A 144,179-nucleotide genomic window follows, 5' to 3' on the forward strand; every position below is an offset into this window, starting at 1 on the left:
AAACGGCGAAATTCCTGATATCCGAGATCGCCGACGAGCATTTGTATAAATTCGTTATTAAAATGAAAATACTCCGGGCCGCCGTTTCGGTTTTACGTTCTCGCTCCGCCATGACCGGGAAGGTTCAAAGGATGATATTTCAGCTGCGCGAGAAATGAACTCGCGAGCTGCGGTCTCCGTTGCATTTTTTCGACCAACTGCAAAATTTTTTTTTGAAATTTTTGACGGCAAAAGTTATGTATATACACAAAAAATTGTGTAACAATATGATTATATACAAATTATGTTTCGTTGTTAAAATATTTTATATTTTTTAAAAAGTCCGGAATGGGGATTGCGACAGGTTGCATGAATAAAAAGAAAGAAAAACATTTTTTTTTATTGTGTAAAAAATAAAAGACCGAGTAAGTAATACATAGTTACTATAAGCTCTACATTACATATTTATGTATGGTATTTAATTATAATATAAAATCCGAACCAAAAATGTCATGCTTCAAATATGATAATTTTGTCAAGTTCAACTTATTATTATACGATTATAATATTGTTGCAAAGTACACAATTTCTCTCGCGTCGCGGCATTTTATTTACAATAAAGGATATTAACTATAACACAATTCGATACAATAACAATTCAGATCTTTTAGAAGTAGGATGTTGAGTTGTCCTTTCAGAATCCTTGTCGTAGACAGCGAGCGGTGCCATGGCGAACAACGCTGTCATTGTTTTTGCTCTTCTATAGAAGCACGTTCGTTAATAGAACGATCTTCCATTTAATGGGCAAAAATGTCGGATTACGGAAGCAGGTGAAGTCGTATTTTTAAGTTAAAAAGCAAACCGGTCGCCGAAGCGCGCACAAAGATTTTGTAATCTCGTTGTTCTTCCAGCGAGAGCGAGGGGGGGGGGAGACTTAACGCCGTGTTTTCTTTCGATCTTGATCCTGATTTATCTGAACTTTGACGCTCCCATTTGTCCTTCTTTACGCCGCCAACACGCGGTTCCGGCTTCTTAAGCCGGTGGTCGCGTTTCCGGCGTTGTCGTCCACGGTTACCATGTCGTGCGATCGATCTTCATTCAGCTGCAGTTGGTCAGGGGCTTCGGTAATTAATTCGCTGAATCCGGTCGCTACTTGCTTCCATTTCAGCAGGTCAGCTGGCTGCAATGGTAGACGATCGATCAATCCCCGGGAAAATCTATGTAATTTAGACCACGATTTGTTCTCCTTCGATTCGAGGAATCAGTCTTGCGAGCCCGTTAAATCGTGAGCGTTTCTACAACCCGACAAAGTATAATCCTCCCGGTCTCGAATATTAATTAACAAGAGCCCGGACTGATCGAATTCGGCAGCGATAAATGAAAATAGAATCTGCCCGACCTACATCCGTTCATTAACTTGCCCCGGAGAGCAACGCTCTGGGCCAGATGACATCAGCGAAAGAAATAGATCTGTTTCGTACAGTTTTGGTATGAAATCCCGAGATTTCCATTCGGATTTCACCGTTGGGCAATTTTTGTCTTTGGCTCTTTAACGACAAGAGAAAATTCAGTAGGAAATTCGTTAGGAATTTTGCTAGAAAAAATAACTTGGTTGTATTTTACGTACAAATATCTAACAATTTTAATATGTTTTAGAATCTTCGGTATTAAGTACACCAGAAAATTGACTAGGAATATCACTAGAAAAAATTATTTGTTATGTTCAGATTTATGTATTTTATGTATAATTTTCCATCGATGTTTCCGTATTTTTTAAATTTTCGATATAAAGTTCTGTAGAAAAATCATGAGAAACTAACTAGGAGATATACTAAGAAATTTACTACATATGATTACTAGGTCTATTAAGATTTATGTATTTTATGTATAAATTTCCATCAATGCTTAATCAGTTGAAAATCTTTGACGGATGATTTTTCTAGAAACTTCACTGGGAAAGTCACTAGAAAACTCGCTAGTAAATTCGCTAAGAAAAATTACATTTTTATACAGATTTTTATATGTAATTTTTATATTTAAATGTCCATTAATGTCGATATATTTTAAAATCGTAATAATACTGACGCGATAAATGTTTTTATTTAATAGTAATATCTTGAATATTAGTAATTGTATGCAAGAGAACATTTGTGTATGTTTTATGCAAATTTCAGCTGAATGCTCACACATGTTATTAGACCAACTGGACTAACTCACTAACTGGACAATTCACTAAAAGGTACCGATCGAAAAGATATAGCGATGTTTTTGGAACCTCGTGTAGCACCTAGTCTGGAGTGATTAATGGATTCAGGTTGGTTACCTCGCTAGCGGACGACGAAAATAAGAAATTCCATTAACACTTAACCTGAATCGACCAAGCAGGGCTCCTGGGTTAAAAGAACAGATTCTTATAAAAAAGAGGATCCAGTAAAAGGGTTTCTTACTGGCTTAATTTAAAATGGCCTCTAGAAAGTCATACTGATAATAATAGAAGAATCTTCTGCAGTACCAAGACTGGAGTGATTAATGATGTTATACATAACCTAAACTCATTCACTAGAAATTTAGAAATAACAAAGACATTATTTATAGAAGAAGGCTATATACAAACTAAGATTTGTACATCTCACTAGAAGGAAAAGGTCACTAGAATGTGAGTAGAATAATCCTAATTCTAACCTAAACTCATTCAATAAAAATTTAGAAATAACGAAGAAATTATTTATAGAAGAGAGTTATATACTAAAGAACTAGATACAAATTAAGGTTTGTATATCTTACTAGAAGATAAAGGCCATTAGAAACTTAGCAGAAAGTCATATCATAGTAAATATTTGGAACCCTACAGGCATGCCAAAATTAAACTATTGAAGCCCTAGGAGAAGCAGTGTAAAATTAAAGAATAACACAATCTGAAAATTTAGCTCAACCCCATCTGGGGGTAAGATAATTTCGAAGCAACGTGTAACCTCCGTGGCCGTATTTCTGGGATTCTACGTCATCTGCTAGTTAAGTGAGTCAAAACTCAAATATTAAAGCCGTAGGGGGCTATTATAATGTGCTAGAATTAGGAAATAGCCCGAACAGAGTCGGTGGTACCGCGATCCAAATATTAAATCCTTAGTGGGACTATTGTATCGCAGAATTAGAGGATTCCGCAAGTGCAGAATTTACATGAAAAGGAAGATGATATAAAGCAATCTTTAACCTTTATGGTTATATTTCTGGGATACTACCTCGTTCGCTGGTCAGGTACCATACCCCAAATGTTAAGCCCTTGAGGAGACCATTATATCATAGAAGTAGAGTATTCCACAAGTGCAGAATTTATACTAAAAGGAAGATAATTTAAAGCAACCTTTAACCTTTACGGTTATATTTCTGGGATTCTAGATCGTTTGTGCTAGAGAGGGCTATTAAACCTGAAATATTAAATTCCCAGGGACGATATTATATCATAGAATTATTTATAGCTCAAATCGGGAGAAAATGATTTAAAGCAATCTAATCTGGATTCATAAATATAGGGAACAAAACTCTAATGTGGTAATGCAGTATCAATGGTACCAATATACGCACTGCCAAATTCTAGGATGTTAAAACCTAGAGTAATAAAATTTAGGATGACAAAGTCTATGCCCCTTAAAGCTAGTGTACCGACGCATTGAAACTAAGATCTAGGGGTGTTAAAGCTTAAGCTAGTATTCTAGAGTATTCTTTGGAAGTATATGTTTTCCTGGGGATTCACAAAAGAGAGACCCAAAATGTGGGATGTCACCTCATCTAAGGCCCCTAAATCTGGGATGCTACCATCTAGGGTCCCTAAAACTGGAATGTCACTATCCAGGATCCCTAAAAATGAGATGTTACCGTCTAGGATGCTTAAAAACTGGGATGATATCGTCTAGGGTCTTTAAAACTGAGCTACCACCATCTACGGCCCCTAGATCTATGTTACTATGATGCAATGTTCAACAATCTATGTTACTATAATCTAGTGTTCCAAAATCTATGTTGCTATGATCTACTGTTCCATAATCTATGTTACTATGATCTAGTGCTCCAAAATCTATGTTGCTATAATCTAGTGTTCTGTAATCCATGTTACTATGATCTAGTATTCCAAAATCTATGTTACTATGATCCAGTGTTCCAAAATATATGTAACTATAGTCTAGTGTTCTGTAATCCATGTTACTATGATCAAGTATTCCAAAATCTATGTTAGTATGATTCAGTGTTCCAAAATCTATGTTACTATAATCAAGTGTTCCAAAAATGTTGCTATGATCTAGTGTTCCGTAATCTATGTTATTATGATCTAGTGTTCCAAAATCTATGTTGCTATGATCTAGTCTTCCGAAATCTATGTTACCATGATCTAGTGCTCCTAAATCTATGTTATTATGATCTAGTATTCTGTAATCCATGTTACTATGATCCAGTGTTCCAAAATCTATGTTACCATGATTTAGGCTCCCTAAATCAACGTTACTGTGGTCTAGTGTCCCAGAATCTATCACACCGTGATCTGCAACATCAAAACCTGCGATTGTGAAGTCTGAGGTACCAAAATCCATCATTCTTAAACAACGTGGCGCGAAAACGATCTATTCGCGCACAGGATTAGTCCAGGATTGAAGAGTGAGACAGTCGGGGGGAATTTCGGGTTGTGTCAAAGGCAGATAGTCGGATAGGGGAACGTTTAAGCTTTGCGGTCATAGAACAGGAATGGGTGAGGTTAAGTCCCGGGGCTTACCGTTAAAGTGAAAAAGACAGAGCAGCGCTATCGGAAGCAGCGAACCGCGTAGTTCCGATCTCTCGGTCGGGGGTGTCTTGGTAAATCAAGAAGCTTGCCCAGCAGCTCTCCGTGACGGCCGCCGACGTCCTGCCGTATTAAGCCCAGGGCGTCCCTCACAATCACATCGGCGGTCACCCCCGGATTGTCAGCTGGTCGATGCGAAATTACCATTTAATCACCGCTCTTACGATTCTTGGCCCCCCGCCGGTAGTTATAGTCGTGCGGGGACGGATGGCGTCGGATTTATGGTAACCATTGGCCTGCGCTGCGTGCGCTACTTTCCTAGTTGATCGTGCTAAACGCTATTGAGGTTAGGTTAGTGGAACTTATCCGTTGTCGATGGTGATGATGTTCCGAGCTAATAAGGGGAACTTTGACTTTGGAACGACTCGATATACAATTGCGACCGTTAGTGCAACATGGCGGATGTTTGGGTTATGGTGCCAATGTCTAGTTATTTTTTGGTGATTTAACTAGTAGCGTTAGTTTTTGATTGTTCTGTTTAGAACGTTTTTGTAAATGCCTGTAGAAAATTGTATTTATGCAATTGTTTCGATGTAACATTGTTCTTTGAAATTGTTATTGCTATAGAATTGTTTGAAAAGCTGTTAAAGAACGCTTTGGAGGTTAGGTGTGTGACACTTGTCCGTTCTTGATGATTTTGTAAGTCAATAAGGGAAATTTGACTTTGGAACTATTCGATATTCAGTTTTCTGACGACTGCTGACTCAATTGGGACCGTTTGTGCAACATGGCGGACAGTTAGGTTATGGTGCCAATGTCTAGTTATTTTTTGGAGATTTAATTAGTAGTGTTTCAATATGGAATTATTTTTTAACTTTGTTGTTGCTGTAGGATTATTTAAACAATGGTTAAAGTGGAGAACTTTCTACATGAAAATAAGAAATGCTGAAATATTATTGCTTAAAGCGATTTTTCAAATAAAATTGTTTTGTAGGCAGAAATGAAATGTAAAATCTGAAAAACTTGGTTTTTGATCGATTTAAAGGGTGCAATTTTTTCTGAGCAGATATAATGTAGGAGAATTTGCAAAAAAACAATCGAAAGGAAGGTACACCATGCGTCGAATTGGAAATTATTGGGTCTCAGCGTTCATTGATTCGAGTTTATAAATGACAAAAACGAGGAAATGCTACTTTATTTATGGAAGTCGATATTTATATTGCAGATAGGGACAGGCAGCGTAAAACGATTAATTAGCTGCGACGGAAATTGATGACTTACGTTAACAAATAACGGTACAAATGTGCGAAAGTTTCTGTGAACGACTGCTGTTCGTTTACTTTCCTCGACCAGTGCTATCAACAAATTAAAAAACCAAATTCCCAATCCTGTCCAGTTCGAGGACTGGATGCTTTCGTGATGAATATGGAGTGCCAGAAATAAGTAAATTGACAAATTAGTAAATTAAGAAGTTGAATAAACAAAATCAGGAATGATGAAATAAATAAATTAGGAAGTCAAAGATATGTGAAATAAGGGAGATAGGACATGACAGAATAAACGAAATAAGAGATGGCAAAATAAATAAATAAATGAAGAGAAACAAGAAATTGGTGGAAACCAGAATGAACAATTGAAGAAACACATAAATTAACAAATTACAAGCATTGAATAAACAAAGTCTGGAATGAGGATACAAAACAATTCAGAAATTGATGAAATGATGAATTAAATAAATTAAGAAATAATGGCAAAAAAAATTAAATGATTCACAAACTGACGAAAACAAAAATTAACCTATTAAGAAATGAAAAACTGGAGAAACGACGTGATAAATGAAGCAACGAAGAAACAAACAAATTAAGGAATACGGAAATTAACTGAAATTACTATAATACTTTCTGAAGCAACATTGAGAATGGCGTTTGAAAAATGTCGCAAAATCGATCTCGGGTGCGTGAATTTGATTCAAAAGTACCAATGCAGCGTCGGACCCTATTTTAATTACTCTTCGTTAGCATGGAGCTTGCAAGGATTTTTTCCAAAAGCGGTGCGCATCAAAGAACACGTCGAAGTACGAAAATGAAATTTTACAAACTGTCTGACACAGCGTGACCCCTTTTAATTATCGGGCACCGTTTCGAATCAACGATTGAGCAACATGGCGGAATTATTGCTTAACTCAGCGTTCGTCGTTTACTTGTTCATTTCATCAGCGTGCGCGTGCAATCGAAAAGAATGCGTTGTTATCCTCGCGAACGACCGAATTAAAAACACGTTAACACTTTTCCGGCAACCTCGCGTTGTTCCGCGTTCCCGTCAACTTTGATTCGCCATTCAGTTAAATGCGCAGACTTGCAGCAATGAATTTCTTTAGTCGTTGCGAATTCATTCGATTCAAATCTTGTTAAACAAAATATAAAAACGAAGATTTGTATATGTCTTTATATATTTATATTATATATTTTATATTTTATACTTTTTTATATTATATATTTTATATTTTATACTTTTTTATATTATATATTTTATATTTTATACTTTTTTATATTATATATTTTATATTTTATACGTTTTTATATTATACATTTCATATTTTATACTTTTTTATATTATACGCTTTGATAATAAACGCAGGCCATTTTCTATCGAATCGAATTTCTATCAAAAGGTGAAAAATTCATTTCGACAAAGTGAAATGTTGCAGAAGAAAATTAGGGGAGGGGTGCATATATTATTTAAATTATGCATATTGACTGTGTGTGTATTGACTGTATTTTATTATACTTTATAATAATATTATCGATAAGAATTCTCGAAACATTTTTCTCAAAAATATATGTACATATACGATTTAACAAATGCAATAAAATTAATATTTTTCCTTAAACATGTATTTGCAACCAGTGCAAGTGAAATAATGTGTACGCGTGTACATACAGGGTGCTCCATATAAAAGAAACCTTAAACTTATCTCCTTCATTCTATTTTTTTACCATAATAGTATGACCATTAAAGCATCTTTAGTTATATTGTTTTTCATTAGCATGAAGCGTATATTGGATAAAATTTAATGTTCCAGAAATATTTCTTACATGGCAGCTAGGAAGGTTAATAGAATGGTCTGTTTTAGGTGCGACAATAATAATATTATTCTTGTGAATAATGAACTACATTCTTCTGAGAAATATATGTGAAATTATTAAGAATAATATTGTTAGTATTAGCAATATTGGAATATAGAAATAAAGAAATAGAAACAAATACTAAAAATTGCTAATTAGAAAATGAAATTGAAAGTAACAAATAGGACAAAAAATACCGTAATTAGCATAATATTATGAAAAATAACTTATACGTGCCATTAAAATTAATAATATTAGAAAATGAAAATACCAAATGGAAACTAGACATAAATATTGCCTATTAAAAAATAAAAATGAACGTAGCAAGTGATAAACAAAAATATAAATTGCTACCTAGAAAATAGAAATGAAAAATATCAAATGATAATTAAAACAAAAGATTGTCAATTTGAAAGTAAAAATAAAAGTATGAAGCAGTAAATAAAATAAGAACAAAATAAAAAGTGACTAATTAGAAAATAAAAATGAAAGTAATAACTAGAAGCTGAAATGAAAAATTGCTGAACAGAGTATAAAAATCGAAACTAATAGTAAATACCAAATTGAAAAATTACCAAATGAAAAAATAAAAATTGGAATAACAAATACAACATAATATACAAAACTGTCTACCAGAAAATAGAAATGAAAGTTCTGAGTAAAAACTGAAATTAAAAATTGCCAAATAGATTATAGAAATTAAAACTCCGAGTGGAAGCTTACATAAAAAATTGCCAAACAGATAGCAGAAATTGAAATGCCAAATATTATAGAAAATGAAAGTAAAAATTGTCAATTAGAAAATATAAAAATGAAAGTACTGATTTGGAAACTGAAATTAAAAATTGTCAAATAGAATACAGACATTAAAACATCTAGTGGAATCTAACATGAAAAATTGCCAAATAGATACTACAAATTAAAATATCAAATAAGAAATAAAAGTAAAAATTGCCAATTAAAAAATAAAAATGGAAGTACTGGTGCGTGTGTGTGTAGAAACGGAAATTAAATATTGCCAAATAAAATATAAAAATGGAAACTGATAAATTACAGTAACACGAACTGAAATGAAAAAATGCCGAATGGAAAATAGAAATAAAAACTTTCGTTAGTATTTGCACAAAGTAGAGAACTGATTCTGAGAATTGTCAACTAAAAAATATAAATGAGAGCACCAAAGGTGAACAGAGAATATGACTCAAGATATGAAACGAAATAACAATTGCCAATTAGGGAGGAAAATTGAAAGTAGAGAAGGTAGGAAATAAAAATGGTGGACTTAGCATAAAATAATAATCTGTCTGTTCTGACCCACAACTTTTTTGCTATTTCATTAACATTGGATAGCGAAATCTAAACTTGTATTTTAAAAAATTGGAGTTTGAATAGTTTTCTAATTGTGGTTTAAGATGGAGACCTAACTTCCGGTTACTTTAGAATTTACCAAATCTAGCTTAAACCCTAGAAAACGCCATTTATATTTTCTAGTCGGATCTTCCTTCGGATACTTAATTTTGAAAATAAATTACAAAAGGACTGTGGAAAATGCCTCCCTCTCTTTAAGAATTATTTAAACATGTTTAAATGTTCGTAATATTGTAAAACAGTGTATCGTCGTAATCAGGAGAATCTGTAGAATTATTCTACGCAAATATCATGCGTGTGGCATTCACGGTTAAAGAAAAATGAAAAATTTTCAATTAAGAAGCTAAAAGAAGTTGTAGTCGACAGTTTGACGTTTCGTTTTAAAATGAATTTTTATAATCTAAAACAAATTTTAGATTATAATGATTTCTAAATTTGTGGTAAAATCGTAAAAATCGTTACGTACGCTCCTTGAGGAAGATTATGGTCTCCCTGACCGACTGCAGCGATTTCTTCGATATTATATCGTCGTCTGCGTCCTGTCTGCCAAGAAACATATCAGAAACTGAATTTCACAAAATTACAAAATTTTTTGATTTTTGATAGCCAAACATTACAATGACCTTTGAAAAAATATGTGTAAATATGCACAAAATAGCGATGATCTTCAATACTTGGAAGAAAATGATCTCGAAAGAAAAGAAGAACATCAATCGTAATATTCTTAGCTCTGAACTAAAGAAAGTTGGCACATATTTTTGATATCAGCAAAAATACGAAAATATTTTATTATACAGGGTAAAATAAAATAAACTAACTAAAATAACGAAATATTTAATTTCTCACTGATTTTAACCAAATAAATCGTACAACAATAAACCTAAATACATTTGACGATTTCTTTGAGTTTTATTAATTAGTCTATTTGGACATAAATACAAGTGATATTTGTTAGAATTTTATAAAATAACAAGAAATCCAGTAAAATCGAATGTAGTACTTCAGAACAGTCAATAATTTCATTCAACCGATCACAATAAATTTCATCGGGGAGCACATAATTATAAAATTCCAATGAAACTAATACAATAAATTTCATTAAAGTCCGCGTGTCCGCGATCAAATGAGGAACCCGGCGGAAGCTGAGAACCGGGTAGATCCGTGGCCATAAATAACGCAAAATAATATTCAGCCGGGTTAATTAAAAATAATATTTCATTGTGGACGCGGTGCGCGGCGCGGATCTCCATTATCCTCCGCCATTTTTAAAAACGCGATAGGACCGACCGACTCGTTTCCATTCCGAATTCCGTCAGGTAGTTTATTAAAAAGAAAAAATGAAACGCATAAAACAACGGAAAGAAATCAAAGCGTTCGGGCTAAGAAAAAACAATCAAGAGCGTGTTCGTGTCACGTTCGCTTTAACTGATTCATGCTAGCGATAATTAAACGCAAGCTCGGCCGCGTCGGCCGACTTGTTAGTCCCGAGATAATTATTGTTCGGCAGGCAATTATAATTCTTACTTTACTGTGTTGCCGGGCGTGTGATCGCCGATCTTAATGATCCTAATTGCACCGATAACCTTTCGCAGCGTGTTGATTTTGTAATTAAATCCGCGCAGATCGACGAGCTAGTCGCGAGCCATTTTTATCCGCTGATAAAACCGGAATACATTTATGAAATGTTACAGAATTATTTCTTCATTTATGAGGTTCTTGAGAATTAATTTATGAGAATTCGTGGATCGTATCGAGCAAAAATTTTAATAAAATAAATGATAGTACGTAATATGTAGTAAGAAGATTATGTTAGCAAACAAACTAATTTATTCAATAGATTTTAAACAATTTTAGATCAGTCTTCCATTTTAAACAATTTTAAATTAGCCTTTGATCACAAACAATATTAAATCAGTTTTCCATTTTAAGGAATTTTAAATTAGCCTTTGATCATAAACAATTTTAAGTCAGTCTGCGATTTTAGACAATTTTAAATCAGTCTTCAATTTTAAACGATTTTACACATTTTGTAGTCAAAATTTAATCATCCATTTTTTTTTATTTTGTACATCAATTAAGAATAAAATATTAATGGTGCTTTATTTAGGATTTGTAGTCTTTTTTGTGAAAATCATATTGTTCTAGTTAAGGGATAAAGGTGTGAAAGTGAACAATTCACGGAGTAAAAGAGTCCATTTCTGATCTAGGGACTTCGGTGATGTTCTATTTGATATATAGGAATTTTTATGATATTCTATTAAACATATAGGAACTTTGATGATGCATTGTTTGTGATCGAGTGATTTCTATTATTTTCTGTATGAGGACTAGAGACTTTGATTCTTCTTCATTTGTAATTTAGGGGCTTCCATGATATGATTACAATGTTCTATTTGACATGTAGGGACTTTGATGATGCCTTGTTTTTGGTCTAGAAATTTTTGTTATTTTCTGTTTGAGGACTTTGATTTTGCTCCATTTGTGATCTAGGGACTTTAAAGATATTCCGTTGGATGATACATAGATTTTTACGCTAATTTTCTTTAGATTTAGAGACTTTGATGATATTTCGTTTGCATACTAGAGACTTTTTTATATACCGTTTAAAAAGCATAATTATAGCTGTAATCTAGGGACTTTCATGATGTTCCCTTTGAATATGGGAAATCTTGTCTGCGATCTAGGAATTTACATTATTTTCTGTATGAGAGATCTAGACACTTTGATGATGTTCAATTTAAGGTATAGGGATTATTATAATATCTATATTTGAGATGCAATGATTTCGATGATTCTTGCTTGCAATCTAGGGATTTTCGTTATATCCCGTTTCAGGTTTACTGTTTTTCATTACACATCGATCGAGATCTAGGCACCTCGTTCCGTTTTGAAATCTAGGAACTTTTTGATTTCGTTTCAGGGTCTCGTTGCCATTCTCAAGGGTTGCACGTCACGATGATGCAGAATCTACACTATGGTACAGCGGCAAAGGACGGTCCCAGCAACCCAAATACCGCACCAACCCCTTATCAGTCAATTCCTATAATCCATATTACGGAGCCGCTCGAGGCAGAGGTGGCGCAGAAATCGGCAGGGCCTGAGGCGCCGGCGGACGCGAGGTATCCCGCGCTCTCCAGTCCTGGGACATCTATCCTGACCTGGCTCCTGCTCCAGCCTCCCCTTTTAGCAATATAAAAATGTCGAAACCACCTGTAGCGCCGTTTCAACCCCTTGACCCAGACTCCAAAAGACTATTTCAACTCCTTGGCCCAGGCTCCTATGCACCATTTCAACCCTTTGGCCCTGGCTCCAACGCACCGTTTCAACTACTTGGCCCAGATTCCAGTGCACCATTTCAACCCCTTGGCCCAGGCTACAATGCACCATTTCAACCCCTTGGCCCTGGCTCCAATGCACCGTTTCAACTCCTTGATCCAGATTCCAGTGCACCATTTCAACCCCTTGGCCCAGGCTCCAAAGGACTATTTCAACTCCTTAGCCCAGGCTCCAAAGGAATATTTCAACTCCTTAGCCCTGCTCCAATGCAACAATTTCAACTCCTAGGCCCAGGCTCCAAAGGACTATTTCAATCCCTTGGCCCTGGCTCCAACGCACCGTTTCAACTCCTTGGCCCAGATTCCAGTGCATCATTTCAACCTCTTGTCCCAGGCTCCAAAGGACTATTTCAATCCCTTAGCCTAGGCTCCAAAGGACTATTTCAACTCCTTGGCTCAGGCTTCAAAGGACCATTTCAACCCCTTGGCTCAGGCTCCAATGGACCGTTTCAATTCTTTGGCCCAGGCTCCAATGGACAATTTCAACCCCTTGGTCCAGGTTCCAATGGACCGTTTCAACCCCTTCGCCCAGGCTCCAATGGAATGTTTCAACCCCTTGACCCAGGCCTCAATGGACCGTTTCAACCCCTTGACCCAGGCAACAATGGACCATTTCAACCCCTTCGCTCAGGCTCCAGTGGACCATTTCAACCCCTTGACCTAGGCTCCAAGGCTCAATTGAGGAAGCTCGACCTCTTCGATCCGGCAGAGCCTAATTTCACATCGGTGAATCGTGGATTCCTCAACTATGATCTATCTGATCCATCGAAATCAATTTTCGAGGACTTTAATACGGGAACATCGATGGTCCTCCGAGCTGACAAATACGACGACGACTCCAGTGAGGAGGATCCTGTTCCTCTTTACCACTCGGACTATCCCAGAAAACAGTTTGATTCGAGGACAGACGTTTTCGATCTTAGGAGACCAGCAGTACAGTTGAATAGAACCGAGTTGATCGATCCAAGGAATCCAGGATTACCGATAGACCAAGCGAACCCCAGAAAAGTCAACATCTTGGGGCTGTGTTGAGCCAGGGACTTGTCGAGTTGCTGGAAGATCAGTCTAGGGACCTCAGAGTCGGTAAACCTCAGAAAGATCAAACTCGGGACAGCAGAATGGCGCAGAGACTTAGCGTATTGCCAGGGAACCAGTCCAGGGAGTCGAGGATGGCGCAAAACCATAATCAACTTCAGGACCCTAGAATGACTCACGAGCTTGTACATGTCCAAGGGAATCAACTTAGGGACTCTAAGATGGCTGGTAGGTTCCGGCAGCATCAAGATGCTCAGCCCAAGGACTTCAAGATGGCTAACAGGTTCGGCCAAGGCGATCAGTTTAGGAACATGAGGTTGGCTGACAAATTGATGACGAGGCTAAGGAGAAGAAGGATACCGTGGATGAAAAAAATGTTCCAATGAACGCGAACGACGGGATATTCCTAAGTCATATCGATTATGATCTGCCGGAGGAAATGACCACACAAACTCTGGAGATCGATATCATGCCTGTTACTCGACAGTCCGAAGACTACAATAGAAAGAGTCTAGTGAATTATTTTCACAGAGTTGGTGGTTTTTGCTTTTAATGGGAATAATGGGGATTACTTTTAGTAATTGTTACTTTAAAATAGTGGATATTATTTTTAGTGGATTGGCAATTGTGTTTTATAGTGGATATTATTTTTATTATGTAAGTTAGTTACTTTACTAGTTACTTTCAATGTTGGGAATTATTTTTAAAGGATTGGCAACTGTTACTTTCAACATTAGGAATTATTTTGACTAGATTAGAAATTGTCTCTTTCAATATTGGGAATTATTTTGACTAGATTGGAAATTGTCGCTTTCAATATTGGGAATTATTTTTAATAGATTGGCAATTTATACTTTCAATACTGGGAATTATTTTTAATAGATTGGCAACTGTTATTTTCAATAGTGAAGATTACATTTAATAGATTGGCAATTACTGTTTTCAATAGTGGGGATTATTTTGACTAGATTGGCAATTATCACTTTCAATATTGGGAATTATTTTTAATACTTTGGCAATTGTCACTTTCAATAATGGGGATTATATTTAACAGATTGGCAATTTCAATTCTTAGTAGTCGGGATTAGATTCATTAGTTTGGCAATTGTCACTTTCAATAATGAGAATTATTTTTCACCGGTGAAATAATGATGGCTGCTTTTTGTAATATGAAATTTGGAGGCTAAAAACGTATCGATGACAATTCTTGTGCATTTAGCTTCGAATTTAAGAGAATTATAGTTCTTAATTAATTTGTTATAAATTGTTAATCAGTTGATTGTTAAATTGTTAAATTGTTAATGATTAAATTGTTAATCAGCATGACCAGTTTTTATTGTATTGTACAAAGACCTTAATAATAGAAACGATTATTTCTAGCAGAAATCCCTAAAAAATCATTTTATTAATGGGGAATCGAACGACGTGCAATCGACAAAAGGTCACTCATTAGGCTTTCAATTTCGTAGAGCCATAGCCTTCTTTAGTGCTGTTTATTCACGTTTTCCCGATAAGATCGAACAGTGAACTGTTAGATCTACGGAGGTCGTAAGTCTCCGATTCAATCGTGTATGACACCGAGTCTGCGCGATTCCCTATGACTCTTTCGAGTGATACGGATAGTAGATTGATAAAGAATGGTTTTAACACTGACTGATATCAATAACACTATGTTTTAACATAACATAACAATTTTTAACGCTAGGGTGACTAACTGTACTTGGCTTAGAATGAATTGAGTTGATGGTGAGACTATCGATGTAATCTTGACCGAAGTCTTTACGCGTTGATGTCTGGTTATTATCTGTCCGTTCGTTGTATGTTTTGTTTTTTAAGAAGAATCGTTAGCGGTGTGAAGTTTTTAATGAGACACTCGGATTCAATGTTTTTTCAAGTTATCCGGATCTAGAATGATCGGTTAAAAAATTGTGAACAAGGGAAAAAGTGACCACCCCGAACTAATAGTCACTTGCAGGTATGAATCGTACGTGCGAGTGAATCTCGCAAAGAATCCGCCTGTCTCGAAGGTTGATCGTCGTAGGTAATAAGACTGGGGAAAAAGATATTGCCTTGGGTAATCGGAGTTGTGGAGAAGGTAACGGGAATACGTGACGGTGAGAGAATTTTGGCGACCAGATGTAGGCAGCGTTGAAGGAAATATTACAGGCAGGAAATAACGGCTTTTCGGTATAATTAGATACTATTATTACGGTCGCTTATTTGTTTGTGGAAAGACGCTTGCAGTACAGATAGAGTCGTTTGGTAATTTTCGGAATCTATTGTATGGTAGGGACGGTGTTGGGTCGAGCGGTCGAGCCACGTATGCTTTATTACTATAGGTAGCTTCTATATACTTTTAACGCGGAACAAAAAGTCTTAGTGGACATGAGGCGAAAAAAGATAGAATTACAATTGGCTTATGTGCAAATGCGTTAGGCACACATAAGATTATGCCTACTGTAATTTATAAATATAAAAACCTAAGAGCTTTGAAACATGTACTTTCATTACCTTACAGGCAGGAAATAACGGCTTTTCGGATAATTAGATACTATCGTTACGGTCGCTTATTTGTGTGTGGAAAGACGCTTGCAGTACAGATGGTGTCGTTTGGTAATTTTCGGAATCTTTTGTATGCTTATGCCCCGACGGTATTGGGTCAAGCGGTCGAGCCGCGTATGCTTTATTAATATAGATAGCTTCTATAATACTTTTAACGCGGAACAATTGCAGTTTCTAAGTTTATGATTTTTTCGAGCCGTCTTCTTTCCGGCAATAAAGTCATTTCTGCATTTTCGAGTAAAGCACGCCTCATCGGCAGCATTTTTTATAACAGGGTCGTTAGCACGCACCGCTTCGGTCGCCCGTCCAGTGTTTCTTGCTACCTGCGGCACTGCGTGCTACGTCACTTTTACATCCCCTTTCATCGCGTCACTGGTCAATCAATTTCTAGTCTTCTGTCCACGAAACGGTATAAAAGCTCGAAACCGATTCTTCTCTTTGTCATTGGTCATGAATTATGAGTCATTGTGTCATTAGTCATCGGCCATTGGTGTCTTGTGTCTTGTTCGCTCAGTAAGTGTCAGTTAAAATAAAACAGCTGTTCATCTTTAATTAGACGAACAGCGATACTAATTAATTCCGTCGCTCAGCGTAATTGGCCTTACAACCCGAGAGATTTTGTAATCGCGGAGTTTTAGTATTGGGTATACTCGACGTGCACCCTACAAACAATGATAACTATTTTTACTAACATCATATTTAAAGGTTAATAATGTATAGCTGGTAATCCTGATATATTAAAATTTGAATTTAAAAGAATTACAACAGAATAATGAATTCTTATCTACTTTAAATAGAATAGTAATTACTGTTTCCATGTATTTTTATCGTCAGTTATGAATACTGTAATAGTCGTTAAATTTGATTAAATATTATTGTTATTATGCAAATAGAATACAGATTCATTTACAATAACTGTTATCGTATACGAATTAATTTTATATGCTTTTAGAGATTACTGATTATTGAAACATTAGACAAGTCCAATTAATAATATTACAATTAGAGCGATTGAAAGTGACACAAAATTTAATGTAAATAAAATCAAAATAATTTTTCTAATAATGCGGGACTTGAAAAAATAGTTGTGCCCTGTTATGATTTATGCAACAAACTGTTACAAAATTGACACAATTGAGAACAAAATAATTTATTCCAATAATGTAGAAGTTGCAATGTTTAAAAATATCTACAAAATTAAAGAAACTACAAAAAACTTATTGAAACAGGAAATGACTCTTGCAACAATGTTGACGTTAAAACAAGGACTGTGTTCCACTATAATTTATGCAACAAACTAGTCTACGTCAAAATGAAAAACCAGAAACATTAAAAAACACCGTAAAAGTTTAAATTTGGTACAAGTTAAAACAAAATAATTCTTGCAACTATTAATCAACGAAGTGAAAAACAACGAAAAAGGTTGACACGATTAAGAACAATGCGATTTGTTTTTCAAATATCATAAATATTAAAAATCCACTCAAAATAAAAAAACTCGCATTTTGTAAAGACAAAATAATTGTTCCAGCAATGTCGAAGTTAAAATATGAGCTCTGTCTCGCTACGGTTTATGCAATAAATTAATCTACTTCGAAGTAAAGAACGGCAAGAAAACTAGACATGATTAGGAACAATGCGATTTAATTTAAAAAAATCGTGAATATTAAAAATCTGCTTAATAATAGGAAAACTCACACAAATAAAGACAAGACAACAATATCGATGTTAAAAAATGAGCTGTGTCTCGCTACGGTTTACGCAACAAATTAAACTACTCTGAAATTAAAAACAACGAAAAAATTGACATGATTGAGAACAATGCGATTTGTTCTGTAAAAATCATAAATATTAAAAATCTGTTGAAAAATAAAAAAGACTCACACGAGTAAATGCGAGATCGTTTTCCCAACAATATGAACGGCGAAAATGTAGCTGTTCCTTTTGGATAGACAACTGGATAAGTCCCCTTAATAGAAACGATCTGACACGTGCTACGTCGCAGCTGTTCTCTCCGTTCCGACGGCGTAGTTCCAATCAAAACCCGGCGGAGATAAGAAAAGTTCATGGTTTCCGATGAAAGGAAGAACCCGAGATTGAGACTTAGTTTTACAGACACACAGAGGGTGGAGAAAGTATCCGTACGTTGCGGATGAAAGAAATAATCCCTGCGCGGAATCGCAGAACAGCTTAAGGTGAACGGAAACGACCGACGAAACCAACTTCTGCCCGGTCAGCTGTGGCTCGATCTACGGTGTATTGAAATCTCTCAACAGTTTGTTGATCAAACGAACACCGTCCTCGCTTCTCCAGATCCAAGAATCAATTTTTTTTCCGCGTCCGAACGCTGAACGTCGACGTTGAAAAATGTTTAATTGGTGTTTTTGATCAATTTCTTGTTCTAATAATTGTAACGTCGACGCGGCAAAACCGACAACCATAATGGCGTACGACATTGTTTAAAAGTCTATTTTATTTGGATAATTATTTTGTACAGTAGAACTTCGGTTATGCGAATTAATTATAACAACGTGGACGTTTGCATAATGGAACAATTACTTAGTATTAGTTATACAAGCAGTATAATTAGTATTACTTATACAGCAGATTTTGGGGTACCCTGTAGTGTTCAGCAGCATCGTTATTGTATTTTTCAGATATAGTAATCAGTGTTTATTGATTTGTGTAATAAATAAGATTATATTCAGTATTAATAATAATAACAATAATAATAATAATTTTATTTCAATCCATACTTTCGCATTGAAGTTTCGAGTGTTTTTACAGTTACTTAAATTTTTTTATTACACTGTTTTGTATTCAATAATACAGATATAGTATATAATTATACTACATCTGTACTATTGAACACAATAGTATGTCGTATAAAGCTTGATTTAGACTGTGACACCAGTTCGTATAATAAAGGCTGCCAATAACAGTTAATTTTTTAAATTTAATGTCGTTAAAAAAATTGTAGCATATTTAATTTCCTAATCAATGTTTCGTTAAATATTTTATCTGGACGAATGTCTTAAAATATTTCCTAAAACAGGCCTGTTATATAATATTGCATAAATACCTGCTCACGATCTAATTTCCAATTGCAATGACTCGAACAGTATTCCATTGATACCATTCTTTTAATGTTAACCGTTTAATTTCATTAATCTCTCATTTCTGTTCCCACGTGACTGAATAAAACACTTAATAATACATTACATAATTACAATATTCATGGAAATTCTCGTCCTCGTACATCATATTACAAAAATTAAAATTGGAGAATTTCCTTTATCATCGAAAAGATTTTTCATTATAAAAATAAAATAAAAACGCTGTTAATCCTTTGTTAATTTATATGTTTTCTTGAATTTAGGAACCAGCACTAATAATGAATGAGTAACTAAATGAATAATAAGTAAATCTGTCGAATTTTATAATTAGACATATCTAATTAGATATGTTTTATAATTGTAATGTTATTATAATACGATTAGACTAAATAATTATATTATAATGTTATAATAGAATTGTTTACGAATGATATTCTATAAATACGACGATTATCAAATATATAATTTTGTATATAAAATTTTTTATGATTTTTGTGAAATGCGTTTATAATTTTGGTAAGATGTTTTTATAATCTTTATTAAATGTTTTGTTAGGGATATCTTCGTATCCCTTAGTGCCTCATCCTGGCCGCCCCGAGGTCGTCGCCGACGCGTCACCGGCGCGTCCACCGCGTACCACTCTGCTTGTTTCTTATGGTCACAGTCTGTGGGACCCATGTGCACGCTAGCCACGTTTTGTACTAATGTTTATTAAACCACGTTGTGTTAAGTAATTAACCTGTGTCTCTCACTTCCATACCTCTTATCATGTTTCTATCATTTTTAGAAAATGTTTCCTCGATTAATAAAATGTAGTTATAATTCTTACAAAATGTAGTTGTAATTCTTACAAAATGTAGTTATAATTCTTAGAAAATGTTTCTATAATTCTTATAAAATGTTTAAATAACTTTTATAAAATGAATGATGAGAAGTTTGATACAAAATTTGCAAGCTTTCCGTGAGATTAGGGTTATCCAGAAGTTCTGGAAAAATATTAATCCTTCGCTCCTGCGTTGTCATATTTTCGTTTCGTTATCGGATATAAATGATTCAGCTAGAGCCGATAATCGAATGCTTTTTTCGAATACAAAAGTGAGTTTGGTTTTTATTTCCTGTGGATTGAGATTCTCTTCGCTCTGCGTGAATACATTGGCATGCATATCATACTAACTGTTGTTGCTGCAGACTGCATTGATTTTAATCGCGCAAATTTTCTCATATATTACCATCGAAATCTAACATGAGTATTTCAACGAGATTTAATGTGCAGTAATATTAGATTAAAAATTACAAAATTTAAATTTGTTGCATTCAATTCATTTATTTTGTGTATAATAATCTAGTTTTATTTTGAGTTTATTCAATATTTATAGTTTATATACATAATTATTTATAGTTCATTTAGAACTCTTTTTACATGTACACAATTATTTATATCTTTTATACGATTTATTCTATATACACATACGTAATTATTTATATTTTATTCAGGGTATATTTTATACGATATATTTTATACAATTATTCATATTTTATTTCTAATTTACTCTATATGTACATAATTATTAATGTCTTCTCGAAAATATACATATCTACATGTAATTTTAGTGACGCCTTATTTCAAATTCATTTTGTATAAACATAATTGTTTATGCTTTATTTATTTGTTCTATATACGCATCATTACATATGCTTTAATTAAATGCTGTCTTAATTGTTATACTTTAAAATTGATTTTATGCGTAACTATTCAAATTTGACTTAAATTTTTCGACAAGATATATTAACGCAACAAACATTCCAAAAATAAAATTGACATTCGCGTAAACGATTCTTGAAAGTATTTCTATTTTAATAAATCAAATACTTGCTCGCCTCGAAATGCAATCAGCCATTTTGCATACAAACATTTGAGCGGAACACTGAATTGACATCCGCAAACTTAGAACTTCGAGTAACAAAACAACGGCTCCATTTCTTGATAAAAATCAAATTTCCCTTTCCAGCTTTATCCATTTCTTTTACCGTACTGTTTTAGAATTTTTCATATATTCCACGCCGGGGAACCGCTACACTCCAGCAGATTAACAATCTTTTTGTTTCTCCTCTCGTTCGGAGAACAAAGCAGGTTGATTTTATGGCCGCCATGCAATCTTTCGAGAGCGCGTTGCAAGAAGCAGTATAATTTCCGACAGAACCATTCCTCTGGCGTGGAAAGAATTTTACAGACTATTCCGGCTTCAGCTAATCTGTCCACAAAGTTTTAAGTCCATGATCTTATTACTCTCGTTTCGAAAAATGACCGAAGATCAATTTCTGTTTTGGTTGTTCCGATTTTTAGAAAAACACTTCTATATAAAAGAATATTCGTACGTTCGTATAATTTTTCCTAAATAAACAGCGAGAATGGGATACTTTTAGATCATTTAAAAGTTATTCATTAATAATATTATTAATATTAATATTATTCATATATTAACAATTTTATTATTAATACTAAAACATTTCAAAATTTCATATATTTGATTAATCATTTAATTGATTAATCAATTAAATTAAACTTGCAAAGCAAAGTAATATGACATCGATTACTATTTCAACATTCTTATCTATTGCAAATCTTAATAGAATTAAGAAACTTTTATGAATGAGCATAGAAATTAGATTTTAAATAATTTTGTCACTCGCATACAGGTGACGTAGTCAAAGTGTTAATGATGCAATTAATATAATTTAATAGTTTCACTTAAGTTGGATACGTTAGAATTAACAGTTAATTTTTGTATAAATAATTTCGAAAATGAATATCTTATCGGTGTTTGGGTCAAAATAATTGGTACAAGTAGCTTTTTCAAGTGTCGGTAATTGGGACATCTGCATTATTTTTATTCTTCATTAATTTCACATCAAATTTATGCTTTCTACAAGTATTTATATATATATATATATATATATATATATGCAACAGATGAACAAAAAATCATGCTTAATGTGTCGGTAATTGGGACCCTTACCCTACAGTGCACGTTACAGTGCATTCTTCTAGAGCACATTGAGCGTTACAAAATAATGTACATCCTCGTCCAAAAGTATTGGAACTATATTTATTTAGCATAAATTATAATATTAAAAATAAACAAACATGGAAAATAAAGAAGAAATAAAGAAGAAGTAAATTTAAGAATAAGTTAAAATAATTCAGGCAATTTCCTATCGAATTTTCTGCAAGCCTTCTGATACTTTTGTAGGGGGGTGTACGAAGCACCCGGACACCGAGCGACTGCGATCTCTTTAAAAATCGAACGAGAATCAACGTTCTTGGAGAAAAAGCGCTCGTTTACGATTTGGTCCAGCAATTAATAATTAGTTTATTGGGTTGTTGGCGGTGAAACGTGCTCGACGTGCGGAACGCTTTAATTGAAATTGGAGCAGAAGCGGCTCCGTGGTCAATATTCCATGAATATTTTGCACTTGCGAAAGAACTCCATGAATGCCACCTCCTCTGCCGGCATTATTAAATCGCCGGCGTCTACCGTAATGTATTGTGCGTTACGTATTGTCGGTGTATGAAAACAAGCGCGAACGGCGCCGCGCCGCGCCGGGATAAAGGGAACGCAACCATAATATGCTGACGATAATGAAAGTGTGTTGCCGGCAAGAACGGTCAAAAGTGCCCTAAATTCGGCTCGCCGCGATGTCGAAATACGATGAAGCTACAAATAACTTGTGCCAGCAGAAACCACCGCCTGCCGAAATATGGCTTTGCAATCGTTATTTGCAACGTTGTTTGTTAAATACGGGCCTTGAAACGCGACGCGGGCGACCTTTACCGCGATTCCGTGCCAATTCCCGTGATTCCGTATTTAATTGTTGAGAAAATATTATTAGCAACGTTATAAGCAATTATTATTATTTTTATTATTTAAATTGGTTTCTTTCATGAATTCGGACGTATTTTGAACGAAGACTTTGTGGAAATTGTGGAAGCTTTCATTGGACGGATGTTTTTTTAAACATTGTTTATACCGGCCTTTATTGGCAAATTTTTGACAATGGATTCGTTGATAAATTTTGTCAGTATCTGATTTATTATACTTGTTTCTTATTTTTGGAATTGTAACTCAATTGTGATTATAAATGTTAATTGAAAATTCGATATTATTTCACTTTATATATAAGTACGATTGTAATATTCAATCTTACTAACTTGGGCACACTTACAATGAAAATCATATAAAAGACTATGACTTTTCTTTTTGGCTTCTTTAATATTATAACTTTTAACAGCAACTTTCATTGTAAGTTAATTGTGATTTAATATCATTGATATTTCAATCAATTAATTTCAATCAGAACTTTGATTTCAATTATCGATATTTATTAAAAATTTGCGGTAACCTCAATGTTATTATTACTGTAATTTTCAAGTTACTTTGGGCACGATTTCAATAAAAATTGTGTAGGAACTGTATTTGAATGATCTTAATTCTTTTCCTTCATTTGATGTTGCAACTTTTAATAGCACATTTAATTGTATCTCTTATAATTTACTACCATTATCTTCAGAACAAAAATTGTAATTTAATTATGATTTACAATAAATACAAGTATCCAATACATTCGAATATACTGTAATTCGAATATACCGTGTCGAATATACTGAATATACTGTAATTATCAGACTGCAGACTTTTATGCATTTATGGCAAAAATGTGTCACACTGTTTTCGACTTATCAAAACTATTCCAAGAAACAATTTATTTTTACACAATGTAGATATTTCTTACAACCGTGTTGGAAAATTGATATTTTGCATAAAGATCCGCAGTTTAGTAATTACAATTATATGAAAACTCGATAAAAATTATAATAACTCCTTGACAAGATAATTTAAGAGGCTTGTCTTAAATAGAACACCCTGTATAACTAGCGTTGACATTTCCAAAATATCACCGTAAACATTAACATGTTCAACTTTCTGAACAAACCCTCCTCAGGCCGTCGTAAAGAAGCAAGCTAACAATAAGTAAATAAAACCGCAGCGTTCATTCGACAGAAAAGTGTACTTTGCAAGTGCAGGGACGTACTCCTTGGAAAAAAGATCACACTCCCCGACGTTTGAGCTTGACACACAATGTAAAATTACCTTGTTCAACTTTCTCCTATTTACTACAGAAACAGCGGCTCTCTCGAAATACCATCGTTCCGACTATTGTACATACAATTTCATTCTCAGCCTCAGTCTAAGTCTCAGTCTAAGTCTCAGTCTCATTCTTAGCCCCATTCTCAGACTCACTCCCATTCACAGTCTTACACTCAGTCTTAATCTGAGTCCCATTCTCGGTTTCAGACCCATTCTCAGACCCATTCTCAGACCTATTCTCAATCCCATTCTCAGCCTCATTTTCAGCCCCATTCTCAGTCCCATTTTCAGTCTCATTCTCAGATTCATTCTTATTCTTATTCTCGCCCTCATCCTCATTTCCCGAAGCCAGTCCCCGCCCGTGCTGCTCTACGTCGGAATTCAGCACGCTCAGCACTATTGCGTTCCGGAAAAAAGTGCGTGAGCGGTGTCGTCACACCGAAAAATCGGTTTAAAAGCCAGCCAAATCGTCCAAGCATTCAGTTCGCTACGATTGTTCAACCGATTCTACATCGATGAATTCGTTAACAGCATGTCTGTGCGGTTTGTTGGTAGCTGCGATGGCAGTGCAAGCAATGCCAGCTGGCAAACTGGAGACCAAGATGGCCGAATCCTCGGCGATCAGTCCCAAGGATTTCCATTTGGAGGATGCGGGTGCTGAGAAGGACAGGCTGAAGAAGCAGGCGTCCTTCTGCGTGGAGATCCGTCCAGGTGCTCAAAATGGACAGCAGGTGTCTCAGGATGGGTCGCAGATGAAAATGCAGGGCCTGAGCGTGGTGCAACAATCGCAGGTGGCGCCAAAGATGCAGAGTTACAGCTTCCAGCAGGCCCCGCAGCCTGTGCAGTCTCTGGGAGTCTTCCAGGCTCCTCAGGTAGCAATTGCGTCGTGCTTTCTAATTTACCATGCGTCTCTCGACGCATAAATTCACTATGATCTGCATGTATCTTGATTTTGTGTTATTTCTTGAGAATCGTGAGAGATTTAAAGTTTTCGACAAAAGTTGTTCGTTTTTCGTAAGAGCTCTCATTTAGTAAATAATTCATCGATTGTTAATTTCGATCGATGAAAATGTACACGTAATTCTCCATTTTGTGTCATAAGTCTTTGTAATTATTTGTATAATTTAAAGGGAGAACTTATGCGTTCGAAGTTTTTTTTATCGCTTATGGTTACAGTAACACTTAATTTCTCGGTGATTCGAAGAATTTATTCGAAAAATTGATTCAAAGGATGTCTTCGAAACGTTATTCGAGAATTTATTCGAATCATTATTTGAATGTAACATAATTCGAATAAAACTTTACTCGAATCATTATTTGAAAGAAACTTTATTCGCGAATCATTATTTGAATAAAACTTTATTCAAATCATTATTTGAATTCGTTATTTGAATAAAGTTATATTTGAATAATTTATTCGAAAGATTAGTCGAATAAAATTTTATCCGTAAAATTTATTTTCAAACTGTACGAAAAAATATTCATAAAATTTATTCGAATTGTTCAAATGAAATTCTACTTGTATAATGTCCAACTCTGCTATTCCGCCATATCGTTGATTTCATCGCCACTGTGAATTCTGTTGGCGTAGTACCGATCTCCAAACTTCAACGCTAATTGATAGTTCTTAAAAATTCGTACCGACGGAGCTTGTGTGTGTTATGAAATAGTTTTCCATCCTCAGGCATACGTGGTGCCCCAGCAGTCGTTCGTGGTTCCCCAGCAGGTGGTGCCCCAACAGGTGGTTCCCCAGCAGATGATGCACCAGCAGGTGGTCCCTTCGGTGCAGACTCTGCAGATCATCCAGCCATCTCAACCTTGCCCTCAGGAGTCGAAGGTGCAGATCGTAGAAAGGAGAGTCGAGGTCCCAGCACCGACTCCAGTCCCCGAAGTGGTCACTGTAAACCTGGGGTCTCGAGCCCCAGCCCGAGAGGATCGTGGAACCGCAGACTCAGGTGATCGAGACCATTAAGCTGGTCCCAGTGCCCCCAGTTTGCAAGGATAAACTGGTTGTCGTGCCCTCCAAGCCCATGGTGGTCGTTCCTGAGCCAACTATCGTCAAGGTGCCTCATTGCACTCATCAAAGCGAAGGGATGACCTGCAACTGCAATCAACAGGCGATAAGGGCTGCCGCCGTAGGACCTGTTGATCACATGCATCACATGCACATGAGGGCTCATACTCATCCCATGCACCTTGGCAAGATGATGACTGACTTTCGTTTCCTCAAGGACCCAAAAGCTTAGAGGTAGGTGAGGAAATGTGTTAAATGAGCATTATTTAGGGACTTCGGAGTGTTAACCAACGCGGGGGTGCTATTGAAATATGAATTCAGGCAATTTTATGAATCTAGGGAATTTCGGTTTCATGAATCGGTGGCTATCTTTCGGGGATTCACAGTAAAACAGGTTAGGGAAGTTTTTGTTTATTTGTTAACCTGGTTTTACGAGATTCACAATGTTGAATTCTGGGGGAAATTCTGTTTTATAATTGCATCAATGCAGAACAGAATTATTTGGAACTTAATTCAAATGGACGGGTTGACTTTTTTAGATCCAAGTTCAGGAAATGTGTGGTTATGTTTGTCAGTTTCCGGCACTCTGCATCGAGATTCCTTCAAGTTAGATGCTTGAGTAAATTGATAGTTCGTAGGGTTGAGAAGGAAAAATTTTCAATTCTGAGTCTAGCAGTTTGGGGAATTCTTGTTTTATGAATTGGTGGCTATCCACAGGGATTCGCAAAGTGGCAAACTAGAGAATTATTGGATTATAAATTCATAACAGTGCAGGTTACTTACGATATTAAATTCTAGGGGATTTTTTACTATGTAGAGCAGAATTGTTTGGACCCATATTCAAATGAAAAGTTGATTTCCTTTTTAGCTTCAGGTGTAAAAAATGTGAGGTTATGTTTAACAGTTTCAGACATTATAATATTGGGATTCCTTCGTGACAGAAGCTTAAGTAAATTAATGGTTTTTCAGCTTGAGATTTTTCAGTTTTTCAGTCCAGGAAATTTTGTGTTTCATAAATTGCTGGCTTGTCTCTGGATATTCAGTGTGTGGCAAGCTATAGATTTGATTTATAAATAGAATGTTTGGGGACAGAGTGGTGGTCTAGTGAAAATGTTATTTTTATAAGTCCATCTATACAGTAAATATCTATTTTAATCTTTATTCAAACGAAAAGTTGATTTTTTAGCTCTGAATCTAGTAAATGTGAGGTTACGTTTGGATACTTTTGCAGCACGACGTATTTCTTACACTACAAAATTAAAATTTCTTCTCTTCTTCTATAAGATGTTTAATTAAACGCATGATTCATGGGGCTCGGGCAAAATCAAAAAATATTAAACGACCTTTCACGAATCCGTGGCAGTTTAAGGCTAGGGAATTATTGGTTTATGTGCTGGCAACAGCGCCTAGGGGATTCAAAATGTGGACTTTTAGCAATTCATGTGAAACAAAATAATTCAAAACTTTATTTCATTAATCCTGAGTGATTTTTATTGAAGTTTCTGGGATTATTAAATAATAATTATTAAGGATATTAAATAGACGGGGACATTAAAAGAGGGAATTAAATTAACATTGCAAAAATTCGTTATCCGATGCGAGAATAATAATTCCAACAATGTGTAGATTTATTTCAGCGAGCCTGGTGAAACTGCGAAATTTAATTTCGGCACATTCTCTGTATCGCAGATGAGCAATACACGTTGGATTTTCTGATGACTCTACAGCGAACGCGATGACGATCGATCTGTAGGACTCTAAAAGTAGATTCCGATGTAATGCTTCTGTACGCTCTGCGAGATCAAATAAAATGAAAAATTTGATGATACAATCACGTTGTTCAGCCGGCTAATTAGCCAACAACTCCCTGTAATAAATTTCCTACGAGCTAATTTAATTCCCCATCGGAAGTTTCCTCACCAATATTTAAATCTTCGGTCCCTCTATTTATTTTAAATTACGCTTTTCGGTTCGGCGGCTTTTCACGTGAAATAATTACACGCCGTTTAATTTATCTCATTACGTTCATACTTGCTACAATTACGTCATTGATTAAACAACGAACAGCCGTACTTTTAATAATGACTCGAACATTTGATACGATTTTAACACACTTCCCGGCCATTAATTATTTTCAGTTTCTATTCTCATCGTTGTTTAAATAATTTATTAAATGGAAGGTATCGCTATTACGAAATATTTAAACAATTTCGCAAAATTAAGCTAAAAAAGGTAGTAGGCTCCTATATACTTTGTGACTTTTATATAAATTAATTTCGAGCGATGGATAAGCATATAATTTTATAAATTTGGCATACTTTGGGCAGACTTGGCATACTTTTACACTGTCCGACACGATTTTTGGGTTCCTATAGCCACTATGAAATTCTTGTAGAGCTTCACTCCCTGAACAAGAATCCGTAAACCGAATTACTCCATCACCCTCAGTTTTTTAAATAAACGAACTTTTGTAAAAACCCAAAATTTTCGACAAAAATGAGGTATTGCAAGAGAAAAGTAAAAACGTTAGAAAGTTCTAATTGGTGTTGAAAGATAGAGGAGTTACCAACTCCAAATACTCTGGTGTGATTTTTTGTGTGAAATATAACACAGTTTGGTGATTATTATCCACAGAAATATGTAAAAAAAAACAGAACATTGAAGTACTAAACAAAGTTCAAATATTATTTACGAAAAGTGGATGCCCCATTGGATCTCTCCATCGGTGTCGATTACGCGTAGTTTCGGCCCTGTCAGACAGAGAGAAGCGAGCAGCGAAGCTCATGGCGGCAAAACGTCGTGTACATGTTGCCGTCGAACATTTTCTCGATCTACTCGAAATGAATATCGTTCCGACGCTTTTACCGGGCCGTTTCTTCTTCAGAAATGTCTACAGAATCCGATCCTGGGTAGAGTTTTCGTGCCGAACAAAAAACTTTTCGTAAAAATACAAAAATATTGCGCAGAAACTGCTCACGTCGACACTTTTTTAAATTTTCACATTAATTTATTGTTATTTAGGACCAAAAACAATTAATAAGTTGCATGCCATTATATTCGGGAAACTCTCCTCTATCTTTTAACACTAATTAGAACTTTCTAACGTTTTTACTTTTCATGCAATACCTCATTTTCGTCGAAAATTTTGGGTTCTTACAAAAGTTCGTTTATTTAAAAAACTGAGGGTGATGGAGCAATTCGGTTTTCGGATTCTTGTTCAGGGAGTGTCACAATCTTGTCGGACAGTGTAATTAGTGATATATAAATTGTGACAATTAATATCGTTTTTTAAAATCGTTTTACACTCTAAATTACATACACATAGCTTTACTATTAATATTATGGCATCGACATAAAAATATACGTCATTAAACGTGCAGCAACGCTTTTACGCTTTGAAAGATCTTCGAGAAACAGGTCTGTCAATTAAAAATATTGGAAAAAATTATGGCATTGGCATTAGAACAATTCAACGCATTCACATGATGCTACAAAAATGAATGCGCTTGGAAACGAAAATAAACGCGAACTTCAGCGAAGAAAAATAGTAAAGCTACATTATTACGATATACTAAATAAAAAATTATTATCATGGTTCGTACAAAGAGGGATACTAGGAGACCGTATAACCGATGCTCTTATATTAGACAAGGTGGCGGAATTAAGAGAAAATTTTCCGTCATATTCGGGATTTAAAGCGAGTCATGGGTGGTTAACAAGATTAAGAGACAACATGGCATACGCTTATCAAACATAGACAGGGAGAAAGCTAGTGTTGATCAGGATGCATCAAATGCTTTTATAATCGATTTTGAAAAGATGGTAGAGGAAGAAAATATAAGTTTGGAAAATGTTTACAATATGGACGAAGGTGGACTTGTATGGAAAGCACTTCCAACAAGAATACTGGCTAGAGAAGAACGTTCCCGGCGAGGTTGAACAGTGAACTGTTAGATCTACGGAGGTCGTAAGTCTCCGATTAAATCGTGTATGACACCGAGTCTGCGCGATTTCCTATGACTCTTTCGAGTGATACGGATGGTAAGTTGATAAAGAATGGTTTTAACATTGGCTGATATCAATAACACTATATTTTAACATAACATAACAATTTTTAACGCTAGGGTGACTAACTGTACTTGGCTTAGAATGAATTGAGTTGATGGTGAGACCATCGACGGAGTCTTAACCAAATTTTTTACGCGTTGATGTCTGGTTAGTATTTATCCGTTCGTTGTCTGTTTTGTTTTTTAAGAAGATTCGTTAGGGGCGTGAAGTTTTCAATGAGACACTCGGATTCAATGTTTTTTCAAGTTTTCCGGATCTAGAAAGAGAGGCAGTCGTTTTGATATATTTATATTATATATTTATATATTTATCACCTAATACAGTATCTGATCTGGAACCAATGGATCAAGGGATCATAGGAAAAACAAAAAGGTGACCGCCCCGAAGTAACAGTCACTTGCAGGTATGAATCGTACCTGCGAGTGAATCTCACGAAGAATCCGCGCGTCTCGAAGGTTGACCGTGGCGCAGGTAATAAGACTGGGGAAAAAGTGGGTAATTGGGTAATTGGTGTTGTGCAGAAGGTAAGGGGAATACGTGACGGTGAGAGAATTTTGGCGACCAGATGTAGGCAGCGTTGAAGGAAATATTACAGGCAGGAAATAACGGCTTTTCGGTATAATTAGATACTATTATTACGGTCGCTTATTTGTTTGTGGAAAGACGCTTGCAGTACAGATGGAGTCGTTTGATAATTTTCGGAATCTATTGTATGGTAGGGACGGTGTTGGGTCGAGCGTTCGAGCCGCGTATGCTTTATTACTATCGATAGCTTCTATATACTTTTAACGCGGAACAACAAGTCTTAATGGACATGAGGCGAAAAAAGATAGAATTACAATTGGCTTATGTGCAAATGCGTTAGGCACACATAAGATTATGCCTATTGTAATTTATAAATATAAAAACCTAAGAGCTTTGAAACATGTACTTTCATTACCTTACAGGCAGGAAATAACGGCTTTTCGGATAATTAGATACTATTGTTAATTTTACTATTGGTAATTTTCGGAATCTATTGTATGCTTATGTCCCGACGGTGTTGGGTCGATCGGTCGAGTCGCGTATGCTTTATTAATATAGATAGCTTCTGTAATACTTTTAACGCGGAACAATTGTAGTTTCTAAGTTGATGATTTTTTCGAGCCGTCTTCTTTCCGGCAATAAAGTCATTTCTGCATTTTCGAGTAATGCACGCCTCATCGGCAGCATTTTTTATAATAGGGTCATTAGCACGCACCGCTTCGGTCGCCCGTCCAGGCTTTCTTGCTACCTGCGGCACTGCGTGCTACGTCACTTTTACATCCCCTTTCATCGCGTCACTGATCAATCAATTTCTATTCTTCGTTTCTTGTGTCATTGTGTCATTCAACAAAAAGTCTTAGTGGACATGGGGCGAAGAAAGATAGAATTACAATTGGCGTATGTGCAAATGCGTTAGGCACACATAGCATTATGCCTATTGTAATTTATAAATATAAAAAGCTAAGAGCTTTGAAACATGTACTTTCATTACCTGTAATTTTTAAATCGCAGTCAAATGCACGGATGGGTAGAACGTTATTTTCAGATTGATTTGAAAACCATTTCAAACCATCAGTAAAATAATATCAGGAGGAAAAACAAATATCGGAGAAAGTAAAATGATGTTAAATGATTGCGAAGCCTACAAAATTTCGCTACAAGAAGAGGAAGATTTTAAAATTATATATTTACCATCTAATACAGCATTTGTCCTGGAACCAATGGATCAAGGGATCATAGGAAAAATAAAAAGAATTTTCCGGCACAAGCTTTTGCGACTTGTTTTAACATATGATCAAGGAATAAATGAATTTTATGACGATTACACATTAAAAACCTGTATTGACATTTTATCGGATTCGTGGTTCAAAGTTACAACAAAGAACATAAAAAATGCATGGAATAAACTGCTACATAATAATAATCCTGCTGGCCCTTCAATTCAATCACACATGGGAGAGTTTGAACCTGATTGGCCAGAGATAATGAGTGCAATTACAGGAGAGCAATGCATCCTGATACATGCCACACAATTTTTATTAGACTGTGAGGAGGAAGAAAGAAGGAACGAAAACGAAAAAACAGAACTGCAAAATGAACCAAACAACCACAATAAATTACATGCGGCCCTTAAGTTATTGACATCTTACAGTAAAAGAGAACCACCTTACATACAACACCTTATGGAGGCATTAAAATTATATCTTTTGAGCAAGGATAAATTAAATAAGTAAGTACATACGTATTCATATACAATGGTAAAAATTTGCAGCCAATTTGAATATGAATTATTTACAAATTAATGTTTTTTTTTTACATTATTTGTTATTAGAAAATAGAGGAAAAACACCACCTTGTTATAACGACGTATTTTATTTATTACGTAATTTACTAAAATAAAATGAATTACAGATTAAGTATCAAGTAAATAAATGTTGTTCAGTCTCATTGCAAGGCTGGAAATCTGTTTCGGTTTCCTTCCGTATTCAGGAAGAAGATCCGAAAGAACGAAATTATTTTATTGTGAAAAGGTGAAAGTTTTAGTATTTTAGGTGTACCCGGTGACTACGCGACGCATCCCGATTGCCATAGCCAGGGTGGTACCAGCGATCGCGAACTCTCTGACCACCCTTCGTACCTGCGAAAACTGTGACAGCAGCGCACCAATTTGCATCTGATCGATTGTACCAAACCATCGGAAAATAGCATTTAAAGCGACAAATTTGAATTTTTTGGGAGAATCAAATAAACATCATTGCCTAAACTTTTCACCATCGCACACCACGTGCATCTTGGCAGCGCATTACGCGCAACGTCTATCGTCTTTGATTCTATTGGCAACAGAAATATCTGTCCAAACTATATCACGTTTGGTCTCATTTGAATCAGAAATCCATCAGCAATATGTTAAAAAAAAATCAGTATTAAAATGTTAAAATTAAAAAAAATCTATGTCATTGTATTATGAGCTGTCTTCCGGGAATTCGAGTCAAAGGAGCCGGGGCGCGTGCCGCAGCACACGTGTTCACCGACTCGCATAGCGAGAAAATCGATAAATTACAGGGTCGCGCAATATCTCGGTGTCAGAAGTGGCATACTTAAGTCGCGCCAGGAAGAGAGACACTACTATACATGTATATACGGTCTAAGGACGTAACGCCCACGCGACACAATCTCTCAATAAGAGCGCGGTCCCTAGATCGAGATGTTCGATCTCAATCCATAAAACCGCGGTGTCACCAGTCTGGCTCATAACGCGTCACGGCTGTCTGGCCTCGGAAAGCGACGGAGAGGCTCTTCGGAATCGAGCAGATAGCACCGTAGGACCGCTGTCAGCCGGCAAAGACCGAGCACCCGGCGATCTATCATCCGCGATCCTCTCCCGGGAACGATTGTTAAAGAGTTTCGAATGACGGCCGGCCATTTGCGATCGATGGCCCATCCACGCGCGAGCGCGATATCGGTTTTTCCACCTAGAATTAGTATCTGGCTACGTTCAACCCCTCGTTTGACTCGGCAGCCGTTCCTCCCCCCCTCTCCATAAGAGACGAGAAGAATCCCGGGGGTTATAGGAAGAGGATTCTCGAGGTTCTAATCTCCTGATGGTCGGTCAGCTTAGCTTTTTACGGGGGCCGTATGAAAAATCTATCAGGGTTAAAGCGTCGCTGAATCATTGATCGCTTATGCACACCGGCGCGGCTTTATCGGATGGATTCTCCTGTGAGGAACCGTTTCCGAGCGGCGCGCCGATTTGAAAAATTCAGCCGCGTACCGGGCACTAATAGAGGACTTTTTGCAAGTTGACGAGCCATCCGAACCGGGTGCGCCCGTTAATTATTTTATGACGCGACGTCCACGGGATTCGCGGCGATGCTGGGGGAGGACTTAGGCTGTCTTCCCACTTGGAACCGTTTTATAGCCAATTTCAATCGACCGATTTCAATGAAATTTTCAGCGTGTACAGGGTGTTCCACGTAACCTTTGCCACGATTTTTTCCAACATCTCCGGCGGTCTAACAAATAAACGTTTCGAACAAATGTTACTCGGTTTTTAGCCGGCAACGGATTGCGATATAAAAAGCTTCGGAAAGAAATATTTTACGTAAAGAAATCAAGGTCACTTTCATTTTTTTTTAAGTTGCACAAGACGAATTCGATGACCTGTTATACCACGACCTTCGGATGACCTTGACGTAACACAGTTTTCAATGACAACATATCACTTCGTTGATCGCATTTTTTGTGCGTCAAGGTTGTCCGTAGGACATGATGTAACATATCGTTGGATTCGTCTTGGCACAAGCTACAATGATATGAAGTAAAAGATATAAGATGCAATTTAAGAAAATGAAGGTGACCTTAATTTTTTGGAATAAAACACTTATTTCTGAAACTTTTTATACCGCATTATTCCGACTATTTTTTATTCAAATTAACATTAGATTTACGGAACCCGTTAAAATGGCGTGTCACCAATTTTTTAATTTACGATTACGGCAAATGTTACAATAACACTTGTTGAGAATCAGAATAAACGTCTTATTGTTACTTTTATAAACTCATTTAAAACAGCTGTTTTTTGTCTAAAAATCTAGTATTAAATAAATATTCCAAAATGTATAATCTTATCTACAAACATCAATTCATCGAACAGTAGTATAAATATTCAACAATAACATTTTTAATCGTCGTAAAATCGATGATAATATTATACCCTCTGAAAAGCGTTCCGTAATAGGTACAGTAAATTCTCCTTAATTGATGCTCAGCTTAGAAACAAAAATGGACAATTTGGGAAGAAGAGATACAATTATTCGAGCTTTGCGGCTCGTTTTTATAGTTAACGATCGTCACCAGCTATAAAAGCGAGCCGCAAGGACACGAAAGCATTCTTTTTGGAAGAAAATTGCTGCTATATTTTTAGACATAATCATTTCAAATTTATATTTATTTATATGTAAAATAAAATTTGTATTCTAAAGATTTCTATGGAATTTTCAATGAAATAATCATCAATTATTAATGAATTGAAAATGAAATAAAAATTGAGACCATCTTCAACGAAAAATTTTAATTCTGACCAACGATGCCCTAAAATATTGGTAGCGGTACGGTAAATTTTGTTGGCGCCTCGGAGTCGCCATTCGAGTGCAAAGGGTTAGTTTTTATAATCAATCGTACGTCAGCGGTGTCTGGCATTCTTCGAGCGTCATTTAAAAATGTTTATTGCTCCATGATATAGTAAAAAAATATACGGTTACGATCGCGAGAGTCTACAGAATCGTTCTACGAAAAATTCGTGCCTCTAGCGTCACAAGTTACACCGGGAAAAATTCTCAAACGCGATAATTTGTCTGCTGAAAAAGAAACTCATCTCCCAGCAATTCGAGTTTCAAACTGAAATCTTCGAAGAACCGACAACGAGATCGAGAAAAGATCGTCTCGCGACGTGTAAATGAAATCGGAATCTACGAGATAAAATTCATCGTCGGTTATCATCACGGCCGGAAGCGTGACCGCGGCCTAATAAGTGTCCTCGAGCGGGTGGTTTCGCTCACCTCTTGGAGCTCTGCGCGCCCATCGCGGCGATCACGGCCGATTGGCGGGAAATTCGAACGGGGTTCCAGCGCGTCCGCGGTGCGGCAACAGCAATCAACCGAATAATTTAAGGGTCCATCGAGATAACGGTAGGTTACGACGCGGGTCGCGTCTGTATTTCCGGCATCGATGCGAACCTATTCGCTTAACGACGAGATTTCCCACGATGCGCAGCACGCACGCGTGCACAAATCGAGAGGACCGTTCGATACAGTCTTTTGTCCCACTGTCGCTGTTAAAATAACGTGATTCCGCGAAACACACCGGGAGAGGAGCGTAATAGAAACACTGATACCGAACCGGCCGCGGCCGGCCGATCGTCACCGATTTTACGATTTCCCGCTAGCTCCCATGGACCCCCGTGGACCCCCATGAAACCAATATGGCCGCCGGGAAATAATGGGACAGTAGGGCAGCTCTCTCGCGATACCCTGCGCGCATTTTATGCGAAATCAACTTTAAATTCATCGCGCCCCGCCAGCCGAGAATCATTCTCCCCGACGTGAAACAATTCGCTCGATTCCATTCGAAACGAGATTAGTTTTTTGGTTGATGCGCGCACCGGGACGAACATGAATTCTTCTAGAAATTTGGCGGTACGTCATGCGGCCAGAATATGCCGTGAAATATGATCGCCACGTATCTTTCTTTTAGAAAATTTTAACGTTTTCGTAGAATTTTTAGTCCGTTCTTCGATTTCCCAGGTTTTATTCGTCGATTGTTGTTTATGTATTTAATGTTGTTTTTATGTTGTATGGTTTTTAGTACGGTTTTTTGATGCAGCAATGGCTCGACGAGCATCACGGGTGATCAATTTTATAATTGTATGAAGTGATTGTTTAAACAATTTTTTATCTGGAGCGAGCGTATTTTTACGTTTGCAAGAAAATATTAATATTTCTTGTCCACGACAACATTGAGCTTAATACTAATTTTTAAGCAATTTTTAAGAATTTTTTGGAAAAAAACACGAGACTCTGACCTTTTTTTATAGAAAAATTTTTCGAGTTGGAGTAACTTACTAAAAATTGTTCCGGGTATTCAATTTTATAATCATTAATATCTGATGTTTGTTTAAACTGTTTAATTCTAGGAAAATACGTAGCAAAATATATTTAATGATAATAACAACCTTGGGGAAAACACTAATTTTTTAAAGATTTTAGAAACAACATGAGAAGTTGACGATTTTTTAAATTAGCAACTAAAGCATTCGAATAATTTTCTTTAATTAAATGATTTAATTTTCAATAATAATAATAATTATATAACTATAAACAATTTTCGTTAATTTAATTCAATAATTTTGTTAAATACAATTTAATTTTGTCCAATAAGTGTTAATAAATTATTTAAAAAATGGCATTTTAGAAATCGTTTTCGGTAAAATTATTATATTATTATATTTCATTTTATTATAAATTCCATTTTATTATTATAATTAACTTAACGTCCGACTTTGTTTCACGGGCCTGTCAAAGGGGAAATTTAGAAAATTTTTAAGATTTTGTGAAATATGTTCGAAGTCGCTAGAAGCTACAACGTAGTCACATTTAAACAAAATCCGAAACAGTACTCCGAACGGTGTCCGTTTTCGCGTGAGTAGACCCGAATTTATGGTTGCGTCTGATCGTTACATCGAAAATATCTGCGGATGCCAAGGATTAACCGTAGCAGGTAATAAATCAGAAAAGCGTTTTGTCTCGTAGGAAGCAGAAAGAAATGAGGGACTCGACGAAAACTCGCCACCGACTCTACTTTTGGCAAACGACTGCGGGCGATATATAATACTGTAAAATACTAAAATGTATAAGGGATAATAACGTTTTCACGAAAATACTGCTTCCCACGGATAGATCGATATTGTCTACAATTCATCATCGGGAGGACAAGCGCAATACAAATTGAATCATTCGGAAATCTTAATCGTTTCTCAATGGTTAATTTTGAAAATAGTGTTTTTTTTATTTTGAAAAATTTAATTTATTATTTATATAACATTAATAATTATAATTATACATTTATTATTTAGATAATGATAAGTTATGTACATGTTAAAAATTTCACTGAAATCGGTTGACCTTCGTACGAGCTGTAAATAATTAATGATCGCAAAAATCGCAGTTTTGTTCCGACCTTTTACACTTTTGATCAATAAGTATGAGAAATTTGCAATTTTTACAATCTTTTAACGCTTGTAACTTACCATTGCGTTAAACGATTTCAATGAAATTTTCAGCATGCGTATAACTTACCGAGATCTACAAGACGCATTTTTTACATTTTCGTTAGATTTCATAATATAAACATCCTTTTTTATTATTAAATAATTAACTTTCATATTTCAAAAGAAGTATTCGAAATTTATAGATTTTGTCATTATTAATAAATATAATTAACTAATGATATATATTGAAATTATTAATAAATATTTTATTAAACATTCATTAATTAAATATCTCGAAGTTCGAAAAATCGGCAAAATTAGTCCAAAAGTGATCAAAAATAGCTTCCTCAGATAAGAAAGTTAAACAACGAGAGTTTTTTACTTCGTTTTGTCATTCCAAGTATGTAATAGCAAAATTGTAACATTATCTATTATACAGGTCCCTCTATGATCTAAAAAAAAATTCAAATCGTCTACTCTAATTTTAAAAAAGTTAAAATAGCACCTTGAAAAGTGTTCGAATATCAGTGGGAGTCACTGTATACATATAGCTGATGGCCGGCCTCGGCGACCAAGGGTTGTATTCGCGAGGCATTTTCATGCCCGGCATCTTTTTCGCCGGCATTGTTCGTCCTTGACGAATACGAGGTTCTCTGTTCTTCAGCAAGGGCGAAATGAACAGTCCTCTGAAGCATTGGCGGATTAATGCGTACTGGTGCCCGAGGCGCGATACAAAATTGAGATCCCCAATACGCTATGACACGCTATGACAAATAGAGCGATTATTAAAAAAAGGTTTATTTGAAAATAAAAACTTTATTTATGGCATTGAGAAATTAATTTCAATAACAGCTTTTCGGGACTTTTGCTAGTGCACAGTCGAATGCATGTGTAGATTTCAGCTAGCGACTTGCGTTCATTTGTCGCATATGCATTGCATTTATATCATTTTACCACATGAAATAATATCACGTCGTTCGTTTCAACAGACAGCTGTTATATTATGTACAAAAAAAACAAAATACTACTAATTTATCAATATGTAATTTAATCAAAATAATACATGTTTGCTGGCTTTAAATGGACTTACATCATTTTCATAATTAGTCAATTGTAATAATCATTTAATTTCAGTTATGAAATTTTAAATATCATTTGAAATATATTTTCTATTAATCCATATAATTTTGTTTATTAATAATAACAATAAATAAAATAGCAGTCTCGTTTCTTATTTTGAACGTCAAACATATTTATACATTGTTAAACTTAAAATAAGATATTGTTTTATTTATTTACCGTAAATAACCAGACCCTGTTTAGTCCCGGTAGGTTCTGCTTTCCCTTGCAAATCATAATTTTCATCAAGGCTCGGTGCGAGCCTGTTTACAATGGTTCCTTCATTGACTCATTTGCACTGGCTCGGCCTAATCCGCCGCTTCTCTTTTTTTTTTTAATTTAACCGAACGAGCCAATCCTTGCAAAATCCGTATGACACGACCGGTCATCGCAGGTACATGTGCTTACCTGATAGCCGGCAGCGGTGGCTAATGGTTTTCCACGGGAGACGTTTTCATACCTGGCGCATCTTTTCCGGTAGTATCCTTTTGTCATTGTTCGTCCTTGCTGATTAGGACGTTCTGTCCTTTAGCAAGGACAGTATAAATAGCCTGCCGATGTCAACGGAAACACTCATTCTGTGATCAGTGCAGCAACAATCTGCAATCTGCAAACAGCAGTGATCAGTGCGAAGACTTCGGCGAATTTTCTCAGTTAATTTTCCCAGTGAAGCATAGTGACAATTTCTTAGTGAACTAAAATGGCATGGTACGTACATTTTTGCTATATTTTTCCGCGAACATTCTTCAGTCACTTGTTTTGACTAATGTTTTCCGTGTGTCGGGTATAAGAAAGAACAATTTATTTTTACGAATTTAAATATTTATAAATAAAATATATTTTTCATCGAGACACGAATCAACCTCTAGTTTGGCCGGATACGGAGAATTCTCCCTAATTGATGCTCGGATAGTGCACGAAGATGGACAAGTCGGGAAGAGGAGATACGATTATTCAAATTTTTGTAAATTGAAATCTTGAAAATTATAACATTTAAATACTAGATAATTTAAAAAATGTACATTTAGAAATCGAAGAACTTAAAAATCGTGAATTTGTAAATCAAAGAATTTAGAGATTGAAATCTTAAAAATTAGATCATATAGAAATCAGCTAACTTCGAAATTGTAAATTTATAAATCAGAGAATTTAAAAACCGTCAATTTGAAAATCGGACGATTCAGACATTGGAATCTTAAAAATCAGAAAGTACAGAAACCAGATAATTTCGAAATTATGAATTTAGAAGTATGCGCATTGAAACATCGTGCCATTCGAAACGGTTGGATCGAGAAATTGCAAGTTTCTCGGAACGGAAAAATGTGTTTAATCCTGGCGTATAAATATTTCCAATTTATTCGCTTATAAAAACGAGTCGTCTACAAAGTTGTCGATTCACCGATAACTATAAAAACGAGCCGCGAGGCTCGAGTAATCGTGTCTCCTCTTCCCAGATTGTCCATTTCTGTGCGTAATCCGAGCGTCAGTTAGGGAGACATTACTGTATCTCCAAACGTTTCTGCAAACTTGATTCGATTAAAGCTTCCGTCGTTTAATATACCGTTTAATATTACTATACCACACGCCATCAGAAGCTGCAAGATACGTGCATACTAATTAATAGTTTCTTTTCGTTCAGTTCCAGAACTACAACTGAATCCTGCATTCAGTGGGGCTCCATAAATGGTGGAGAAATCGAGTTCGAGTCTCTGACGGAGAATACTTTGGAGGGAGCATTAGAAGTAATAAGGAAAAGCTTTTTCCCCAACGAGAGCATCTGCAAAGGCATAAATCTGTTATCGGATCCTTGTAGCGTCAAAGCGCTCGAGGAGGTGTGTTTGGCAGTTACTAGAGACGGTGTCAGCCTTGTCGCAATCGAAGTCAAGACTCAGAAAGTTGTTGGTGTCGTTCTCAATAAAATTAAGAAAATAAAAAGAGATGAAATTGACCCGCGGTGGTTGTGGGGGCAACCACCGTACGATCGACTTCCCCCGATCATCAGGCATCCTCCTGAAATGACTTGGCTTGAGAGCTTCAGAGAAGATTGTGAACATCACACGGCCAATGCCTACCTAGATTTGATGATTGCTATAAACGACCAGATAAATTTATTCGAATATTATGATGTTGATTGTATTATGGAGTGTATGTTCCTGGCTACGCTGCCGGAGATGCAGCAGCAAAATATTGGCGAGAGCTTAGTGTGCTTGTCCGTGGATGTTGCCAATGCGCTGGGTAGTGGAGAAGATGTGAAAGTACCATTAGCCGATACTGGAGGTGATAGTATAATCCGTCATTACCTGGGCGTACCGAAGTTAGTGACTGCCGTCATGACTTGCAATTACGCGCAGATCATCGCGAGGAGGTGCCGCTTTAAGGTCTTTAAAAGGATCAATTACAGGAACTTTGGCTGGGATAACGTACCGTTCCGCGAGAGAATCGGGGATGAGCATCGTGACTTCACTGTAGTAGTCAAGAAAATAAAGAACTTGTACGATTCTTAAAGAAGATATCGCGATATCAAGAAAATTATATTTTATTTAGTATTTACGTGTGTTTAGCACGATTACGATAATATAATTTTGACCGAAGTTGTCAATTATTATCCTCGAAATTATCTTTGGAATTATTAATTTTGAACTTATCATCTTCGAAATTGTTATCTTCGACATTGTGATCATCTTCGAAATTATTATCTTCGAAATTATTATCTTCGAAGTGAGCCTAGAAATAATTATCTTTGAAATTGTTATCCTAGAAATTATTATCTTTGAAATTGTTATTCTATAAAGTGTTATCTCCGAAATTGTTATCTTTGGAAATATAGATCTCGAAATTATTATCCTTGAAATTATTATCCTTGAAATTATTATCCTTGAAATTATTATCCTTCAAATTATTATCTTTAGAATTATCATCGAAATGATTAAAATAACACCAATTGACCAAAATATATTCGCTATGCATTGCTATTGGAATCTCGTCGATTTAGCAATCGACTTATCAATGAAAAGTGTAGAAATAAAACAATGAAATTTATACTTTTCTGCCTGGTTACTCGTCGTTTAAGCCACTTCATGAAGGAACGGAGATCAGGCACTCGCGCATTTGCATCAACATTTGCATTGTTGCGGCGCAACGCCGACGTAAAATAAATAAAGCAAATCGCCGAGAATTCCGGAATTCATAAAGTTCGCACGGAATCGCAGTTATTCTTTTCTGATTATTATTCATGGTCGTGATGAATAAGTCGCGTCCGTTCCTTCGGAACCAACATCTTTTTCTGTGAAATATCAGCGGAACGATGCCGCCGTAGAAACAAATTGGAAATATTTATACGCCGGGATTAAACACATTCTTCCTTTCCGAGAAACTTGCAGTTTCTCGATCCAGCCGTTTTGAAAGGTACGATGTTTCAATGCGCATACTTCTAAATTCACAATTTCGAAATTATCTGGTTTCTGTAGTTTCCGATTTTTAAGATTTCAATTTCTGAATTGTCCGATTTATAAATTCACGATTTTTAAGTCTTCTGATATCTAAATTAACAACTTTGAAATCATTTGGTTTCTAAATTTCCTGATTTTTAAGATTTCAATTTATAAATTCTTCGATTTTTATGTTATTTGATTTTTAAGATTGCAATTTATAAATTCTTTGATTTTTAAATTCACGATTTTTATGTCATTTGATTTTTAAATTTAGAATTTTGAAGTCATCTGATTCCTAAATGTTTTAATTTTTGAGATTCCGATTTCTAAATTCTTCGATTTTCGAATTTGTAATTTTTAATTTTTCAGATTATGGTACCTAAATGTTTCGATTTTTGAAATGCGATATCTTGATTGTTATTTCGGAACAGTTTGTATTCCAATCGGCGATCTATGGATTATTGTAGAGTGGTTTAAACGACGCCGTTATTAACACTGTCCGGAGGTTTGTCGTTTTCACGTTCGAACTAGCCAGCTGTTAATCGAACCTTGGTAATGTCCCGCGTACACGCGGAATTAGAAACGTATAATTCCAATCCAATTCGCCTGCCACGTTGAATTTCATTTACACCGGCGCGACGGCGGTTTTGGTGCGTCCGATTTGATTAGCAGTAACAATTCGGTTGACTGCAGTTTGTTTAGACGATTTAGATTCAATGGATTCAATCCGCGAAGCCGCTCCAAAGGGAAACCGAACGGTTCGCACGATTAGCACTTTTCTTTTCGTTATTAGCTATTGTGATTATCTTGTGTTATTATCCACAGCTTGGTTGTGTTAAATACAAATTGTCTACGTCGATCGCGACATACAAATACAAACTCTATAATATGACCGAATTTGGCTTCCGATGATTCCACCATTTTGCATTTGAATAATGATGTTTCGTCATAAATTTATAAAATTCTATTGCCATTAATAACAATTGATCTTACTTTTCGTAGATTATTATTAAAAGAACAAGATTTGGAACGACTTTATCGCCTAATAAATGCTCTATGACGAAAACTAACCCAAAATCGACAATTACTTTTTAGCAACGTACGCTTTCAAAATATGCAAATATCATAATTATACAAAGTTCTCGCTATTAATAATTGTGGCTTGTTAACAATTGTTGTTGTGATAAAATTGTTCGTAATTCATTGTAAATATATTGTCAACAATTGTTGCTGTAATAAAATTGTTCATAATTCATTGTAAATATAATGTTAATAATTTGTATCATTTGTCGTAGACAAATGTATACAAATTCTTGAGCAATTAATAAATTCTCAGTCTGCTTCATTGATAACAAATTTTGCAGTATGTTTTCAATTTCTTTAAAAATAAATATTGACGCAACGATAAAGAAATGTTCAGAATTTTATGAATATAATACGATGATAAATAAAAAGGGAAGTTTGTAAATACGGATATGTAGTTACAATAGAGGAATAATCAAAGTGGTGCACACATCCGATTGACTGCTGCGTTCTCACTGTAATTTCCGATCCGCGTCGCGATCTAGTGGATTAACAGAAGCTTGCGGTCTCGTGTTAAAACGGATATTAACAGACTGCAACTAAAATAATCAATTAAACCCCTTTAACAGAATTGCATGCAGACGTGAATCCTATTAGCGGCTTTGCTCAGCCTCTAATACATTCGTTATGTAACAGAGTTGCAATCATTGTAGAGAGGATAGCGAATTACATGTTTTTGAAAATCCATTGCTTGAATTTTGAATAATTTCCGTACACAGAAAATGGTATCAAATGGTATAAAATAGCATAAAATTGCCTAAAATTGCATAAAATGGAATAAAGTAGCATAAAATGGTGTAAAATGGCAGAAAATGGCAAGGAAAGCTAGTAGATCACTGTTTTTGGTCCCAATGGAAAGAGGAGACTTCATTCTATCAGATCATAGTCATTTCAATCGCTATGAAAAGTTTAAATTATGAGAGAAATGTGAATTTGAAAATAACCAAAAAATTACCATCTCTACTTAGAATGGGGGGTCTTAAAGATACAAAGGCACTAATACTGAATAATCCAAACGGCGCGGAAGCTAAGATTTCACCCTTTGAAATGTATCTAAGGACACCATTTTATAGTTAGTTTTGTTAACAAAGTTACGATATTTTGAATTTCAGGATTTCATTCGGAAGAGAATCCAAGGTGCTATACGATGGCAAACAAAAATCATAGATCAATATTTTCGGGCTCATTCGAAAAGGGAGACTTCGTTCGTTAAAATAATTGTGAACTAAACAATTTTTTGAACCACTCAGACGTATGCGAATATGAGAAATCGACAAGACGGAAACATTTGTATTTACAGTGCAGGGTATTAACGAAATAAAATTTATTAAACAGAAGAATTAAGATGCTACGAAACTGGAAACTTGGACTTTTAAAATGAGTCGAAGAACACCACCCTAAAAAATGTTCGCCTAGAATTCCACGACCACAGAAATCACACTAACCTTGGACACTTTTTTTCAAAACTGCCATGAATTGGCAACAAAATATCGCAGATCAATGTTCTTGGACTCGTTGGAAAGGGAATACTTCGTTCCACAGAATCACGGTGATTTCGTACGCCGGAGAAACGTTTCGAACATATTAGAAGCACGCGAATTTGAAAAACGACCAACAATGTTCCATTTTCGCTTATCGCTCGAGTTCCATCGAACCATTTTTCGTTTCGTGCGATTTATGGTGTAGTGCCGGCAGTGCACAGAGCCAAAAATATTCGCGCCGAATCGGAAATGTGATTATCATGTTCGCGCGACCCCCAGCCGCCGAAATTCAATTGGTCCAGAAAGTTTCGGTTGATCCAGCAAATCAGAACTTGGTGAAATATCGTTGGCGCACTTGTAACAATGACACGGAGTCACTAGAGCTTCAGATGATAGCGATTAGGGCAAATTTCGCAGGAGTTAGACGATTACGCTAGTTCTGGCTTGTCGTCGACGGATAATAAAACGGATAATAAGAGCACGCGTCGCGACGGATAATTTACGATTTTTCGATGATTTTTAGCGCTGGTTGACAAGAATCGCCGGTACGAATGTCGGACAATTTTATTTCATAATTTTAATTGCTCCTGGACAAAATATTCTCCTTTTTATTTTCTGCACTGTGAAACTGCCACTTTAACAACGACATCCTGATGTTATTCTATTTTCTTGTATATTCATCAAATTTATCAGATATTGAAATAATGTGTATAATAAAACGTGAACTCTTTATCCCCTTTTCCTATTTTCTTTTAGAGCGGAACAGCCCTTTTTTAATTGCGATATGTAGATGTTACCTTATTTTTTTATATGTTTAAAAAAAATGATATTAAATTATATGTTATTAAGGAATTTTCAATAAAAGCAAAATGTCGAAGAATTTTCAGAGTTGTTCAATACTGTTGATAATCAAATTTCATCAATTTATTTTGTCAATTGATTATACAAAAACTTGAAATATACAAGCGAATATTTACGCTAATTTTACGCACAAAATTCTCGACATATGTAAATAACAATCTCAATCGCCTCTCACTTCTCATTCATCATCCGATCATTGAATACATTGATCACGCATCATTCGTTTCCGCATTTATACTAATTATACAATTTTAATAAAAATAATCCCGAAAATATTAAATAAATAATTAAAAATTATTTCAATTATTTTTTTCATTCTTAACACACTCAATACATAGCTTTCTTATTATTAAATAAATGAATTTCCTTATATATCAGGTATGGAATTGTTATGTGTACAGTAAATTCTCCCTAATTGATGCTCAGCTTAGAAACAAAAATGGATAATTTGGGAAGAGAAGATACGATTAATCGAGCCTTGGAACTGGTTTTTATAGTTGCTGACAATCGGTATCTATAAAAAGGAGCTGCAAGGCTCGAATAACCGTATCTCCTATTTCCAAATTGCCCATTTTTCTTTAGAAGCCGAAAGAAAATTGGGAAGAATTTAATATACAATGTACTATGAATGTATATGGAAACGTGGAAATATCTAAAAAATATAGGTGATACGAACAATGTTTTAAAACGAATATTATAAGATATCGATGATCAGATTCGATGCTTTGTACATGCTATTCAACAAAACTATTTGTTTATACTATTCGTTATTTCTCGATATAATCATCGATTTTTCAAGTTCCATCGTATAGATATTAATCAGTGAGGTATGTAAACACTTTTACAATACAATTCGAAAAGTCGTCGACTAGAACAACCGTGCCTGGGTTAAAGATTCGTTCTCGATGATCGCAAAGGATCGCATCTTAATGTCGATATTTACATCGATTTTTAAGTGAAAAAGAAAGAACTTTTATCATTAAATATATATATAATAATATAATGCGTGCCATAAACTCGAGGACCGGTCGTAAAAGTATCAAAGTCGAGATCCTGGGTCTGGCCCCTTGAAAGTCCTTATAATTTTACAACCGGTCCTAAGAACCGACCGTTCATGTCACGTATTTGGGTATGCTAGAATTTCTGATTTTAATTTCTGCTTGCCCCCTCCCCCATCGGACAATGTTCTGCCCATCATCAGCACGGCATTCTAGTCTATTGATTACGGGTGAATAATGGTGGGGGAGATTAACCAAGAAATTCTTATTTGTATTCTCTTCGATCGTGAATGGCCGTAACGGTACCTTAAGGGGTGAACGTTTCCTCTGCCCAATCCGCTGGAAGGTCCGCGGACTGTACGCATTCTTGTAAATGAACAAGAAAACAATGTACGCAACAATCTACGTTTTCTTGGCTAATGACCGTGCCCGGCCGCTCGGTCTCCCGTGCAATTTACCGTACGGTGCAGTAAATCCACCCTAATTGACGCTCAGATTGTGCACGAATTCTGTTTACACAGCTATACATATATCGATTTACCAGTGAAATTCATGATGTTCGAAATAAAAATCGAGCCGTCGAAAAACTTTCGGTGTTGTTAATTATAATTGTTCAATATTGTTGATAATCATATTTTATCGATTTATAATAGTAAATACTATAAATTATAACAATAGTAAATTCTAGCCGGACTACATAGCTTATGTGTTAATTTTATAGTAATTAATACGAATGTTAATTTCAGCAATGCTAATGCGAAAATTGACAGCAATTTCAATTTCGATGATATTAAATAATATGTTATTAAGGAATTTTCAATAAAAACAAAATGTCGAAGAAATTTCAGAATTGTTGTATACTGTTGATAATCAAATTTCATAAATTTATATTGTCAATTGATTATACAAAAGATTAAAATATACACGCGAATATTTACGCTAATTTCACGCTGAAAATTCTATATATGTAAATAACAATTTCAATCGCCTCTCACTTCTCATTCATCATCCGATCATCGAATACATTGATTTTCACTGCTCACGCATCATTCGATTCCGCAGTTATACCAATTATACAATTTTAATAAAAATAACCCCGAAAATATTAAATAAATAATTAAAAATTATTTCAATTATTTTTTTCATTCTTGATACATTAAATACATATCTTTCTTATTATTAAATAAATGAATTTCCTTATATATCAAGTATGGAATTGTTATGTGTACAGTAAATTCTCCCTAATTGATGCTCAGCCTTAGAAACAAAAATGGACAATTTGGGAAGAGGAGATACAATTATTCGAGCTTTGCGGTTCGTTTTTATAGTTAACGATTGCCACCAACTATAAAAACGAGCCGCGAGGCAACGAAAGCATTCTTTTTGAAAGAAAATTGCTGCTATATTTTTAGACATAATCATTTCAAATTTATATTTATTTATATGTAAAATAAAATTTGTATTCTAAAGATTTCTATGGAATTTCCAATGAAATAATCATCAATTATTAATTAATAGATAATGAAACAAAAATTGAGACAATCTTCAACGAAAAATTTTAATTCTGACCAACGATGCCCTAAAATATTGGTAGCGAAATATATTTCTTGAAATGAGGGACTCGACGAAAACTCGCCTGCGACTCGACTTTTGGTGAACAGATGCGGACGATATATAATACTGTAAAATACTAAAATGTATAAGGGAGAGTAACGTTTTCACGAAAATACTGCTTCGCACGGATAGATCGATATTGTCTACAATTCATCATCGGGAGGACAAGCGCAATACAAATTGAATCATTCGGAAATCTTAATCGTTTCTCATTGGTTTATTTTGAAAATGGTGTTTTTTTTATTTTAAAAAATTTAATTTATTATTTGTATAATATTAATAATTATAATTATACATTTATTATTTAGATAACGATAAGTTATGTACATTCTAAAAATTTCACTGAAATCGGTTGACCTTCGTACGAGCTGTAAATAATTAATGATCGCAAAAATCGCACTTTTTATCAAGAAGTGTGAGAAATTTGCAATTTTTACAATCTTTTAACGTTTGTAACTTACCATTGCGTTAAACGATTTCAATGAAATTTTCAGCATGCGTATAACTTACCGAGATCAACAAGACGCATTTTTTACATTTTCGTTAGATTTCATAATATAAACATCCTTTTTTATTTTTAAATAATTAACCTTCATATTTCAAAAGAAGTATTCGAAATTTATAGATTTTATCATTATTAATAAATATAATTAACTAATGATATATATTGAAATTATTTATAAATATTTTATTAAACATTCATTAGTTAAATATCTCGAAGTTCGAAAAATCGGCAAAATCGGCAAAATTAGCCTAAAAGTGATCAAAAATAGCTTCCTCAGATAAGAAAGTTAAACAACGAGAGACTTTTACTTTGTTTTGTCATTCCAAGCATGTAATAGCAAAATTGTAACATTGTCTATTATACAGGTCCCTCTATGATCTAAAAAAAAATTCAAATCGTCTACTCTAATTTTAAAAAAGTTAAAATTGCGCCTTGAGAAGTGTTCGAATGTCAGTGGGACTCACTGTATACATATAGCTGATGGCCGGTCTCGGCGACCAAGGGTTGTATTCGCGAGGCATTTTCACGCCCGGCATCTTTTTCGCCGGCATTGTTCGTCCTTGACGAATACGAGTTCTCTGTTCTTCAGCAAGGGCGAAATAAAGAGCCCTCCCAAGCATTGGCGGATTAATGCGTACTGGTGCCCGAGGCGCGATACAAAATTGAAATCCCTAATACGCTATGACACGCTATGACAAATAGAGCGATTATTAAAAAAAGTTTTATTTGAAAATAAAAACTTTATTTATGGCATTGAGAAATTAATTTCAATAACAGCTTTTCTGGACTTTTGCTAGTGCACAGTCGAATGCATGTGTAGATTTCAGCTAGCGACTTGCGTTCATTTGTCGCATATGCATTGCATTTATATCATTTTACTACATGAAATAATATCACGTTGTTCGTTTCAACAGACAGCTGTTATATTATGTATAAAAAAATAAAATACTACTAATTTATCAATATGTAATTTAACCAAAGTAATACATGTTTGCTGGCTTTAAATGGACTTACATCATTTTCATAATTAGTCAATTGTAATAATCATTTAATTTCAATTATGAAATTTTAAATATCATTCGAAATATATTTTCTATTAATCCATATAATTTTGTTTATTAATAATTACAATAAATAAAATAGGAGTCTCGTTTCTTATTTTGAACGTTAAATATATTTATATATTGTTAAACTTAAAATAAGATATTGTTATTATTTATTTACTCTCTTTATGTGGCGGTGTTTTGAAATAGTCATGATGCACAGGCGTTACATAATGTAATAACTGTTTCATATCCTTATATTTTTCGTATGTAACAGATCTCTCGGCATCGCTATACAAAGATGACATTTGAAAACATTAATTCCACTTGGATATCTCCCGCATCACTATACCTGCAGGAAAATTCTTCATACCATCGAATGCCCCCTTTCATGCTAAACAACTTTTGTAGGAACATGTTTTCGATAACTTCACCCTGTAAATATATCCAATAACAAAGGTACTGTAAATAACCAGGCCCTAATTAGTCCCCGTAGGTTCTGCTTTCCCTTGCAAATCATAATTTTCATCAAGGCTCGGTGCGAGCCTGTTTACGATGGTTCCTTCAATTGACTCATTTCCACTAGCTCGGCCTAATCCGCCGCTGTTCTTTTTCTTTTAATTTAACCGAACGAACCGATCCTTGTAAAATCCGTATGACACGACCGGTCATCGCAGGTACACGTGCTTACCTGATAGCCGGCCGCGGTGGCTAATGATTTTCCACGGGAGACGTTTTCATACCTGGCGCATTTTTTTTCGGGTAGTATCCTTTTGTCATTGTTCGTCTTTGCTGATTAGGACGTTCTGTCCTTTAGCAAGGACAGTATAAATACCCTGCCGATGTCAACGGAAACACTCATTCTGTGATCAGTGCAGCAGTGATCAGTGCGAAGACCTCGGCGAATTTTCTCAGTTAATTTTCCCAGTGAAGTATAGTGAGAATTTCTTAGTGAACTAAAATGGAATGGTACGTACATTTTTGCTATATTCTTCCGCGAACATTCTTCAGTCACTTGTTTTGACTAATGTTTTCCGTGTGTCGGGTATAAGAAAGACAATTTATTTTTACGAATTTAAATATTTATAAATAAAATATATTTTTCATCGAGATATGAGTCAACCTCTATTTTGGCCGGATACGGAGAATTCTCCCTAATTGACGCTCGGATAGTGCACGAAGATGGACTAGTTGGGAAGAGGAGATACGATTATTCAAATTTGTAAATTGAAATCTTGAAAATTAGAAAATTTAAATACTAGATAATTTAAAAAATGTACATTTATATATATAGAAATCGGAGAACTTAAAAATCGTGAATTTGTAAATCAAAGAATTTAGAAATTAAAATGATAAGATTTAGAAAATTTGGGAAGCAGATGATTTAAAAATTTGTAAATTTAAGAGTCGGAAATCTTAAAAAGCGTAAATGCAGAAATCAAACAATTCAGAAATTGAAACGGTAAGAACTAGAACATTTAGAAACCAGTTGATAACAATTAAAATTTCAGAAAACTGAAAAATCGTGAATTTATAAATCAAAGAATTTAGAAATTGAAATCTTAAAAATTTGATCATATAGAAATCAGCTGACTTCGAAATTGTAAATTTATAAATCAGAGAATTTAAAAACCGTCAATTTGATTTGAATTGGAATTGGAATCTTAAAAATCAGAAACTACAGAAACCAGATAATTTCGAAATTATGAATTTAGAAGTATGCGCATTGAAACATCGTACCATTCGAAACGGATGGATCGAGAAATTGCAAGTTTTTCGGAACGGAAAAATGTGTTTAATCCTGGCGTATAGATATTTCCAATCTATTCGCTTATAAAAACGAGTCGTCTACAAAGTTGTCGATTCACCGATAACTATAAAAACGAGCCGCGAGGCTCGAGTAATCGTGTCTCCTCTTCCCAGATTGTCCATTTCTGTGCGTAATCCGAGCTTCAGTTAGGAAGACATTACTGTATCACCAAACGTTTCTGGAAACTTGATTCGATTAAAGCTTCCGTCGTTTAATATACCGTTTAATATTACGTGCATACTAATTAATTGTTTCTTTTCGTTCAGTTCCAGAACTAATACTGAATCCTGCATTGAGTGGGGCTCCATAGAAGGTGGAGAAATCGAGTTCGAGTCTCTGACGGAGGATACTTTGGAGGGAGCATTACAAGTAATAAGGAAAAGCTTTTTCCCCAACGAGAGCATCTGCAAAGCCGTAAATCTGATATCGGCGCCTTGTAGCGTCAGAGCGCTCGAGGAGCTCTGTGTGGAAATTGCTAAAGACGGTGTCAGCATTGTTGCAGTCGACGTCAAGACTGGGGAAGTTGTTGGTGTTGTTCTCAATAAAATTAAGATATTGAGAGATCATCCGATGCCGAGAGATCCTGTAACTAACCCGCGACGTCCGTGTGGGCGCCCACCGTTTCGTCGACATCGCCCGGTCCTCTGGCGACCTTGCCAAAAGAGTTGGCTTGAAAGATTCAAGGATAATTGCGTACATCACCGGGCCAGGGGCTACGTAGATTTTCTGATTGCTATACACAGCAAGATAAATTTATTCAAATATTATAATATTGATTGTATTATGGAGTTGATGTTCCTGGCTACGCTGCCGGAGATGCAGCAGCGAAAAATTGGCGAGGGCTTAGTGTCCGTGTCCGTGGAGGTTGCCAATGCGCTGAATAATGGACAGCAAGTGAAAGTACCGATATCTGACACTGGAATTAATAGCGTGATCCATAATTTTCTGAGCATACCGAAGTTAGTGACTGCAATCATGACTTCCAATTACGCGCAGATCATCGCGAGGAGGTGCCGCTTAAAGGTCTTGGAAAGGATTAATTACAGGGGCTTTCGTTATAGTGACGTATCGTTCCGCAAGAGAATAGGGAAGGAGCATCGTGACTTCACTGTTGTAGCCAAGAAAATAAAGAACTAATCGACGGTTCAGAAGATATCGCAATGTCAAGAAAATTATATTTTATTTAGTATTTGCTTGTATTTAACAGGATTTCTATAATTTCGACCGAAATTGTCAATTATTATCTTCGAAATTATCATCTTTGAAATTATTAATTCTGAAATTATCATTTTCGAAATTGTTATCTTCAAAATTGTTATCTTCGACATTGATATCTTCGAAATCATTATCTTCGAAATTACTATCTTCGAAATTATTACCCTCGAAATTATCCCAGAAATTATTCTAGAAATTATTATTTTTGAAATTGTTATCCTAGAAATTACTATCTTTGTAATTGTTATTCTAGAAAGTGTTGTCTCCGAAATTGTTGTCTTTGGAAATATAATTCTCGAAATTATTATCTTTGAAATTATTATCCTTGAAATTATTGTCATTAAAATTATCATCGAAATGATTGAAATAACACCAATTGGCCAAAATATATTCGCTATGCAATCTCGTCGATGTAACACTTATCAATGAAAAGTGTAGAAACAAAACAATGAAATTTATACTTTTCTGCCAGGTTTCTCGTCGTTTCAGCCACTTCATGAAGGAACGGAGATCAGGCACTCGCGATCGGGCACTAATACTAAATAATCCAAACGGCGCGAAAGCGAAGATTTCACCCTTTGAAATGTATCTAAGAACACCATTCTACAGTTTTTTTTGTTAACAAAGTTACGGTATTTTGAATTTCAGAATTTCATTCGGAAGAGAATCCAAGGTGCTATACGATGGCAAACAAAAATCATAGATCAATACTTTCGGGCTCATTCGAAAGGGGAGACTTCGTTCGTTAAAATAATTGTGATTGCGTTTGCCAAACAATTTTTTGAACCACTCAGATCTATGCGAATATGAGAAATCGACAGGACGGAACCATTTTTATTTACAGTGCAGGGTATTAACGAAATAAAATTTATAAAACAGGAGAATTAAGATGCTACGAAACTGGGAAATTGGACTTCTAAAATGAGTAGAAAAACACCACCCTACGATATTTTTTAACGAAGTTATGGTATTCTGAATTTCGAAAAATGTTCGCCTAGAATTCCACGACCTCAGAAATCACATTAATCTTGTATACTTTTTTTCAAAACTGCTATAAATTTGCAACAAAGTATCGCAGATCAACGTTCTTGGATTCGTTGGAAAGGGAATACTTCGTTCCACAGAATCACGGTGATTTCATACGCCGGAGAAACGTTTCGAACTTATCAGAAGCACGCGAATTTGAAAAATGACCAACAAAGTTTCATTTTCGCTTATCGCTCGAGTTCCATCGAACCATTTTTCGTTTCGTGCGATTTATGGTATAGTGCCGGCCGTGCGTAGAGCCAAAAATATTCGCGCTGAGTCGGAAATGTGATTATCATGTTCGCGCGACCTTTACGAAGGCGGCTGGCCACCCCCGGCCGCCGAAATTCAATTGGTCCAGCAAGTTTCGGTTGATCCAGCGAATCAGAATTTGGTGAAATATCGTTGGCGCACTTGTAACAATGACACGGAGTCACTACAGCTTCAGATGATCGCGATTAGGGCAAATTTCGCAGGAGTTAAACGATTACGCTGATTCTGGCTCGTGAGCACGCGTCGCGACGGATAATTTACGATTTTTCGATGATTTTTATGTCGAAATTATGAATGTCGGACAATTTTATTTCATAATTTTAATTGCTCCTGAACAAAAAATTTTCATCCCCTTTTTATTTTCTGCACGGTGAAACTGCCCCTTTAACAACGACATCCTGATGTTACCCCTTTTTCTTGTATATTTTGCAAATTTATCAGGTATTAAAATAATGCGTATAATAAAATTTGAACTTTTTATCCCCTTTACCTATTTTCTTTTAGAGCGGAACAGCCCCTTTTTAATTGCGATATGTAGATGTTACCCTATTTTTGTATATGTTATCAAAATTCTCATGACATTAAAAAGCTGTTTATAACATAAATTAAATTTTTCATGCCTTCCTTACTTTCTTCAGGGTGAAACTACCGCCTTCATAACGATGTCTAGATATTACCTATCTCCATGTTTATTTCTAAAATTTTACCGTATATTAATAAAATATTTGCAGTGAAAATTAAATGTTTCATCCCTTTTTATTTTTCGTAGTACGAAACTACCCCCTGAATGAATGTGGTATCTTGTAGATGTTTCCCTCTCTGCATAATTATTTCTACAATTTTATTGGATATTAAGAAATTACTTCCAGCGAAAATTAGATTTTGCACCCCTTTTTATTTTCTTTGAGATAGAACTTCCATATTTTTAAAATTGCACCAGATATTAAAAAAATTTAAGATAAAAATTTAAAGATATTAAAAAATTGAATTTCTTTCCTTCGTTTATATTTTTAAGGGTAAAACTATCCCCTCCTTGCTCGAATGATATATATTCGATATGTACTAAATGTTCAAAAATATGTTACAATAAAAATTGAATATGTTGTCATTTAAAACAATGCAGTCATATAATGTAACAAATATAAATTTTTTGTCTCGTGTAGAATTTATTAACGACAGAGTATGCTAATCAACATGACAATGAAAGAAATCGTATTTCAAGGGGTTAATTACGTCGGAGAATCTGTAAAATTTTTTCTCCGAGGAATTTATAAATAGCCCGAGGCTATACGAATATTAAAAACTTTATAATGAAGGGATCGGAATAGTTGAATTTTGTGGAAGGGTAATTATTCCTCAGACGAAGTTTGGTTGTTGACAGGAACAGCGATTCTTCGAACGAAATTTAAAATAAAAATTGAAATATCATAAGAATTTTATATTGTTCAACATTGTTGATAATCATATTTTATCAATTTATAATGGTAAATAATATAAATTATAACAATAGTAAGTTCTAGCCAGACCACATAGCTTATGTTAATTTTATAGCAATTACAATTTGAACGACACCAGTTAATGTTAGATTAATACGAATTTTAATTTCAGCAATGCTAATGCGAAAATTTACAGCAATTTGAATTTCGATGATATTAAATGATATGTTATTAAGGAATTTCAATAAAAGCAAAATGTCGAAGAATTTTCAGAGTTGTTGTATACTGTTGATAATCAAATTTCATCAATTTATATTGTCAATTGATTGTACAAAAAATTAAAATATACACGCGAATATTTACGCTAATTTCACGCACTATATTCTCGACATATGTAAATAACAATCTCAATCGCCTCTCACTTCTCAATCATCAGCCGATCATTGAATACATTGATTTTCACTTCTCTCGCATCATTCGATTCCGCAGTTATATCAATTATACAATTTTAATAAAAATAATCCCGAAAATATTATATAACTAATTAAAAATTGTTTCAATTATTGTTTTCATTCGTGATACACTAAATACGTAGCTTTCTCGTTATTAAATAAATGAATTTCCTTGTATATCAATTATGGAATTTATATACATCCATATTTCGGTTTCGTGAAATACTAAATAGAATTGATTCTCATATTATACAATAATTGAATTTTCGAACGTGATAATTATGGCATGGAACTCTTCGGAATTATAGCTGTGTTTGATTATTGAAGCACATTAGCGAGCCGAGAGATGACCAAGCAATATTAATTATGATTTCGAAAGTTTTCTTTTCGAAAGAAAATTACTGCTATATTTTTAGACACAATTTTTTTAACTTTATATTTATGTATATATGTACAAGAAAACTTTAATTCTGAAGATTTCTACTTAATTACCAATGAAATAATTATCAATTATGAATGATTTGAAAATTAAATAAACATTGAGACAATCTTTAACAAAAATGTACGTGTACAAATCCATTTATTACTAATGATTTTATTCTCCACGATCTTCATGAAACTTCTTTGAAAATAGGTTTTAATAATTATTTCATATAAGTTCGTAACTAAAATAAATATTATAATTAAAATAAATATATTTATTTATGGAAAATGTTTTCTGTTCTTGATTTTCACGTAACTTCAACCAATGTAATATTTAATTATCATTACACATAAATTCAATTTAAATGAATGATGAAATAATCGTAAGAATAATACGCGGTTGTATTTGTTTATAGAAGGTGATTTTCTCTCGTTAATTTTCATCGAACTGCAGAGGAAATAATAATAATTATTATTATTATTATGAACAAATTTCATTAAAATGGTTCCCAATTATTAAAAGGAGAATACGTTCGATAATGAATTTCTCCTGACGAATTGCACAGAGATTATTACAACAACAAATGTATATTTTATATAGACATGTAAAATCAGTGGCCTAATCGAAGCTTATCAAACATTCACGAAACCAGTACGAAATAATCCTTGCGCTGATAGCTGGCTCATTATCAATCCATCAAATCCATAATCCCCTATGCAACAAATACGACGTGAACTCGAAAGTCGATCATTCTCTTTCTCGTCGATCAATACCGTTGAGAGTTTCGCAAAATTTTCCGCGAAAATCTCGCATCAAACATAATTCCGCTATTCGAGTTTAGTTAAATGTGAATTCGAGCCGAATGATTTCGCACGATCCATCAAATGATAAATGTCGTCGACTGTAGAAATACTATACATTAAAAAATCACAGCAGAAGCTCAATGATTGTAAGAATCGTTGTAATACATGGCAGAATTCCGATACATGCAAAATACAATTAAGAAGAAAATGATAGAAATATTAGAAACTTGACGAAATACAATAATCAAATATAAAGATAGTAAAATGTAGAAACTATATAAATTCAGTAATCAAATGTAGATATATTCAAATATGGATACTATTTATTATATATTACTATATATATTATATTTATTATATTATTATATTATAATATAGATTATTAATATACAACAAATATAAAATTTACTGAATTTTTGAATTCATGTAGCTTCTACATTTTAGTATTTTTATATTTGGCTATATGTATAAACAATATAAATAGAGTATACATAATAAATAAAGAAATATTAAAAATATAAAAACTGCACGAATGTAATAATCAAATATAGAAATACTAAAGCCATAGAAACCACTAAAATGCAACTGGCGAATATAGAAACACTAAAATATAGAAACTACGTAAATGGAATAGTCAAATACACAAGAACTAAAAATTTAAAAATTATGAAAGATGCAAAATAGGGGAAAACTATAAAAAAAGACCGGTGTAAGTTGTGATTACGAAAAATATAGAGTCTACAGAAAATGCAATAGTCAAATATACAAGTACTAGAAATTTAAAAATTGTAAGATATGTAAACTGGGGGAAAACTATAAAAAATAGTTTTTCCTCCTGTAAATCGTGGTAGTACTAATATAAATGACAAATAAAATTAATAACTAATTACCAATGATCAAATATAGAAATACCAAAAATTTTAGAAAGTGTAGAAGATATAAAATAGGCGGGGAATATAACAAACAATATTATAAATGATAAAATTATCGTTATCATCATTTTACACTTTTAAACATTACACGAAGCAAAATTGTGTAACTTAACAAAAAAAAAATTATTGTGTGTGTATTATACTATTTTCTATATTTAATATACATATAATTGGGTTGATGGTTTTAATCAATCATCTTCTCCTAATAGCATGTAATTACAGTCGCATTACAATATTCATCATACTCCAATCACAATCACAAATGGCGAGTTCTAATTACATTACAGCCAATATCGTATAATATTATATGTACATAGTCACCTTGTCACCGTCCACTCACCACAAACCACATCCAGTCTCTCACGAAATCAATATTAGCTTATAAGAAATTTATATTTCGACAACAGGAAACAATAATACCTCTCATCATATTAGTTTATGTCAATTTAACAGCAATTTGAATTTTAACGACACTAATTAATGTTAGGATAATATGAATTTTAAGTTCGAGAATATAATATTTTAATATATATAATAACATATATAATAATAATTTAATAATATTTTTTGTACAGAACTTCAACTCTCATGCTATTAAATAATATTTTTTGTTCAGGTATTAAAGCTCCAATAATATTGAACGGAATTATAATAACATCGATACGAATTTTATATTAAATTTATGGGATATATGATGCTCAATGTTATATTTTCATATGATATTGTTTAAAATTGTCTCATATTGTTCTTTTTAACAATGTTTGTTATATGACGTACAATGATTATTTATTGATATCACATTTATGAGGAATTTAGATATCAATAATTACTATCGCATAAATAACGATAACTAGATTGTTGCATCATTAAAATATTTGAATAATACAACGAGGAACTCAAATTTCCATGATTTTAAATAATGTTTAATTTATTAGGAATTCCAGGATCAATAACATTATACACAATGTAATCGTACTAAACCATTCTTATTAGGTTAATGCATAATTTAATACGGTAATAATGTATTAAATGCTGCAGCAATAAAAAAATATAAAAAATGTAAATTTGATAATATTATTAATTATATATATTTTATATATAAATATATATATATATATAATTAATAAAATATTATTAAATTAACATTTTTTATATTTTATAATATATAATTATAATTATGTATATATATATATATATATATATATATATATATAATTATACTATATAATATACAATATAATAATTTAGTATAATATATATATGGTATATATATATATATATATATATATATATACATTATACTGTATATTATACTAAATTATTATATCGTGTATTATATAGTATAATTAAATACATTTATACTGTATATCATACTAAAAACTGTACATTATATATAATATAATGTAATACATTAAATACTATTTCTAGTATTTTACATAATTGCCAAAAGCTGAGTAATTAAATTATATTACGTTCGCTATCAGCATAGTTATATTTATTGTATTTATTGCATTAAATACATTGTATCATCTTACGCGACATGATGAAAATGCCGCCAAAGTGAAGGCATCAATTCTCTAAATATCATGCTATGTGCTATAATTTTAAATAATTATATTCAGAACATTAATATGACGTTCTTTATGCTGCGGGCGAACGTGTTAAGCAATGATCCAAACGCCACGGGTTGAAATGACCTCGACGGTCCATAAACCAAAAATAATATTCTTCCTAATTGATCGCATTTTTTAATTCGAATCTTAACCGTTAGAAGCGATACGCAATTTCAATGCGTTCCTTTTAACGCTGCCAAAAACCTGTTCCCAGTCACGTCCCACCAAAATTGATATTCCCCGCCGTCGCCACAAATTTCCAATAAACTCGCCGCACCAACAGCGCCGCCGAAACCGAAGAAGGAAAACTCGATCGACACTCGCGTGTTTCCCGGTAACGAATCGTCGCTTTCGCCACTCCAACCACGAGTGCAAACACTACGTGGCTGCATCACCGACATCTTTAGGTGCTGGATCGGGGTGGGGTGGGGGGTCGTCGTTGGTGTTCGCTAAAGGTTGCCTCTGTGTTGTAAATAAACGGCGCGACCCGATCGTACTGAAGATAGAAGCCAATCATCCAGCAGGATTTCTGGTTTCCTTTAGTTCCGTCCCCCTCCACCGCTTTCTTCCGTACCTTATGGAGCATAGCAGTACTATCCCCCCCCCAAAAAAAAAAATTTGCCGGAAAGCGATATTCGGAGTACGTATAGACTAACGGTCGTAAGACGTTGCCCGCGACCATCGAAACCGTCTTCCGACGGTTAATCCGATACATGGAGTTGCGAAATTTCAGCGACACGGTTGTTTTTATGTTTCTGGTCTCCTGACTTCTGCGAACGGCGGATTACGATCGCCGGATATCCATCTCGGTGGACGTAGAATAAAGCAGACCCGATTTTCTGAAGCTTCGCAGATTATGGTATTCGGAAATAAAAGAATTTCGTAGCTTGCTTTCAAGAGCCTTTTAGAGTGTAACGTACGGAGGATCTTCCCACGAATTTTTTATATTCCCTCCTGAAGGCATACGCCAGGCTGGCGCCAGCCAGCCGGGGATTCATTTGTATATCGCGAGTCGAGTACCTCCGAGAGAGTACGACGACGAACATTTCTGGAGTCGGACCACATAGGATCATCCCCACTACCATTTTTCCACAGAAAAACTGACTATATAAAGGGCCCAAACGCGACCGGGAATTGGGCTAGTTTCGAGTCATTCGTCGACGCGGAAACATTAGTAACATCGAGTTTCAATTCTTCTTCCGCGAAAACTTACTTACAGTTGTAAAACCCAACGCGTAATAATTTAGTTTTTACCAGTTTTCTTTGGTTTCAAGTTTAATCATTTCCACCTCCTGTTTCAAACCAGTAGTTGGTATAACCCACCAAGATATATCTTAACCGCTCGAGGTATATCTTTATTTCTTTTCTAACCCTAATATCAATTTCTCCAAACACCTTATCCTAATTTTAAAGGTAGCTACCCGTGTCGAAATAAACATCGGCTGGTCTACGCACCTCATCCAAAAATTCCAATTACATGCAACCTCCGGCCACCCAAACTGCCTGGCCCTCGGCTCGTAACAAGAGCATGATAAGACGAGTAGTATTGTGGTCATTTAATCCTGAGATAGTAGCGTCTGAAAGCAGAGGAACTTAAATATTTTTGATAAATTATTTTCGTTTAATTTTAAATAGAATCGTACGTGTTTTGATGAAGGGCGAAGAAACGAATCCAACAAGTATAATGATTGAATACTTTCGATTGTTTAACCTCGATATGTTTGCGTTTGAAAGTTGATTACTTAATGTTTCGGACACGATATTGTTACAAGAATTATATCTCTTTTTTAATGTTTATGATAATATTGTTACGGCGACTTGTCCAAATCAAGTGGCTGTAATGTGAAACAGCCCTGTTGTGAACACCTCCTTAAAGAATAATAGAAGAGAGGGGTTGCCACGGAGGTGTGTTATCAACGGACAATCGAAGAGTCGGGATCGGACCGTCGAGCGGTCCAAAGATCTCAAACATAATTGAATTGAGTTGTATTATAGTTTATGTACTTTATTGTAAATAAAATGCCGCGACGCGAAAGAAATGCAGTAATTCGCAACAATATTATTGAATCAATTGTTTTCTCATATAATAAAGCACTCCTTAAAGTAAGTAGAAACATAAATTTTGTTTATTTATTGCACATGTCCTTTTGTATAATAAGCGATAAACAAGATAGTGACGAAATTTAACGTCACAAAAATAATCGGACAGTCCGTAGGTATAGGTGAACTAGTTTTTATCGATGGTATTATGGATAAAATGAAATATTTGGACATTTTTTAAAGAAAATTTAATTACAAGTGTTATAAATATGGGTGTACGTACAGTTTTAAGTTTTATTAGGACAGTGATCCTAAACACAAGGTCAGAATTGTACAGGAATATTTGTTAAACAATTGTCCAAAAGTACTGCATCCTTCTCCTCAATCGCCTGATTTAAATCCAATTAAAAATTTATGGGATCAACTGGACCACAAAATTCGTACAATACTTACAAAGACAACAACAAAGATAAAACAACGTTTGTTAGACGAATGGAAACGAATTTCGTCGGATTATTTAAATAAAGTCATCTGTAACATGCCCAAGCGATTACATGAAGTAATAAAACAAAAGGGTCAACCGACAAAATATTAATATTATGATAACGTGATTAAAAAGATTTTCATTTTATATAAAATTAATGTAATTCATTCACTGTCCGAATATTTTTGTGACGTTAAATTTCCTCACAATCTTGTTCATCGCTTATTATACAAAAGAACATGTGCAATAAATAAACAAAATTTATGTTTCTACTTACTTTGTATGAGAAAACAATTGATTCAATAATACTATCATAAACAATAAAAAGGAGCAATTGTTCTTGTATCAATATCGTGTCCGAATATTAATGCGAGTCACTGTATATATTCATTATACTCGTTGCATTTGTCTTTCGATGCTCTACAAGAATATCGGTAACAATATACAGAGTGTTGTATAAAAGTGTGCTGGAAACAGGAGTAGTCCTCAGGAGTAGTATCTTTTTTTCAGATACAAATATCAAGCGGATTACGAAAAAAAACCGAAAAAATGAACGTCGAATCTGTTGTACATACGAAAACCACACAATGGAGCGATAGAAAAAGACATATCCCTAGTTAACAATACATATGTAACAATAATTTAAACAATATTTATAATTGATTATGTTTTTCTTATTACATTGTCTATAATCATATTGTTCATAACTGATAATATTCTTTATTACTACTTTAGACAATATATTTGTACTACGTGACCTATAATATTATTTAAAAAAAATTGGTTAAGTAAACATTTTTATCACAGTTAAATACAAAAATTACTTAACACGAAGATCGTCGTATGAAATTTTATATTCCAATCATATAATTGTAGTCAAAAATCGTAGGCAAATATTGTAGCTAAAATAGAAAAATATTGACATCCACAAAAAATAAGTACTTGGTCAATGAAAATATATAAAGTAAAATGTACAACTAAAATGTTTAGATTAAATGTTCAAACAAACTGTTCGATAAACATGCTTAAAATAAAATGTTCAACTAAAATGTGTAAAATAAAGTATTCACAACCAATATGTTTAAAATGAAGTGTTCAAAATAAAATGTTCAACTAAAATTAACATCTACGAAAAATAAGTTCGAAACAATGCTTGTGTACGTCGATAGCGTCTGGTGTCGCATTTCGTATCGACAGCGCATTCAAATTCAGGAAACCTCGAAAACATGAAAACACCGATTTTCATAAAAGTCGCACGAAGTTGTGGATTGTGGCCAACTCTTTGAGCGAAAAGTGCGACGTGTGGCGTCGGGTGTCATCTGTCGAAGGAACGTGCAAACGTCGGAATACAAAAATTCTCCCCTCCACACTCTCGCCGATCCCATCGCACACTCTAACCGCCATTTCTGGCGCGGCTCCTATCGGGTCCCTTATTTCGTCGACGAAAAAATGGGGAGGTGGGTGAACTGGAATAATGCAGTCTCAAGCCTCCGCGACCTAACCCAGTGAAATGAATTGGAGGATCGTGCCCCGACCGTGAAAATCGACGCCAGAAAAATATTTTCCTGGCCTTCGTGCTCCGGGCAACGAACGATGCCGATCTTTTGCGTAAGCCGCTTCCAGATATCTCGCAGAGTCGCTGAGATCGCTCGGTCCCCGAAAAATTCCGTTGGAAAAGTCGTTCGCCCATCGATAGCAAAGATTTCTCGCAGACGGAAGTGGTCACGATTTTTTTTCTTGCGGATTTTAGGGTCGAAGGTTTAGGTTAGGTGGACGGGTTTTTATGGAGCTTGGTGGATGGCGTATGAAATGGAGGGTTCGGGGTGTAGTGAAAAAAAAAGATTGCAAATTGAATTGATATTTTATATTGCTAGTAATAATAAAATTTTTTATTTCATTAAAAAATCATTCAAATAATTCGACAAATTATTTATTTATTATTGCAAATGATAAAAAAAATATTTATTATGCAAATAAAATGTTATTTTTCATTTGGGTTTTAGAGAGGGACGAAAAGATTTAGAATACTATTTGCGCTGATATACATATGTATACTTAGTGAATAAATTTAGGATAATGTAAATTAAAGGGTTGGAACTTGAGTTCCAATATATCAATTACTAAAGAATTGAATTTGTATTACAAAGTTTCAATTATTTAAATCTCAAAATTTTAATTTTTTTAATTTTAATTTAAATATTAAGTTACACTTCTGCTTATGTCTACATGCTCCTATGTATTCAATAAATAGATTTTGGCTAGATTTTCTTTCTAATGTAAATTAAGGGTTGTTGACCAAGGTGATAATTACTGAAGGGGTGAATTCGGAGTGCATAGTTAATATTTAAAATAATTTCGAAATATTGATGAGTATTGATTTATTTTTGTCAATAGATTTAAGCTAGAACTCCATTTCCTTATAAATTTAAAGGTCCAGGGTTAATGACTGACGTGTATTAGTTACTGCTGAAGTAAATTTGGGGTGTAAGGTGAGTATTTTAAATTACTGTGAAATATTCACGAATGCTGATTTCAGTCAATAAAGGTCCGGCTTCCCTTTTCGATGTGAATGGAATGGTCGAGGGTTAATGACCGATTGATCGTGGGCAAAGTGAACATTTACAATCATTCCGGAATATTTCTGCATGCCGACGTATTTTTATAAAATCGACTTAGACCAGGTTTGCTAATACATTTCTATTAAATACGTTAAATAAATTTAAGTTAGCTTTCCTTTATTTTCTGAATCAGGGCGCCGAGGCTTGATGATAAAGATATCAACTATTGAAAGGGTGATTTTGAGGTGCAAAATTGACAGTTAAGATTATTCTAAGACACTCCCTGCGCTCTGATAATATTTTCTTGTCTACACGTATTCTGTAAGCAAGGGTTCGAGGTTCCCCTCTTGTACACAAGTTACCCAAAGGGGTGAGTTTGGGGTGCAAAGTTGGCAGTTTGTATTATTTTGGAAAGTTTGTTGATACTAATATTATTTATGTCATGTAAATTTCGGCTGGGTTCTCCTCTTTTTAATGTAAATCAGCTGGTTGCGGGGCGGTGTTGTACATCTAATTTACAGTAGGGACGAATTTTGGGGTGGAAAATTCACATAATTTTCGGAAGCTCGCAGATACTTACATATCTTTATTATGTAAGTTCATGTTGTACTTCCCTTTTAATATAAATCGGGGGATTGAGGGTTGAAGCTTCAAATGTTGATTGCCGAAAGGGTGAATTAGGGGTAGAAAGACTACGGTCTAAACTATTCCAAGATATTTCTTCGTTCTTAGAAAAATTAATTGACTAAATGTGTCGTAAATTAGCTTCCCAATATGCGTGCAAGGGTTGAGTGCGGTATGTTTAAGGCATCAGTTACTAGAAGGGTGAATTTAGGGTGCGAGGGTTTACGTAGTTTCCGAGGAGGTCGTAGACTCTATTTTTATGCGGGTACGTTTATGTGGTAGCCAGTAATTTTCATGACGTTGTAATGACCAGAACTATAATTCTAGGCAATCATAGGTCTGTTGAAGCTGGTGATACTTCTGATTCTAACCGCATTCCTGTTCTCTCTCGCTGCCGTAACACGGTTGATGGAGCTGACTGTCATCGTAATGTATCCGGTGCCCATTTTCGTGCTCAGACTATTTTCGAGAGTAGTCGTGAGTACATGTATAAAGGCAAATCTTACTTTCTGAAACATTCGCTCTTCCCATAAATCATCTTAATATTATGCTAATTTCTTAACATAACATTGGCTATTAACTTTTTAGTTTATCTAACAAGTAACTTACGTGGTCAGCATTAGTAAAATTAAGAAATTATTAATCACTGTCTCGAAACCATTTTTATGCAAAATAATCGAATATTCTTGGTAGTTGATTGTGATAATTTTTCAGCATTTTGCTAGTGGTTTTTCGGTTGATTTAGTAACTTCTGCGGTCGTCGTTAAAAAATTTAATATAAATTATATTATTCATAATCACTAAACCATTTTTATGCAAACTTCTGGTCAAAATATTTTAAAAGTTGATGGACAATTTTGTCGTGCCTCGCTAGTGACTTTTCAGTTTACCTAGTAACTTCTGTGATCGACGTTAATAAAGTAAATAATAAAATGAATTGCACACTACGAACGTGGTCCAAAAGTATCAATAACGTCGGGGTAATTATACATACTCGATCAGCAACAAGCGGTCCGAAAGCGTTCGTTGCTCGCTTTTTATTTAAACATTCGCGCTGGTGTCGACCCCGTGTATTTTCTCGCGGCATAAGCGCCCAGGAAAATGGAAAACTGTCATCGTGACTGAGGGAAGTCTGGTGAAATATTAGGTTATTACGCGATTTGGTAATCCCATATCGTCCCAGAATCCGTCGCGCGAGTAATTCGGTGAAATTAGATCAGCCATTATGCCGATCCGCAAAATTCCATCTTAAGAGAGATATTTCGGGCATTCGAAGGGATCATTAAACTCTCTAATTGTAAGTCGGCTTCATCAAAAACATCACTGACTTCTAATTTTTCTGAAATTTTAATTTCTATAATATTTTCAGACGCGTTTATAAATTAATTTCAAAAGGACATTCTATTTAAGCGTTTCAAATAAAATGTTTCACTAAAATGTTTAACTAAAATGATCATCTAAAATAATCACACACACACACACACACACACACACACAACTAAAATGTTTACAATTAAATGTTTGAAATGAATCATTCGTCTAAAATGTTTGAAATGTCTTTCTACCCCTAATTCACCCTTTCGGCAATCAACATTTGAAGCTTCAACCCTCAATCCCCCGATTTATATTAAAAGGGAAGTACAACATGAACTTACATAATAAAGATATGTAAGTATCTGCGAGCTTCCGAAAATTATGTGAATTTTCCACCCCAAAATTCGTCCCTACTGTAAATTAGATGTACAACACCGCCCCGCAACCAGCTGATTTACATTAAAAAGAGGAGAACCCAGCCGAAATTTACATGACATAAATAATATTAGTATCAACAAACTTTCCAAAATAATACAAACTGCCAACTTTGCACCCCAAACTCACCCCTTTGGGTAACTTGTGTACAAGAGGGGAACCTCGAACCCTTGCTTACAGAATACGTGTAGACAAGAAAATATTATCAGAGCGCAGGGAGTGTCTTAGAATAATCTTAACTGTCAATTTTGCACCTCAAAATCACCCTTTCAATAGTTGATATCTTTATCATCAAGCCTCGGCGCCCTGATTCAGAAAATAAAGGAAAGCTAACTTAAATTTATTTAACGTATTTAATAGAAATGTATTAGCAAACCTGGTCTAAGTCGATTTTATAAAAATACGTCGGCATGCAGAAATATTCCGGAATGATTGTAAATGTTCACTTTGCCCACGATCAATCGGTCATTAACCCTCGACCATTCCATTCACATCGAAAAGGGAAGCCGGACCTTTATTGACTGAAATCAGCATTCGTGAATATTTCACAGTAATTTAAAATACTCACCTTACACCCCAAATTTACTTCAGCAGTAACTAATACACGTCAGTCATTAACCCTGGACCTTTAAATTTATAAGGAAATGGAGTTCTAGCTTAAATCTATTGACAAAAATAAATCAATACTCATCAATATTTCGAAATTATTTTAAATATTAACTATGCACTCCGAATTCACCCCTTCAGTAATTATCACCTTGGTCAACAACCCTTAATTTACATTAGAAAGAAAATCTAGCCAAAATCTATTTATTGAATACATAGGAGCATGTAGACATAAGCAGAAGTGTAACTTAATATTTAAATTAAAATTAAAAAAATTAAAATTTTGAGATTTAAATAATTGAAACTTTGTAATACAAATTCAATTCTTTAGTAATTGATATATTGGAACTCAAGTTCCAACCCTTTAATTTACATTATCCTAAATTTATTCACTAAGTATACATATGTATATCAGCGCAAATAGTATTCTAAATCTTTTCGTCCCTCTCTAAAACCCAAATGAAAAATAACATTTTATTTGCATAATAAATATTTTTTTTATCATTTGCAATAATAAATAAATAATTTGTCGAATTATTTGAATGATTTTTTAATGAAATAAAAAATTTTATTATTACTAGCAATATAAAATATCAATTCAATTTGCAATCTTTTTTTTTCACTACACCCCGAACCCTCCATTTCATACGCCATCCACCAAGCTCCATAAAAACCCGTCCACCTAACCTAAACCTTCGACCCTAAAATCCGCAAGAAAAAAAATCGTGACCACTTCCGTCTGCGAGAAATCTTTGCTATCGATGGGCGAACGACTTTTCCAACGGAATTTTTCGGGGACCGAGCGATCTCAGCGACTCTGCGAGATATCTGGAAGCGGCTTACGCAAAAGATCGGCATCGTTCGTTGCCCGGAGCACGAAGGCCAGGAAAATATTTTTCTGGCGTCGATTTTCACGGTCGGGGCACGATCCTCCAATTCATTTCACTGGGTTAGGTCGCGGAGGCTTGAGACTGCATTATTCCAGTTCACCCACCTCCCCATTTTTTCGTCGACGAAATAAGGGACCCGATAGGAGCCGCGCCAGAAATGGCGGTTAGAGTGTGCGATGGGATCGGCGAGAGTGTGGAGGGGAGAATTTTTGTATTCCGACGTTTGCACGTTCCTTCGACAGATGACACCCGACGCCACACGTCGCACTTTTCGCTCAAAGAGTTGGCCACAATCCACAACTTCGTGCGACTTTTATGAAAATCGGTGTTTTCATGTTTTCGAGGTTTCCTGAATTTGAATGCGCTGTCGATACGAAATGCGACACCAGACGCTATCGACGTACACAAGCATTGTTTCGAACTTATTTTTCGTAGATGTTAATTTTAGTTGAACATTTTATTTTGAACACTTCATTTTAAACATATTGGTTGTGAATACTTTATTTTACACATTTTAGTTGAACATTTTATTTTAAGCATGTTTATCGAACAGTTTGTTTGAACATTTAATCTAAACATTTTAGTTGTACATTTTACTTTATATATTTTCATTGACCAAGTACTTATTTTTTGTGGATGTCAATATTTTTCTATTTTAGCTACAATATTTGCCTACGATTTTTGACTACAATTATATGATTGGAATATAAAATTTCATACGACGATCTTCGTGTTAAGTAATTTTTGTATTTAACTGTGATAAAAATGTTTACTTAACCAATTTTTTTTAAATAATATTATAGGTCACGTAGTACAAATATATTGTCTAAAGTAGTAATAAAGAATATTATCAGTTATGAACAATATGATTATAGACAATGTAATAAGAAAAACATAATCAATTATAAATATTGTTTAAATTATTGTTACATATGTATTGTTAACTAGGGATATGTCTTTTTCTATCGCTCCATTGTGTGGTTTTCGTATGTACAACAGATTCGACGTTCATTTTTTCGGTTTTTTTTCGTAATCCGCTTGATATTTGTATCTGAAAAAAAGATACTACTCCTGAGGACTACTCCTGTTTCCAGCACACTTTTATACAACACTCTGTATATTGTTACCGATATTCTTGTAGAGCATCGAAAGACAAATGCAACGAGTATAATGAATATATACAGTGACTCGCATTAATATTCGGACACGATATTGATACAAGAACAATTGCTCCTTTTTATTGTTTATGATAGTATTATTGAATCAATTGTTTTCTCATACAAAGTAAGTAGAAACATAAATTTTGTTTATTTATTGCACATGTTCTTTTGTATAATAAGCGATGAACAAGATTGTGAGGAAATTTAACGTCACAAAAATATTCGGACAGTGAATGAATTACATTAATTTTATATAAAATGAAAATCTTTTTAATCACGTTATCATAATATTAATATTTTGTCGGTTGACCCTTTTGTTTTATTACTTCATGTAATCGCTTGGGCATGTTACAGATGACTTTATTTAAATAATCCGACGAAATTCGTTTCCATTCGTCTAACAAACGTTGTTTTATCTTTGTTGTTGTCTTTGTAAGTATTGTACGAATTTTGTGGTCCAGTTGATCCCATAAATTTTTAATTGGATTTAAATCAGGCGATTGAGGAGAAGGATGCAGTACTTTTGGACAATTGTTTAACAAATATTCCTGTACAATTCTGACCTTGTGTTTAGGATCACTGTCCTAATAAAACTTAAAACTGTACGTACACCCATATTTATAACACTTGTAATTAAATTTTCTTTAAAAAATGTCCAAATATTTCATTTTATCCATAATACCATCGATAAAAACTAGTTCACCTATACCTACGGACTGTCCGATTATTTTTGTGACGTTAAATTTCGTCACTATCTTGTTTATCGCTTATTATACAAAAGGACATGTGCAATAAATAAACAAAATTTATGTTTCTACTTACTTTAAGGAGTGCTTTATTATATGAGAAAACAATTGATTCAATAATATTGTTGCGAATTACTGCATTTCTTTCGCGTCGCGGCATTTTATTTACAATAAAGTACATAAACTATAATACAACTCAATTCAATTATGTTTGAGATCTTTGGACCGCTCGACGGTCCGATCCCGACTCTTCGATTGTCCGTTGATAACACACCTCCGTGGCAACCCCTCTCTTCTATTATTCTTTAAGGAGGTGTTCACAACAGGGCTGTTTCACATTACAGCCACTTGATTTGGACAAGTCGCCGTAACAATATTATCATAAACATTAAAAAAGAGATATAATTCTTGTAACAATATCGTGTCCGAAACATTAAGTAATCAACTTTCAAACGCAAACATATCGAGGTTAAACAATCGAAAGTATTCAATCATTATACTTGTTGGATTCGTTTCTTCGCCCTTCATCAAAACACGTACGATTCTATTTAAAATTAAACGAAAATAATTTATCAAAAATATTTAAGTTCCTCTGCTTTCAGACGCTACTATCTCAGGATTAAATGACCACAATACTACTCGTCTTATCATGCTCTTGTTACGAGCCGAGGGCCAGGCAGTTTGGGTGGCCGGAGGTTGCATGTAATTGGAATTTTTGGATGAGGTGCGTAGACCAGCCGATGTTTATTTCGACACGGGTAGCTACCTTTAAAATTAGGATAAGGTGTTTGGAGAAATTGATATTAGGGTTAGAAAAGAAATAAAGATATACCTCGAGCGGTTAAGATATATCTTGGTGGGTTATACCAACTACTGGTTTGAAACAGGAGGTGGAAATGATTAAACTTGAAACCAAAGAAAACTGGTAAAAACTAAATTATTACGCGTTGGGTTTTACAACTGTAAGTAAGTTTTCGCGGAAGAAGAATTGAAACTCGATGTTACTAATGTTTCCGCGTCGACGAATGACTCGAAACTAGCCCAATTCCCGGTCGCGTTTGGGCCCTTTATATAGTCAGTTTTTCTGTGGAAAAATGGTAGTGGGGATGATCCTATGTGGTCCGACTCCAGAAATGTTCGTCGTCGTACTCTCTCGGAGGTACTCGACTCGCGATATACAAATGAATCCCCGGCTGGCTGGCGCCAGCCTGGCGTATGCCTTCAGGAGGGAATATAAAAAATTCGTGGGAAGATCCTCCGTACGTTACACTCTAAAAGGCTCTTGAAAGCAAGCTACGAAATTCTTTTATTTCCGAATACCATAATCTGCGAAGCTTCAGAAAATCGGGTCTGCTTTATTCTACGTCCACCGAGATGGATATCCGGCGATCGTAATCCGCCGTTCGCAGAAGTCAGGAGACCAGAAACATAAAAACAACCGTGTCGCTGAAATTTCGCAACTCCATGTATCGGATTAACCGTCGGAAGACGGTTTCGATGGTCGCGGGCAACGTCTTACGACCGTTAGTCTATACGTACTCCGAATATCGCTTTCCGGCAAATTTTTTTTTTTGGGGGGGGGATAGTACTGCTATGCTCCATAAGGTACGGAAGAAAGCGGTGGAGGGGGACGGAACTAAAGGAAACCAGAAATCCTGCTGGATGATTGGCTTCTATCTTCAGTACGATCGGGTCGCGCCGTTTATTTACAACACAGAGGCAACCTTTAGCGAACACCAACGACGACCCCCCACCCCACCCCGATCCAGCACCTAAAGATGTCGGTGATGCAGCCACGTAGTGTTTGCACTCGTGGTTGGAGTGGCGAAAGCGACGATTCGTTACCGGGAAACACGCGAGTGTCGATCGAGTTTTCCTTCTTCGGTTTCGGCGGCGCTGTTGGTGCGGCGAGTTTATTGGAAATTTGTGGCGACGGCGGGGAATATCAATTTTGGTGGGACGTGACTGGGAACAGGTTTTTGGCAGCGTTAAAAGGAACGCATTGAAATTGCGTATCGCTTCTAACGGTTAAGATTCGAATTAAAAAATGCGATCAATTAGGAAGAATATTATTTTTGGTTTATGGACCGTCGAGGTCATTTCAACCCGTGGCGTTTGGATCATTGCTTAACACGTTCGCCCGCAGCATAAAGAACGTCATATTAATGTTCTGAATATAATTATTTAAAATTATAGCACATAGCATGATATTTAGAGAATTGATGCCTTCACTTTGGCGGCATTTTCATCATGTCGCGTAAGATGATACAATGTATTTAATGCAATAAATACAATAAATATAACTATGCTGATAGCGAACGTAATATAATTTAATTACTCAGCTTTTGGCAATTATGTAAAATACTAGAAATAGTATTTAATGTATTACATTATATTATATATAATGTACAGTTTTTAGTATGATATACAGTATAAATGTATTTAATTATACTATATAATACACGATATAATAATTTAGTATAATATACAGTATAATGTATATATATATATATATATATATATATATATACCATATATATATTATACTGTATATTATACTAAATTATTATATTGTATATTATATAGTATAATTATATATATATATATATATATATATATATATATATATACATAATTATAATTATATATTATAAAATATAAAAAATGTTAATTTAATAATATTTTATTAATTATATATATATATATATTTATATATAAAATATATATAATTAATAATATTATCAAATTTACATTTTTTATATTTTTTTATTGCTGCAGCATTTAATACATTATTACCGTATTAAATTATGCATTAACCTAATAAGAATGGTTTAGTACGATTACATTGTGTATAATGTTATTGATCCTGGAATTCCTAATAAATTAAACATTATTTAAAATCATGGAAATTTGAGTTCCTCGTTGTATTATTCAAATATTTTAATGATGCAACAATCTAGTTATCGTTATTTATGCGATAGTAATTATTGATATCTAAATTCCTCATAAATGTGATATCAATAAATAATCATTGTACGTCATATAACAAACATTGTTAAAAAGAACAATATGAGACAATTTTAAACAATATCATATGAAAATATAACATTGAGCATCATATATCCCATAAATTTAATATAAAATTCGTATCGATGTTATTATAATTCCGTTCAATATTATTGGAGCTTTAATACCTGAACAAAAAATATTATTTAATAGCATGAGAGTTGAAGTTCTGTACAAAAAATATTATTAAATTATTATTATATATGTTATTATATATATTAAAATATTATATTCTCGAACTTAAAATTCATATTATCCTAACATTAATTAGTGTCGTTAAAATTCAAATTGCTGTTAAATTGACATAAACTAATATGATGAGAGGTATTATTGTTTCCTGTTGTCGAAATATAAATTTCTTATAAGCTAATATTGATTTCGTGAGAGACTGGATGTGGTTTGTGGTGAGTGGACGGTGACAAGGTGACTATGTACATATAATATTATACGATATTGGCTGTAATGTAATTAGAACTCGCCATTTGTGATTGTGATTGGAGTATGATGAATATTGTAATGCGACTGTAATTACATGCTATTAGGAGAAGATGATTGATTAAAACCATCAACCCAATTATATGTATATTAAATATAGAAAATAGTATAATACACACACAATAATTTTTTTTTTGTTAAGTTACACAATTTTGCTTCGTGTAATGTTTAAAAGTGTAAAATGATGATAACGATAATTTTATCATTTATAATATTGTTTGTTATATTCCCCGCCTATTTTATATCTTCTACACTTTCTAAAATTTTTGGTATTTCTATATTTGATCATTGGTAATTAGTTATTAATTTTATTTGTCATTTATATTAGTACTACCACGATTTACAGCGGGTATTTTTTATAGTTTTCCCCCAGTTTACATATCTTACAATTTTTAAATTTCTAGTACTTGTATATTTGACTATTGCATTTTCTGTAGACCCTATATTTTTCGTAATCACAACTTACACCGGTCTTTTTTATAGTTTTCCCCTATTTTGCATCTTTCATAATTTTTAAATTTTTAGTTCTTGTGTATTTGACTATTCCATTTACGTAGTTTCTATATTTTAGTATTTCTATATTCGCCAGTTGCATTTTAGTGGTTTCTATGGCTTTAGTATTTCTATATTTGATTATTACATTCGTGCAGTTTTTATATTTTTAATATTTCTTTATTTATTACGTATACTCTATTTATATTGTTTATACATATAGCCAAATATAAAAATACTAAAATGTAGAAGCTACATGAATTCAAAAATTCAGTAAATTTTATATTTGTTGTATATTAATAATCTATATTATAATATAATAATATAATAAATATAATATATATAGTAATATATAATAAATAGTATCCATATTTGAATATATCTACATTTGATTACTGAATTTATATAGTTTCTACATTTTACTATCTTTATATTTGATTATTGTATTTCGTCAAGTTTCTAATATTTCTATCATTTTCTTCTTAATTGTATTTTGCATGTATCGGAATTCTGCCATGTATTACAACGATTCTTACAATCATTGAGCTTCTGCTGTGATTTTTTAATGTATAGTATTTCTACAGTCGACGACATTTATCATTTGATGGATCGTGCGAAATCATTCGGCTCGAATTCACATTTAACTAAACTCGAATAGCGGAATTATGTTTGATGCGAGATTTTCGCGGAAAATTTTGCGAAACTCTCAACGGTATTGATAGACGAGAAAGAGAATGATCGACTTTCGAGTTCACGTCGTATTTGTTGCATAGGGGATTATGGATTTGATGGATTGATAATGAGCCAGCTATCAGCGCAAGGATTATTTCGTACTGGTTTCGTGAATGTTTGATAAGCTTCGATTAGGCCACTGATTTTACATGTCTATATAAAATATACATTTGTTGTTGTAATAATCTCTGTGCAATTCGTCAGGAGAAATTCATTATCGAACGTATTCTCCTTTTAATAATTGGGAACCATTTTAATGAAATTTGTTCATAATAATTATTATTATTATTATTATTTCCTCTGCAGTTCGATGAAAATTAACGAGAGAAAATCACCTTCTATAAACAAATACAACCGCGTATTATTCTTACGATTATTTCAACATTCATTTAAATTGAATTTATGTGTAATGATAATTAAATATTACATTGGTTGAAGTTACGTGAAAATCAAGAACAGAAAACATTTTCCATAAATAAATATATTTATTTTAATTATAATATTTATTTTAGTTACGAACTTATATGAAATAATTATTAAAACCTATTTTCAAAGAAGTTTCATGAAGATCGTGGAGAATAAAATCATTAGTAATAAATGGATATGTACACGTACATTTTTGTTAAAGATTGTCTCCATGTTTATTTAATTTTCAAATCATTCATAATTGATAATTATTTCATTGGTAATTAAGTAGAAATCTTCAGAATTAAAGTTTTCTTGTACATATATACATAAATATAAAGTTAAAAAAATTGTGTCTAAAAATATAGCAGTAATTTTCTTTCGAAAAGAAAACTTTCGAAATCATAATTAATATTGCTTGGTCATCTCTCGGCTCGCTAATGTGCTTCAATAATCAAACACAGCTATAATTCCGAAGAGTTCCATGCCATAATTATCACGTTCGAAAATTCAATTATTGTATAATATGAGAATCAATTCTATTTAGTATTTCACGAAACCGAAATATGGATGTATATAAATTCCATAATTGATATACAAGGAAATTCATTTATTTAATAACGAGAAAGCTACGTATTTAGTGTATCACGAATGAAAACAATAATTGAAACAATTTTTAATTAGTTATATAATATTTTCGGGATTATTTTTATTAAAATTGTATAATTGATATAACTGCGGAATCGAATGATGCGAGAGAAGTGAAAATCAATGTATTCAATGATCGGCTGATGATTGAGAAGTGAGAGGCGATTGAGATTGTTATTTACATATGTCGAGAATATAGTGCGTGAAATTAGCGTAAATATTCGCGTGTATATTTTAATTTTTTGTACAATCAATTGACAATATAAATTGATGAAATTTGATTATCAACAGTATACAACAACTCTGAAAATTCTTCGACATTTTGCTTTTATTGAAATTCCTTAATAACATATCATTTAATATCATCGAAATTCAAATTGCTGTAAATTTTCGCATTAGCATTGCTGAAATTAAAATTCGTATTAATCTAACATTAACTGGTGTCGTTCAAATTGTAATTGCTATAAAATTAACATAAGCTATGTGGTCTGGCTAGAACTTACTATTGTTATAATTTATATTATTTACCATTATAAATTGATAAAATATGATTATCAACAATGTTGAACAATATAAAATTCTTATGATATTTCAATTTTTATTTTAAATTTCGTTCGAAGAATCGCTGTTCCTGTCAACAACCAAACTTCGTCTGAGGAATAATTACCCTTCCACAAAATTCAACTATTCCGATCCCTTCATTATAAAGTTTTTAATATTCGTATAGCCTCGGGCTATTTATAAATTCCTCGGAGAAAAAATTTTACAGATTCTCCGACGTAATTAACCCCTTGAAATACGATTTCTTTCATTGTCATGTTGATTAGCATACTCTGTCGTTAATAAATTCTACACGAGACAAAAAATTTATATTTGTTACATTATATGACTGCATTGTTTTAAATGACAACATATTCAATTTTTATTGTAACATATTTTTGAACATTTAGTACATATCGAATATATATCATTCGAGCAAGGAGGGGATAGTTTTACCCTTAAAAATATAAACGAAGGAAAGAAATTCAATTTTTTAATATCTTTAAATTTTTATCTTAAATTTTTTTAATATCTGGTGCAATTTTAAAAATATGGAAGTTCTATCTCAAAGAAAATAAAAAGGGGTGCAAAATCTAATTTTCGCTGGAAGTAATTTCTTAATATCCAATAAAATTGTAGAAATAATTATGCAGAGAGGGAAACATCTACAAGATACCACATTCATTCAGGGGGTAGTTTCGTACTACGAAAAATAAAAAGGGATGAAACATTTAATTTTCACTGCAAATATTTTATTAATATACGGTAAAATTTTAGAAATAAACATGGAGATAGGTAATATCTAGACATCGTTATTAAGGCGGTAGTTTCACCCTGAAGAAAGTAAGGAAGGCATGAAAAATTTAATTTATGTTATAAACAGCTTTTTAATGTCATGAGAATTTTGATAACATATACAAAAATAGGGTAACATCTACATATCGCAATTAAAAAGGGGCTGTTCCGCTCTAAAAGAAAATAGGTAAAGGGGATAAAAAGTTCAAATTTTATTATACGCATTATTTTAATACCTGATAAATTTGCAAAATATACAAGAAAAAGGGGTAACATCAGGATGTCGTTGTTAAAGGGGCAGTTTCACCGTGCAGAAAATAAAAAGGGGATGAAAATTTTTTGTTCAGGAGCAATTAAAATTATGAAATAAAATTGTCCGACATTCATAATTTCGACATAAAAATCATCGAAAAATCGTAAATTATCCGTCGCGACGCGTGCTCACGAGCCAGAATCAGCGTAATCGTTTAACTCCTGCGAAATTTGCCCTAATCGCGATCATCTGAAGCTGTAGTGACTCCGTGTCATTGTTACAAGTGCGCCAACGATATTTCACCAAATTCTGATTCGCTGGATCAACCGAAACTTGCTGGACCAATTGAATTTCGGCGGCCGGGGGTGGCCAGCCGCCTTCGTAAAGGTCGCGCGAACATGATAATCACATTTCCGACTCAGCGCGAATATTTTTGGCTCTACGCACGGCCGGCACTATACCATAAATCGCACGAAACGAAAAATGGTTCGATGGAACTCGAGCGATAAGCGAAAATGAAACTTTGTTGGTCATTTTTCAAATTCGCGTGCTTCTGATAAGTTCGAAACGTTTCTCCGGCGTATGAAATCACCGTGATTCTGTGGAACGAAGTATTCCCTTTCCAACGAATCCAAGAACGTTGATCTGCGATACTTTGTTGCAAATTTATAGCAGTTTTGAAAAAAAGTATACAAGATTAATGTGATTTCTGAGGTCGTGGAATTCTAGGCGAACATTTTTCGAAATTCAGAATACCATAACTTCGTTAAAAAATATCGTAGGGTGTTGTTTTTCTACTCATTTTAGAAGTCCAATTTCCCAGTTTCGTAGCATCTTAATTCTCCTGTTTTATAAATTTTATTTCGTTAATACCCTGCACTGTAAATAAAAATGGTTCCGTCCTGTCGATTTCTCATATTCGCATAGATCTGAGTGGTTCAAAAAATTGTTTGGCAAACGCAATCACAATTATTTTAACGAACGAAGTCTCCCCTTTCGAATGAGCCCGAAAGTATTGATCTATGATTTTTGTTTGCCATCGTATAGCACCTTGGATTCTCTTCCGAATGAAATTCTGAAATTCAAAATACCGTAACTTTGTTAACAAAAAAAACTGTAGAATGGTGTTCTTAGATACATTTCAAAGGGTGAAATCTTCGCTTTCGCGCCGTTTGGATTATTTAGTATTAGTGCCCGATCGCGAGTGCCTGATCTCCGTTCCTTCATGAAGTGGCTGAAACGACGAGAAACCTGGCAGAAAAGTATAAATTTCATTGTTTTGTTTCTACACTTTTCATTGATAAGTGTTACATCGACGAGATTGCATAGCGAATATATTTTAGCCAATTGGTGTTATTTCAATCATTTCGATGATAATTTTAATGACAATAATTTCAAGGATAATAATTTCAAAGATAATAATTTCGAGAATTATATTTCCAAAGACAACAATTTCGGAGACAACACTTTCTAGAATAACAATTACAAAGATAGTAATTTCTAGGATAACAATTTCAAAAATAATAATTTCTAGAATAATTTCTGGGCCCTTCGCCTCATACGGGGGTACCGCACCACGTCTACCGTGGCGGCGCTTGCTCTGGCGGGAGAAATTCCCTTCGAGCTGCAGGCGGCGATGCGCGCCTATGTCTATAGGCGCATATGCATCGCTGGCCGGGCTCGGGGGGACCCGCCGGAGCAAGAGGCGGTCGAGGGCTTCGAGCTCCAGGCCCGGGGACTAGCGCTCGCCAGGTGGCATGCGGAGCTTTGTTCCCATGCCGCCGAGCGCGTCCCCGGGGCTCTCCTGCCGCACTTCACCACGTGGCGGGAGAGGCGGTTTGGCAGGCTCTCCTACCGTGCGACGCAGGTATTCACCGGGCATGGCTGCTTCGGTGTCTACCTGTGTCGCATCGGTCGGGAAGCGACGACGGTGTGCCACCACTGTGGCGCGGAGGAGGACTCGGCGCAGCATACACTGGAGGTGTGCCCCGCCTTTTCAGTGCTGCGCCGAGTCCTAACTAGGGAAGTTGGTGGCGACCTCGCTCTCTCCAGCTTAGTTGGGGCCATGCTGGAGAGCCCGACAAAATGGGCGGCAGCCATAGCCTTCTGCGAACAGGTAATGTTGCAGAAGGTGGCTGCCGAGCGGGGTCGCCGTGAGCGGGGGGTGCGGCGTGTGCGCCCACGCCTAGAGCCCCCCCCCGAGTAGCTGATACTAGGCGGGCGGCGGGTGTACCGGACCATGCCGGTTTAATTGCCCGCCGCCCGCCAACCGAGGATGCCCTATTTTAAAGTGGGGGCGACAAAACCGTCGCCCCCGACGGCCGCTGGTGCGGCCGTCGTGAAGAGGCGGTGTGGGGTGCGGTCCCCCGCACCGCCGAATCAAGATGATTCATGGGGGGGAGGATTAATCTCCCCCCGGGACGCGGCCGGCCACCGCTCCATCCTGGTGGCCGGCCAGGCGAGGGGGAGCTGCGGTCGTGTTCATGAAGAGTTCCCGTGGCTCCCCCGTTAATCGCCAGCGCCCTAGGCCGCCGTGGGGGTTTTAGCGGGTCGAACCCCGCACTACCCCCCCTCCGCCCTTCGGGCGGAGCGGGGGTGTCTGACCTGCAGATTTCCCCCACGTTAAAAAAAAAAAAAAAAAAAAAAGAATAATTTCTGGGATAATTTCGAAGGTAATAATTTCGAAGATAGTAATTTCGAAGATAATGATTTCGAAGATATCAATGTCGAAGATAACAATTTTGAAGATAACAATTTCGAAAATGATAATTTCAGAATTAATAATTTCAAAGATGATAATTTCGAAGATAATAATTGACAATTTCGGTCGAAATTATAGAAATCCTGTTAAATACAAGCAAATACTAAATAAAATATAATTTTCTTGACATTGCGATATCTTCTGAACCGTCGATTAGTTCTTTATTTTCTTGGCTACAACAGTGAAGTCACGATGCTCCTTCCCTATTCTCTTGCGGAACGATACGTCACTATAACGAAAGCCCCTGTAATTAATCCTTTCCAAGACCTTTAAGCGGCACCTCCTCGCGATGATCTGCGCGTAATTGGAAGTCATGATTGCAGTCACTAACTTCGGTATGCTCAGAAAATTATGGATCACGCTATTAATTCCAGTGTCAGATATCGGTACTTTCACTTGCTGTCCATTATTCAGCGCATTGGCAACCTCCACGGACACGGACACTAAGCCCTCGCCAATTTTTCGCTGCTGCATCTCCGGCAGCGTAGCCAGGAACATCAACTCCATAATACAATCAATATTATAATATTTGAATAAATTTATCTTGCTGTGTATAGCAATCAGAAAATCTACGTAGCCCCTGGCCCGGTGATGTACGCAATTATCCTTGAATCTTTCAAGCCAACTCTTTTGGCAAGGTCGCCAGAGGACCGGGCGATGTCGACGAAACGGTGGGCGCCCACACGGACGTCGCGGGTTAGTTACAGGATCTCTCGGCATCGGATGATCTCTCAATATCTTAATTTTATTGAGAACAACACCAACAACTTCCCCAGTCTTGACGTCGACTGCAACAATGCTGACACCGTCTTTAGCAATTTCCACACAGAGCTCCTCGAGCGCTCTGACGCTACAAGGCGCCGATATCAGATTTACGGCTTTGCAGATGCTCTCGTTGGGGAAAAAGCTTTTCCTTATTACTTGTAATGCTCCCTCCAAAGTATCCTCCGTCAGAGACTCGAACTCGATTTCTCCACCTTCTATGGAGCCCCACTCAATGCAGGATTCAGTATTAGTTCTGGAACTGAACGAAAAGAAACAATTAATTAGTATGCACGTAATATTAAACGGTATATTAAACGACGGAAGCTTTAATCGAATCAAGTTTCCAGAAACGTTTGGTGATACAGTAATGTCTTCCTAACTGAAGCTCGGATTACGCACAGAAATGGACAATCTGGGAAGAGGAGACACGATTACTCGAGCCTCGCGGCTCGTTTTTATAGTTATCGGTGAATCGACAACTTTGTAGACGACTCGTTTTTATAAGCGAATAGATTGGAAATATCTATACGCCAGGATTAAACACATTTTTCCGTTCCGAAAAACTTGCAATTTCTCGATCCATCCGTTTCGAATGGTACGATGTTTCAATGCGCATACTTCTAAATTCATAATTTCGAAATTATCTGGTTTCTGTAGTTTCTGATTTTTAAGATTCCAATTCCAATTCAAATCAAATTGACGGTTTTTAAATTCTCTGATTTATAAATTTACAATTTCGAAGTCAGCTGATTTCTATATGATCAAATTTTTAAGATTTCAATTTCTAAATTCTTTGATTTATAAATTCACGATTTTTCAGTTTTCTGAAATTTTAATTGTTATCAACTGGTTTCTAAATGTTCTAGTTCTTACCGTTTCAATTTCTGAATTGTTTGATTTCTGCATTTACGCTTTTTAAGATTTCCGACTCTTAAATTTACAAATTTTTAAATCATCTGCTTCCCAAATTTTCTAAATCTTATCATTTTAATTTCTAAATTCTTTGATTTACAAATTCACGATTTTTAAGTTCTCCGATTTCTATATATATAAATGTACATTTTTTAAATTATCTAGTATTTAAATTTTCTAATTTTCAAGATTTCAATTTACAAATTTGAATAATCGTATCTCCTCTTCCCAACTAGTCCATCTTCGTGCACTATCCGAGCGTCAATTAGGGAGAATTCTCCGTATCCGGCCAAAATAGAGGTTGACTCATATCTCGATGAAAAATATATTTTATTTATAAATATTTAAATTCGTAAAAATAAATTGTCTTTCTTATACCCGACACACGGAAAACATTAGTCAAAACAAGTGACTGAAGAATGTTCGCGGAAGAATATAGCAAAAATGTACGTACCATTCCATTTTAGTTCACTAAGAAATTCTCACTATACTTCACTGGGAAAATTAACTGAGAAAATTCGCCGAGGTCTTCGCACTGATCACTGCTGCACTGATCACAGAATGAGTGTTTCCGTTGACATCGGCAGGGTATTTATACTGTCCTTGCTAAAGGACAGAACGTCCTAATCAGCAAAGACGAACAATGACAAAAGGATACTACCCGAAAAAAAATGCGCCAGGTATGAAAACGTCTCCCGTGGAAAATCATTAGCCACCGCGGCCGGCTATCAGGTAAGCACGTGTACCTGCGATGACCGGTCGTGTCATACGGATTTTACAAGGATCGGTTCGTTCGGTTAAATTAAAAGAAAAAGAACAGCGGCGGATTAGGCCGAGCTAGTGGAAATGAGTCAATTGAAGGAACCATCGTAAACAGGCTCGCACCGAGCCTTGATGAAAATTATGATTTGCAAGGGAAAGCAGAACCTACGGGGACTAATTAGGGCCTGGTTATTTACAGTACCTTTGTTATTGGATATATTTACAGGGTGAAGTTATCGAAAACATGTTCCTACAAAAGTTGTTTAGCATGAAAGGGGGCATTCGATGGTATGAAGAATTTTCCTGCAGGTATAGTGATGCGGGAGATATCCAAGTGGAATTAATGTTTTCAAATGTCATCTTTGTATAGCGATGCCGAGAGATCTGTTACATACGAAAAATATAAGGATATGAAACAGTTATTACATTATGTAACGCCTGTGCATCATGACTATTTCAAAACACCGCCACATAAAGAGAGTAAATAAATAATAACAATATCTTATTTTAAGTTTAACAATATATAAATATATTTAACGTTCAAAATAAGAAACGAGACTCCTATTTTATTTATTGTAATTATTAATAAACAAAATTATATGGATTAATAGAAAATATATTTCGAATGATATTTAAAATTTCATAATTGAAATTAAATGATTATTACAATTGACTAATTATGAAAATGATGTAAGTCCATTTAAAGCCAGCAAACATGTATTACTTTGGTTAAATTACATATTGATAAATTAGTAGTATTTTATTTTTTTATACATAATATAACAGCTGTCTGTTGAAACGAACAACGTGATATTATTTCATGTAGTAAAATGATATAAATGCAATGCATATGCGACAAATGAACGCAAGTCGCTAGCTGAAATCTACACATGCATTCGACTGTGCACTAGCAAAAGTCCAGAAAAGCTGTTATTGAAATTAATTTCTCAATGCCATAAATAAAGTTTTTATTTTCAAATAAAACTTTTTTTAATAATCGCTCTATTTGTCATAGCGTGTCATAGCGTATTAGGGATTTCAATTTTGTATCGCGCCTCGGGCACCAGTACGCATTAATCCGCCAATGCTTGGGAGGGCTCTTTATTTCGCCCTTGCTGAAGAACAGAGAACTCGTATTCGTCAAGGACGAACAATGCCGGCGAAAAAGATGCCGGGCGTGAAAATGCCTCGCGAATACAACCCTTGGTCGCCGAGACCGGCCATCAGCTATATGTATACAGTGAGTCCCACTGACATTCGAACACTTCTCAAGGCGCAATTTTAACTTTTTTAAAATTAGAGTAGACGATTTGAATTTTTTTTTAGATCATAGAGGGACCTGTATAATAGACAATGTTACAATTTTGCTATTACATGCTTGGAATGACAAAACAAAGTAAAAGTCTCTCGTTGTTTAACTTTCTTATCTGAGGAAGCTATTTTTGATCACTTTTAGGCTAATTTTGCCGATTTTGCCGATTTTTCGAACTTCGAGATATTTAACTAATGAATGTTTAATAAAATATTTATAAATAATTTCAATATATATCATTAGTTAATTATATTTATTAATAATGATAAAATCTATAAATTTCGAATACTTCTTTTGAAATATGAAGGTTAATTATTTAAAAATAAAAAAGGATGTTTATATTATGAAATCTAACGAAAATGTAAAAAATGCGTCTTGTTGATCTCGGTAAGTTATACGCATGCTGAAAATTTCATTGAAATCGTTTAACGCAATGGTAAGTTACAAACGTTAAAAGATTGTAAAAATTGCAAATTTCTCACACTTCTTGATAAAAAGTGCGATTTTTGCGATCATTAATTATTTACAGCTCGTACGAAGGTCAACCTATTTCAGTGAAATTTTTAGAATGTACATAACTTATCGTTATCTAAATAATAAATGTATAATTATAATTATTAATATTATACAAATAATAAATTAAATTTTTTAAAATAAAAAAAACACCATTTTCAAAATAAACCAATGAGAAACGATTAAGATTTCCGAATGATTCAATTTGTATTGCGCTTGTCCTCCCGATGATGAATTGTAGACAATATCGATCTATCCGTGCGAAGCAGTATTTTCGTGAAAACGTTACTCTCCCTTATACATTTTAGTATTTTACAGTATTATATATCGTCCGCATCTGTTCACCAAAAGTCGAGTCGCAGGCGAGTTTTCGTCGAGTCCCTCATTTCAAGAAATATATTTCGCTACCAATATTTTAGGGCATCGTTGGTCAGAATTAAAATTTTTCGTTGAAGATTGTCTCAATTTTTGTTTCATTATCAATTAATTAATAATTGATGATTATTTCATTGGAAATTCCATAGAAATCTTTAGAATACAAATTTTATTTTACATATAAATAAATATAAATTTGAAATGATTATGTCTAAAAATATAGCAGCAATTTTCTTTCAAAAAGAATGCTTTCGTTGCCTCGCGGCTCGTTTTTATAGTTGGTGGCAATCGTTAACTATAAAAACGAACCGCAAAGCTCGAATAATTGTATCTCCTCTTCCCAAATTGTCCATTTTTGTTTCTAAGGCTGAGCATCAATTAGGGAGAATTTACTGTACACATAACAATTCCATACTTGATATATAAGGAAATTCATTTATTTAATAATAAGAAAGCTATGTATTTAATGTATCAAGAATGAAAAAAATAATTGAAATAATTTTTAATTATTTATTTAATATTTTCGGGGTTATTATTATTAAAATTGTATAATTGGTATAACTGCGGAATCGAATGATGCGTGAGCAGTGAAAATCAATGTATTCGATGATCGGATGATGAATGAGAAGTGAGAGGCGATTGAAATTGTTATTTACATATATAGAATTTTGAGCGTGAAATTAGCGTAAATATTCGCGTGTATATTTTAATCTTTTGTATAACCATTGACAATATAAATTTATGAAATTTGATTATCAACAGTATACAACAATTCTGAAATTTCTTCGACATTTTGTTTTTATTGAAAATTCCTTAATAACATATTATTTAATATCATCGAAATTGAAATTGCTGTCAATTTTCGCATTAGCATTGCTGAAATTAACATTCGTATTAATTACTATAAAATTAACACATAAGCTATGTAGTCCGGCTAGAATTTACTATTGTTATAATTTATAGTATTTACTATTATAAATCGATAAAATATGATTATCAACAATATTGAACAATTATAATTAACAACACCGAAAGTTTTTCGACGGCTCGATTTTTATTTCGAACATCATGAATTTCACTGGTAAATCGATATATGTATAGCTGTGTAAACAGAATTCGTGCACAATCTGAGCGTCAATTAGGGTGGATTTACTGCACCGTACGGTAAATTGCACGGGAGACCGAGCGGCCGGGCACGGTCATTAGCCAAGAAAACGTAGATTGTTGCGTACATTGTTTTCTTGTTCATTTACAAGAATGCGTACAGTCCGCGGACCTTCCAGCGGATTGGGCAGAGGAAACGTTCACCCCTTAAGGTACCGTTACGGCCATTCACGATCGAAGAGAATACAAATAAGAATTTCTTGGTTAATCTCCCCCACCATTATTCACCCGTAATCAATAGACTAGAATGCCGTGCTGATGATGGGCAGAACATTGTCCGATGGGGGAGGGGGCAAGCAGAAATTAAAATCAGAAATTCTAGCATACCCAAATACGTGACATGAACGGTCGGTTCTTAGGACCGGTTGTAAAATTATAAGGACTTTCAAGGGGCCAGACCCAGGATCTCGACTTTGATACTTTTACGACCGGTCCTCGAGTTTATGGCACGCATTATATTATTATATATATATTTAATGATAAAAGTTCTTTCTTTTTCACTTAAAAATCGATGTAAATATCGACATTAAGATGCGATCCTTTGCGATCATCGAGAACGAATCTTTAACCCAGGCACGGTTGTTCTAGTCGACGACTTTTCGAATTGTATTGTAAAAGTGTTTACATACCTCACTGATTAATATCTATACGATGGAACTTGAAAAATCGATGATTATATCGAGAAATAACGAATAGTATAAACAAATAGTTTTGTTGAATAGCATGTACAAAGCATCGAATCTGATCATCGATATCTTATAATATTCGTTTTAAAACATTGTTCGTATCACCTATATTTTTTAGATATTTCCACGTTTCCATATACATTCATAGTACATTGTATATTAAATTCTTCCCAATTTTCTTTCGGCTTCTAAAGAAAAATGGGCAATTTGGAAATAGGAGATACGGTTATTCGAGCCTTGCAGCTCCTTTTTATAGATACCGATTGTCAGCAACTATAAAAACCAGTTCCAAGGCTCGATTAATCGTATCTTCTCTTCCCAAATTATCCATTTTTGTTTCTAAGCTGAGCATCAATTAGGGAGAATTTACTGTACACATAACAATTCCATACCTGATATATAAGGAAATTCATTTATTTAATAATAAGAAAGCTATGTATTGAGTGTGTTAAGAATGAAAAAAATAATTGAAATAATTTTTAATTATTTATTTAATATTTTCGGGATTATTTTTATTAAAATTGTATAATTAGTATAAATGCGGAAACGAATGATGCGTGATCAATGTATTCAATGATCGGATGATGAATGAGAAGTGAGAGGCGATTGAGATTGTTATTTACATATGTCGAGAATTTTGTGCGTAAAATTAGCGTAAATATTCGCTTGTATATTTCAAGTTTTTGTATAATCAATTGACAAAATAAATTGATGAAATTTGATTATCAACAGTATTGAACAACTCTGAAAATTCTTCGACATTTTGCTTTTATTGAAAATTCCTTAATAACATATAATTTAATATTATTTTTTTTAAAACATATAAAAAAATAAGGTAACATCTACATATCGCAATTAAAAAAGGGCTGTTCCGCTCTAAAAGAAAATAGGAAAAGGGGATAAAGAGTTCACGTTTTATTATACACATTATTTTAATATCTGATAAATTTGATGAATATACAAGAAAATAGAATAACATCAGGATGTCGTTGTTAAAGGGGCAGTTTCACAGTGCAGAAAATAAAAAGGAGAATATTTTGTCCAGGAGCAATTAAAATTATGAAATAAAATTGTCCGACATTCGTACCGGCGATTCTTGTCAACCAGCGCTAAAAATCATCGAAAAATCGTAAATTATCCGTCGCGACGCGTGCTCTTATTATCCGTTTTATTATCCGTCGACGACAAGCCAGAACTAGCGTAATCGTCTAACTCCTGCGAAATTTGCCCTAATCGCTATCATCTGAAGCTCTAGTGACTCCGTGTCATTGTTACAAGTGCGCCAACGATATTTCACCAAGTTCTAATTTGCTGGATCAACCGAAACTTGCTGGACCAATTGAATTTCGGCGGCTGGGGGTCGCGCGAACATGATAATCACATTTCCGATTCGGCGCGAATATTTTTGGCTCTGTGCACTGCCGGCACTACACCATAAATCGCACGAAACGAAAAATGGTTCGATGGAACTCGAGCGATAAGCGAAAATGGAACATTGTTGGTCGTTTTTCAAATTCGCGTGCTTCTAATATGTTCGAAACGTTTCTCCGGCGTACGAAATCACCGTGATTCTGTGAAACGAAGTATTCCCTTTCCAACGAGTCCAAGAACATTGATCTGCGATATTTTGTTGCCAATTCATGGCAGTTTTGAAAAAAAGTGTCCAAGGTTAGTGTGATTTCTGAGGTCGTGGAATTCTAGGCGAACATTTTTTAGGGTGGTGTGCTTCGACTCATTTTAAAAGTCCAAGTTTCCAGTTTCGTAGCATCTTAATTCTTCTGTTTAATAAATTTTATTTCGTTAATACCCTGCACTGTAAATACAAATGTTTCCGTCTTGTCGATTTCTCATATTCGCATACGTCTGAGTGGTTCAAAAAATTGTTTAGTTCACAATTATTTTAACGAACGAAGTCTCCCCTTTCGAATGAGCCCGAAAATATTGATCTATGATTTTTGTTTGCCATCGTATAGCACCTTGGATTCTCTTCCGAATGAAATCCTGAAATTCAAAATATCGTAACTTTGTTAACAAAAAAAACTATAAAATGGTGTCCTTAGATACATTTCAAAGGGTGAAATCTTAGCTTTCGCGCCGTTTGGATTATTCAGTATTAGTGCCTTTGTATCTTTAAGACCCCCCATTCTAAGTAGAGATGGTAATTTTTTGGTTATTTTCAAATTCACATTTCTCTCATAATTTAAACTTTTCATAGCGATTGAAATGACTATGATCTGATAGAATGAAGTCTCCTCTTTCCATTGGGACCAAAAACAGTGATCTACTAGCTTTCCTTGCCATTTTCTGCCATTTTACACCATTTTATGCTACTTTATCCCATTTTATGCAATTTTAGGCAATTTTATGCTATTTTATACCATTTGATGCCATTTTCTGTGTACGGAAATTATTCAAAATTCAAGCAATGGATTTTCAAAAACATGTAATTCGCTATCCTCTCTACAATGATTGCAACTCTGTTACATAACGAATGTATTAGAGGCTGAGCAAAGCCGCTAATAGGATTCACGTCTGCATGCAATTCTGTTAAAGGGGTTTAATTGATTATTTTAGTTGCAGTCTGTTAATATCCGTTTTAACACGAGACCGCAAGCTTCTGTTAATCCACTAGATCGCGACGCGGATCGGAAATTACAGTGAGAACGCAGCAGTCAATCGGATGTGTGCACCACTTTGATTATTCCTCTATTGTAACTACATATCCGTATTTACAAACTTCCCTTTTTATTTATCATCGTATTATATTCATAAAATTCTGAACATTTCTTTATCGTTGCGTCAATATTTATTTTTAAAGAAATTGAAAACATACTGCAAAATTTGTTATCAATGAAGCAGACTGAGAATTTATTAATTGCTCAAGAATTTGTATACATTTGTCTACGACAAATGATACAAATTATTAACATTATATTTACAATGAATTATGAACAATTTTATTACAGCAACAATTGTTGACAATATATTTACAATGAATTACGAACAATTTTATCACAACAACAATTGTTAACAAGCCACAATTATTAATAGCGAGAACTTTGTATAATTATGATATTTGCATATTTTGAAAGCGTACGTTGCTAAACAGTAATTGTCGATTTTGGGTTAGCTTTCGTCACAGAGCATTTATTAGGCGATAAAGTCGTTCCAAATCCTGTTCTTTTAATAATAATCTACGAAAAGTAAGATCAATTGTTAATAATGGCAATAGAATTTTATAAATTTATGACGAAACATCATTATTCAAATGCAAAATGGTGGAATCATCGGAAGCCAAATTCGGTCATATTATAGAGTATTGTATTTGTATGTCGCGATCGACGTAGACAATTTGTATTTAACACAACCAAGCTGTGGATAATAACACAAGATAATAACAATAGCTAATAACGAAAAGAAAAGTGCTAATCGTGCGAACCGTTCGGTTTCCCTTTGGAGCGGCTTCGCGGATTGAATCCATTGAATCTAAATCGTCTAAACAAACTGCAGTCAACCGAATTGTTACTGCTAATCAAATCGGACGCACCAAAACCGCCGTCGCGCCGGTGTAAATGAAATTCAACGTGGCAGGCGAATTGGATTGGAATTATACGTTTCTAATTCCGCGTGTACGCGGGACATTACCAAGGTTCGATTAACCGCTGGCTAGTTCGAACGTGAAAACGACAAACCTCCGGACAGTGTTAATAACGGCGTCGTTTAAACCACTCTACAATAATCCATAGATCGCCGATTGGAATACAAACTGTTCCGAAATAACAATCAAGATATCGCATTTCAAAAATCGAAACATTTAGGTACCATAATCTGAAAAATTAAAAATTACAAATTCGAAAATCGAAGAATTTAGAAATCGGAATCTCAAAAATTAAAACATTTAGGAATCAGATGACTTCAAAATTCTAAATTTAAAAATCAAATGACATAAAAATCGTGAATTTAAAAATCAAAGAATTTATAAATTGCAATCTTAAAAATCAAATAACATAAAAATCGAAGAATTTATAAATTGAAATCTTAAAAATCAGGAAATTTAGAAACCAAATGATTTCAAAGTTCTTAATTTAGATATCAGAAGACTTAAAAATCGTGAATTTATAAATCGGACAATTCAGAAATTGAAATCTTAAAAATCGGAAACTACAGAAACCAGATAATTTCGAAATTGTGAATTTAGAAGTATGCGCATTGAAACATCGTACCTTTCAAAACGGCTGGATCGAGAAACTGCAAGTTTCTCGGAAAGGAAGAATGTGTTTAATCCCGGCGTATAAATATTTCCAATTTGTTTCTACGGCGGCATCGTTCCGCTGATATTTCACAGAAAAAGATGTTGGTTCCGAAGGAACGGACGCGACTTATTCATCACGACCATGAATAATAATCAGAAAAGAATAACTGCGATTCCGTGCGAACTTTATGAATTCCGGAATTCTCGGCGATTTGCTTTATTTATTTTACGTCGGCGTTGCGCCGCAACAATGCAAATGTTGATGCAAATGCGCGAGTGCCTGATCTCCGTTCCTTCATGAAGTGGCTTAAACGACGAGTAACCAGGCAGAAAAGTATAAATTTCATTGTTTTATTTCTACACTTTTCATTGATAAGTCGATTGATAAATCGACGAGATTCCAATAGCAATGCATAGCGAATATATTTTGGTCAATTGGTGTTATTTTAATCATTTCGATGATAATTCTAAAGATAATAATTTGAAGGATAATAATTTCAAGGATAATAATTTCAAGGATAATAATTTCAAGGATAATAATTTCGAGATCTATATTTCCAAAGATAACAATTTCGGAGATAACACTTTATAGAATAACAATTTCAAAGATAATAATTTCTAGGATAACAATTTCAAAGATAATTATTTCTAGGATCACTTCGAAGATAATAATTTCGAAGATAATAATGTCGAAGATGATCACAATGTCGAAGATAACAATTTCGAAGATGATAAGTTCAAAATTAATAATTCCAAAGATAATTTCGAGGATAATAATTCACAACTTCGGTCAAAATTATATTATCGTAATCGTGCTAAACACACGTAAATACTAAATAAAATATAATTTTCTTGATATCGCGATATCTTCTTTAAGAATCGTACAAGTTCTTTATTTTCTTGACTACTACAGTGAAGTCACGATGCTCATCCCCGATTCTCTCGCGGAACGGTACGTTATCCCAGCCAAAGTTCCTGTAATTGATCCTTTTAAAGACCTTAAAGCGGCACCTCCTCGCGATGATCTGCGCGTAATTGCAAGTCATGACGGCAGTCACTAACTTCGGTACGCCCAGGTAATGACGGATTATACTATCACCTCCAGTATCGGCTAATGGTACTTTCACATCTTCTCCACTACCCAGCGCATTGGCAACATCCACGGACAAGCACACTAAGCTCTCGCCAATATTTTGCTGCTGCATCTCCGGCAGCGTAGCCAGGAACATACACTCCATAATACAATCAACATCATAATATTCGAATAAATTTATCTGGTCGTTTATAGCAATCATCAAATCTAGGTAGGCATTGGCCGTGTGATGTTCACAATCTTCTCTGAAGCTCTCAAGCCAAGTCATTTCAGGAGGATGCCTGATGATCGGGGGAAGTCGATCGTACGGTGGTTGCCCCCACAACCACCGCGGGTCAATTTCATCTCTTTTTATTTTCTTAATTTTATTGAGAACGACACCAACAACTTTCTGAGTCTTGACTTCGATTGCGACAAGGCTGACACCGTCTCTAGTAACTGCCAAACACACCTCCTCGAGCGCTTTGACGCTACAAGGATCCGATAACAGATTTATGCCTTTGCAGATGCTCTCGTTGGGGAAAAAGCTTTTCCTTATTACTTCTAATGCTCCCTCCAAAGTATTCTCCGTCAGAGACTCGAACTCGATTTCTCCACCATTTATGGAGCCCCACTGAATGCAGGATTCAGTTGTAGTTCTGGAACTGAACGAAAAGAAACAATTAATTAGTATGCACGTATCTTGCAGCTTCTGATGGCGTGTGGTATAGTAATATTAAACGGTATATTAAACGACGGAAGCTTTAATCGAATCAATTTTGCAGAAACGTTTGGAGATACAGTAATGTCTCCCTAACTGACGCTCGGATTACGCACAGAAATGGACAATCTGGGAAGAGGAGACACGATTACTCGAGCCTCGCTGCTCGTTTTTATAGTTATCGGTGAATCGACAACTTTGTAGACGACTCGTTTTTATAAGCGAATAAATTGGAAATATTTATACGCCAGGATTAAACACACTTTTCCGTTCCGAGAAACTTGCAATTTCTCGATCCAACCGTTTCGAATGGCACGATGTTTCAATGCGCATACTTCTAAATTCATAATTTCGAAATTATCTGGTTTCTGTACTTTCTGATTTTTAAGATTCCAATTTCTGAATCGTCCGATTTTCAAATTGACGGTTTTTAAATTCTCTGATTTATAAATTTACAATTTCGAAGTTAGCTGATTTCTATATGATCTAATTTTTAAGATTTCAATCTCTAAATTCTTTGATTTACAAATTCGCGATTTTTAAGTTCTCCGATTTCTAAATGTACATTTTTTAAATTATCAAGTATTTAAATGTTCTAATTTTCAAGATTTCAATTTACAAAAATTTGAATAATCGTATCTCCTCTTCCCGACTTGTCCATCTTCGTGCACTATCCGAGCATCAATTAGGGAGAATTCTCCGTATCCGGCCAAACTAGAGGTTGATTCGTGTCTCGATGAAAAATATATTTTATTTATAAATATGTAAATTCGTAAAAATAAATTGTTCTTTCTTATACCCGACACACGGAAAACATTAGTCAAAACAAGTGACTGAAGAATGTTCGCGGAAAAATATAGCAAAAATGTACGTACCATGCCATTTTAGTTCACTAAGAAATTGTCACTATGCTTCACTGGGAAAATTAACTGAGAAAATTCGCCGAAGTCTTCGCACTGATCACTGCTGTTTGCTGATTGCTGATTGTTGCTGCACTGATCACAGAATGAGTGTTTCCGTTGACATCGGCAGGCTATTTATACTGTCCTTGCTAAAGGACAGAACGTCCTAATCAGCAAGGACGAACAATGACAAAAGGATACTACCGGAAAAGATGCGCCAGGTATGAAAACGTCTCCCGTGGAAAACCATTAGCCACCGCTGCCGGCTATCAGGTAAGCACATGTACCTGCGATGACCGGTCGTGTCATACGGATTTTGCAAGGATTGGCTCGTTCGGTTAAATTAAAAAAAAAAAGAGAAGCGGCGGATTAGGCCGAGCCAGTGCAAATGAGTCAATGAAGGAACCATTGTAAACAGGCTCGCACCGAGCCTTGATGAAAATTATGATTTGCAAGGGAAAGCAGAACCTACCGGGACTAAACAGGGTCTGGTTATTTACGGTAAATAAATAAAACAATATCTTATTTTAAGTTTAACAATGTATAAATATGTTTGACGTTCAAAATAAGAAACGAGACTGCTATTTTATTTATTGTTATTATTAATAAACAAAATTATATGGATTAATAGAAAATATATTTCAAATGATATTTAAAATTTCATAACTGAAATTAAATGATTATTACAATTGACTAATTATGAAAATGATGTAAGTCCATTTAAAGCCAGCAAACATGTATTATTTTGATTAAATTACATATTGATAAATTAGTAGTATTTTGTTTTTTTTGTACATAATATAACAGCTGTCTGTTGAAACGAACGACGTGATATTATTTCATGTGGTAAAATGATATAAATGCAATGCATATGCGACAAATGAACGCAAGTCGCTAGCTGAAATCTACACATGCATTCGACTGTGCACTAGCAAAAGTCCCGAAAAGCTGTTATTGAAATTAATTTCTCAATGCCATAAATAAAGTTTTTATTTTCAAATAAAACTTTTTTTAATAATCGCTCTATTTGTCATAGCGTGTCATAGCGTATTGGGGATCTCAATTTTGTATCGCGCCTCGGGCACCAGTACGCATTAATCCGCCAATGCTTCAGAGGACTGTTCATTTCGCCCTTGCTGAAGAACAGAGAACCTCGTATTCGTCAAGGACGAACAATGCCGGCGAAAAAGATGCCGGGCATGAAAATGCCTCGCGAATACAACCCTTGGTCGCCGAGGCCGGCCATCAGCTATATGTATACAGTGACTCCCACTGATATTCGAACACTTTTCAAGGTGCTATTTTAACTTTTTTAAAATTAGAGTAGACGATTTGAATTTTTTTTTAGATCATAGAGGGACCTGTATAATAGATAATGTTACAATTTTGCTATTACATACTTGGAATGACAAAACGAAGTAAAAAACTCTCGTTGTTTAACTTTCTTATCTGAGGAAGCTATTTTTGATCACTTTTGGGCTAATTTTGCCGATTTTTCGAACTTCGAGATATTTAATTAATGAATGTTTAATAAAATATTTATTAATAATTTCAATATATATCATTAGTTAATTATATTTATTAATAATGACAAAATCTATAAATTTCGAATACTTCTTTTGAAATATGAAAGTTAATTATTTAATAATAAAAAAGGATGTTTATATTATGAAATCTAACGAAAATGTAAAAAATGCGTCTTGTAGATCTCGGTAAGTTATACGCATGCTGAAAATTTCATTGAAATCGTTTAACGCAATGGTAAGTTACAAGCGTTAAAAGATTGTAAAAATTGCAAATTTCTCATACTTATTGATCAAAAGTGTAAAAGGTCGGAACAAAACTGCGATTTTTGCGATCATTAATTATTTACAGCTCGTACGAAGGTCAACCGATTTCAGTGAAATTTTTAACATGTACATAACTTATCATTATCTAAATAATAAATGTATAATTATAATTATTAATGTTATATAAATAATAAATTAAATTTTTCAAAATAAAAAAAACACTATTTTCAAAATTAACCATTGAGAAACGATTAAGATTTCCGAATGATTCAATTTGTATTGCGCTTGTCCTCCCGATGATGAATTGTAGACAATATCGATCTATCCGTGGGAAGCAGTATTTTCGTGAAAACGTTATTCTCCCTTATACATTTTAGTATTTTACAGTATTATATATCGCCCGCAGTCGTTTGCCAAAAGTAGAGTCGGTGGCGAGTTTTCGTCGAGTCCCTCATTTCTTTCTGCTTCCTACGAGACAAAACGCTTTTCTGATTTATTACCTGCTACGGTTAATCCTTGGCATCCGCAGATATTTTCGATGTAACGATCAGACGCAACCATAAATTCGGGTCTACTCACGCGAAAACGGACACCGTTCGGAGTACTGTTTCGGATTTTGTTTAAATGTGACTACGTTGTAGCTTCTAGCGACTTCGAACATATTTCACAAAATCTTAAAAATTTTCTAAATTTCCCCTTTGACAGGCCCGTGAAACAAAGTCGGACGTTAAGTTAATTATAATAATAAAATGGAATTTATAATAAAATGAAATATAATAATATAATAATTTTACCGAAAACGATTTCTAAAATGCCATTTTTTAAATAATTTATTAACACTTATTGGACAAAATTAAATTGTATTTAACAAAATTATTGAATTAAATTAACGAAAATTGTTTATAGTTATATAATTATTATTATTATTGAAAATTAAATCATTTAATTAAAGAAAATTATTCGAATGCTTTAGTTGCTAATTTAAAAAATCGTCAACTTCTCATGTTGTTTCGAAAATCTTTAAAAAATTAGTGTTTTCCTCAAAGTTGTTATTATCATTAAATATATTTTGCTACGTATTTTCCTAGAATTAAACAGTTTAAACAAACATCAGATATTAATGATTATAAAATTGAATACCCGGAACAATTTTTAGTAAGTTACTCCAACTCGAAAAATTTTTCTATAAAAAAAGGTCAGAGTCTCGTGTTTTTTTCCAAAAAATTCTTAAAAATTGCTTAAAAATTAGTATTAAGCTCAATGTTGTCGTGGACAAGAAATATTAATATTTTCTTGCAAACGTAAAAATACGCTCGCTCCAGATAAAAAATTGTTTAAACAATCACTTCATACAATTATAAAATTGATCACCCGTGATGCTCGTCGAGCCATTGCTGCATCAAAAAACCGTACTAAAAACCATACAACATAAAAACAACATTAAATACATAAACAACAATCGACGAATAAAACCTGGGAAATCGAAGAACGGACTAAAAATTCTACGAAAACGTTAAAATTTTCTAAAAGAAAGATACGTGGCGATCATATTTCACGGCATATTCTGGCCGCATGACGTACCGCCAAATTTCCAGAAGAATTCATGTTCGTCCCGGTGCGCGCATCAACCAAAAAACTAATCTCGTTTCGAATGGAATCGAGCGAATTGTTTCACGTCGGGGAGAATGATTCTCGGCTGGCGGGGCGCGATGAATTTAAAGTTGATTTCGCATAAAATGCGCACAGGGTATCGCGAGAGAGCTGCCCTACTGTCCCATTATTTCCCGGCGGCCATATTGGTTTCATGGGGGTCCACGGGGGTCCATGGGAGCTAGCGGGAAATCGTAAAATCGGTGACGATCGGCCGGCCGCGGCCGGTTCGGTATCAGTGTTTCTATTACGCTCCTGTCCCGGTGTCTTTCGCGGAATCACGTTATTTTAACAGCGACAGTGGGACAAAAGACTGTATCGAACGGTCCTCTCGATTTGTGCACGCGTGCGTGCTGCGCATCGTGGGAAATCTCGTCGTTAAGCGAATAGGTTCGCATCGATGCCGGAAATACAGACGCGACCCGCGTCGTAACCTACCGTTATCTCGATGGACCCTTAAATTATTCGGTTGATTGCTGTTGCCGCACCGCGGACGCGCTGGAACCCCGTTCGAATTTCCCGCCAATCGGCCGTGATCGCCGCGATGGGCGCGCAGAGCTCCAAGAGGTGAGCGAAACCACCCGCTCGAGGACACTTATTAGGCCGCGGTCACGCTTCCGGCCGTGATGATAACCGACGATGAATTTTATCTCGTAGATTCCGATTTCATTTACACGTCGCGAGACGATCTTTTCTCGATCTCGTTGTCGGTTCTTCGAAGATTTCAGTTTGAAACTCGAATTGCTGGGAGATGAGTTTCTTTTTCAGCAGACAAATTATCGCGTTTGAGAATTTTTCCCGGTGTAACTTGTGACGCTAGAGGCACGAATTTTTCGTAGAACGATTCTGTAGACTCTCGCGATCGTAACCGTATATTTTTTTACTATATCATGGAGCAATAAACATTTTTAAATGACGCTCGAAGAATGCCAGACACCGCTGACGTACGATTGATTATAAAAACTAACCCTTTGCACTCGAATGGCGACTCCGAGGCGCCAACAAAATTTACCGTACCGCTACCAATATTTTAGGGCATCGTTGGTCAGAATTAAAATTTTTCGTTGAAGATGGTCTCAATTTTTATTTCATTTTCAATTCATTAATAATTGATGATTATTTCATTGAAAATTCCATAGAAATCTTTAGAATACAAATTTTATTTTACATATAAATAAATATAAATTTGAAATGATTATGTCTAAAAATATAGCAGCAATTTTCTTCCAAAAAGAATGCTTTCGTGTCCTTGCGGCTCGCTTTTATAGCTGGTGACGATCGTTAACTATAAAAACGAGCCGCAAAGCTCGAATAATTGTATCTCTTCTTCCCAAATTGTCCATTTTTGTTTCTAAGCTGAGCATCAATTAAGGAGAATTTACTGTACCTATTACGGAACGCTTTTCAGAGGGTATAATATTATCATCGATTTTACGACGATTAAAAATGTTATTGTTGAATATTTATACTACTGTTCGATGAATTGATGTTTGTAGATAAGATTATACATTTTGGAATATTTATTTAATACTAGATTTTTAGACAAAAAACAGCTGTTTTAAATGAGTTTATAAAAGTAACAATAAGACGTTTATTCTGATTCTCAACAAGTGTTATTGTAACATTTGCCGTAATCGTAAATTAAAAAATTGGTGACACGCCATTTTAACGGGTTCCGTAAATCTAATGTTAATTTGAATAAAAAATAGTCGGAATAATGCGGTATCCCCCCCGTGTCCGCTACCTTGTCGTGGTGGGGGGGCTTCGTGCCCTAATGATCCTCAAGGCTGTGCCGGTGGGGATTTTATTCCCTGGCAGGTTCTACCTAGCCGGAGTGGCTTGAGGTGAGGGGCCAACTAAAGTCGGACACATACCGTAAACCTGTGGTCATGTTTTACAGGAACGGGGGTCTTGCCTTAACCGGCCGGACCGCGAGGATGACAACCTCTCTAAAAAAATCCCTAGCCCCAAGCAGTGTTGCGCGGTGAAGAGGGCGTAGCTGGAGTAAGCGCCAGCTATGGTTGGTGGGTGCACCAATCGTTAGCGGACAACCCCGGGGTACCTGGCGACCCCCCGGGCGTATTAGCCTTCCCCGGGTATGGCGGCTCTACCCGGGGTGACCTCCTTTCCGACCACACTCGTGGGATTTATCATGGATAGTTCACAAATAAAAAAAACCGGGGAGTGGGGAAACGAGAGGGAGGAGGAGGCGCGCGTAGCTAGCGTGCGCCTCGAGCGCATGGATGGGTCGGTGTTGCGGGAACTTCCCGCAACACGCGGCAGAGAGAGGTCCGCTTTGGACCTTGGCGAATGCGATGTGGGAGAGGAGTCCGACCACTCGGTCTCCTCTCACCGCTCTTCGCAGAGCGCCCCTGGCTCCTCAATAGGGAGGAAGCGGGGAAGGCCGCCAACTACTGGGCAGTACGTTGGCCTCTATGAGGCCAAACGTAAGTTGACGGAGGCCAACAAGGGCCTCATCGCGGCGATCTTCGACCCGGTGGCCCCGGGGCCGCAGCCCGGGAGATCGGTCGACCCACTTCCGGACGAGGTGGAGGTCGCCGCGAATCTTCGCAGTCGTCCGACGCGGGACGTGGCGGCGTCAATAATGGAGAGCCTGGCCGAAGTGGCCAGGATCTCCAGCGCAACAAGGGAGTTGCGGCCGGCCACGGTGCGGGTCCTGCAGGCGGCGGCCCTGAACAGCCGGGCGGGCGTTGCGGAGCTGGCCATGAGGTCAGCTTCCGACGCCACCCGGCTGTTGGAAGCAGAGAACGCTCTCCTCAGAGAGCAGATGGCGGAGTTGCGGACCGAGGTGGCCCGACTCCGTCATGCGGTGGAGGCGAAGCCGGCAGCAGCCGAGATGCCTCCGCCGCCGGCTCCTGAGGGGGGCACGGGGCCGCTGGTAGGCGCCGGCGCCCGAGGGCCCCAACGCCCTGGGCGAGGGAAGCCCTTGCCGGCGTCCGCAGCGGCGCCGGCAAACTTGCTGCAACAGATCGGCTCCCTGATCGATGCCAAGCTGGCATCGTTCAGGAGGGAGCTGATCCCACGGATGCAGGATCCGCGGTCGGTGCCGCCCGTGCCGCCCGCCCCCAGCCCGTCGATAGGCAAGAAAGGGGGGAGAAAGGGTGGCAGTGGAGGAGGGGCTGCGTCCGCTAAGGCGGCGCAGATGCAGCCCCCACAGCAGAGGGCTGCCTCTGCTGTTGTGCCGCCCTCCACCACACCTCCTACTGAGCTGTGGTCGAGGGTAGTTGGCCGAAGGGCCAAAAAGGCGGCTGCCGCAGGTAAACCTGCGGCGGCTGCCAAGGCCTCTTCGGCCGGGAGGGCGGCGAAACGGGTGGCACCGGCTGCCCCGAAGAGGGCTCCCCTGCCGCCGCGTCCGCCCCGCACGGCTGCCGTTACGATAACGGTACCGGCCGGCGGGGCGATGACGTACGCCGAGGCGATGGCCACTGCCAGGTCGAAGGTTGACCTGGCAGAGATTGGCATCGCCTCGTTAAAGCCCAGGAGAGCGGTGACGGGGGGAATCATTTTGGAGGTCCCCGGGGCTGATGGGGCAGCTAAGGCCACTGCCCTAGCTGCGAAGATGGCGGACGCGCTGGCGGGAACCGGCGTGAAGGTCGCGCGCCCAATTAAGAAGGCCGATCTAAGGGTGCGCGGCCTGGTCGACTCGACCACGCCGGAGGAGGTTGCCGTGGCCGTCGCCCATGTAGGAGGGTGCGACCGGGGGGATGTTAAGACCGGCGAAATCCGGTCTTCCCCCTCCGGTTTGGGCACCCTCTGGGTCCAGTGCCCTGCTGCGGCCGCGCGTAAAGTTGCGGTCGCGGGCAAGCTCACGGTCGGCTGGACCCGGGCGACGGTGGAGGCCCTTAGCGCCCGGCCCCTGCAGTGCTATCGCTGCCTTGGCCTAGGCCACACAACTCAGCGATGCACTGCGGCCGAGGATCGTTCCGACTGCTGCTTTGGGTGCGGCAGTCGGGACCACAAGGTGGCCGGCTGTACGGCGAAGCCCAACTGCCCGCTCTGTGCGGGAGCGGGCAAGCCGGCCGGCCACCGCCTCGGTAGCCGGGCGTGCCCCGCCAGCGCGAAACGCGGCAGGGGCAGTAGGGGGAGAAAATCCGCGGTGGCCAAGGCGACGGCCACCGTGGCTACTAAGCCAAAGGTGGCACCCAAAGGTGCCACCGTCGCGCCCGCGGGGGCGGATGGGGCCAAAGAGGCCCCAGACGCCACCGCTCCCGCGGCGGCGATGGAGGTGGAGGCCTGCCCGTAATGGGGCCCAAGGGCCCTATAATACAGGCCAACCTGAACCGCTCGGCCAGGGCACAGGACCTCCTGGTGCAATTCCTGGCCGAGCGGGGTGCCGGGTTGGCCGTAGCGGCGGAGCCGTACAGGATTCCCGATCATCCACATTGGATGGGGGACCTGAGCGGCTCCGCCGTTATAATATGGGTAGGCCGGCCGGGGTCCCCGGCGTGCTCCGTTATCGAGCGCGGCCGGGGATACCTGGCCGTTGACTGGGGCGGCACCGCGGTTGTGGCGATCTATGCACCTCCAAGGTGGTCCCTCGAGGAGTTTGTGCAGTATCTGGACGGGGTGGGGAGATGCGTCTCCCGCTGCCAGCCCCGTCCGGGGCTGGTCCTGGGGGACTTCAACGCCAAGTCGCCGGCTTGGGGTTCCCCCAGGACGAACCCGAGGGGCCGGGAGGTGCTTGACTGGGCGGCGGGACTCGAGCTCCGTCTTTTAAACACGGGCTCGGTCCATACGTGCGTGCGGCATAATGGGGGGTCCATCGTTGACCTTTCATGGGCAACGCCCCCCGCCGCGCGCCGTATTACGGGGTGGAGGGTGGCGGAGGAGGTCGAGACGCTGTCTGACCACAGGTACATTGTTCTCGGCCTCTCCGCCGCCCCATCGACGCCCCGACGTCGCCCCGCTGATGAGGGATCGCCTCAGCCGCGGTGGGCGCTAAAGCGCCTCGACCAGGACGCCCTGATGGCGGCAGCCCACGTCGTGGCCTGGCCAGCAACACCGGCCGGGCCAGTCGACGGGACAAGGGAGGCCCAATGGTTCCGGGGCGCAATGACGTCCATTTGCGACGTCGCCATGCCCCGGGCCAGGGTTTTCCCGAGGAAGGCGGTGTACTGGTGGTCGCGCGCGATAGCGGATTTGCGCACAGAGTGCGTTCGCGCGCGACGCCAGTACGCCCGCGCCCGTCGACGACGGCGTTCCGACGTGGAGCTGGCTATCCAGCTGTATGGGCGATACAGGGAGAAGGTGGTCGCCCTGCAGCTGGCCATCAGGCAAGCAAAGAGCCAGGCCTGGCGCGACCTTCTCGGCACTATCAACCGAGATCCATGGGGGCGCCCATATAAAATGGCGATGGGACGATTACGTCCCTGGGCGCCCCCTCTGACGGAGAGCCTGGATCCGGGGATGCTCGGACGGGTCGTGGACGCGCTATTCCCCGTCAGCGGGGAGGCGTCCCGGCCCGTCCCTCAGCTAGAGGGACACGAGTGGTCCCCGGATCTGGAGGTCGCGCCGGAGGAAATGGCCGGGGTAGTCAAATGGCTCCGGGGCAAGAATACTGCCCCGGGGCCGGACGGTATCCCCGGCCGGGTCTGGCTGCTTGCCATGGGCGTCCTGGGCGAGAGGCTTAGAGGCCTCTACTCCGGGCTCCTGAGGTCCGGGGTGTTCCCGGACCTTTGGAGGAGAAGTCGGATGGTCCTCTTAAGGAAGGATGGGAGGCCTGCGGATTCTCCCTCCGCGTACCGGCCCATTTGCCTCCTGGACGAGGTGGGCAAGATCTTTGAAAAGATCATTGCTGCCCGCCTCGCCAGGCACCTGTCCCGCGTTGGCCCCGATCTGGCGGACTGCCAGTTCGGCTTCCGGGAGGGGCGATCGACGGTCGATGCAATCGACCGTCTAAAGTCCCTCTCGGACAATGCCGTGGCACGGGGCGGGGTGTGCTTGGCGGTGTCGATAGACATCGTCAATGCGTTTAACACCCTGCCCTGGTCCGCCATTAGGGAGGCCCTGGTTGAACACCAGGTGCCTCCCTATCTGAGGCGGGTAATCGGGGCCTACCTGCGGGGCAGGTGGGTGGAATACCCGGGCCGGTACGGGACGATACGGAGGGAAGTGGACTGCGGGGTCCCACAGGGGTCCGTGTTAGGACCACTCCTGTGGGACCTGGGATATAACGCAGTCCTGAAGGCCTCCCTACCCGACGGTGCCACCCTCATCTGCTACGCAGATGACACATTGGTGGTCGCCGTCGGGGACACCTTCGAGAGGACCATCCGACGAGCGGAAGTTGCGGTGGCAGCCGTCGTCGCGAGGATCCACGGTCTGGGGCTGAAGGTGGCCCCGGAGAAGGCCGAGGCCGTCTGGTTTGGACGGCCTTGGTCTCGGCCACGGGCCAGATCGTGGATCTGGGTTGGAGGAGCCTGCGTCGAGGTGAAGTCCGAGATCAAGTATCTCGGACTGATCCTCGACAGCCACTGGAGGTTCGGAGCACATTTCGGCCGCCTCGTCCCCCGAGTTGAGAGGGCGGCGGCCGCGTTAGGCCGCCTGTTGCCCAATATCGGGGGACCGGGCGATATGGTGCGCCGCCTATACCTAGGCGTGGTGCGGTCAATGGTATTATACGGCGCCCCGATTTGGGCGCCGTCCGTGAGGGCAAGCCGGCGCAGCACATTGTTGTTGCGCCGGCTTCAGAGGCAAATGGCCCTTCGCCTCATACGGGGGTACCGCACCACGTCTACCGTGGCGGCGCTTGCTCTGGCGGGAGAAATTCCCTTCGAGCTGCAGGCGGCGATGCGCGCCTATGTCTATAGGCGCATATGCATCGCTGGCCGGGCTCGGGGGGACCCGCCGGAGCAAGAGGCGGTCGAGGGCTTCGAGCTCCAGGCCCGGGGACTAGCGCTCGCCAGGTGGCATGCGGAGCTTTGTTCCCATGCCGCCGAGCGCGTCCCCGGGGCTCTCCTGCCGCACTTCACCACGTGGCGGGAGAGGCGGTTTGGCAGGCTCTCCTACCGTGCGACGCAGGTATTCACCGGGCATGGCTGCTTCGGTGTCTACCTGTGTCGCATCGGTCGGGAAGCGACGACGGTGTGCCACCACTGTGGCGCGGAGGAGGACTCGGCGCAGCATACACTGGAGGTGTGCCCCGCCTTTTCAGTGCTGCGCCGAGTCCTAACTAGGGAAGTTGGTGGCGACCTCGCTCTCTCCAGCTTAGTTGGGGCCATGCTGGAGAGCCCGACAAAATGGGCGGCAGCCATAGCCTTCTGCGAACAGGTAATGTTGCAGAAGGAGGCTGCCGAGCGGGGTCGCCGTGAGCGGGGGGTGCGGCGTGTGCGCCCACGCCTAGAGCCCCCCCCCGAGTAGCTGATACTAGGCGGGCGGCGGGTGTACCGGACCATGCCGGTTTAATTGCCCGCCGCCCGCCAACCGAGGATGCCCTATTTTAAAGTGGGGGCGACAAAACCGTCGCCCCCGACGGCCGCTGGTGCGGCCGTCGTGAAGAGGCGGTGTGGGGTGCGGTCCCCCGCACCGCCGAATCAAGATGATTCATGGGGGGGAGGATTAATCTCCCCCCGGGACGCGGCCGGCCACCGCTCCATCCTGGTGGCCGGCCAGGCGAGGGGGAGCTGCGGTCGTGTTCTTGAAGAGTTCCCGTGGCTCCCCCGTTAATCGCCAGCGCCCTAGGCCGCCGTGGGGGTTTTAGCGGGTCGAACCCCGCACTACCCCCCCTCCGCCCTTCGGGCGGAGCGGGGGTGTCTGACCTGCAGATTTCCCCCACGTTAAAAAAAAAAAAAAAAAAAAAAAAAAAAAAAAAGGAATAATGCGGTATAAAAAGTTTCAGAAATAAGTGTTTTATTCCAAAAAATTAAGGTCACCTTCATTTTCTTAAATTGCATCTTATATCTTTTACTTCATATCATTGTAGCTTGTGCCAAGACGAATCCAACGATATGTTACATCATGTCCTACGGACAACCTTGACGCACAAAAAATGCGATCAACGAAGTGATATGTTGTCATTGAAAACTGTGTTACGTCAAGGTCATCCGAAGGTCGTGGTATAACAGGTCATCGAATTCGTCTTGTGCAACTTAAAAAAAAATGAAAGTGACCTTGATTTCTTTACGTAAAATATTTCTTTCCGAAGCTTTTTATATCGCAATCCGTAGCCGGCTAAAAACCGAGTAACATTTGTTCGAAACGTTTATTTGTTAGACCGCCGGAGATGCTGGAAAAAATCGTGGCAAAGGTTACGTGGAACACCCTGTACACGCTGAAAATTTCATTGAAATCGGTCGATTGAAATTGGCTATAAAACGGTTCCAAGTGGGAAGACAGCCTAAGTCCTCCCCCAGCATCGCCGCGAATCCCGTGGACGTCGCGTCATAAAATAATTAACGGGCGCACCCGGTTCGGATGGCTCGTCAACTTGCAAAAAGTCCTCTATTAGTGCCCGGTACGCGGCTGAATTTTTCAAATCGGCGCGCCGCTCGGAAACGGTTCCTCACAGGAGAATCCATCCGATAAAGCCGCGCCGGTGTGCATAAGCGATCAATGATTCAGCGACGCTTTAACCCTGATAGATTTTTCATACGGCCCCCGTAAAAAGCTAAGCTGACCGACCATCAGGAGATTAGAACCTCGAGAATCCTCTTCCTATAACCCCCGGGATTCTTCTCGTCTCTTATGGAGAGGGGGGGAGGAACGGCTGCCGAGTCAAACGGGGGGTTGAACGTAGCCAGATACTAATTCTAGGTGGAAAAACCGATATCGCGCTCGCGCGTGGATGGGCCATCGATCGCAAATGGCCGGCCGTCATTCGAAACTCTTTAACAATCGTTCCCGGGAGAGGATCGCGGATGATAGATCGCCGGGTGCTCGGTCTTTGCCGGCTGACAGCGGTCCTACGGTGCTATCTGCTCGATTCCGAAGAGCCTCTCCGTCGCTTTCCGAGGCCAGACAGCCGTGACGCGTTATGAGCCAGACTGGTGACACCGCGGTTTTATGGATTGAGATCGAACATCTCGATCTAGGGACCGCGCTCTTATTGAGAGATTGTGTCGCGTGGGCGTTACGTCCTTAGACCGTATATACATGTATAGTAGTGTCTCTCTTCCTGGCGCGACTTAAGTATGCCACTTCTGACACCGAGATATTGCGCGACCCTGTAATTTATCGATTTTCTCGCTATGCGAGTCGGTGAACACGTGTGCTGCGGCACGCGCCCCGGCTCCTTTGACTCGAATTCCCGGAAGACAGCTCATAATACAATGACATAGATTTTTTTTAATTTTAACATTTTAATACTGATTTTTTTTTAACATATTGCTGATGGATTTCTGATTCAAATGAGACCAAACGTGATATAGTTTGGACAGATATTTCTGTTGCCAATAGAATCAAAGACGATAGACGTTGCGCGTAATGCGCTGCCAAGATGCACGTGGTGTGCGATGGTGAAAAGTTTAGGCAATGATGTTTATTTGATTCTCCCAAAAAATTCAAATTTGTCGCTTTAAATGCTATTTTCCGATGGTTTGGTACAATCGATCAGATGCAAATTGGTGCGCTGCTGTCACAGTTTTCGCAGGTACGAAGGGTGGTCAGAGAGTTCGCGATCGCTGGTACCACCCTGGCTATGGCAATCGGGATGCGTCGCGTAGTCACCGGGTACACCTAAAATACTAAAACTTTCACCTTTTCACAATAAAATAATTTCGTTCTTTCGGATCTTCTTCCTGAATACGGAAGGAAACCGAAACAGATTTCCAGCCTTGCAATGAGACTGAACAACATTTATTTACTTGATACTTAATCTGTAATTCATTTTATTTTAGTAAATTACGTAATAAATAAAATACGTCGTTATAACAAGGTGGTGTTTTTCCTCTATTTTCTAATAACAAATAATGTAAAAAAAAAACATTAATTTGTAAATAATTCATATTCAAATTGGCTGCAAATTTTTACCATTGTATATGAATACGTATGTACTTACTTATTTAATTTATCCTTGCTCAAAAGATATAATTTTAATGCCTCCATAAGGTGTTGTATGTAAGGTGGTTCTCTTTTACTGTAAGATGTCAATAACTTAAGGGCCGCATGTAATTTATTGTGGTTGTTTGGTTCATTTTGCAGTTCTGTTTTTTCGTTTTCGTTCCTTCTTTCTTCCTCCTCACAGTCTAATAAAAATTGTGTGGCATGTATCAGGGTGCATTGCTCTCCTGTAATTGCACTCATTATCTCTGGCCAATCAGGTTCAAACTCTCCCATGTGTGATTGAATTGAAGGGCCAGCAGGATTATTATTATGTAGCAGTTTATTCCATGCATTTTTTATGTTCTTTGTTGTAACTTTGAACCACGAATCCGATAAAATGTCAATACAGGTTTTTAATGTGTAATCGTCATAAAATTCATTTATTCCTTGATCATATGTTAAAACAAGTCGCAAAAGCTTGTGCCGGAAAATTCTTTTTATTTTTCCTATGATCCCTTGATCCATTGGTTCCAGGACAAATGCTGTATTAGATGGTAAATATATAATTTTAAAATCTTCCTCTTCTTGTAGCGAAATTTTGTAGGCTTCGCAATCATTTAACATCATTTTACTTTCTCCGATATTTGTTTTTCCTCCTGATATTGTTTTACTGATGGTTTGAAATGGTTTTCAAATCAATCTGAAAATAACGTTCTACCCATCCGTGCATTTGACTGCGATTTAAAAATTACAGGTAATGAAAGTACATGTTTCAAAGCTCTTAGCTTTTTATATTTATAAATTACAATAGGCATAATGCTATGTGTGCCTAACGCATTTGCACATACGCCAATTGTAATTCTATCTTTCTTCGCCCCATGTCCACTAAGACTTTTTGTTGAATGACACAATGACACAAGAAACGAAGAATAGAAATTGATTGATCAGTGACGCGATGAAAGGGGATGTAAAAGTGACGTAGCACGCAGTGCCGCAGGTAGCAAGAAAGCCTGGACGGGCGACCGAAGCGGTGCGTGCTAATGACCCTATTATAAAAAATGCTGCCGATGAGGCGTGCATTACTCGAAAATGCAGAAATGACTTTATTGCCGGAAAGAAGACGGCTCGAAAAAATCATCAACTTAGAAACTACAATTGTTCCGCGTTAAAAGTATTACAGAAGCTATCTATATTAATAAAGCATACGCGACTCGACCGATCGACCCAACACCGTCGGGACATAAGCATACAATAGATTCCGAAAATTACCAATAGTAAAATTAACAATAGTATCTAATTATCCGAAAAGCCGTTATTTCCTGCCTGTAAGGTAATGAAAGTACATGTTTCAAAGCTCTTAGGTTTTTATATTTATAAATTACAATAGGCATAATCTTATGTGTGCCTAACGCATTTGCACATAAGCCAATTGTAATTCTATCTTTTTTCGCCTCATGTCCATTAAGACTTGTTGTTCCGCGTTAAAAGTATATAGAAGCTATCGATAGTAATAAAGCATACGCGGCTCGAACGCTCGACCCAACACCGTCCCTACCATACAATAGATTCCGAAAATTATCAAACGACTCCATCTGTACTGCAAGCGTCTTTCCACAAACAAATAAGCGACCGTAATAATAGTATCTAATTATACCGAAAAGCCGTTATTTCCTGCCTGTAATATTTCCTTCAACGCTGCCTACATCTGGTCGCCAAAATTCTCTCACCGTCACGTATTCCCCTTACCTTCTGCACAACACCAATTACCCAATTACCCACTTTTTCCCCAGTCTTATTACCTGCGCCACGGTCAACCTTCGAGACGCGCGGATTCTTCGTGAGATTCACTCGCAGGTACGATTCATACCTGCAAGTGACTGTTACTTCGGGGCGGTCACCTTTTTGTTTTTCCTATGATCCCTTGATCCATTGGTTCCAGATCAGATACTGTATTAGGTGATAAATATATAAATATATAATATAAATATATCAAAACGACTGCCTCTCTTTCTAGATCCGGAAAACTTGAAAAAACATTGAATCCGAGTGTCTCATTGAAAACTTCACGCCCCTAACGAATCTTCTTAAAAAACAAAACAGACAACGAACGGATAAATACTAACCAGACATCAACGCGTAAAAAATTTGGTTAAGACTCCGTCGATGGTCTCACCATCAACTCAATTCATTCTAAGCCAAGTACAGTTAGTCACCCTAGCGTTAAAAATTGTTATGTTATGTTAAAATATAGTGTTATTGATATCAGCCAATGTTAAAACCATTCTTTATCAACTTACCATCCGTATCACTCGAAAGAGTCATAGGAAATCGCGCAGACTCGGTGTCATACACGATTTAATCGGAGACTTACGACCTCCGTAGATCTAACAGTTCACTGTTCGACCTCGCCGGGAACGTTCTTCTCTAGCCAGTATTCTTGTTGGAAGTGCTTTCCATACAAGTCCACCTTCGTCCATATTGTAAACATTTTCCAAACTTATATTTTCTTCCTCTACCATCTTTTCAAAATCGATTATAATAGCATTTGATGCATCCTGATCAACACTAGCTTTCTCCCTGTCTATGTTTGATAAGCGTATGCCATGTTGTCTCTTAATCTTGTTAACCACCCATGACTCGCTTTAAATCCCGAATATGACGGAAAATTTTCTCTTAATTCCGCCACCTTGTCTAATATAAGAGCATCGGTTATACGGTCTCCTAGTATCCCTCTTTGTACGAACCATGATAATAATTTTTTATTTAGTATATCGTAATAATGTAGCTTTACTATTTTTCTTCGCTGAAGTTCGCGTTTATTTTTGTTTCCAAGCGCATTCATTTTTGTAGCATCATGTGAATGCGTTGAATTGTTCTAATGCCAATGCCATAATTTTTTCCAATATTTTTAATTGACAGACCTGTTTCTCGAAGATCTTTCAAAGCGTAAAAGCGTTGCTGCACGTTTAATGACGTATATTTTTATGTCGATGCCATAATATTAATAGTAAAGCTATGTGTATGTAATTTAGAGTGTAAAACGATTTTAAAAAACGATATTAATTGTCACAATTTATATATCACTAATTACACTGTCCGACAAGATTGTGACACTCCCTGAACAAGAATCCGAAAACCGAATTGCTCCATCACCCTCAGTTTTTTAAATAAACGAACTTTTGTAAGAACCCAAAATTTTCGACGAAAATGAGGTATTGCATGAAAAGTAAAAACGTTAGAAAGTTCTAATTAGTGTTAAAAGATAGAGGAGAGTTTCCCGAATATAATGGCATGCAATTTATTAATTGTTTTTGGTCCTAAATAACAATAAATTAATGTGAAAATTTAAAAAAGTGTCGACGTGAGCAGTTTCTGCGCAATATTTTTGTATTTTTACGAAAAGTTTTTTGTTCGGCACGAAAACTCTACCCAGGATCGGATTCTGTAGACATTTCTGAAGAAGAAACGGCCCGGTAAAAGCGTCGGAACGATATACATTTCGAGTAGATCGAGAAAATGTTCGACGGCAACATGTACACGACGTTTTGCCGCCATGAGCTTCGCTGCTCGCTTCTCTCTGTCTGACAGGGCCGAAACTACGCGTAATCGACACCGATGGAGAGATCCAATGGGGCATCCACTTTTCGTAAATAATATTTGAACTTTGTTTAGTACTTCAATGTTCTGTTTTTTTTTACATATTTCTGTGGATAATAATCACCAAACTGTGTTATATTTCACACAAAAAATCACACCAGAGTATTTGGAGTTGGTAACTCCTCTATCTTTCAACACCAATTAGAACTTTCTAACGTTTTTACTTTTCTCTTGCAATACCTCATTTTTGTCGAAAATTTTGGGTTTTTACAAAAGTTCGTTTATTTAAAAAACTGAGGGTGATGGAGTAATTCGGTTTACGGATTCTTGTAGCTCTACAAGAATTTCATAGTGGCTATAGGAACCCAAAAATCGTGTCGGACAGTGTAAAAGTATGCCAAGTCTGCCCAAAGTATGCCAAATTTATAAAATTATATGCTTATCCATCGCTCGAAATTAATTTATATAAAAGTCACAAAATATATAGGAGCCTACTACCTTTTTTAGCTTAATTTTGCGAAATTGTTTAAATATTTCGTAATAGCGATACCTTCCATTTAATAAATTATTTAAACAACGATGAGAATAGAAACTGAAAAGAATTAATGGCCGGGAAGTGTGTTAAAATCGTATCAAATGTTCGAGTCATTATTAAAAGTACGGCTGTTCGTTGTTTAATCAATGACGTAATTGTAGCAAGTATGAACGTAATGAGATAAATTAAACGGCGTGTAATTATTTCACGTGAAAAGCCGCCGAACCGAAAAGCGTAATTTAAAATAAATAGAGGGACCGAAGATTTAAATATTGGTGAGGAAACTTCCGATGGGGAATTAAATTAGCTCGTAGGAAATTTATTACAGGGAGTTGTTGGCTAATTAGCCGGCTGAACAACGTGATTGTATCATCAAATTTTTCATTTTATTTGATCTCGCAGAGCGTACAGAAGCATTACATCGGAATCTACTTTTAGAGTCCTACAGATCGATCGTCATCGCGTTCGCTGTAGAGTCATCAGAAAATCCAACGTGTATTGCTCATCTGCGATACAGAGAATGTGCCGAAATTAAATTTCGCAGTTTCACCAGGCTCGCTGAAATAAATCTACACATTGTTGGAATTATTATTCTCGCATCGGATAACGAATTTTTGCAATGTTAATTTAATTCCCTCTTTTAATGTCCCCGTCTATTTAATATCCTTAATAATTATTATTTAATAATCCCAGAAACTTCAATAAAAATCACTCAGGATTAATGAAATAAAGTTTTGAATTATTTTGTTTCACATGAATTGCTAAAAGTCCACATTTTGAATCCCCTAGGCGCTGTTGCCAGCACATAAACCAATAATTCCCTAGCCTTAAACTGCCACGGATTCGTGAAAGGTCGTTTAATATTTTTTGATTTTGCCCGAGCCCCATGAATCATGCGTTTAATTAAACATCTTATAGAAGAAGAGAAGAAATTTTAATTTTGTAGTGTAAGAAATACGTCGTGCTGCAAAAGTATCCAAACGTAACCTCACATTTACTAGATTCAGAGCTAAAAAATCAACTTTTCGTTTGAATAAAGATTAAAATAGATATTTACTGTATAGATGGACTTATAAAAATAACATTTTCACTAGACCACCACTCTGTCCCCAAACATTCTATTTATAAATCAAATCTATAGCTTGCCACACACTGAATATCCAGAGACAAGCCAGCAATTTATGAAACACAAAATTTCCTGGACTGAAAAACTGAAAAATCTCAAGCTGAAAAACCATTAATTTACTTAAGCTTCTGTCACGAAGGAATCCCAATATTATAATGTCTGAAACTGTTAAACATAACCTCACATTTTTTACACCTGAAGCTAAAAAGGAAATCAACTTTTCATTTGAATATGGGTCCAAACAATTCTGCTCTACATAGTAAAAAATCCCCTAGAATTTAATATCGTAAGTAACCTGCACTGTTATGAATTTATAATCCAATAATTCTCTAGTTTGCCACTTTGCGAATCCCTGTGGATAGCCACCAATTCATAAAACAAGAATTCCCCAAACTGCTAGACTCAGAATTGAAAATTTTTCCTTCTCAACCCTACGAACTATCAATTTACTCAAGCATCTAACTTGAAGGAATCTCGATGCAGAGTGCCGGAAACTGACAAACATAACCACACATTTCCTGAACTTGGATCTAAAAAAGTCAACCCGTCCATTTGAATTAAGTTCCAAATAATTCTGTTCTGCATTGATGCAATTATAAAACAGAATTTCCCCCAGAATTCAACATTGTGAATCTCGTAAAACCAGGTTAACAAATAAACAAAAACTTCCCTAACCTGTTTTACTGTGAATCCCCGAAAGATAGCCACCGATTCATGAAACCGAAATTCCCTAGATTCATAAAATTGCCTGAATTCATATTTCAATAGCACCCCCGCGTTGGTTAACACTCCGAAGTCCCTAAATAATGCTCATTTAACACATTTCCTCACCTACCTCTAAGCTTTTGGGTCCTTGAGGAAACGAAAGTCAGTCATCATCTTGCCAAGGTGCATGGGATGAGTATGAGCCCTCATGTGCATGTGATGCATGTGATCAACAGGTCCTACGGCGGCAGCCCTTATCGCCTGTTGATTGCAGTTGCAGGTCATCCCTTCGCTTTGATGAGTGCAATGAGGCACCTTGACGATAGTTGGCTCAGGAACGACCACCATGGGCTTGGAGGGCACGACAACCAGTTTATCCTTGCAAACTGGGGGCACTGGGACCAGCTTAATGGTCTCGATCACCTGAGTCTGCGGTTCCACGATCCTCTCGGGCTGGGGCTGGGGCTTTACAGTGACCACTTCGGGGACTGGAGTCGGTGCTGGGACCTCGACTCTCCTTTCTACGATCTGCACCTTCGACTCCTGAGGGCAAGGTTGAGATGGCTGGATGATCTGCAGAGTCTGCACCGAAGGGACCACCTGCTGGTGCATCATCTGCTGGGGAACCACCTGTTGGGGCACCACCTGCTGGGGAACCACGAACGACTGCTGGGGCACCACGTATGCCTGAGGATGGAAAACTATTTCATAACACACACAATCTCCGTCGGTACGAATTTTTAAGAACTATCAATTAGCGTTGAAGTTTGGAGATCGGTACTACGCCAACAGAATTCACAGTGGCGATGAAATCAACGATATGGCGGAATAGCAGAGTTGGACATTATACAAGTAGAATTTCATTTGAACAATTCGAATAAATTTTATGAATATTTTTTCGTACAGTTTGAAAATAAATTTTACGGATAAAATTTTATTCGACTAATCTTTCGAATAAATTATTCAAATATAACTTTATTCAAATAACGAATTCAAATAATGATTTGAATAAAGTTTTATTCAAATAATGATTCGCGAATAAAGTTTCTTTCAAATAATGATTCGAGTAAAGTTTTATTCGAATTATGTTACATTCAAATAATGATTCGAATAAATTCTCGAATAACGTTTCGAAGACATCCTTTGAATCAATTTTTCGAATAAATTCTTCGAATCACCGAGAAATTAAGTGTTACTGTAACCATAAGCGATAAAAAAAACTTCGAACGCATAAGTTCTCCCTTTAAATTATACAAATAATTACAAAGACTTATGACACAAAATGGAGAATTACGTGTACATTTTCATCGATCCAAATTAACAATCGATGAATTATTTACTAAATGAGAGCTCTTACGAAAAACGAACAACTTTTGTCGAAAACTTTAAATCTCTCACGATTCTCAAGAAATAACACAAAATCAAGATACATGCAGATCATAGTGAATTTATGCCTCGAGAGAAGCATGGTAAATTAGAAAGCACGACGCAATTGCTACCTGAGGAGCCTGGAAGACTCCCAGAGACTGCACAGGCTGCGGGGCCTGCTGGAAGCTGTAACTCTGCATCTTTGGCGCCACCTGCGATTGTTGCACCACGCTCAGGCCCTGCATTTTCATCTGCGACCCATCCTGAGACACCTGCTGTCCATTTTGAGCACCTGGACGGATCTCCACGCAGAAGGACGCCTGCTTCTTCAGCCTGTCCTTCTCAGCACCCGCATCCTCCAAATGGAAATCCTTGGGACTGATCGCCGAGGATTCGGCCATCTTGGTCTCCAGTTTGCCAGCTGGCATTGCTTGCACTGCCATCGCAGCTACCAACAAACCGCACAGACATGCTGTTAACGAATTCATCGATGTAGAATCGGTTGAACAATCGTAGCGAACTGAATGCTTGGACGATTTGGCTGGCTTTTAAACCGATTTTTCGGTGTGACGACACCGCTCACGCACTTTTTTCCGGAACGCAATAGTGCTGAGCGTGCTGAATTCCGACGTAGAGCAGCACGGGCGGGGACTGGCTTCGGGAAATGAGGATGAGGGCGAGAATAAGAATAAGAATGAATCTGAGAATGAGACTGAAAATGGGACTGAGAATGGGGCTGAAAATGAGGCTGAGAATGGGATTGAGAATAGGTCTGAGAATGGGTCTGAGAATGGGTCTGAAACCGAGAATGGGACTCAGATTAAGACTGAGTGTAAGACTGTGAATGGGAGTGAGTCTGAGAATGGGGCTAAGAATGAGACTGAGACTTAGACTGAGACTTAGACTGAGGCTGAGAATGAAATTGTATGTACAATAGTCGGAACGATGGTATTTCGAGAGAGCCGCTGTTTCTGTAGTAAATAGGAGAAAGTTGAACAAGGTAATTTTACATTGTGTGTCAAGCTCAAACGTCGGGGAGTGTGATCTTTTTTCCAAGGAGTACGTCCCTGCACTTGCAAAGTACACTTTTCTGTCGAATGAACGCTGCGGTTTTATTTACTTATTGTTAGCTTGCTTCTTTACGACGGCCTGAGGAGGGTTTGTTCAGAAAGTTGAACATGTTAATGTTTACGGTGATATTTTGGAAATGTCAACGCTAGTTATACAGGGTGTTCTATTTAAGACAAGCCTCTTAAATTATCTTGTCAAGGAGTTATTATAATTTTTATCGAGTTTTCATATAATTGTAATTACTAAACTGCGGATCTTTATGCAAAATATCAATTTTCCAACACGGTTGTAAGAAATATCTACATTGTGTAAAAATAAATTGTTTCTTGGAATAGTTTTGATAAGTCGAAAACAGTGTGACACATTTTTGCCATAAATGCATAAAAGTCTGCAGTCTGATAATTACAGTATATTCAGTATATTCGACACGGTATATTCGAATTACAGTATATTCGAATGTATTGGATACTTGTATTTATTGTAAATCATAATTAAATTACAATTTTTGTTCTGAAGATAATGGTAGTAAATTATAAGAGATACAATTAAATGTGCTATTAAAAGTTGCAACATCAAATGAAGGAAAAGAATTAAGATCATTCAAATACAGTTCCTACACAATTTTTATTGAAATCGTGCCCAAAGTAACTTGAAAATTACAGTAATAATAACATTGAGGTTACCGCAAATTTTTAATAAATATCGATAATTGAAATCAAAGTTCTGATTGAAATTAATTGATTGAAATATCAATGATATTAAATCACAATTAACTTACAATGAAAGTTGCTGTTAAAAGTTATAATATTAAAGAAGCCAAAAAGAAAAGTCATAGTCTTTTATATGATTTTCATTGTAAGTGTGCCCAAGTTAGTAAGATTGAATATTACAATCGTACTTATATATAAAGTGAAATAATATCGAATTTTCAATTAACATTTATAATCACAATTGAGTTACAATTCCAAAAATAAGAAACAAGTATAATAAATCAGATACTGACAAAATTTATCAACGAATCCATTGTCAAAAATTTGCCAATAAAGGCCGGTATAAACAATGTTTAAAAAAACATCCGTCCAATGAAAGCTTCCACAATTTCCACAAAGTCTTCGTTCAAAATACGTCCGAATTCATGAAAGAAACCAATTTAAATAATAAAAATAATAATAATTGCTTATAACGTTGCTAATAATATTTTCTCAACAATTAAATACGGAATCACGGGAATTGGCACGGAATCGCGGTAAAGGTCGCCCGCGTCGCGTTTCAAGGCCCGTATTTAACAAACAACGTTGCAAATAACGATTGCAAAGCCATATTTCGGCAGGCGGTGGTTTCTGCTGGCACAAGTTATTTGCAGCTTCATCGTATTTCGACATCGCGGCGAGCCGAATTTAGGGCACTTTTGACCGTTCTTGCCGGCAACACACTTTCATTATCGTCAGCATATTATGGTTGCGTTCCCTTTATCCCGGCGCGGCGCGGCGCCGTTCGCGCTTGTTTTCATACACCGACAATACGTAACGCACAATACATTACGGTAGACGCCGGCGATTTAATAATGCCGGCAGAGGAGGTGGCATTCATGGAGTTCTTTCGCAAGTGCAAAATATTCATGGAATATTGACCACGGAGCCGCTTCTGCTCCAATTTCAATTAAAGCGTTCCGCACGTCGAGCACGTTTCACCGCCAACAACCCAATAAACTAATTATTAATTGCTGGACCAAATCGTAAACGAGCGCTTTTTCTCCAAGAACGTTGATTCTCGTTCGATTTTTAAAGAGATCGCAGTCGCTCGGTGTCCGGGTGCTTCGTACACCCCCCTACAAAAGTATCAGAAGGCTTGCAGAAAATTCGATAGGAAATTGCCTGAATTATTTTAACTTATTCTTAAATTTACTTCTTCTTTATTTCTTCTTTATTTTCCATGTTTGTTTATTTTTAATATTATAATTTATGCTAAATAAATATAGTTCCAATACTTTTGGACGAGGATGTACATTATTTTGTAACGCTCAATGTGCTCTAGAAGAATGCACTGTAACGTGCACTGTAGGGTAAGGGTCCCAATTACCGACACATTAAGCATGATTTTTTGTTCATCTGTTGCATATATATATATATATATATATATATATATATATAAATACTTGTAGAAAGCATAAATTTGATGTGAAATTAATGAAGAATAAAAATAATGCAGATGTCCCAATTACCGACACTTGAAAAAGCTACTTGTACCAATTATTTTGACCCAAACACCGATAAGATATTCATTTTCGAAATTATTTATACAAAAATTAACTGTTAATTCTAACGTATCCAACTTAAGTGAAACTATTAAATTATATTAATTGCATCATTAACACTTTGACTACGTCACCTGTATGCGAGTGACAAAATTATTTAAAATCTAATTTCTATGCTCATTCATAAAAGTTTCTTAATTCTATTAAGATTTGCAATAGATAAGAATGTTGAAATAGTAATCGATGTCATATTACTTTGCTTTGCAAGTTTAATTTAATTGATTAATCAATTAAATGATTAATCAAATATATGAAATTTTGAAATGTTTTAGTATTAATAATAAAATTGTTAATATATGAATAATATTAATATTAATAATATTATTAATGAATAACTTTTAAATGATCTAAAAGTATCCCATTCTCGCTGTTTATTTAGGAAAAATTATACGAACGTACGAATATTCTTTTATATAGAAGTGTTTTTCTAAAAATCGGAACAACCAAAACAGAAATTGATCTTCGGTCATTTTTCGAAACGAGAGTAATAAGATCATGGACTTAAAACTTTGTGGACAGATTAGCTGAAGCCGGAATAGTCTGTAAAATTCTTTCCACGCCAGAGGAATGGTTCTGTCGGAAATTATACTGCTTCTTGCAACGCGCTCTCGAAAGATTGCATGGCGGCCATAAAATCAACCTGCTTTGTTCTCCGAACGAGAGGAGAAACAAAAAGATTGTTAATCTGCTGGAGTGTAGCGGTTCCCCGGCGTGGAATATATGAAAAATTCTAAAACAGTACGGTAAAAGAAATGGATAAAGCTGGAAAGGGAAATTTGATTTTTATCAAGAAATGGAGCCGTTGTTTTGTTACTCGAAGTTCTAAGTTTGCGGATGTCAATTCAGTGTTCCGCTCAAATGTTTGTATGCAAAATGGCTGATTGCATTTCGAGGCGAGCAAGTATTTGATTTATTAAAATAGAAATACTTTCAAGAATCGTTTACGCGAATGTCAATTTTATTTTTGGAATGTTTGTTGCGTTAATATATCTTGTCGAAAAATTTAAGTCAAATTTGAATAGTTACGCATAAAATCAATTTTAAAGTATAACAATTAAGACAGCATTTAATTAAAGCATATGTAATGATGCGTATATAGAACAAATAAATAAAGCATAAACAATTATGTTTATACAAAATGAATTTGAAATAAGGCGTCACTAAAATTACATGTAGATATGTATATTTTCGAGAAGACATTAATAATTATGTACATATAGAGTAAATTAGAAATAAAATATGAATAATTGTATAAAATATATCGTATAAAATATACCCTGAATAAAATATAAATAATTACGTATGTGTATATAGAATAAATCGTATAAAAGATATAAATAATTGTGTACATGTAAAAAGAGTTCTAAATGAACTATAAATAATTATGTATATAAACTATAAATATTGAATAAACTCAAAATAAAACTAGATTATTATACACAAAATAAATGAATTGAATGCAACAAATTTAAATTTTGTAATTTTTAATCTAATATTACTGCACATTAAATCTCGTTGAAATACTCATGTTAGATTTCGATGGTAATATATGAGAAAATTTGCGCGATTAAAATCAATGCAGTCTGCAGCAACAACAGTTAGTATGATATGCATGCCAATGTATTCACGCAGAGCGAAGAGAATCTCAATCCACAGGAAATAAAAACCAAACTCACTTTTGTATTCGAAAAAAGCATTCGATTATCGGCTCTAGCTGAATCATTTATATCCGATAACGAAACGAAAATATGACAACGCAGGAGCGAAGGATTAATATTTTTCCAGAACTTCTGGATAACCCTAATCTCACGGAAAGCTTGCAAATTTTGTATCAAACTTCTCATCATTCATTTTATAAAAGTTATTTAAACATTTTATAAGAATTATAGAAACATTTTCTAAGAATTATAACTACATTTTGTAAGAATTACAACTACATTTTGTAAGAATTATAACTACATTTTATTAATCGAGGAAACATTTTCTAAAAATGATAGAAACATGATAAGAGGTATGGAAGTGAGAGACACAGGTTAATTACTTAACACAACGTGGTTTAATAAACATTAGTACAAAACGTGGCTAGCGTGCACATGGGTCCCACAGACTGTGACCATAAGAAACAAGCAGAGTGGTACGCGGTGGACGCGCCGGTGACGCGTCGGCGACGACCTCGGGGCGGCCAGGATGAGGCACTAAGGGATACGAAGATATCCCTAACAAAACATTTAATAAAGATTATAAAAACATCTTACCAAAATTATAAACGCATTTCACAAAAATCATAAAAAATTTTATATACAAAATTATATATTTGATAATCGTCGTATTTATAGAATATCATTCGTAAACAATTCTATTATAACATTATAATATAATTATTTAGTCTAATCGTATTATAATAACATTACAATTATAAAACATATCTAATTAGATATGTCTAATTATAAAATTCGACAGATTTACTTATTATTCATTTAGTTACTCATTTATTATTAGTGCTGGTTCCTAAATTCAAGAAAACATATAAATTAACAAAGGATTAACAGCGTTTTTATTTTATTTTTATAATGAAAAATCTTTTCGATGATAAAGGAAATTCTCCAATTTTAATTTTTGTAATATGATGTACGAGGACGAGAATTTCCATGAATATTGTAATTATGTAATGTATTATTAAGTGTTTTATTCAGTCACGTGGGAACAGAAATGAGAGATTAATGAAATTAAACGGTTAACATTAAAAGAATGGTATCAATGGAATACTGTTCGAGTCATTGCAATTGGAAATTAGATCGTGAGCAGGTATTTATGCAATATTATATAACAGGCCTGTTTTAGGAAATATTTTAAGACATTCGTCCAGATAAAATATTTAACGAAACATTGATTAGGAAATTAAATATGCTACAATTTTTTTAACGACATTAAATTTAAAAAATTAACTGTTATTGGCAGCCTTTATTATACGAACTGGTGTCACAGTCTAAATCAAGCTTTATACGACATACTATTGTGTTCAATAGTACAGATGTAGTATAATTATATACTATATCTGTATTATTGAATACAAAACAGTGTAATAAAAAAATTTAAGTAACTGTAAAAACACTCGAAACTTCAATGCGAAAGTATGGATTGAAATAAAATTATTATTATTATTGTTATTATTATTAATACTGAATATAATCTTATTTATTACACAAATCAATAAACACTGATTACTATATCTGAAAAATACAATAACGATGCTGCTGAACACTACAGGGTACCCCAAAATCTGCTGTATAAGTAATACTAATTATACTGCTTGTATAACTAATACTAAGTAATTGTTCCATTATGCAAACGTCCACGTTGTTATAATTAATTCGCATAACCGAAGTTCTACTGTACAAAATAATTATCCAAATAAAATAGACTTTTAAACAATGTCGTACGCCATTATGGTTGTCGGTTTTGCCGCGTCGACGTTACAATTATTAGAACAAGAAATTGATCAAAAACACCAATTAAACATTTTTCAACGTCGACGTTCAGCGTTCGGACGCGGAAAAAAAATTGATTCTTGGATCTGGAGAAGCGAGGACGGTGTTCGTTTGATCAACAAACTGTTGAGAGATTTCAATACACCGTAGATCGAGCCACAGCTGACCGGGCAGAAGTTGGTTTCGTCGGTCGTTTCCGTTCACCTTAAGCTGTTCTGCGATTCCGCGCAGGGATTATTTCTTTCATCCGCAACGTACGGATACTTTCTCCACCCTCTGTGTGTCTGTAAAACTAAGTCTCAATCTCGGGTTCTTCCTTTCATCGGAAACCATGAACTTTTCTTATCTCCGCCGGGTTTTGATTGGAACTACGCCGTCGGAACGGAGAGAACAGCTGCGACGTAGCACGTGTCAGATCGTTTCTATTAAGGGGACTTATCCAGTTGTCTATCCAAAAGGAACAGCTACATTTTCGCCGTTCATATTGTTGGGAAAACGATCTCGCATTTACTCGTGTGAGTCTTTTTTATTTTTCAACAGATTTTTAATATTTATGATTTTTACAGAACAAATCGCATTGTTCTCAATCATGTCAATTTTTTCGTTGTTTTTAATTTCAGAGTAGTTTAATTTGTTGCGTAAACCGTAGCGAGACACAGCTCATTTTTTAACATCGATATTGTTGTCTTGTCTTTATTTGTGTGAGTTTTCCTATTATTAAGCAGATTTTTAATATTCACGATTTTTTTAAATTAAATCGCATTGTTCCTAATCATGTCTAGTTTTCTTGCCGTTCTTTACTTCGAAGTAGATTAATTTATTGCATAAACCGTAGCGAGACAGAGCTCATATTTTAACTTCGACATTGCTGGAACAATTATTTTGTCTTTACAAAATGCGAGTTTTTTTATTTTGAGTGGATTTTTAATATTTATGATATTTGAAAAACAAATCGCATTGTTCTTAATCGTGTCAACCTTTTTCGTTGTTTTTCACTTCGTTGATTAATAGTTGCAAGAATTATTTTGTTTTAACTTGTACCAAATTTAAACTTTTACGGTGTTTTTTAATGTTTCTGGTTTTTCATTTTGACGTAGACTAGTTTGTTGCATAAATTATAGTGGAACACAGTCCTTGTTTTAACGTCAACATTGTTGCAAGAGTCATTTCCTGTTTCAATAAGTTTTTTGTAGTTTCTTTAATTTTGTAGATATTTTTAAACATTGCAACTTCTACATTATTGGAATAAATTATTTTGTTCTCAATTGTGTCAATTTTGTAACAGTTTGTTGCATAAATCATAACAGGGCACAACTATTTTTTCAAGTCCCGCATTATTAGAAAAATTATTTTGATTTTATTTACATTAAATTTTGTGTCACTTTCAATCGCTCTAATTGTAATATTATTAATTGGACTTGTCTAATGTTTCAATAATCAGTAATCTCTAAAAGCATATAAAATTAATTCGTATACGATAACAGTTATTGTAAATGAATCTGTATTCTATTTGCATAATAACAATAATATTTAATCAAATTTAACGACTATTACAGTATTCATAACTGACGATAAAAATACATGGAAACAGTAATTACTATTCTATTTAAAGTAGATAAGAATTCATTATTCTGTTGTAATTCTTTTAAATTCAAATTTTAATATATCAGGATTACCAGCTATACATTATTAACCTTTAAATATGATGTTAGTAAAAATAGTTATCATTGTTTGTAGGGTGCACGTCGAGTATACCCAATACTAAAACTCCGCGATTACAAAATCTCTCGGGTTGTAAGGCCAATTACGCTGAGCGACGGAATTAATTAGTATCGCTGTTCGTCTAATTAAAGATGAACAGCTGTTTTATTTTAACTGACACTTACTGAGCGAACAAGACACAAGACACCAATGGCCGATGACTAATGACACAATGACTCATAATTCATGACCAATGACAAAGAGAAGAATCGGTTTCGAGCTTTTATACCGTTTCGTGGACAGAAGACTAGAAATTGATTGACCAGTGACGCGATGAAAGGGGATGTAAAAGTGACGTAGCACGCAGTGCCGCAGGTAGCAAGAAACACTGGACGGGCGACCGAAGCGGTGCGTGCTAACGACCCTGTTATAAAAAATGCTGCCGATGAGGCGTGCTTTACTCGAAAATGCAGAAATGACTTTATTGCCGGAAAGAAGACGGCTCGAAAAAATCATAAACTTAGAAACTGCAATTGTTCCGCGTTAAAAGTATTATAGAAGCTATCTATATTAATAAAGCATACGCGGCTCGACCGCTTGACCCAATACCGTCGGGGCATAAGCATACAAAAGATTCCGAAAATTACCAAACGACACCATCTGTACTGCAAGCGTCTTTCCACACACAAATAAGCGACCGTAACGATAGTATCTAATTATCCGAAAAGCCGTTATTTCCTGCCTGTAAGGTAATGAAAGTACATGTTTCAAAGCTCTTAGGTTTTTATATTTATAAATTACAGTAGGCATAATCTTATGTGTGCCTAACGCATTTGCACATAAGCCAATTGTAATTCTATCTTTTTTCGCCTCATGTCCACTAAGACTTTTTGTTCCGCGTTAAAAGTATATAGAAGCTACCTATAGTAATAAAGCATACGTGGCTCGACCGCTCGACCCAACACCGTCCCTACCATACAATAGATTCCGAAAATTACCAAACGACTCTATCTGTACTGCAAGCGTCTTTCCACAAACAAATAAGCGACCGTAATAATAGTATCTAATTATACCGAAAAGCCGTTATTTCCTGCCTGTAATATTTCCTTCAACGCTGCCTACATCTGGTCGCCAAAATTCTCTCACCGTCACGTATTCCCGTTACCTTCTCCACAACTCCGATTACCCAAGGCAATATCTTTTTCCCCAGTCTTATTACCTACGACGATCAACCTTCGAGACAGGCGGATTCTTTGCGAGATTCACTCGCACGTACGATTCATACCTGCAAGTGACTATTAGTTCGGGGTGGTCACTTTTTCCCTTGTTCACAATTTTTTAACCGATCATTCTAGATCCGGATAACTTGAAAAAACATTGAATCCGAGTGTCTCATTAAAAACTTCACACCGCTAACGATTCTTCTTAAAAAACAAAACATACAACGAACGGACAGATAATAACCAGACATCAACGCGTAAAGACTTCGGTCAAGATTACATCGATAGTCTCACCATCAACTCAATTCATTCTAAGCCAAGTACAGTTAGTCACCCTAGCGTTAAAAATTGTTATGTTATGTTAAAACATAGTGTTATTGATATCAGTCAGTGTTAAAACCATTCTTTATCAATCTACTATCCGTATCACTCGAAAGAGTCATAGGGAATCGCGCAGACTCGGTGTCATACACGATTGAATCGGAGACTTACGACCTCCGTAGATCTAACAGTTCACTGTTCGATCTTATCGGGAAAACGTGAATAAACAGCACTAAAGAAGGCTATGGCTCTACGAAATTGAAAGCCTAATGAGTGACCTTTTGTCGATTGCACGTCGTTCGATTCCCCATTAATAAAATGATTTTTTAGGGATTTCTGCTAGAAATAATCGTTTCTATTATTAAGGTCTTTGTACAATACAATAAAAACTGGTCATGCTGATTAACAATTTAATCATTAACAATTTAACAATTTAACAATCAACTGATTAACAATTTATAACAAATTAATTAAGAACTATAATTCTCTTAAATTCGAAGCTAAATGCACAAGAATTGTCATCGATACGTTTTTAGCCTCCAAATTTCATATTACAAAAAGCAGCCATCATTATTTCACCGGTGAAAAATAATTCTCATTATTGAAAGTGACAATTGCCAAACTAATGAATCTAATCCCGACTACTAAGAATTGAAATTGCCAATCTGTTAAATATAATCCCCATTATTGAAAGTGACAATTGCCAAAGTATTAAAAATAATTCCCAATATTGAAAGTGATAATTGCCAATCTAGTCAAAATAATCCCCACTATTGAAAACAGTAATTGCCAATCTATTAAATGTAATCTTCACTATTGAAAATAACAGTTGCCAATCTATTAAAAATAATTCCCAGTATTGAAAGTATAAATTGCCAATCTATTAAAAATAATTCCCAATATTGAAAGCGACAATTTCCAATCTAGTCAAAATAATTCCCAATATTGAAAGAGACAATTTCTAATCTAGTCAAAATAATTCCTAATGTTGAAAGTAACAGTTGCCAATCCTTTAAAAATAATTCCCAACATTGAAAGTAACTAGTAAAGTAACTAACTTACATAATAAAAATAATATCCACTATAAAACACAATTGCCAATCCACTAAAAATAATATCCACTATTTTAAAGTAACAATTACTAAAAGTAATCCCCATTATTCCCATTAAAAGCAAAAACCACCAACTCTGTGAAAATAATTCACTAGACTCTTTCTATTGTAGTCTTCGGACTGTCGAGTAACAGGCATGATATCGATCTCCAGAGTTTGTGTGGTCATTTCCTCCGGCAGATCATAATCGATATGACTTAGGAATATCCCGTCGTTCGCGTTCATTGGAACATTTTTTTCATCCACGGTATCCTTCTTCTCCTTAGCCTCGTCATCAATTTGTCAGCCAACCTCATGTTCCTAAACTGATCGCCTTGGCCGAACCTGTTAGCCATCTTGAAGTCCTTGGGCTGAGCATCTTGATGCTGCCGGAACCTACCAGCCATCTTAGAGTCCCTAAGTTGATTCCCTTGGACATGTACAAGCTCGTGAGTCATTCTAGGGTCCTGAAGTTGATTATGGTTTTGCGCCATCCTCGACTCCCTGGACTGGTTCCCTGGCAATACGCTAAGTCTCTGCGCCATTCTGCTGTCCCGAGTTTGATCTTTCTGAGGTTTACCGACTCTGAGGTCCCTAGACTGATCTTCCAGCAACTCGACAAGTCCCTGGCTCAACACAGCCCCAAGATGTTGACTTTTCTGGGGTTCGCTTGGTCTATCGGTAATCCTGGATTCCTTGGATCGATCAACTCGGTACTATTCAACTGTACTGCTGGTCTCCTAAGATCGAAAACGTCTGTCCTCGAATCAAACTGTTTTCTGGGATAGTCCGAGTGGTAAAGAGGAACAGGATCCTCCTCACTGGAGTCGTCGTCGTATTTGTCAGCTCGGAGGACCATCGATGTTCCCGTATTAAAGTCCTCGAAAATTGATTTCGATGGATCAGATAGATCATAGTTGAGGAATCCACGATTCACCGATGTGAAATTAGGCTCTGCCGGATCGAAGAGGTCGAGCTTCCTCAATTGAGCCTTGGAGCCTAGGTCAAGGGGTTGAAATGGTCCACTGGAGCCTGAGCGAAGGGGTTGAAATGGTCCATTGTTGCCTGGGTCAAGGGGTTGAAACGGTCCATTGAGGCCTGGGTCAAGGGGTTGAAACATTCCATTGGAGCCTGGGCGAAGGGGTTGAAACGGTCCATTGGAACCTGGACCAAGGGGTTGAAATTGTCCATTGGAGCCTGGGCCAAAGAATTGAAACGGTCCATTGGAGCCTGAGCCAAGGGGTTGAAATGGTCCTTTGAAGCCTGAGCCAAGGAGTTGAAATAGTCCTTTGGAGCCTAGGCTAAGGGATTGAAATAGTCCTTTGGAGCCTGGGACAAGAGGTTGAAATGATGCACTGGAATCTGGGCCAAGGAGTTGAAACGGTGCGTTGGAGCCAGGGCCAAGGGATTGAAATAGTCCTTTGGAGCCTGGGCCTAGGAGTTGAAATGGTGCATTGGAGCAGGGCTAAGGAGTTGAAATATTCCTTTGGAGCCTGGGCTAAGGAGTTGAAATAGTCCTTTGGAGCCTGGGCCAAGGGGTTGAAATGGTGCACTGGAATCTGGATCAAGGAGTTGAAACGGTGCATTGGAGCCAGGGCCAAGGGGTTGAAATGGTGCATTGTAGCCTGGGCCAAGGGGTTGAAATGGTGCACTGGAATCTGGGCCAAGTAGTTGAAACGGTGCGTTGGAGCCAGGGCCAAAGGGTTGAAATGGTGCATAGGAGCCTGGGCCAAGGAGTTGAAATAGTCTTTTGGAGTCTGGGTCAAGGGGTTGAAACGGCGCTGCAGGTGGTTTCGACATTTTTATATTGCTAAAAGGGGAGGCTGGAGCAGGAGCCAGGTCAGGATAGATGTCCCAGGACTGGAGAGCGCGGGATACCTCGCGTCCGCCGGCGCCTCAGGCCCTGCCGATTTCTGCGCCACCTCTGCCTCGAGCGGCTCCGTAATATGGATTATAGGAATTGACTGATAAGGGGTTGGTGCGGTATTTGGGTTGCTGGGACCGTCCTTTGCCGCTGTACCATAGTGTAGATTCTGCATCATCGTGACGTGCAACCCTTGAGAATGGCAACGAGACCCTGAAACGAAATCAAAAAGTTCCTAGATTTCAAAACGGAACGAGGTGCCTAGATCTCGATCGATGTGTAATGAAAAACAGTAAACCTGAAACGGGATATAACGAAAATCCCTAGATTGCAAGCAAGAATCATCGAAATCATTGCATCTCAAATATAGATATTATAATAATCCCTATACCTTAAATTGAACATCATCAAAGTGTCTAGATCTCTCATACAGAAAATAATGTAAATTCCTAGATCGCAGACAAGATTTCCCATATTCAAAGGGAACATCATGAAAGTCCCTAGATTACAGCTATAATTATGCTTTTTAAACGGTATATAAAAAAGTCTCTAGTATGCAAACGAAATATCATCAAAGTCTCTAAATCTAAAGAAAATTAGCGTAAAAATCTATGTATCATCCAACGGAATATCTTTAAAGTCCCTAGATCACAAATGGAGCAAAATCAAAGTCCTCAAACAGAAAATAACAAAAATTTCTAGACCGAAAACAAGGCATCATCAAAGTCCCTACATGTCAAATAGAACATTGTAATCATATCATGGAAGCCCCTAAATTACAAATGAAGAAGAATCAAAGTCTCTAGTCCTCATACAGAAAATAATAGAAATCACTCGATCACAAACAATGCATCATCAAAGTTCCTATATGTTTAATAGAATATCATAAAAATTCCTATATATCAAATAGAACATCACCGAAGTCCCTAGATCAGAAATGGACTTTTTTACTCCGTGAATTGTTCACTTTCACACCTTTATCCCTTAACTAGAACAATATGATTTTCACAAAAAAGACTACAAATTCTAAATAAAGCACCATTAATATTTTATTCTTAATTGATGTACAAAATAAAAAAAAATGGATGATTAAATTTTGACTACAAAATGTGTAAAATCGTTTAAAATTGAAGACTGATTTAAAATTGTCTAAAATCGCAGACTGACTTAAAATTGTTTATGATCAAAGGCTAATTTAAAATTCCTTAAAATGGAAAACTGATTTAATATTGTTTGTGATCAAAGGCTAATTTAAAATTGTTTAAAATGGAAGACTGATCTAAAATTGTTTAAAATCTATTGAATAAATTAGTTTGTTTGCTAACATAATCTTCTTACTACATATTACGTACTATCATTTATTTTATTAAAATTTTTGCTCGATACGATCCACGAATTCTCATAAATTAATTCTCAAGAACCTCATAAATGAAGAAATAATTCTGTAACATTTCATAAATGTATTCCGGTTTTATCAGCGGATAAAAATGGCTCGCGACTAGCTCGTCGATCTGCGCGGATTTAATTACAAAATCAACACGCTGCGAAAGGTCATCGGTGCAATTAGGATCATTAAGATCGGCGATCACACGCCCGGCAACACAGTAAAGTAAGAATTATAATTGCCTGCCGAACAATAATTATCTCGGGACTAACAAGTCGGCCGACGCGGCCGAGCTTGCGTTTAATTATCGCTAGCATGAATCAGTTAAAGCGAACGTGACACGAACACGCTCTTGATTGTTTTTTCTTAGCCCGAACGCTTTGATTTCTTTCCGTTGTTTTATGCGTTTCATTTTTTCTTTTTAATAAACTACCTGACGGAATTCGGAATGGAAACGAGTCGGTCGGTCCTATCGCGTTTTTAAAAATGGCGGAGGATAATGGAGATCCGCGCCGCGCACCGCGTCCACAATGAAATATTATTTTTAATTAACCCGGCTGAATATTATTTTGCGTTATTTATGGCCACGGATCTACCCGGTTCTCAGCTTCCGCCGGGTTCCTCATTTGATCGCGGACACGCGGACTTTAATGAAATTTATTGTATTAGTTTCATTGGAATTTTATAATTATGTGCTCCCCGATGAAATTTATTGTGATCGGTTGAATGAAATTATTGACTGTTCTGAAGTACTACATTCGATTTTACTGGATTTCTTGTTATTTTATAAAATTCTAACAAATATCACTTGTATTTATGTCCAAATAGACTAATTAATAAAACTCAAAGAAATCGTCAAATGTATTTAGGTTTATTGTTGTACGATTTATTTGGTTAAAATCAGTGAGAAATTAAATATTTCGTTATTTTGGTTAGTTTATTTTATTTTACCCTGTATAATAAAATATTTTCGTATTTTTGCTGATATCAAAAATATGTGCCAACTTTCTTTAGTTCAGAGCTAAGAATATTACGATTGATGTTCTTCTTTTCTTTCTTCTCATGATTACGACGATACACTGTTTTACAATATTACGAACATTTAAACATGTTTAAATAATTCTTAAAGAGAGGGAGGCATTTTCCACAGTCCTTTTGTAATTTATTTTCAAAATTAAGTATCCGAAGGAAGATCCGACTAGAAAATATAAATGGCGTTTTCTATGGTTTAAGCTAGATTTGGTAAATTCTAAAGTAACCGGAAGTTAGGTCTCCATCTTAAACCACAATTAGAAAACTATTCAAACTCCAATTTTTTAAAATACAAGTTTAGATTTCGCTATCCAATGTTAATGAAATAGCAAAAAAGTTGTGGGTCAGAACAGACAGATTATTATTTTATGCTAAGTCCGCCATTTTTATTTCCTACCTTCTCTACTTTCAATTTTCCTCCCTAATTGGCAATTGTTATTTCGTTTCATATCTTGAGTCATATTCTCTGTTCACCTTTGGTGCTCTCATTTATATTTTTTAGTTGTCAATTCTCAGAATCAGTTCTCTACTTTGTGCAAATACTAACGAAAGTTTTTATTTCTATTTTCCATTCGGCATTTCTTCATTTCAGTTCGTGTTACTGTAATTTATCAGTTTCCATTTTTATATTTTATTTGGCAATATTTAATTTCCGTTTCTACACACACACGCACCAGTACTTCCATTTTTATTTTTTAATTGGCAATTTTTACTTTTATTTCTTATTTGATATTTTAATTTGTAGTATCTATTTGGCAATTTTTCATGTTAGATTCCACTAGATGTTTTAATGTCTGTATTCTATTTGACAATTTTTAATTTCAGTTTCCAAATCAGTACTTTCATTTTTATATTTTCTAATTGACAATTTTTACTTTCATTTTCTATAATATTTGGCATTTCAATTTCTGCTATCTGTTTGGCAATTTTTTATGTAAGCTTCCACTCGGAGTTTTAATTTCTATAATCTATTTGGCAATTTTTAATTTCAGTTTTTACTCAGAACTTTCATTTCTATTTTCTGGTAGACAGTTTTGTATATTATGTTGTATTTGTTATTCCAATTTTTATTTTTTCATTTGGTAATTTTTCAATTTGGTATTTACTATTAGTTTCGATTTTTATACTCTGTTCAGCAATTTTTCATTTCAGCTTCTAGTTATTACTTTCATTTTTATTTTCTAATTAGTCACTTTTTATTTTGTTCTTATTTTATTTACTGCTTCATACTTTTATTTTTACTTTCAAATTGACAATCTTTTGTTTTAATTATCATTTGATATTTTTCATTTCTATTTTCTAGGTAGCAATTTATATTTTTGTTTATCACTTGCTACGTTCATTTTTATTTTTTAATAGGCAATATTTATGTCTAGTTTCCATTTGGTATTTTCATTTTCTAATATTATTAATTTTAATGGCACGTATAAGTTATTTTTCATAATATTATGCTAATTACGGTATTTTTTGTCCTATTTGTTACTTTCAATTTCATTTTCTAATTAGCAATTTTTAGTATTTGTTTCTATTTCTTTATTTCTATATTCCAATATTGCTAATACTAACAATATTATTCTTAATAATTTCACATATATTTCTCAGAAGAATGTAGTTCATTATTCACAAGAATAATATTATTATTGTCGCACCTAAAACAGACCATTCTATTAACCTTCCTAGCTGCCATGTAAGAAATATTTCTGGAACATTAAATTTTATCCAATATACGCTTCATGCTAATGAAAAACAATATAACTAAAGATGCTTTAATGGTCATACTATTATGGTAAAAAAATAGAATGAAGGAGATAAGTTTAAGGTTTCTTTTATATGGAGCACCCTGTATGTACACGCGTACACATTATTTCACTTGCACTGGTTGCAAATACATGTTTAAGGAAAAATATTAATTTTATTGCATTTGTTAAATCGTATATGTACATATATTTTTGAGAAAAATGTTTCGAGAATTCTTATCGATAATATTATTATAAAGTATAATAAAATACAGTCAATACACACACAGTCAATATGCATAATTTAAATAATATATGCACCCCTCCCCTAATTTTCTTCTGCAACATTTCACTTTGTCGAAATGAATTTTTCACCTTTTGATAGAAATTCGATTCGATAGAAAATGGCCTGCGTTTATTATCAAAGCGTATAATATAAAAAAGTATAAAATATGAAATGTATAATATAAAAACGTATAAAATATAAAATATATAATATAAAAAAGTATAAAATATAAAATATATAATATAAAAAAGTATAAAATATAAAATATATAATATAAAAAAGTATAAAATATAAAATATATAATATAAATATATAAAGACGTATACAAATCTTCGTTTTTATATTTTGTTTAACAAGATTTGAATCGAATGAATTCGCAACGACTAAAGAAATTCATTGCTGCAAGTCTGCGCATTTAACTGAATGGCGAATCAAAGTTGACGGGAACGCGGTACAACGCGAGGTTGCCGGAAAAGTGTTAACGTGTTTTTAATTCGGTCGTTCGCGAGGATAACAACGCATTCTTTTCGATTGCACGCGCACGCTGATGAAATGAACAAGTAAACGACGAACGCTGAGTTAAGCAATAATTCCGCCATGTTGCTCAATCGTTGATTCGAAACGGTGCCCGATAATTAAAAGGGGTCACGCTGTGTCAGACAGTTTGTAAAATTTCATTTTCGTACTTCGACGTGTTCTTTGATGCGCACCGCTTTTGGAAAAAATCCTTGCAAGCTCCATGCTAACGAAGAGTAATTAAAATAGGGTCCGACGCTGCATTGGTACTTTTGAATCAAATTCACGCACCCGAGATCGATTTTGCGACATTTTTCAAACGCCATTCTCAATGTTGCTTCAGAAAGTATTATAGTAATTTCAGTTAATTTCCGTATTCCTTAATTTGTTTGTTTCTTCGTTGCTTCATTTATCACGTCGTTTCTCCAGTTTTTCATTTCTTAATAGGTTAATTTTTGTTTTCGTCAGTTTGTGAATCATTTAATTTTTTTTGCCATTATTTCTTAATTTATTTAATTCATCATTTCATCAATTTCTGAATTGTTTTGTATCCTCATTCCAGACTTTGTTTATTCAATGCTTGTAATTTGTTAATTTATGTGTTTCTTCAATTGTTCATTCTGGTTTCCACCAATTTCTTGTTTCTCTTCATTTATTTATTTATTTTGCCATCTCTTATTTCGTTTATTCTGTCATGTCCAATCTCCCTTATTTCACATATCTTTGACTTCCTAATTTATTTATTTCATCATTCCTGATTTTGTTCATTCAACTTCTTAATTTACTAATTTGTCAATTTACTTATTTCTGGCACTCCATATTCATCACGAAAGCATCCAGTCCTCGAACTGGACAGGATTGGGAATTTGGTTTTTTAATTTGTTGATAGCACTGGTCGAGGAAAGTAAACGAACAGCAGTCGTTCACAGAAACTTTCGCACATTTGTACCGTTATTTGTTAACGTAAGTCATCAATTTCCGTCGCAGCTAATTAATCGTTTTACGCTGCCTGTCCCTATCTGCAATATAAATATCGACTTTCATAAATAAAGTAGCATTTCCTCGTTTTTGTCATTTATAAACTCGAATCAATGAACGCTGAGACCCAATAATTTCCAATTCGACGCATGGTGTACCTTCCTTTCGATTGTTTTTTTGCAAATTCTCCTACATTATATCTGCTCAGAAAAAATTGCACCCTTTAAATCGAACAAAAACCAAGTTTTTCAGATTTTACATTTCATTTCTGCCTACAAAACAATTTTATTTGAAAAATCGCTTTAAGCAATAATATTTCAGCATTTCTTATTTTCATGTAGAAAGTTCTCCACTTTAACCATTGTTTAAATAATCCTACAGCAACAACAAAGTTAAAAAATAATTCCATATTGAAACACTACTAATTAAATCTCCAAAAAATAACTAGACATTGGCACCATAACCTAACTGTCCGCCATGTTGCACAAACGGTCCCAATTGAGTCAGCAGTCGTCAGAAAACTGAATATCGAATAGTTCCAAAGTCAAATTTCCCTTATTGACTTACAAAATCATCAAGAACGGACAAGTGTCACACACCTAACCTCCAAAGCGTTCTTTAACAGCTTTTCAAACAATTCTATAGCAATAACAATTTCAAAGAACAATGTTACATCGAAACAATTGCATAAATACAATTTTCTACAGGCATTTACAAAAACGTTCTAAACAGAACAATCAAAAACTAACGCTACTAGTTAAATCACCAAAAAATAACTAGACATTGGCACCATAAACCAACCATCCGCCATGTTGCACTAACGGTCGCAATTGTATATCGAGTCGTTCCAAAGTCAAAGTTCCCCTTATTAGCTCGGAACATCATCACCATCGACAACGGAAAAGTTCCACTAACCTAACCTCAATAGCATTTAGCACGATCAACTAGGAAAGTAGCGCACGCAGCGCAGGCCAATGGTTACCATAAATCCGGCGCCATCCGTCCCCGCACGACTATAACTACCGGCGGGGGACCAAGAATCGTAAGAGCGGTGATTAAATGGTAATTTCGCATCGACCAGCTGACAATCCGGGGGTGATCGCCGATGTGATTGTGAGGGACGCCCTGGGCTTAATACGGCAGGACGTATTGATTTACCAAGACACCCCCGACCGAGAGATCGGAACTACGCGGTTCGCTGCTTCCGATAGCGCTGCTCTGTCTTTTTCACTTTAACGGTAAGCCCCGGGACTTAACCTCACCCATTCCTGTTCTATGACCGCAAAGCTTAAACGTTCCCCTATCCGACTATCTGCCTTTGACACAACCCGAAATTCCCCCCGACTGTCTCACTCTTCAATCCTGGACTAATCCTGTGCGCGAATAGATCGTTTTCGCGCCACGTTGTTTAAGAATGATGGATTTTGGTACCTCAGACTTCACAATCGCAGGTTTTGATGTTGCAGATCACGGTGTGATAGATTCTGGGACACTAGACCACAGTAACGTTGATTTAGGGAGCCTAAATCATGGTAACATAGATTTTGGAACACTGGATCATAGTAACATGGATTACAGAATACTAGATCATAATAACATAGATTTAGGAGCACTAGATCATGGTAACATAGATTTCGGAACACTAGATCATAGCAACATAGATTTTGGAACACTAGATCATAATAACATAGATTACGGAACACTAGATCATAGCAACATTTTTGGAACACTTGATTATAGTAACATAGATTTTGGAACACTGAATCATACTAACATAGATTTTGGAATACTTGATCATAGTAACATGAATTACAGAACACTAGACTATAGTTACATATATTTTGGAACACTGGATCATAGTAACATAGATTTTGGAATACTAGATCATAGTAACATGGATTACAGAACACTAGATTATAGCAACATAGATTTTGGAGCACTAGATCATAGTAACATAGATTATGGAACAGTAGATCATAGCAACATAGATTTTGGAACACTAGATTATAGTAACATAGATTGTTGAACATTGCATCATAGTAACATAGATTTAGGGGCCGTAGATGGTGGTAGCTCAGTTTTAAAGACCCTAGACGATATCATCCCAGTTTTTAAGCATCCTAGACGGTAACATCTCATTTTTAGGGATCCTGGATAGTGACATTCCAGTTTTAGGGACCCTAGATGGTAGCATCCCAGATTTAGGGGCCTTAGATGAGGTGACATCCCACATTTTGGGTCTCTCTTTTGTGAATCCCCAGGAAAACATATACTTCCAAAGAATACTCTAGAATACTAGCTTAAGCTTTAACACCCCTAGATCTTAGTTTCAATGCGTCGGTACACTAGCTTTAAGGGGCATAGACTTTGTCATCCTAAATTTTATTACTCTAGGTTTTAACATCCTAGAATTTGGCAGTGCGTATATTGGTACCATTGATACTGCATTACCACATTAGAGTTTTGTTCCCTATATTTATGAATCCAGATTAGATTGCTTTAAATCATTTTCTCCCGATTTGAGCTATAAATAATTCTATGATATAATATCGTCCCTGGGAATTTAATATTTCAGGTTTAATAGCCCTCTCTAGCACAAACGATCTAGAATCCCAGAAATATAACCGTAAAGGTTAAAGGTTGCTTTAAATTATCTTCCTTTTAGTATAAATTCTGCACTTGTGGAATACTCTACTTCTATGATATAATGGTCTCCCCAAGGGCTTAACATTTGGGGTATGGTACCTGACCAGCGAACGAGGTAGTATCCCAGAAATATAACCATAAAGGTTAAAGATTGCTTTATATCATCTTCCTTTTCATGTAAATTCTGCACTTGCGGAATCCTCTGATTCTGCGATACAATAGTCCCACTAAGGATTTAATATTTGGATCGCGGTACCACCGACTCTGTTCGGGCTATTTCCTAATTCTAGCACATTATAATAGCCCCCTACGGCTTTAATATTTGAGTTTTGACTCACTTAACTAGCAGATGACGTAGAATCCCAGAAATACGGCCACGGAGGTTACACGTTGCTTCGAAATTATCTTACCCCCAGATGGGGTTGAGCTAAATTTTCAGATTGTGTTATTCTTTAATTTTACACTGCTTCTCCTAGGGCTTCAATAGTTTAATTTTGGCATGTCTGTAGGGTTCCAAATATTTACTATGATATGACTTTCTGCTAAGTTTCTAATGGCCTTTTTCTTCTAGTAAGATATACAAACCTTAATTTGTATCTAGTTCTTTAGTATATAACTCTCTTCTATAAATAATTTCTTCGTTATTTCTAAATTTTTATTGAATGAGTTTAGGTTAGAATTAGGATTATTCTACTCACATTCTAGTGACCTTTTCCTTCTAGTGAGATGTACAAATCTTAGTTTGTATATAGCCTTCTTCTATAAATAATGTCTTTGTTATTTCTAAATTTCTAGTGAATGAGTTTAGGTTATGTATAACATCATTAATCACTCCAGTCTTGGTACTGCAGAAGATTCTTCTATTATTATCAGTATGACTTTCTAGAGGCCATTTTAAATTAAGCCAGTAAGAAACCCTTTTACTGGATCCTCTTTTTTATAAGAATCTGTTCTTTTAACCCAGGAGCCCTGCTTGGTCGATTCAGGTTAAGTGTTAATGGAATTTCTTATTTTCGTCGTCCGCTAGCGAGGTAACCAACCTGAATCCATTAATCACTCCAGACTAGGTGCTACACGAGGTTCCAAAAACATCGCTATATCTTTTCGATCGGTACCTTTTAGTGAATTGTCCAGTTAGTGAGTTAGTCCAGTTGGTCTAATAACATGTGTAAGCATTCAGCTGAAATTTGCATAAAACATACACAAATGTTCTCTTGCATACAATTACTAATATTCAAGATATTACTATTAAATAAAAACATTTATCGCGTCAGTATTATTACGATTTTAAAATATATCGACATTAATGGACATTTAAATATAAAAATTACATATAAAAATCTGTATAAAAATGTAATTTTTCTTAGCGAATTTACTAGCGAGTTTTCTAGTGACTTTCCCAGTGAAGTTTCTAGAAAAATCATCCGTCAAAGATTTTCAACTGATTAAGCAATGATGGAAATTTATACATAAAATACATAAATCTTAATAGACCTAGTAATCATATGTAGTAAATTTCTTAGTATATCTCCTAGTTAGTTTCTCATGATTTTTCTACAGAACTTTATATCGAAAATTTAAAAAATACGGAAACATCGATGGAAAATTATACATAAAATACATAAATCTGAACATAACAAATAATTTTTTCTAGTGATATTCCTAGTCAATTTTCTGGTGTACTTAATACCGAAGATTCTAAAACATATTAAAATTGTTAGATATTTGTACGTAAAATACAACCAAGTTATTTTTTCTAGCAAAATTCCTAACGAATTTCCTACTGAATTTTCTCTTGTCGTTAAAGAGCCAAAGACAAAAATTGCCCAACGGTGAAATCCGAATGGAAATCTCGGGATTTCATACCAAAACTGTACGAAACAGATCTATTTCTTTCGCTGATGTCATCTGGCCCAGAGCGTTGCTCTCCGGGGCAAGTTAATGAACGGATGTAGTTCGGGCAGATTCTATTTTCATTTATCGCTGCCGAATTCGATCAGTTCGGGCTCTTGTTAATTAATATTCGAGACCGGGAGGATTATACTTTGTCGGGTTGTAGAAACGCTCACGATTTAACGGGCTCGCAAGACTGATTCCTCGAATCGAAGGAGAACAAATCGTGGTCTAAATTACATAGATTTTCCCGGGGATTGATCGATCGTCTACCATTGCAGCCAGCTGACCTGCTGAAATGGAAGCAAGTAGCGACCGGATTCAGCGAATTAATTACCGAAGCCCCTGACCAACTGCAGCTGAATGAAGATCGATCGCACGACATGGTAACCGTGGACGACAACGCCGGAAACGCGACCACCGGCTTAAGAAACCGGAACCGCGTGTTGGTGGCGTAAAGAAGGACAAATGGGAGCGTCAAAGTTCAGATAAATCAGGATCAAGATCGAAAGAAAACACGGCGTTAAGTCTCCCCCCCCCCCTCGCTCTCGCTGGAAGAACAACGAGATTACAAAAACTTTGTGCTCGCTTCGGCGACCGATTTGCTTTTTAACTTAAAAATACGACTTCACCTGCTTCCGTAATCCGACATTTTTGCCCATTAAATGGAAGATCGTTCTATTAACGAACGTGCTTCTATAGAAGAGCAAAAACAATGACAGCGTTGTTCGCCATGGCACCGCTCGCTGTCTACGACAAGGATTCTGAAAGGACAACTCAACATCCTACTTCTAAAAGATCTGAATTGTTATTGTATCGAATTGTGTTATAGTTAATATCCTTTATTGTAAATAAAATGCCGCGACGCGAGAGAAATTGTGTACTTTGCAACAATATTATAATCGTATAATAATAAGTTGAACATGACAAAATTATCATATTTGAAGCATGACATTTTTGGTTCGGATTTTATATTATAATTAAATACCATACATAAATATGTAATGTAGAGCTTATAGTAACTATGTATTACTTACTCGGTCTTTTATTTTTTACACAATAAAAAAAAATGTTTTTCTTTCTTTTTATTCATGCAACCTGTCGCAATCCCCATTCCGGACTTTTTAAAAAATATAAAATATTTTAACAACGAAACATAATTTGTATATAATCATATTGTTACACAATTTTTTGTGTATATACATAACTTTTGCCGTCAAAAATTTCAAAAAAAAATTTTGCAGTTGGTCGAAAAAATGCAACGGAGACCGCAGCTCGCGAGTTCATTTCTCGCGCAGCTGAAATATCATCCTTTGAACCTTCCCGGTCATGGCGGAGCGAGAACGTAAAACCGAAACGGCGGCCCGGAGTATTTTCATTTTAATAACGAATTTATACAAATGCTCGTCGGCGATCTCGGATATCAGAAATTTCGCCGTTTTCAATTCCAATCGATAGAGATATTAACCGCCATTACGTTGTACGAGAGTTCCGACGCAGTGCCGAGCAACGCTGTTCGCCTAATCAGCCGCCATCCCACGGGAACCGTCGAGTTTCCGGAAGCTTTACGCATTTATTTTCACTGTGCGCGGTTTCTTTAATCACACGCCATTAAATATGTAAACTGCTCTCTGCCAGTGGTTTGAATTCGATTCTCATCGCCGGCAGCTTTTGAATTTCCGCGCTCGACCGCGGCATCCATCGGACATTTTCGTTTGAAACTTAATTTTCTTGGAATCGTTGATCCGGGAACGATCTTCTGACGCGTTTCCTACGAATTGGTTCATTTAGCTCGTCAGCTGAATAGCAAATTAATTTGCAACGTTGTAGACACTTGATTTAATTGTTTAATAAAGAATTGTCTAGTTTTCATTTTTACTTATTTATATTTGTAACAATGTCGTAGCTGATTCGGCAGTACGTGTGCTAAAAATATGTATAATAATGTGATATTATTTATAATATTTATTAACTTGCGACATTTTAGCGATATGATTAAATTATTTAATAAAGAAGTTTGGCGACGGTCGTTGTGTGTGTTTCGTCGAGAAAAGGAGAGGGGAGACGTTTCGTCCGGGGCCCGCTAGAGGACTCATCAGTAAGGCTATCCTAGCGTGCCCTTGCCTTAGACGTGGGGGTAGGACGAAGTCTCTGTATATATAGGGATCGAGGCGGCTTGGTTACTAGCGGGAAGAAGAGCCCTCTGCTGGCGGGTCTGGAGGTAGCCGCCACAGAAGTTTCTATTTTCAATCGATATTTGTCCATATCTGCAATAGTGTTACTATTGTCCTCAGTAATAAAAGATCTCGTAGCTTGAATTGGTATTTATTCATGTTTATAATACTTTTTTTTTTGTTTAACGTGGGGGAAATCTGCTGGTCAGACACCCCCGTCCCGCCCGAAGGGCGGGGCGGGGGTAGTGCGGGGTTCGACCCGCTAAAACCCCCACGGCGGCCTAGGGCGCTGGCGAGTAGCGGGGGAGCCACGGGAACTCTCAAAGAACACAACCGCGGCTCCCCCTCGCCTGGCCGGCCACCAGGATGGAACGGCGGTGGCCGGCCGCGTCCCGGGGGGAGATTAATCCTCCCCCCATAAATCATCTTGATTCGGTGGTGCGGGGGACCGCACCCCACACCGCCTCGTCACGACGGCCGCACCGGCGGCCGTCGGGGGCGACGACAAGTTGTCGTCGCCCCCACTCCTGATAGGACATCCTCGGTTGGCGGGCGGCGGGTAATTAAACCAGCATGATCTGGTACACCCGCCGCCCGCCTATTATCAGCTGCTCGGGGGGGGGGGGGCTCTAGGCGTGGGCGCACACGCCGCACCCCCCGCTCGCGGCGACCCCGCTCGGCAGCCTCCTTCTGCAACATTACCTGTTCGCAGAAGGCTATGGCTGCCGCCCATTTTGTCGGGCTCTCCAGCATGGCCCCAACTAAGCTGGAGAGAGCGAGGTCGCGACCAACTTCCCTACTTAGGACTCGGCGCAGCACTGAAAAGGCGGGGCACACCTCCAGTGTATGCTGCGCCGAGTCCTCCTCCGCGCCACAGTGGTGGCACACCGTCGTCGCTTCCCGACCGATGCGACACAGGTAGACACCGAAGCAGCCATGCCCGGTGAATACCTGCGCCGCACGGTAGGAGAGCCTGCCAAACCGCCTCTCCCGCCACGAGGTGAAGTGCGGCAGGAGAGCCCCGGGGACGCGCTCGGAGGCATGGGAGCAAAGCTCCGCATGCCATCTGGCGAGCGCTAATCCCCGGGCCTGGAGCTCGAAGCACTCGACCGCCTCCCGCTCCGGCGGGTAAATGATGATATATACTGTAAGATATTTTAATGATTTTTAACGAATTCTGTACTATTTTATACAATTCTATACTATTGTAGTATCGTAATTTAGTGGGTACGTTTAGGACGAGGAGGAGTGTTAGGCATAGGAGACCGTAGTTTTAAGTCTTTGTATTTATGGTAGGCAATAGAAGAGAAACTTTGGTGAAGGCCGGGTCAGATGAAAAAAATCCCTTGGCGACGGAGAGCCGGCGGATGCGATTGGCACGTTTTTAGAAAAGGCAGGCATTGTGTCGGAGGAGCGTGTTTGGAGTGGACAGAGAGTGTACGAGAGTCGTCGAGTGAGGAGTGTTGCAAGTTGTAAAATTAAGTGAAGTAGTTGTAATCCTAGTTGAAGGTACGGTACGCGATATTTTCTGTCTTCACCACGTTTAGTCCTTTCCTAATCGATACAGATTCTATATTGTTTAAATATTAGACAATTTCTACATAATTTTGAGGGCTCAGCCGGGATTTGAGGAAAAGGTAGCGTTGAATGATAACAATGATATTGTGACTGTAGGAGTTGAGAGTTGAACTTTAGTTGTTGTGTTGTGCATTGAAAAGCCTTTTAAGATGTCTGAAGGAAACGATACCGTTGTCGAAGTATCACAAGCAAGCCTATCTGCTGACAAATTAGAGGAAATTCTAACAATGAAGTTAACCGGTTTAAAGGAAGAATTGAAGAGTAGCAAGCTGAGGACGTCGGGAAATAAAAAGCAACTACAAGATCGGCTTAAAGCAGCCATAATGTTGCAAATCGAACATGCCGAAGAGGAAGATGATATTGATGGCAGTGAAGACGAAGAAGAAGGAAGCGATGTGAGACGATGCGTGCGACGGATGCAGGCGTTAACATTCAGGGATGTTGAGGAGTCCATGCGTATATTTAGCGAAGAGTTTGCTAGAGCTATGTGAATGGAGTGAAGTACAAAATGTTGTTTATGCGAAGCGGTTATTGCGTGCATCGGCGAGATTGTTCGTCGACTGTGAAAAATGTTGTCGCAAATGGGTCGAGATGAAGCGAGCATTGGAGTCCGAATTTGGTAAAACTGCAGATACGTACGAGATACATAAAGAGTTGTCACGTAATATTAAAAGATCGAACGAGTCGTATCAAGAATACATTTATCAAATGTTGGAGATTGCGAAGCAAGCAGACATGGAAGTCTCAACAGTTATTAAGTATATTATTGACGGAGTTCAGGATTTCGAAACAAACAAAACGATATTGTACGGTGCTAGAAATATACGTGAGTTGAAAGAAACATTCGAAATTTACGAAGACATGAAGGAAAAATCAAGAACGAAAAACAGGCGACCTGAGGAGAAGAAGAAGACGACCGTCCATGGAACATCGTCACAAGGTGAATCACAGCAAGTGGCACGGCAAGAATTACGGCGATGTTTTTTGTGTGGAAACCGATACCATACGGCTGCAAACTGCCCGACGAAAGAAAGAGGACACAAGTGTGTCTGAAGCGTCGAGAAAGAAGCGAGTTAAAGAGGTGCAAGTTGGAAATTGTAAGTTGACAGCGTTAATAGATTCTGGAAGCGAACTGAATTTGATGCGAGCGGATTATTATGTTAAAATTGGTGCTCCTAGATTGAATAATAAGATTTTGCAATATTGTGGTG

General features: G+C 36.5%; 6 protein-coding genes across 6 annotated transcripts; 3 read left to right on the forward strand and 3 right to left on the reverse strand.

Moving 5' to 3' along the window:
* The first annotated feature begins 24,950 nt into the window (after positions 1 to 24,950).
* On the forward strand, positions 24,951 to 26,681 carry LOC143262073 (uncharacterized). The gene is made up of 3 exons (XM_076528033.1): positions 24,951 to 25,307; positions 26,120 to 26,335; positions 26,385 to 26,681. Exons 1-3 carry the CDS (start codon positions 24,951 to 24,953, stop codon positions 26,679 to 26,681), a joined length of 870 nt encoding a protein of 289 aa, XP_076384148.1.
* Positions 26,682 to 40,045: 13,364 nt separating this feature from the next.
* Positions 40,046 to 43,869, forward strand: LOC143262074 (uncharacterized). Its single transcript, XM_076528034.1, has 3 exons — positions 40,046 to 40,133; positions 41,065 to 41,471; positions 43,859 to 43,869. Exons 1-3 carry the CDS (start codon positions 40,126 to 40,128, stop codon positions 43,867 to 43,869), a joined length of 426 nt encoding a protein of 141 aa, XP_076384149.1. The 5' UTR covers positions 40,046 to 40,125.
* Positions 43,870 to 51,314: 7,445 nt separating this feature from the next.
* On the forward strand, positions 51,315 to 66,336 carry LOC143262075 (uncharacterized). Its single transcript, XM_076528035.1, has 3 exons — positions 51,315 to 51,410; positions 52,518 to 53,210; positions 66,273 to 66,336. Exons 1-3 carry the CDS (start codon positions 51,403 to 51,405, stop codon positions 66,334 to 66,336), a joined length of 765 nt encoding a protein of 254 aa, XP_076384150.1. The 5' UTR covers positions 51,315 to 51,402.
* Positions 66,337 to 66,454: 118 nt separating this feature from the next.
* LOC143262076 (uncharacterized) lies at positions 66,455 to 83,696 on the reverse strand. Its single transcript, XM_076528037.1, has 3 exons — positions 83,601 to 83,696; positions 81,801 to 82,493; positions 66,455 to 66,590 (listed from the first exon to the last, which is right to left on the reverse strand). Exons 1-3 carry the CDS (start codon positions 83,606 to 83,608, stop codon positions 66,455 to 66,457), a joined length of 837 nt encoding a protein of 278 aa, XP_076384152.1. The 5' UTR covers positions 83,609 to 83,696.
* A 3,818-nt stretch (positions 83,697 to 87,514) lies between these two features.
* Positions 87,515 to 94,993, reverse strand: LOC143262077 (uncharacterized). Its single transcript, XM_076528038.1, has 3 exons — positions 94,879 to 94,993; positions 93,585 to 93,947; positions 87,515 to 87,590 (listed from the first exon to the last, which is right to left on the reverse strand). Exons 1-3 carry the CDS (start codon positions 94,884 to 94,886, stop codon positions 87,515 to 87,517), a joined length of 447 nt encoding a protein of 148 aa, XP_076384153.1. The 5' UTR covers positions 94,887 to 94,993.
* A 17,847-nt stretch (positions 94,994 to 112,840) lies between these two features.
* Positions 112,841 to 116,133, reverse strand: LOC143262069 (uncharacterized). The gene is made up of 3 exons (XM_076528029.1): positions 115,807 to 116,133; positions 114,438 to 114,994; positions 112,841 to 112,982 (listed from the first exon to the last, which is right to left on the reverse strand). Exons 1-2 carry the CDS (start codon positions 116,116 to 116,118, stop codon positions 114,440 to 114,442), a joined length of 867 nt encoding a protein of 288 aa, XP_076384144.1. The 5' UTR covers positions 116,119 to 116,133; the 3' UTR covers positions 112,841 to 112,982; positions 114,438 to 114,439.
* Between the last annotated feature and the right edge of the window lie 28,046 nt (positions 116,134 to 144,179).

This window comes from Megalopta genalis, unplaced genomic scaffold (genome assembly GCF_051020955.1).
Source record: "Megalopta genalis isolate 19385.01 unplaced genomic scaffold, iyMegGena1_principal scaffold0085, whole genome shotgun sequence".
Lineage (NCBI taxonomy): Eukaryota > Metazoa > Arthropoda > Insecta > Hymenoptera > Halictidae > Megalopta > Megalopta genalis.

What these genes read in the sequence shown, in the direction of transcription:
- LOC143262073 (XM_076528033.1), top strand. Translation starts at nt 24,951, where the DNA reads ATGAATTCGTTAACAGCATGTCTGTGCGGTTTGTTGGTAGCTGCGATG. An exon ending in GAGTCTTCCAGGCTCCTCAG is followed by an intron (nt 25,308 to 26,119) that starts GTAGCAATTGCG and finishes TTCCATCCTCAG; the next exon opens with GCATACGTGGTGCCCCAGCA. An exon ending in CAGTCCCCGAAGTGGTCACT is followed by an intron (nt 26,336 to 26,384) that starts GTAAACCTGGGG and finishes GTGGAACCGCAG; the next exon opens with ACTCAGGTGATCGAGACCAT.
- LOC143262075 (XM_076528035.1), top strand. An exon ending in AATTTTCTGAGCATACCGAA is followed by an intron (nt 53,211 to 66,272) that starts GTTAGTGACTGC and finishes GTCGTAAATTAG; the next exon opens with CTTCCCAATATGCGTGCAAG.
- LOC143262076 (XM_076528037.1), bottom strand. An exon ending in AATTTTCTGAGCATACCGAA is followed by an intron (nt 66,591 to 81,800) that starts GTTAGTGACTGC and finishes TCTCGAAAATAG; the next exon opens with TCTGAGCACGAAAATGGGCA.
- LOC143262077 (XM_076528038.1), bottom strand. An exon ending in CGACTTCCCCCGATCATCAG is followed by an intron (nt 87,591 to 93,584) that starts GCATCCTCCTGA and finishes TGGGTATGCTAG; the next exon opens with AATTTCTGATTTTAATTTCT.
- LOC143262069 (XM_076528029.1), bottom strand. Translation starts at nt 116,118, where the DNA reads ATGGCAGTGCAAGCAATGCCAGCTGGCAAACTGGAGACCAAGATGGCC. An exon ending in GAGTCTTCCAGGCTCCTCAG is followed by an intron (nt 114,995 to 115,806) that starts GTAGCAATTGCG and finishes TTCCATCCTCAG; the next exon opens with GCATACGTGGTGCCCCAGCA.